General features: G+C 42.9%; 1 protein-coding gene and 2 pseudogenes across 1 annotated transcript; 2 read left to right on the forward strand and 1 right to left on the reverse strand.

The window, feature by feature from the left end:
* Nucleotides 1-45910: 45910 nt before the first annotated feature.
* LOC124788650 (monocarboxylate transporter 14-like) lies at nt 45911-112510 on the forward strand. The gene is made up of 8 exons (XM_047255926.1): nt 45911-45934; nt 50419-50545; nt 66592-66732; nt 86068-86573; nt 96423-96562; nt 101923-102221; nt 109149-109340; nt 112371-112510. The coding sequence occupies exons 2-8, from the start codon at nt 50425-50427 to the stop codon at nt 112508-112510; spliced, it is 1539 nt and encodes a 512-aa protein (XP_047111882.1). The 5' UTR covers nt 45911-45934; nt 50419-50424.
* Nucleotides 86837-86953, forward strand: LOC124790815 (annotated as a pseudogene).
* Nucleotides 111505-111622, reverse strand: LOC124790869 (annotated as a pseudogene).
* Nucleotides 112511-144179: the final 31669 nt, after the last annotated feature.

The following is a 144179-nucleotide window of genomic DNA, read 5'->3' on the forward strand; positions in this document are numbered from 1 at the left end:
CACACGCACACACACACACACACACACACACACACACACACACACACACAATCACACACAGACACGTAAATTGAAAGAAAAACTGTGCATCTATGCGTAACTTAACTAGAGTCGTTCATTTTCAGCTATTTAATTCCGAACAAGAAGATATGCTTGAACAATACATCATGAAGGCAAGTAACATTATGGTCTTTCCCCGAAAGAAGTCAGGCGGTTTGCGTATAGATATGCTACTGTCTGTAACAGCAAAAAACCCTAAACAAGACCGAGACCGAAATGGCGAGAAGCGATTGGTTCACAGGATTCTTGAAGAGGCATCCTCAACTCTTCTTTCGGATTCCTCAAGCAACTAGTTTGGCCCTGTGCACCAGTTTCAACAAGCATAGCGTGGAACTGTTTTTTAATAATCTCGATATCGTCTTAAAAAGATTAAAAGTGACCCCTGCGAACATCTGGAACATTGACGAAATTGGAGCTACTACCGTCCGGCATCCTGATCGTGTAGTCGCTCGAAGAGGTTTTCTTCGCCAAATAGGGCGAGTGACATCTGCTGAGAGAGGGTAACTTGTTACGATCGCTTTTTCAACTACATCTACATCTACATGGTTACTCTGCAATTCACACTTAAGTGCCTGGCAGAGGGTCCATCGAACCATTTTCATACTACTTCTCTACCATTCCACTCTCGAAAGACGCGTGGGAAAAAGGAACACCTAAATCTTTCCGTTCCAGCTCTGATTTCTCTTATTTTATTATGATGATCGTTTCTCACTACGTAGGTGGGTCTCAACAAAATATTTTCGCATTCGGAAGAGAAAGTTGGTGGTTGAAATTTCGTAAATAGATCTCGCCGCAAAGAAAACTGCCTTTGTTTCAGTGACTGCCACCCCAACTCGCGTATCATATCAGTGACACTCTCACCCCTATTACACGATAACACGAAACGATCTGCCCTTCTTTGCAGATTTTCGATTTCCTCTGTCAATCCTACTTGGTAAGGATCCCATACCACGCAGCAATATTCCAGCAGAGGACGGACAAGTGTAATGTAGGCTGTCTCTTTAGTGGGTTTGTCGCAACTTCTAAGTGTTCTGCCAACAAAGCGCAGTCTTTGTTTCGCCTTCCCCGCAATATTATCTATGTTGTCTTTCCAATTTAAGTTGCTCGTTATTGTAATTCCTAGGTATTTAGTCGAATTGACAGCCCTTGGATGTGTGCGATTTGTCGTATACCCAAATTTTATCGTATTTCTTCTGTTACCCACGAGGATGACATCGCACTTTTCTTTGTTTAGTGCTAATTGCCACGTTTCGCACCATACAGGAATTCTCTCTAGATCATTTTGTAATTGGAATTGATCGTCTGATGATTTTACTAGACGGTAAATTACAGTGTCATCTGCAAACAATCTAAGGGGGCTGCTCAGATTATCACCTAGATCATTTATATAAATCAAGAACAGCAAAGGGCCTATGAGACTACCTTGCGGAACGCCAGATATCTCTTCTGTTCCACTCGATGATTTACCGTTTATCACTACGAACTGTGACCTCTTTGAGAGGAAATCACGAATCCACACAACTGAGATGATACTCCATATGCGCGCAATTTGATTAATAGTCGCTCGTGAGGAACGGTATCGAAATCCTTCTGGAAATGTAGGAATATGGAATCGATCTGAGATCCCTTGTCGACAGCACTCATTACTTCATGGGAAGAAAGAGCTAGCTGTGTTGCACAAGAACGATATTTTCTGATTCCGTGTTGGTTATGTATCAATAAGTCATTTTATTCAAGTTGATTCATAATGTTCGAGTACAATATATGCTCCAAAATCCTACTGCAAATTGAGGTCAGTGATATCGGTCTGTAATTCAATGGGTTATCGTATACCCAAAATTTATCGGATTTCTTTTAGTACCCATGTGGATGACCTCGCACTTTTCTTTGTTTTGTGATAATTGCCACTTTTCGCACCATTTTTCGGAGGTGATGGAGTAGCTCACCTTTCGGTATGGATGACGGAGACAAATTTTGCAAAATATGTGAAACATTTTATCCTACACCCTCGCTGCTCAAAAGAACGCCCTTGCTTGGTTTTGATTGATAACCACAGTTCATATCTGAACGCTGAACTTCTTGATTATTGTAAAGATAATGGCATCACCTTTTTAACTTTTCTGGCGTATTGTAGCCATAAGCAACAGCCTGCAGGCACAAGTGTTTATGAACCTTTTAAAACATTCGTGAATTCAGCATGTGACGCGTTGATTACCAATAACAAACGGCCTATGACTATTTACGACATCCCGTCTATAGTGCGAATAGCATTTCGAAATGCTGCAACTCCCAATTCAAGGTCACTGGGATCAATCCTTTTAACAAAAATATTTTTACTGACACTTCGGATAGGCCAGACTCAAATAATGAAAGCGGTCCATCAGCTCGAGCTGTGATAAACGCTACGCCCACCATCCCTCAGCATGTTCTAACTATTCCTTCAACGTCCAAAGAAGGGTTACCATCAGAGGAAATTTCACAGGTACCGGAAAACGTAAGACAATTTCCAACTATAGAAGAGGTCAGACCTTTTGAAAAAGCAGAGTCCACCGAAAGGTACCGCTACAGGAAAAAGGAGAGAGTGTCTGCCATAGTGACAGACACTCCAGTAAAAAAAGCCCTCGAGGAAGAATAAAAAGGTGCAAAAGACAAGAAGGCGAAATCATTCGAAAGATAAATTAAATCACAGGCTAAAAAAGAACTTTTTCAAAAAGAAAGTACGAGCAATGGTAAAATGAAAGTAAATAAACCAACCGCAGTAGGCCTAAAACGCAAGGAGACCCCAAGGCAAGATGACGATTATAATGACGATGACGAAGAGGAAGATGAAGATTCACTAAGGTGTCTCAAGCCTATTTTAAACAGTCAACCTCAAGCACAATGGATACAGTGCGCAAACAGCAAGTGTTGGGCTCATCAAACATGCGTGAAAAATGAAATCCCTGGACTATTTTATGAATGTTATAACTGTGTGGTCCTTTGGATCTGGATAGTGATTAAAGTCGACTGGTTTGTATTAACACACTACAAATCCTAATAAGTTTAAGCTTCCCCATTGTCATAATAAAATGTTAAGCATTTAACTCAATATTCAGCTTGATTTTATGTACATTGAAGTATGTTACTTGATAACTATTAGTTTTATTTTCATTCCCTAAAGTTATACCACACTACTGGCCATTAAAATTGCTACACCGCGAAGATGACTTGCTACAGACGCGAAATTTAACCGACAGGAAGAAGATGCTGTGATTTCAGAGCATTCACACAAGGTTGGCGCCGGTGGCGACACCTACAACGTGCTGACATGAGGAAAGTTTCCAACCAATTTCACATACACAAACAGCAGTTGACCGGCGTTGCCTGGTGAAATGTTATTGTGATGCCTCGTGTAAGGAGGAGAAATGCGTACCATCACGTTTCCGTCTTTGATAAAGGTCGGATTGTAGCCTATCGCGATTGCGGTTTATCGTATCGCGACATTGCTGCTCGCGTTGGTTGAGATCCAATCACTGTTAGCAGAATATTGAATCGGTGGGTTCAGGAGGGTAATACGGAACGCCGTGCTGGATCCCAACTGCCTCGTATCACTAGCAGTCGAGATGACAGGCATCCTATCCGCATGGCTGTAACGGATCGTGCAGCCACGTCTCGATTCCTGAGCCAACAGATGGGGACGTTTACAAGACAACAACCATCTGCACGAACAGTTCGACGACGTTTGCAGCAGCATGGACTATCAGCTCGGAGACCATGGCTGCGGTTACCCTTGACGCTGCATCACAGACAGGAGCGCCTGCGATGGTGTACTCAACGACGAACCTGGGTGCACGAATGGCAAAACGTCATTTTTTTCGGATGAATCAAGGTTCTGTTTACAGAATAATGATGGTGGCATCCGTGTTTGGCGACATCGCGGTGAACGCACAATGGAAGCGTGTATTCGTCATCGTCACACTGGCGTATTACCCGGCGTGATGGTATGGGGTGCCATTGGTTACACGTCTCGGTCACCTCTTGTTCGCATTGATGGCACTTTGAACAGTGGACGTTACATTTCAGATGTGTTACGACCCGTGGCTCTACCCTTCATTCGATCCCTGCGAAACTCTAAATTTCAGCAGGATAACGCACGGCCGCATGTTGTAGGCCCTGTACGGGCCTTTCTGGATACAGAAAATGTTCAACTGCTGCCCTGGCCGGCACATTCTCCAGATCTCTCATGAATTGAAAACGTCTGGACAATGGTGGCCGATCAATTGGCTCGTCACAATACGCCAGTCACTACTCTTGATGAACTGTGGTATCGTGTTGAAGCTGCATGGGGAGCTGTACCTGTACGCGCCTTCCAAGCTCTGTTTGACTCAATGCCCAGGCGTATCAAGGTCGTTATTACGGCCAGAGGTGGTTGTTCTGGGTACTGATTTCTCAGGATCTATGCACCCAAATTGCGTGAAAATGTAATCACATGTCAGTTCCAGTATAATATATTTGCCCAAAGAATACCCGTTTATCATCTGCACTTCTTCTTGGTGTAGCAGTTTTAATGGCCAGTAATGTAGTTTAACTTATCAAACGATTACATGGGTCAACGTGCCCCAGTCCCTGAGCCAACTTACCCCAAGGTAGGGGCAGATTTATCCACTTGACATATGTCCATTAATTAATTATACTTTTAATTTTTAGCTCATATTTTCAAGATTAATAATTGCCATCCAGATTCAATAAGACAGCTCTAAAATTTAACAATAATTTCATAAAATTAAATATATAAAAAAATCAAAATAAAAAATATGGTCAACGTGCATCAGTATCCCCTATCTAGTGATACGACGCATGTCGCCTCCTTTAAGTACCTTTCTTTTTGTTATGCGTTTCGAATAAACAAGAAGGGTAGTATGTGATGTGAAAAGGACAGCTATTGTATCCAGCTCTTTCCTTAATATGGGCTAACGAAACTGTTGATCTGCCTATGTCCTCACGCCGAAAATGCTGAGAACATATGAGAGACGTTTAATAAGTAATGCAGCACTTTTTTTTCTGAAAACAGGTTGGTTTTATTCACCATTTATTCATCCGCCTTTTGGCTACAAAGACCTATTTTTCAACATAATCTCCGTTCAATACAACGGCCTTACGCATCTTACGGGGAGGGTCGGTATGCCCTTATGATACCACTCTACTGGTCGACATCAGAACCAACGTCTTGCTTCTCCATCATCCATGTACTGCTTCACGTGGAGTGCATCCTTCATTTGGCCACTCCGATAGAAGTCTCGGACGGTGCGAAATCCAATGAATTTGATCGAACAAGGAAATGAATGTATTTAAAATATTGTTATCCTCTGCAGGTAGTAAGAGAGTCAGAATTTTCCTCAGTGTGGCGCAGTTGCGATCCGACTAAATCGTGACCTAGTCACGTTTGGAGTTAGCTGGTCTGGTAGAATAACGCTATGTTGGTACATCTAAGATCGCAGTTCGATTATCACTTCACGTAATCGTTTGTAATAGGCGCTAACAAATCCTATTTACTTCCGATTGCGCCATGTGGAGAACGTGGTTTCGAATTTACATTAAAAATGGTGCTCCTTCGCTACCGACTTGAGGCTGGATGGAGCTACGAAAGATGCGGAAGAGGCGGCATCTAAACCGTGTGTTACAAGTAATCTTCCTTAAACTAGTAATTTTCTTTTACTTAGTTAACCAAACGCTATGTAAGCTCGCATGGCGCTTACTTCATATTTTATTTGAGCTTGAAATTTTTAATATATTGGTTACAGAATAGGTTTCGAACTCGGATCTTCCTATTAGTGTGACTCGATCCCTCCGCGATGTTACAGGTCGTTGTTTGTCAAGATTTCAAGCTCATTAAAGGTCTGCATCTTAGTTGCAAGACTGGATTCTAACCCAGATTCGGCGCAAAAGTGTTCATCATGTCTTTTCAAGATCTAGCATGAGCATATCAAAATGCTGGTGGAAAGTAATATTAATTTTTAATGGTTCAAATGGCTCTGAGCAATATGGGACTTAAGATCTAAGGTCATCAATCCCATGGAACCTAGAACTATTTAAACCTAACTAACCTAAGGACATCACACACATCCATGCCCGAGGCAGGATTCGAACCTGCGACCGTAGCGGTCGCATGGTTCCAGACCGCTCGGCCACACTGGCCGGCAATTTTTAATGTCTTTCCATTGTTTGTCAGCAATAACGATACGTAACGCTTTCGACTCCCACTGAGACACAGAACTTCTTTCAAATTATTTCAAGTTCAGACATGCCATTCATAGCTAATGGCGAGAAAACAAATGCGACAGTTAACGTCTCTTCTCTGTACTCCAGGGTATTACGTGATGGATTTAATCTCAGTCAGCACTGAGCTCTTCTTCACTATTTTCTGTTTCAAACAAGCGCGCATCTCGCTACTAGTGAAAGAAACCTATATGCCATTTCATTTTCAAACATCTCGCTAAGATGAGAAAATTCAATAGCGACATTTCGTTCTGTTTAGTTAATAATCCGATTAGGTACTGGGTTCTAAGCCCCTTACAGCACAAAACATTACATGACATCATTTCAAGTTTATTAGCTGTGAATCAAGCTATATTTAATGTATTTCGTAGTTAGTTAACAGGGACTAGTTTCACATGAATAACGTATTTTTTTAATGTCCCTTTGTGTTAGATAACAAGGGCGATAAATGCTTTCGAACTGGACATAGATCCATACTCCATCATGAATACAGTGAAATTACTTGTGAGACGTTGTCGTGAATCATGGTTTTCCTAAGTGGTTAATCCATTAACCAGCGTATGTAAAACTGCTCGCCAAGAGATTGACGGTTAACAGGTGTTTCGAAAACCTATTAGAGAGCAAGAATACCTCGAATTACCATACAATTTTTATTCATACGTTCTTGCAAAATACCTTATTCGCAAATGACTTTAGTTTGAGTAAGGATTATGGAACGATTCATGTGGTAGAGTAACGGGAATTAGTTATCTCATTTGCTAATAAGAGTAGTGGCGTGTTAGAAAGGTCACTTTTCGTAAAAATCTGAGTTTACAAGCGTTAAGGGCTGTCTAATGTTCAACAAGATGTATCCTGATATTTTTAGTATCGCGGTATTTGATTTGTTTACATGTAAATCGGGAGGAACGCAATTGAGGTATTTCGGATACTTGTAAGCATGATGGTATGTTCTATAAATACCTCAGTTTGTAAATTATTTGTGTAATATGCAACACAAAAACTGATTTTGGTAGCAGCTGATCACTTGCTTGTTTAATTTTACGAACAAAATTGCTACTCATTTAAAACAAAATGGGAGAAAAGGGATTAATTGTTGTCATGTTTAAGTAACACAGCTGACTCAAATCATTATAATGATACTCATTTACATTTCTACTATCACGCTGAAAAACAAAGAATATTTACAGGCAGCTGCATGACGTACATTAAGGGCTAAGAGCGTAATTACATCCATGCTATTCACATAAATAAAATATTAATAATATTCTTTACAAGAACAAACAAATAATTAAAGATAGTGAGCTTATAGGCATGCGAATTGTCATATTTTACGAAATACATATTACTTTGTTTGACCACGTACAACACAAGCAAAAGACATGGTAGATAACACAACCTTCTTGAAGATTAACGTTCTTAGCACTCTTACAGACAATGGAAGCTGTCGCCTCTAAGACAAAAGGCAACAGGTGTGAAATTTTTATTATTTTATTCTTAGATATTATGCTCGTATTTGCGGTGACACTGTGTAACATCCTTACTGTGTAGCAACTCCATCTGGCGAAGAAACACTATGTGTAGTTCGGCCTGTCTCTGCCAGATGACACTCGGGACTGCGAAACTAATCAAACCGTGAATAAAGAAAGTACTGTATCCGCAATCTAAGTTGACAATCGGCGCGGTGGCAGCTGGGAGCGACCGTCAAGCCACTTCCCATTGCAATCGCTCCCATCACACAGAGCGCCGAATGTCAACTTTCTTTTCGCGGACAACTCCAACTCGGTGGTGGCCGCCATTTTGTTCCCAATCGACTGTTGCAGCCAGATGGACAGAACTGTTAAACTGTCATTTATAAAGAAATGAAAGAAACAATATGTGCATGTCACATCGTAGTGCGAAAAGAAAACAATGATCCACAGTTTTTAATTTTGAGCTTGCTTCTACTGGAAATATGAAAAGAAAAATTGACAACATTCATTACGTCTGCCATTGAAATCATGGCAGCTTATATTTCTCACAATACGGTCAAAACTTCCTCGCTGTTACTTTTGTGTAAGTAATTATGCTCTAGGCATAATAGCGTTATATATGATGCCCATTCAATTTGTTTGACTTAGATATTTGGGAATAGGAAACTGTATTGAAACACAGTGCATACTTCTGTGTACATGTTAACGCGTTTAATGTTTAAATTTATTTTACAGATTATAACTCTATTTTAATTTAAATAAATTAGCAAAAGAAATAGAAAGCAAGTTATCTGCCTGGTTACTGTCTCTTAAAATAAGCTCACTGCATTTCTCATCCCTATACTTTTGCTGTCACATTATGCAATGGCGTCCATCTCTACCTGGTGGCTATATTTCCTCAAAAGAATGAACAAACTTTTTTCAAAAATTACGTACAATTTTCCTCTTGACAAGACGGAATAATGCGAGGGAGTTCCCTGGCTGCTGTATAAGATTCTCCTTCCAGTATTTGAAGCAGAACTTTGTTTCTCATTGACAAAGAAAATTTTTCTATCACTTGAATAATGTTTAACTCTGCTGCCGATAGACATTCTAAGCTGTCGTCGGTCGTACAAGTTTTGAATTTGGTCAATACACGAACTCGTTCGCATTCACACTCTTCATTTGCTGAAAGTGATAAATATAGCACGTGATTCTACTTAACTTGTCTTACACTTCTCAAGGCTACATAATGCAGAATATCGTTTGAAATCCCATCTACGTCACTTATGTCTAAATTTGCAATTACAGGCATGTCTGTATCGTCGTTATCTTTTCACTCACCACAAGTAAGCCGGAATTATCTTAAAATACAGAAATCTGGAACAGGATTATTTTCTCGGACATTACTAAACTGGTTTTCCAGGGAATCTTGAGAAAGCCTGCACACCCAAATATAGTGGAAGCCTTTTTCATTCAGAAGTTAATTCTGAATGTTAATTGTTGCTGGTGTTACCAGCATTACTCCTATTTACCAGGAACCTTTTTCCCCAGTTCTCGAATTTTCAAAAATCGTAGTAACACTCGAGAGGAACTGAGGAGCGTGTCTCCAACAACTTTAACGCTGCAGTTTTTCTGTTCATCGAGGTCGTTAATTCAAACAAGTGGGAAATTATGTCTGTAATATATTTATTTAGTCATCAGAACATTAAAACTATCTCCCACTGCATACTTCAATGCTGCTGAAGAACTATGATTTAAAACTGTAGAGGCAGGACCAACTTTCATGGTCTGCGCTGATCTTATTATATGTTACCAGGTAATGTTTCATTTTCTTCCTTCCAAAAATCAATGAAAACAGCTGGAACTGGCAAATTATTGTCTTCAGCGACATGTTTTGGAGTAACAATCTTGTAGGAAATGGTTAAATGGTTTCTCACAGTCTTCAGATTATATAACAGGCGCGAAATTTTGTTTCTTAATACCATCCTATCCATTCATCTCAAAACTGATCAGGCGTAAAATGAAGCTAAGAAAAGACTATAGATATTAAAATGGTATTTGATGTGGAACTTAATGGTCTTACAGAACTCTGTTAAGAGTGAAGAAACTAATAATCATTTTGAGCCTGAAGCTCTTCTGTCCTCGTTCGCCTGCAAATAAATTTGTTTTTGGAGAGGGCCCACCTTGGGCAAAACACAATTATCGTTTACGCTTTTATTTCGCAGACATGTTTTGCTGAAATTTCAGCATCAGAATCAAATGGTTCAAATGGCTCAGAGCACTATGAGACTTAACATCTGAGGTCATCAGTCCCCTAGAACCTAGAACTACTTAAACCTATGGAGGACAAGGGGTTACTTTTAGGAAATATGGTGGGAAATTGTGATTTAGTGTGTTTCAGTGCGTGATGTGCCAGCCTCATGGCAGACGGCAGACAAAGGCCGGCCGGCGCATTATGCAGGTGACACAGTTTTGCAACGAGAGTCGGTATGTGTGTAAGTGCGCGGCAGCCATCAGAACGCAGCATTAGCAGAATTACACAGGCACACACTGCGTGTGGCGCGGTTGCGTTAGCCAACTCATCGAGAACCTTCTAATAAGCACGCTGCCACGTAACCGGCGGATTCAGCAGCTGTCTGCACTATTTAAGGGCATCAGAGGTGGGCGTCGGCATTCGGTTCAAGCGATTGGGCGTTCGATCGCAGTCAAGTCATCGTCATCAGTGACGTCCCCGAGGACTGGCAGGCGGGGGCGTTGCCCGCTGCTGCACCAGCGACTCCCGGCGTCGTCACGAGCCGCTGCGTCTGCAGGAGGCACGCTGGGCCGGGCCTCGTGCCGCTAACCTCCTGCCACCAGCGCAGCCACTGACAGCCCAGCATCGCGTTCCCCGGACTGTGTGCATCAGCTCGTCTCCACCACGACATGAGCGGTGGGGCTGAGCTACCGAAAAATGTATTGAGAGAACCAACAATAAAGACGAAGATTGGTAAAAACAGCCACCTTCTTCTAGCCGGCTACGCTCTACAACCCTGACCACATCACCCACTCCGGTCATACTATTACAAACCTAACTAACCTAAGGACATCACACACATCCATGCCCAAGGTTGGATTCGAACCTGCGACCGTAGCGGTCGCATGGTTCCAGACTGAAGCGCCTAGAACCGCTCGGCCACATCGGTCGGCATCATCAGTGGTTTTTTTATTATTATCTGTTCATGAAACAGGAAAAATGCTTTTTTACTACTTGTGTATATATAAATTTGAGTTTTTAAAAAAGTAGATACATTTTCAAAACAGATAAAGTTTTGTATATACAGGGTGAACATAAAACCAACAAACTCCAGAGACGAGTATCTGACTGTAAATGGAGGAAAATAGATCTTATGGATTGTGGAAGGTATGCGTGCAACGACAACACAGCGCATCCACGTCACAGCAGATGCTGAAAGTGGCAAGTGGCGTCCGTGAGACTGTAGGTGGTAGGGGTAGTGGCGTTTGCCATGCATAAAAAACGTAACAGTACTTTGGCTTGCACCATATCAGCGAGCCATTTGCCTGTACCTTGTACTAGGGTTTATCTCAGTAGCCTACAGAACCTGGTCCTCCAAATTTGGTGTAGGCACAGACCTACAGCTCCCCACACATTCATTTGTCTGAAAGGACCCATGATGACACAAACGCCCAAAAAGAGCTTGAAGTGTTGTGTGCTGTGATTTGTCTCTGTGAGGGTACTTGTTTTGGTATAGCTGTGCTGGCCTCGACCGTTTCCATGTGCTTGGCCGAACCCAAACACCATCTCGGCTTGTTTCTGAAATGAATACCGCACCACTCTGCTGCTTACACAACATTGCGTCAATCGCACAGCCTGCAACTCACAACTAATACACGGCACACGGTCAGAGGAACTGTCATGTGTCGGCACCATCTACTGTGGCAACGATGCATTTCTGGACAAATGACCATAGGACCTTTTTTTCCTCCATTTCCAGTTAGGAATCCGTCCCTGCAGTTTGTCAGTTTTATTAGTGTTCATCGTCTATACCTTGTTACCACACGCTGAGGATTTTGCTGTATTTTTACGTCATTTATTGCAGTGGTTTTGTTTCCCCAATTCGTTTTCTGTACCCATACAGAACTTCATGTAGAATACTTATTTACTTCGAAATTTCACGATTGGGAAATAATGAAGAAGCCAAAAAACGAAAATTAAAAGCAAACACACACAAACACACACGCACAAAAAAAATCTTCCTCATAGAATTAGTTAGTGGTAGACATAACTATAACCTTCTCAGTAGTAAAACTTCGAAGTAAATAAGCGTTGTACATGAAATTCATAATGATTGTAGATGACAAACTGTGAAACAAAACAACTGCATTAAAACATAAAAATCCAGGAAATCTTCAGCATGTTGTAACAGGGTTCATACACAAAACTTTGTTTTTCAAATATGTAAGACTGTTTTAAAAACTCAAATTTATGTGTGCACAAGTAATAAAAAGCATTTTCCTCTTTTATAGAATGATAACAAAAAAACACTAACGATGCTGAAATTTCAGAGTAACGTGTCTGAAAATAACATTAAAAATTAACCTTTGCTCAAAGTGGACTTCTCCAAAAACAAATTTAAGAAGGCAGTAATATTAAGCGAAGAGTGCAGAAAGGAAAAAAAAAATCTAGCGTCGAGTGAGGAACGATATTTCCTAGGTTCCATATTTGAATCCCAGGAGTCTGCAAATTACGCTATAACGAAACTGTGCTTCGGCTACTAAATAATGTTATATGTACGTTTCTTAAGTAATCCATAAGGAAAGAAATGTTTATTTAATTCTTATTCTCGTAGTCGAGCAGACTCGAATGGATATGTGGTTTTTTTTTTTCGATTCTATGCAGCCACATTTTGCATTTTTCCACATTCCATTTGCTTTGTGGAATTCGGAAAAATGCTACCATCACGCTCCAACAACGAATAGCAGTTTACTTCACAACACATCAGCATTCTTTAGTATAAAAATTTCAACATGTTTGTTAGGCTCTTAATTTAATATTTGTGTTGGTGCGTAAGTTCGTAGCGTTTTTCCACAAATTTAATAAACACAACAGATACACATAAGAAGCACTGTAGTTATCAGTGCTATAGTCTCCTTCACTGTTTACAAATGTCTTCCAACACCGGAATCGAGCGAGGTGGTGCAGTGGTTATCACGCTGGACTGGCATTCGGGAGGACGATAGTCCAAACATGCGTCCGGCCATTCTGTTTTAGGTTTTCCCTGATTTCCCTAAATCGCTTCAGACATATGCCGGGATGGTTCATTTGAAAGAGCATGGCCGACTTCCTTCCCTATCCATCCAATGGAACCGGTGACCTAGCTGTTTGGTCTCTTCCCCCAGATCAACCACCACCAAGGTAACCTTTGCATTCGGCGACTTGAAATCATGTGAAGAACTCGTCAGGCCATGGCCGAAGAACATTTTCATCCGAAAAAGGAAGTTCCTTGAGGTTTATTCGATAGAGAGTGGGAAAGGTAAAAATCTGAAGGCTCATGATCAAGTGAATAAGACGGGTGTGAAATGACTTACCAGCCAAACTCCTGTATAGCGTCTTTTGTCAGTCTAGCAGAATGCGGGTGGGTGTTATCGTGGAGTAGCACAATTTCATGCAGTCTTCCTGATCGTTGTTCTTGGCTTGCGTCTGTCAGACGTCTCAGTTGTTGACAGTCAACGTCAACACTGATGTTTACACCTCTTGTAAACAATTCGTAGTACACCACAACGTCGCTGTTAACCAGATGCTTAACGTTATCTTTTGTAGATGCGTTCGTGTCCTTTTAAGGGGAGTTGCTATGTTGTTTGGGCTCCATCATTCCTTTCTTTTCCTTATGTTATCGTAAAAATCATTATTCTAGACCATGCCACGTCGTGTTGCGCCACTTCTGCGTGCTCGCGGGTGCCCTACACGATATTAGGCAGGTGTATCAATTTCTTTGGCTCTTTAGTGTATAAAGCCATAAGTAAAAACGGACAAGACCTCGAGGTCTGGGCTGACGACGTAAACTTCTTCATTCTTTCAATAGCAACTTACAGAAACATGGGTACGACGACGACTTTATTTCTGTAAGCGAACATATCGCCCAACAAACGAGGAAAAATGTTGGAGAACCTCTCCCACGAACACAACATCGCCATTATTTGCCTTATAGAAGCAGTGATCAAACCAACGTTTCGCCAATTCGAAAGGTAAATTTAATTTCAAACATGCTCTGCAGGACACATTCTCCGAAGATGGTTCAAATGGTTCTGAGCACTATGGGTCTTAACTACTGAGGTCATCAGTCCCCTAGAACTTAGAACTACTTAAACCTAACTAACCTAATGACATCACACACATCCATGCCCGAGGCAGGATTCGAACCTGCGACCGTAGCGGTCACGCGGTTCCAAACTGAAGCGCTTAGAACCTCACGGCCACACCGGCCGGCATTCTCCTAAGAGCTTTTTGACCCAGTACAGAACCTAAACCCTTGCACTACGAAATATAATAAATATACTGAACTTGTCAAGTCCATCTCAGGTAAATATTTCCCGGGAGGCTGCGACTCTGTCTCTAAAGTAATTGTAGAGGCGGGTGAATATTTTCTACAGACTACATCATCCTCAATAATGAACTAAATGGAGTAACCTAAGCTAAGAAATGGAGCAAAGCAGTAGTATGGTCTGGCAGCTTTTAAAAAGTCTCAATAAATTAATCCACAACGACTACTCGAAATCTTTATCACTCATCAAATAGCTCAACAACTTCTGCTCAATTCTGAAACGGTAGCAAACTTCGGAACAAGAAATCTCAAAGACATATCGAAGAGAAAATTCAGCTCGTTATCTCTTTCCCAACGAAGCAGCTGGATGATAATAACACTCATTGAAGGGCAATAAAGCTGCCGGAGTAGATGGCCTGAGAAAATAAATATGTTTGGCCACTCTAGGATGGAACTATTATGAACGATTTCGTTCTTAAAATCCAAATCGCTAAATCAAGATGAAGACGAAGATTGTTGCAATACCAAAGTCTGGGAAGAACACAACATATCAAAACATTTTCAGGTGCGTATCTCTTTCATGTCAACTTTATAAAGTACTAGCTGTACCCGGCCACATTTTTCTTTCGTTCAATCTGCTTAAATGGAAAAGAAATAAAAAAGAGAGCTCACGTTTCTAATATGGATGTGAATTGGATATACCTCCTTATCTCTTTCTGCCTCTGTCCATCTCCTCGTGTTTCCCCCTCTATCTGCCGGCCGTAGTGGCCGTGCGGTTCTAGGCGCTACAGTCTGGATCCGAGCGCCCGCTACGGTCGCAGGTTCGAATCCTACCTCGGGCATGGATGTGTGTGATGTCCTTAGGTTAGTTAGGTTTAATTAGTTCTAAGTTCTGACCTCAGAAGTTAAGTCGCATAGTGCTCAGAGCCATTTGAACCCCCTCTATCTATCCATCAACTCGTCCTCTTCTCTCTGTTCATCTTCTTCCCCCTCTCCCTCCATCTCCTTTTACCTCGGTCTATCAACTCCTCTCCCCCCCCCCCTTTTTCTCTGTAAATAAGCTCCACTTCTGCCCCCTCTCCCCTCTTTGTCATCTCCTCCTTCCAGTTTTCTATGATCATTTGCGTCTCACCCCTCTGCTAATCTCTTCTCCCTTTCTCTCCCACTTCTTTATTGTTACTGCAAGCTCAGATTCTATAGTACTGGTAGTAGTAGTAGTAGTAGTAGTAGTAGTACTCTAATTATAAAACAGTAAGCCACAAATACAACTTTTCTATGTACTAACAACAACGTTCCAGTATTGCATATTTTATTTATACAGACAACGGCACTGTCAAATATGTCTAAAAGAGATGAGATCTGCATTACATTCACTCTGCGTCTTCACTTTGGTGAGCCTATTACTAAGTTTCATTTAAATAGAGTAGTGGTGTACTCTAGTAATCCAAGCTTCCTGGAGGCCGTTGTGTGGGACAGATCTGGAAACAACTACTGATTCGGCCGTTTCATGAGCTCAGGAACGACCGCGATGCCTTCATCGAGCTCTTTAGATGGCAGTGTGGAATTTTCGGCAAGTGGAGGCTCAGGGTTAAGAGAAGCCGAAAGCAGTAAGCAAAATAACATCGGGAATCTGAAACAGATGACTCCTAAGGAAAAGATTGCAGAATGTAGACTTAGACTTATGATGTTATCTGAAAATTCTGCATATGGATCACTAATATGCGTACCTTCGTTAATATATATATTTCCACTATCATCCTCTATACAATTTATCGCACGGCTTCTGCCTGATGATGAACTTTATAAACGCATAATAACTGTGCAGTCAAGACCTTTCCGTATTTCAAAGATGAGCCAAATCTGAATAGTCAAATGGTTCTGAGCACTATGGGAATTAACTTCTGCGGTCATCAGACCCCTAGAACTTAGAACTACTTAAACCTAACTAACCTAAGGACATCACACACATCCATGCCCGAGGCAGGATTCGAACTTGCGACCGTAGCGGCCGCGCGGTTTCAGACTGTAGCGCCTAGAACCGCTCGGTCACTTCGACCGGCTCTGAATTCTCATCTACCGCCACCATCGATGTATTTCTCTATCAGAAAATGGAACTATGAAAGTGTAGATCAATTGTGGCTTAAATTCAAAGAAATAGTATCGACAGCGATGGAGAGATTTCTACCAAATAAATTAATAAGAGAACTGACCCTCCATGGTACAAGAAACATGTCAGAACACTGTTGCAGAAACAACGATAAAAGCATGCCAAATTTAAAAGAACGCAAAATCCGCAAGATTGGTAAGCTCGAAAATTTGAGTGAACTTCAGCGCGGGATGCTTTTAATGGATTCCACAAAGAGACTATGTCTCGAAATCTGGCACAAAATCCAAAGAGATTCTGGTCGTCCGTGAACTACGCCAGCGGCAAGACACAGTTAATACCAAAACTGCGCGATAGCGATGATACTGTTACAGATGACAGTGGAACTAAAGCGGAGTTACTAAAGATGGTATTCCGAAATTCCTTCGCCAAAGAAAACGAAGAAAATATTCCAGAATTCGAAACAAGACCTGCTGCCAACATGAGTGACTTACACGAAACCCCTTGAGTCTGAGGTCGCAAGTTCAATCTTTAGTAAGGCTCATTTGAAAGTTTAGTGTTAACATTTATAAGAGAAAATTATTAGCTTCTACTGACTGACTAGTACGTGTATCAGTAGGGCGAGAGAAAAGGAGTGTCCAGGAGATGCAGAGATCAACCTTCTACGGGATGTATGCATTATAGTTCACAAAATGGATATCGCCGACATTCAAGAAATGTTCGAAACAAACCTTTAGCTTGCACTATAAACACGATGCCCATGCCTACTACAGTAGTACAAGTTTATATGCCAACTAGCTCTGCAGATGATGAAGAAATTGATGAAATGTATGATGAGATAAAAGAAATTATTCAGGTAGTGAAGGGAGACGAAAATTTAATAGTCATGGGTGACTGGAATTCGAGAGAAGGAAAAGGGAGAGAAGGAAACATAGTGGGTGAATATGGATTGGGGGAGAGAAATGAAAGAGGAAGCCGTCTGGTAGAATTTGCACAGAGCATAACTTAATCATAGCTAACACTTGGTTCAAGAATCATAAAAGAAGGTTGTATACATGGAAGAATCCTGGAGATACTAGAAGGCATCAGATAGATTATATAATGGTAAGACAGAGATTTAGGAACTAGGTTTTAAATTGTAAGACATTTCCAGGGGCAGATGTGGACTCTGACCACAATCTATTGGTTATGAACTGTACATTGAAACTGAAGAAACTGCAAAAAGGTGGAAATTGAAGGAGATGGGACCTGGATAAACTGACTAAGCCAGAGGTTATACAAAGTTTCAGGGAGAGCATAAGGGAACAATTGACAGGAATGGGGGAAAGAAATACAGTAGAAGAAGAATGGGTAGCTTTGAGGGATGAAGTAGTGAAGGCAGCAGAGAATCAAGTAGGTAAAAAGACGAGGGCTAGTAGAAATCCTTGGGTAACAGAAGAAATATTGAATTTAATTGATGAAAGGAGAAAATATAAAATCGCAGTAAATGAAGCAGACAAAAAGGAATACAAACGTCTCAAAAATGAGATCGACAGGAAGTGCAAAATGGCTATGCAGGGATGCCTAGAGGACAAATGTAAGGATGTAGAGGCTTATCTCATTAGGGGTAAGATAGATACTGCCTACAGGAAAATTAAAGGGACCTTTGGAGAAAAGAGAACCACTTGTATGAATATCAAGAGCTCAGATGGAAACCCAGTTCTAAGCAAAGAAGGGAAAGCAGCAAGGTGGAAGGAGTATATAGAGGGTCTATACAAGGTCGATGTACTTGAGGACAATATTATGGAAATGGAAGAGAATGTAGATGAAGATGAAATGGGAGATACGACAATGCGTGAAGAGTTTGACAGAGCACGAGAAAGACCTGAGTCGAAACAAGGCCCCGGGAGTAGACAACATTCCATTAGAACTACTGATGGCCCTGGGAGACCCAGTCCTGACAAAACTCTACCAACTGGTGAGCAAGATGTATGAGACAGGTGAAATACCCTCAGACATAAAGAAGAATATAATAATTCCAATCCCAAAGAAAGCAGGTGTTGACAGATGTGAAAATTACCGAACTATCAGTTTAATAAGTCAGAGCTGCAAAATACTAACGCGAATTCTATACAGACCAATGGAAAAACTAGTAGAAGCCGACCTCGGCGAAGATCAGTTTGGATTCCGCAGAAATGTTGGAACACGTGAGGCAATACTGACCCTTCTACTTATCTTAGAAAATAGATTAAGGAAATTCAAACCTACATTTCTAGCATTTGTAGACTTAGAGAAAGGTGACAGGGGTAAAATACAGGGAGCGAAAGGCTATGTACAATTTGTACAGAAACCAGATGGCAGTTATAAGAGTCGATGGGCATGAAAGGGAAGCAGCGGTTGGGAAGGGAGTGAGACAGGGTTGTAGCCCGTCCCCAATGTTATTCAATCTGTATATTGAGCAAGCAGTGAAGGAAACAAAACAAAAATTCGGAGTAGGTATTAAAGTCCATGGAGAAGAAATAAAAACGTTGAGGTTCGCCGATGACGTAATTCTGTCAGAGACAGCAAAGGAATTGGAAGAGCAGTTGAACGGAATGGACAGTGTCTTGAAAGGAGGATATAGTATGAACATCAACAAAACCAAAACGAGGATAATGGAATGTAGTCGAATTAAGTCGGGTGATGCTGAGGGAATTAGATTAGGAAATGAGACACTTAAAGTAGTAAAGGAATTTTGCTATTCGGGGAGCAAAATAACTGATGAATGTCGAAGTAGAGAGGATATAAAATCTAGACTGCCAATGGCAAGGAAAGCGTTTCTGAAGAAGAGAAATTTGTTAACATCGAGTATAGATTTAAGTGTCAGGAAGTCGTTTCTGAAGGTATTTGTGTGGAGTGTAGAAATGTATGGAAGTGAAACATGGACGATAAATAGTTTGGACAAGAAGAGAATAGAAGCTTTCGAAATGTGGTGCTACAGAAGAATGCTGAAGATTAGGTGGGTAGATCACATAACTAATGAGGAGGTATTGAATAGAATTGGAGAGAAGAGGAGTTTGTGGCACAACTTGACAAGAAGAAAGGACCGGTTGGTAGGACATGTTCTGAGGCATCAAGGGATCATAAATTTAGCGTTGGAGGGCAGCGTGGACGGTAAAAATCGTAGAGGGAGACCAAGAGATGAATACACTAAGCAGATTCAGTAGGATGTAGGTTGCAGTAAGTACTGAGAGATGAAGAAGCTTGCACAGGATATAGTAGCATGGAGAGCTGCATCAAACCAGTCTCAGGAATGAGGACAACAACAACAACATGAACACTGAATGAAAAATGGTGCGCCACAGTGATCACAACTGTTTGCACCATAAGATCGAAGGAGATCTCTTTGGGCGTTACAAACGGTGCAGAACGTTCAGCTAGTATCCACTCTCAAAGAACAGAATCATATTGATGAAACGGGGTGATGTGAACTGATGGACTGTGACAGCATGCAACCAAATGCGAAACAGTCTGTCATGGAGCTTATCGCGTAACATGGTATGCTTTAAGGCGTGGCGGCAGATAGTGCGATAATATGTTTTATAGCCACGGAAAAAGACAAACATCCAGAGGCTGGATTTGTCCAATGGGACCCGGCGGTTTTAAGTGTAATATCACACAGTTTTTAGGAGCGATAGTTTTTTCTAAAGGACTATGAATTTTGTACGGAGACCACGAATGAAGCAAAAGAAATTTATTTTTGCCAGCTATTGACCAAATGAAGCGCTCATATCACAGTTATAGTTCTCTTACGCTTATTGTCCCACTCTTACTTGTTGTGATGTAAATGTTACCCAGTGTCCGCCTACTTAGCTGGTTGGTAACGTGCTCGACTCCCAAGCAAGAGGGCCCTGGTTCGATTCTCGGCCGGATTGGAGATTTTCTCCGCTTGGGGACTGGGTGTTGTGTTGACCTCATCATTTCATCATCACCAGCGCCCAAGTCGCCCAACGCGGCGTCGACTGAAATAAGACTTTCACTTCGCGGCCGAACTTCACCGGATGGGGTCTCCCGGCCAAGTATACCATACGCTCATTTCATGTTTCCTTTCCCTAGTGCCCTTGCAAGATCACGCACAAGATTAGTTGGGGACAGAGCACCTCCAACTTCTCGCAGCACAATAATTAACTTTCCATCCAATTTACCATTCAGATTAATAGTCGGCATAATTATGTACAAATGAATTAAGGTATTGTTGTTAGTTGATCTTGATACAGTTCTCTTGGTACCTCTAATTTCCAGGCTTTCTTTCACATGCATTTTCTCCACAAACTACGATTGTCGATGTTGATAACAAATTCCTAACTGAACAATGGGATATGTTTGTTTAATTTATCCGCAAATTTTCAGATCGATTCCGCAGTTGCTGTGCATCGACATGTTGACGTTTTGTTTGAAATTTCGTAATCTTACGTCTCCCAAGTCTGCAGCACTGTTTGAAATTATACAACCATGCACTGCTTCCGTCAACATCACAGTAATCTTAGTCATACGGAATTTGATGAGCAAGACGTAGTAGGTCACTATGATGCATATCCTGTAAACTGTATCGAACATCCTCGAAACGTCCCTCCGCGCGGGATTAGCCGAGCAGTCTAAGGCGCTGCAGTCATGGACTGTGAGACTGGTCCCGGCGGAGGTTCGATTTCTCCCTCGGGCTTGGGTGTGTGTGTGTTTGTCCCTAGGATAATTTAGGTTAAGTAGTGTGTAAGCTTAGGGACTGATGACCTTAGCAGTTATGTCCCATAAGATTTCACACACATTTGAACATTTTTCGAAACGCGCAAACAAGTGCCCCTTGTCCTCCCTTGAATATCCGTAGTTTTTCGTATGCACTACACGGTCGTATTTCTACCGGCTTATTCGAAATCTGTTCAGATATATTTTTTTTTTTTTTTACTCTGCTGCTGATGATCTTCCATAAACGTAGCTAGTAACCGCTCCTTGGACAACGGTTGCCCTTTACGTTGCTTCAGTATAACTTTCACTTGTTAAGTACGTATTATGATTATTGTATTCCTCATATACATTGTCCGCACAGTCGATCGTATGCAACACACATTCCACTAATTCATCTTGAAGAAACTCTAATATTTCATTTGCCCATTCTTTATCAAGTTGTAAAATTCCATGGGTTCCTTTCTGACGTAACGTCAACTTCGGCAACTGTTGTAGATGTAACGCAGTGTTTTCTTTGTTTATCGTCGTCATTTCTCTGCTTTGTATCAACACCGGTAGCACTGTAGCACTGTTGTGAGTTATCAGTCGACTAAGCAGTTCAACTAAGCCCTGTAGCTTCATGCTGCGCTCACCGTTCGATAACTCAAGTCCCGCCCCCTAGACAATACGTGAGGCGTCGAATGATGTAAACATCATCGGCCTTTTGAGACCTCGCCTTTACTAGAAGTAAATATCCTCTATGTAGCAAATCAGCTTAAAACACTTTATAAAGGCAAGTCGTCGGGTTCAGACTGTACACCAATTACATTCCTTTCAGAGTATCTGATATAAAAGCTCCATACTAAATAATCATACACAACGGCACAGCTGACCGGAGTGGCCGAGCGGTTCTAGGCGCTACAGTCTGGAACCGCGCGACCGCTACGGTCGCAGGTTCGAATCCTCCCAAGGGCATGGATGTGTGTGATGTCCTTAGGTTAGTTAGGTTTAAGTAGTTCTAAGTTCTAGGGGACTGATGACCTCAGCAGTTAAGTCCCATAGTGCTCAGAGCCAGCCACAACGGCACACTTGACGGAAGATCCGTACCTAAAGACTGGAAACTCGCACAGGTCACACCAATACTCAAGAAAGGAACCAGGAGAAATTCGATGAATTACAGACCTATATCAATGTCAGTGATTTGCTGTAGGATTTTGGAACATATTCTGTGTTCGAATATTTCGAATTACCTCGAGGAAAATGACCTGTTAACATACAGCCAGAACGGATTCAGGAAATATCGTTAACCCTAAAAAATGAAATATCTAAGGTCATTCAAATGAGTAAAAGAAGGCATTTGTTAAATTATAAATACACGAGAACTCACGCAATTCTAAAGGCCGTCAATTCAACTAAGTACCTAGGGACTACAATTCTGATCAACTTAAATTGGAACTATAGATATTATTGTGGAGAAAGCAAACCAATGACTGCCTTTCGTTAGCATAACAGTTACAGTATACGGCAGGCCTACTAAGGAGACTGCCTATACTACGCTTGTTCGTCCTCTTCTGGAGTACCGCTGCACGGTGTGGGATACTTACGAAGTAGGTTTGACGGAGAAAATCGAAATGTTCAAAGAAGGGCAGTTGGTGTTGTACTATCACGAAATAGGGGAGAAAATGTCACGGATATGATGCACAAGTTGGACCCGCAAATCTTTCATATAGATGATGAACAGCAGGGCCTATAATACTCCCCAGTGGTACATAAATATCACTTCTGTTTTACTCGATGACTTTCCATCAGTTGCCAAGAACTGTGAAGTTTATGACAGGAAATCACGAATTCAGTCGCACAGCAGAGACGACGATCCATAGGCACGCAATTTGATTAGAAGCCGTTTGTGAAGAACGATATCAAAAGCCTTTTGAAAATCTAGAAGCGCAGAACCAACTTGCGTTATCCTCTACACAGCACTCATTTCTACACGAAAGTAAAATGTCAGTTACCACTTTTCGCACCATACCAAAATTTTTTGTGAAATTTTTGGCAATTGGTTTTGACCTTCTGATGACTGTACTATACGTTATATGACAATATGACAGCATCCGCTACGAACAATCTGACAGGGCCGCCAAAATTGTCTCGTAAATAGTTGATACAGAGAGCAAAGAGCCTCTAACACTTCCTTAGGGACGCCAGAAATCTATTTTGTTTTACTCCATAGCTTTCCGTAAGTTAATACGATCTGCGGGCTTCTTGACAGGAAATCACGAACCCATTCGCACAACTGAGACACGCAGTATGAATAGAAGTCTCCTGCGGTGTGTGGTCTCGGAAGCCTTATGGAAATGTATAATACGCCTCTTCCCACACTTTCTTTTTCTTTCTTTCTTTCTTTGTTACCCTTTCTTTTCTAACATTAATATAGCGTTTCCGAAAATAGTATCGTGACACAATTAACTACATACAGCACGTGGAAAATAATTTCGTATTTCACTAAAATAAAAGGGAGAATATAAGAATCCTTTCCAAACAGATGATTCACTCTGCTCGTTAGTAATAGGAAACTACGTAAGAATTAAATAAATACCATCTCATGAATGTAGCAGACTGCTGTCATTACAAAGAAAATGTCCGAGAGCGTGCTGAAAAGCAAGGCTACGAATTTTTTATGTCGAAGTTCTTAAAGCTTATTTTTCCTTAAAGATCAATCCTTATTAACATTTTACATCTTCGTTCTTCGTATATACGTATTCAGTCCTCAACAGTGTGTGTGTGTGTGTGTGTGTGTGTGTGTGTGTGTGTGTGTGTGTGTGTGTGTGAGTTGGAGCCTACGGGTGTCAACGGCTAGGATATCAGCACTCCTCAGCGTAGTCATATGACGACGAACACATTTCTTCCACCGAGAGACCAGTTTGTTGATATCGTCACTGAAGAATGTTTGACTTTGTTGACGGAGTCACCACCTCACCTCTGCTTGCACCGCTTCAGCACTATCAAAGTGAAGTTCTCGAAGATATTCCTTACGTTTCGGAAACATGTGAAAATCGGATAGGGGCAAGTCGGGACTGTATGGTGGATGATCGATGACGGTGAATCCAAGGCGTCGGACTGTTGCAGGTGTCGCACCGGTCGTGCGTGGTCTGGCATTGTCATAGTTAGGTTATACATCGCCATGACACTCGCTACTAATCAGTGCCCTCTAGCGGCAGAGTTCTGTAAATAAGTAGTCACGAAGAATAAACACTTAGAAAGTTGATAACACCTGGTTAATTTAAAAAGCTTTAAGAGTTTTCACATAAATAATTTTAGGCATTATTTTTCGGCACATCCTAGTCTATATGTGTGTGTGTGTGAAATCTTATGGGACTTAACTGCTAAGGTCATCAGTCCCTAAGCTTACACACTACTTAACCTAAATTATCCTAAGGACAAACACACACACCCATGCCCGAGGGAGGACTCGAACCTCCGCCGGGATCAGCGGCGCAGTCCTAGACTGCAGCGCCCTAGAGCGCTCGGCTAATCCCGCGCGGCGCCCTAGTCTATATGACAACTATGAGTTTTCGTATTTTTCACTACTTTTCAAGAGTGGAAGAATTAGGGTGATTTATTAATAACATACTAACTTCACTAAAGCACCGTTCACTTGTTACTGGAGAACATAAAATACGTCTTGGTACTGCAACCAATCCTTGTAGATCTTTTCGTGTCTGCTCCACTACCGTAAGATGCCACCATCCTCGAAGTGTATTAAAATATAGGGATCTACTCCTTTTACTGCAGATGATATGTTAGTCTTCTAGTCCCTGAACGATCTCTGTTTTTGGGTGGCGATGACACTGCAACTGTAAGCTCTGTAGTAATGAAGAAAGGAGAGAGAAGAAACGTGAAGCTGATCTGAAATTCATTTGGAAAAAAAGGTGTTTTACGTTGTTGAAATATTATATGAAATATTGAAACAACTTCCGGGAATTGAGCTGGCTGCCGTCTTCGACAGCCGCTTTGGCTTTTGTTGAAGGCGTCACCGCCAGCCGGCGTGGCCGAGCGGTTCTAGGCGCTACAGTTTGGAGCCGCGCGACCGCTACGGTCGCAGGTTCGAATCCTGCCTCGGGCATGGATGTGTGTGATGTCCTTAGGTTAGTTAGGTTTAAGTAGTTCTAAGTTATAGGGGACTGATGACCTCAGAAGTTAAGTCCCATAGTGCTCAGAGCCATTTAAACCATTTTTTTGAAGACGTCACCCGGCTGAATTCTCGTAAGTTGTTTCAACATCTTGTACGCCTGAAGAAATTCAACTTTCATATCACACGAAATTTAGGCTAATACTTCCGTTGGGTTGTAACACACAATGCACTAAGAAAACAAAAACGATTACGTTTATGATTACATTTTGTACTGGAATGACTGACACAGACTTATATCACAGAGCTCACGATTTCCTGCTTTTTATTTTCAGTCATACTGAGATCACCAAAATACGGCCACAGGAACGTAGCAGGTTTATGGAAGTAAACTCTCCCTTAGACATCTTTAACCAGTTGCATGTTCTGTTAAAAAGAATACACATCAGTAAACACGAGTTAGAGTAGTTTATTATAAATCTACGTCTTCGTCATATCATCGTGAAACTATACTTGTAACTGCAATAACTAAACTCACATTTCTTTCATGAAGTGTTTGCTAACAAATCTGTAATATGTACTGTAACTGTGACAAATCTGTTAGCAAATACTTCATCAAACAAGGACTAATTCAATAGTAGGTTCTTTTTCGCCTTCTTATTAAACTGTAGCCTCTTTAAATAGTGTCACGAAATGAACAATTCTTCTTGTAAGCTCATTACTATATGTTTCCAATCTGCAGGCGAAGGCCACAAATAGAGTAGCAAATTCCCAATACAGTGTAAGCTGTCCCAGCGTATGTTGACCTCTTCTTCTAGAGATGGATTCAGTGATGAACATGGCACTTTTTTTCATGTACCATACAATGCATTCTTCAGTATTTATTGTTCCTGCCATTTTGGGGCATCATTTAACAACAGTTAAAGTGTGACTAAAAAGTAAGTGTTGCGTTGAAACAGTGAGCAGCAGAGGGGAGCCGTTAGCGACTTTCCATAACTTTTATTAAATTGGCACCCTCGACTGTGAAATACAGAAAACTGTGCAGCATGTCTGGCGAAATGTTCCAGTCATCCATCCTCACTTTTGTTTCTCTCATAATATTCACTTCAGTCTCCTTAACGTCGAGGAATTTCCTTTTAAATGAAATATTATTCATAAAAGACCAATGTGTGTTTATGTAAAATGCCGTAACCGTGAAATTGTCCACCATCGTAGCATGTCATTCTCAATGGAGAGAAGTCTTCCGAAGTAAGAGTGATTTCAGGTGTGCCGCAGGTGAGTGTCATAGGACCGTTGCTATTCATAATATACATAAATGACCTTGTGGATGACATCGGAAGTTCACTGAGGCTTTTTGCAGATGATGCTGCGGTGTATCGAGAGGTTGTAACAATGGAAAATTGTACTGAAATGCAGTAGCCTCTGCAGCGAATTGACGCATGGTGCAGGGAATGGCAATTGAATCTCAATGTAGATAAGTGTAATGTGCTGCGAATACATAGAAAGATAGATCCCTTATCATTTAGCTACAAAATAGCAGGTCAGCAACTGGAAGCAGTTAATTCCATAAATTATCTGGGAGTACGCATTAGGAGTGATTTAAAATGGAATGATCATATAAAGTTGATCGTCGGTAAAGCAGATGCCAGACAGATTCATTGGAAGAATCGTAAGGAAATGCAATCCGAAAACAAAGGAAGTAGGTTACAGTACGCTTGTTCACCCACTGCTTGAATACTGCTCAGCAGTGTGGGATCCGTACCAGATAGGGTTGATAGAAGAGATAGAGAAAATCCAACGGAGAGCAGCGCGCTTCGTTACAGGATCATTTAGTAAGCGCGAAAGCGTTACGGAGATGATAGATAAAATCCAATGGAAGACTCTGCAGGAGAGACGCTCAGTAGCTCGGTACGGGCTTTTGTTAAAGTTTCGAGAACATACCTTCACCGAAGAGTCAAGCAGTATATTGCTCCCTCCTACGTATATCTCGCGAAGAGACCATGAGGATAAAATCAGAGAGATTAGAGCCCACACAGAGGCATACCGACAATCCTTCTTTCCACGAACAATACGAGACTGGAATAGAAGGGAGAATCGATAGAGGTACTCAGGGTACCCTCCGCCACACACCGTCAGGTGGCTTGCGGAGTATGGATGTAGATGTAGTAGACGTAGAGTGGACAGCGCACCGGCTTGTCGTGCTGGGGGAGCTGGGCTCGAATCCCGGCTGGGTAGGAGATTTTCTCCACTCAAGGACTGGGTGTTCGTGTCATCAATTCATAATCAATCATCCTCATCGACGTGCTAGTCGCCGAGGGGTGTCACCTCAAAAGGCTTGCACCAGGCGATCAAGTCTACCCGCCGGAAGGCCCTCGCCACATAGTTCATTTCATTTCAACGTCAAATTGTGCACTTCACTGTGTGAATCCGCCCACACACCAACTTTCTCAGGACGTTCTTCATTAAAAACTTCCATAATAATAGAAAGGATAAATCTTTTTCTAAAGTCATCAGCCTGCTCCCTGACATGTCTACTTGTAGCAGAGGGATGAGAAGCTACTTGTGTAACCTTGACTTCTCCATAATGTGTACCTCGATCTATTAATTCTTATTGTAGTTCTTTGAAATCTCGTTCAGACACAGCATTAAAAGATCTCACAACTTTAGCATACATTGCAACCCATTTTGTTGTAATACTGTTCCTTAATGCGTTCACTGTACCTGAAGGAGCCTATAAGCGTGGGATTTCTTTCACTGTCTTTCTTTAAATGAGTCGTTCCGTCTGGAAACATATCTTGAACAGAATGAGATTTTCACTCTACCTTCCAAACTTTACAGAAGCTCTCCTGCGAACCTTGCAGGACTAGCACTCCTGAAAGAAAGGATAAGCGTAGACATGGCTTAGCCACAGCCTGTGTAATGTTTCCAGAATGAGATTTTCACTCTGCAGCGGAGTGTGCGCTGATATGAAACTTCCTGGCAGATTAAAACTGTGTGCCCGACCGAGACTCGAACTCGGGACCTGTGGTTTGGAAGGTAGGAGACGAGATACTGGCAGAAGTAAAGCTGTGAGTACCGGGCGTGAGTCGTGCTTCGGTAGCTCAGATGGTAGAGCACTTGCCCGCGAAAGGCAAAGTCCCGAGTTCGAGTCACGGTCGGGCACACAGTTTTAATCTGCCAGGAAGTTTCATATCAGCGCACACTCCGCTGCAGAGTGAAAATCTCATTCTGGAAACATCCCCCAGGCTGTGGCTAAGCCATGTCTCCGCTATATCCTTTCTTTCAGGAGTGCTAGTTCTGCAAGGTTCGCAGGAGAGCTTCTGTAAAGTTTGGAAGGTAGGAGACGAGATACTGGCAGAAGTAAAGCTGTGAGTACCGGGCGTGAGTCGTGCTTCGGTAGCTCGGATGGTAGAGCACTTGCCCGCGAAAGGCAAAGGTCCCGAGTTCGAGTCTCGGTCGGGCACACAGTTTTAATCTGCCAGGAAGTTTCATATCTTGAACAGTTTCTGCACGATTTGCGCCCAGTGCACTAGCTGTTTTCGTCTACAACCAACAAAAATTTATTCTAGACGTTGGTTTTTAGCTACACCACGAATAAGACGCCTGTGCTGACCTGTCACTCACGAACAGACACGTCTAACGTCTATGGAATCAAACATTACCCAAGGTTCGATCATGACTTCTGTGTTACCTCGGTTCTTGTTACGGCCAACCTATTCAGTTAGGCTGCCTCGCCTCACCTCCCACTGTGTGCTAAGTTACTCCGACATGCAAGACACTAATGCAGATATTAACAATACGTATCAACTGTTTTTTTTTTTGAAATTCTCTACGAACATTATCTATATAATAATGAATGCATAATTATCCTTCTGCTACTAAAGAAGTATGTTGTATATGTACTGAAAATAGTCAGCAGCGATTCAGAAATTATTGCTCTTGCTCTTTATTCTCAGGAAGTCATGAGTGCTACCGACAGGTGATGTCAAACTGATTCCATAGTTTTAGATTTCCAGAAGACTTTTGACACCGTTCCTCACAACGGAAATTTAATCAAATTGTCTGGCTATGGAGTATCGTCCCAAATGTACTACTAAATTCGTGAATTCTTGCCGAAAAGGTCACAGTTCGTAGTAACTGACGAAAAGTCATCGAGTAAAGCAGAATTGATTTCTGGCATTCCTCAAGGTAGTGTTACAGGCCCTATGCTGTTCCTTACCCAAGTAAACGATTTAGGAGACAATCTCAGCAGCCGTCTTAAGTTGTTTGCAGATGATGCAATCTTTTATAGTCTACTAAAGACATCAGAAGATCAAAAGCGATACAAAATGATTTAGACAAGATATGTGTATGGCACGAAAAGTAGCAATTGCCTCTAAATAATGAAAAGTGTTAAGTCATCCATATGAGTATTAAAATAAATCCGCTAAATTTCGGTTACACGATAACTCATTCAAATCTAAAGGTTGTAAATACAACTAAATTCGTTGGGATTACAATTACGTCGAACGATCACATAGTAATTTCGTGGGGAAAGCGAACCAAAGACTGCGATTTATAGCAAAACACTTACAAACTGCTTACACCACGCTTGTCCGTCTCTCCTGTAGTACTGCTGCGCGGTGTGGATCCGCATATATAGCGGAGGACATTGAAAAAGTTGAAGGGAGGGCAGCTCGTTTAGTATTATCACAAAACAGGGATGAGAGGGCTAGGAACATGATATGTGAGTTCGGGTCGCAATCATTAAAACAAAGGCGTTTTTCGTTGCGGCAGGATCTCTTGAAATTTCAGTCACCAACTTTCTCCTCCAACTGCGAAAATATTCTGTTTGCACCCACCTACACATGGAGGAATAATCGTCATGATGAAATAACAGAAAACAGAGCTCGCGCAGAAAGGTTGAAGAACTCGTTTTTCTCGTGCACCTTTGAGAGTGGAACGGTGGAGAAATATCCTGAAGATGGTTCGACAAACCTTCTGCCAGGCACTTAATTGTGAATTACAGTATAATCAAGTAGAGGTATAAACAATATTCAGCTGACAATAGCAGGTGTTTGAAGAAAAGGAATTATTTACAGTTAAATGCCCTGGTTATTTCACATACTTAAATATTCGAAATTTATCTGAAATTTATGTGTATGTTTATTATGTTATTCTAACAACAGGTCGAACATGGCCGACGCTATCACAAATATGTAATTATTTTACAGTAATGAGCTTTCATAATTGGAATTTAGATTGAATTCTTGGCATATAATCAAAGTTAACCTTGGCCTACAAGATCAGCAGTTCATCTTTCCGCTGGTTATGAGCATGCTACAATTTCGTTACGACAGCTTATAAAAGCCTATAATTGTTCCATAGCGTAATGTTATCCAGAAGAGAATCCTTAGAGAAAAAAAAATCGTCATTCAAAAAATTTTGTATAACGATATCAGTCGTAACAAATATATATGGAGGGAACACTGGTAGCTTCTGATGCCTATAAGCAGGCAATTTCACATGCTAATATCATCAAAAATCAATTAAAATACACCCATTATAACAAATATATAAGCAGATGTGACATACACTGCTACATATTGTGATTTGCAACGTTAGAAATAGAGTTTATAACAGACAAAACTTCTTCAAAAATTTCTGTGGCGATACCGGCTCCGACTGGTTTGTCAAATTCAAAAGACATGGTGAGTCATTGCCCAAGGCTGTGTTACAATGCGTCGCGTGGAGTCACCAAACATACAAGGCTGCTACCAGTACGCTAAGATATGGATAAATAATTACATCATCCGCACGCTGCGTAACAGCTGTGGGGGGGCTAAAATGGGGAGCTAAATCCAAAAATTATATTCTGAAAGCAAAAGAATAAGTTTTCTTGAGCACTCCGCGAACTTGGCACGGCTCTAATTTAGAGCCCTGAAGAAATTGGTTTTCGAAGGTAATCGAACTAACAAGTACTGGTGTACTCCTAATGTCCTTAAAGCTGATGTCTCCTTCTCGTTTTATCATCGCGTCCTAGAAAGTGCATATAACGTTGTCACAAGTGTTTTTTGACTGCTGGGAAGAAGATTGTCTACGTATCATGATAAAGAAGAGGACTGTTTCAGCGGTAATTTAGTGACACAGTCCGCTGAAGAAACGACCAGAATAATAGGAACTTCTTTCGCTATCTCGTGTGAGGTGCCGGCGCCAGAGGCAATTACATAAAGCCAAACGGATCTGGGGAGCAGCGACGTATGAGGAGGCGTTCCGAAGTCCCAGTGACTCTGCAAGCTCACTAGGAAGCACTGTTTGCTGCGCAGACGAAGGACGGCTGCAGCTGACAAAGCTCACTTCTGTCCGAAATCTGTCCCGGGGAGGCACTTAAATCTCAGGTAAGTTTCCAGGGAATGGGGCTATTCAAACGACTGTAAAAGTACCGTAGCACGCAGGAAGTCATCTTCGATTCACAAATCACGATAAAATGGCAGCAGTAGTTTACAACTGTCTAATGGCGATATTTGTGCTCCACTGAGTACTGCTATCAACTGAGGTATGTCTTGACATTGCCCGTCCAAGTGAACAGATTAGTCCGGATGTAAACCGATATGTCTATCACATATCCGTCCTACGAAGAGTGCTCACTACAACCAAGAGGATCTTCCAATGCGAGGCTTAGTTTGGATCAGATAGAGCGTTCTGTCAGTTCTTTTTTTTTTTTTTTTTTTGGATGGTTTCTCTGTATCTCTGTATTCAGACTTCTTCAGTGCTGCACTGTGGTGGGAACCAGATTTTTACAACTGAATGAAAATTCTTTGTTGAACTGTCGGTGAGGTGTTGAGCGGTGGAAGGGTGCGAGATTCGGCACAACACTACAAGGAAATTATGACCCGAGTTTAGCCTCAAAGGATCAGAACAAATTGGCCTACTGAAAGTGAACTATTGTCTACTGTGTTTTGGTCTATATGCGTTTCCTTTAGTCATGAAGTGGATGACACAGTGAAGTAACTAAGTATGGAACGTAACTGTTTTTCTGGTCTGCTTTAGTTTCCCTTGCTATGCACACCCAAGCACTATAATTTAAAACCTGTTTGATTATTTCTTGCTTGTATATCACATTAATCGATGTTAGGTAATTTTTGACATTACAGTACCGGATAAGCTGTACTTAGTCCCAGATTAACAATAGCTCATTCGTTGTAATTAATAACTTTCACAAACCAGCATTTACGAATTTCTCTATAGTTATTTCCATGTTCGTTCGTTTCGATACATCGAACGAGATGGTAGATCATTGACATCAAGATCTATAACCGGTGAAAATCGAGCCCAGCGGAACGCCATTTCCAAATTTTTCCAGGCAAAAGTCGTGCCGTTCCTATGTGCCTGTGTTTGTTAGAAAAACGTACGCTATATGACTTGGTGACCATGTTATTTACTTCAGAACTGCAGGCAGTTATTTCGATTTTTCTCACTAATACGCTCAATCTACCTGACACCTCTTAAATGTTCGATACATTCCCATGGATCCGCTTTCCGAGTCATTTCAAATCCTTGAAATTTCTAAACACATTACAGGGATCTGAATCCAAATACCTCGGAGGTGCAGTTGTAAAACGGCTGACCATATCAGAGAACGTCTGCTTTTCCATTACGGATCAGATCAAAATTTTAGCACAGCAGGTGGGCGCTTCTCCGCTGCTCTCCTATTCCAGGACGTGCAGGGTCAGTGGGGGGGGGGGGGGGGGGGGGGCGGCACAAACTTGCACTGGAGCGAACCCTTGCCGACCTGGTTTGCTCTAACAGACAGGGCACTGCACCAAAGAAATTGGCTGCTATTCAACCAATTATCTACTTATCTAGCGCTCACTGTGACTGGATCATTATGCCAGGGTGGTTCACCAAGATGGTGATACATCGAAATTTTCAAAGGGCACATCCTGACCATAGTTTCACAATCTTTTAGACTATAAAGCCAACATAAAGGTAAATTATTAAAGAGGATATGAAAAGCTTTTTGAGGAAATAGTTAAACTCGACGTATCGTTTCACATTACGTGCGAAGGTAACGGAAAATCTTCTGCGAGAAGAATACAAGCGATATTGCTGCAGTGCAGCGAATTGCGGGGTGTGTTCAGTATGAAATGCAACACATTTTCGTGGAATATTCCTGCTTCAGGTTCTGTACAGTAGTTTGATGAAGTTCCGATAGGTGGCGGCGCTATACAAAGCTTTCAAAATGGCGGCTGCGACGGAGTTCCGTTTCGAGGAGAGAGCTGAGTTTCTTTTGGCGGAAAACCAGAACATCGCAGATTTTCATAGGCACTTGCAGAATGTCTTCGGTGTCCTGGAAGTGAACAAAAGCACGGTAAGTCGTTGGGCGCGGCGTCTGTAATGAAGGCAAAAAGGTCGCGCAAGCCTGTCCAATACCCCGCGTGCCAGCCGGCAGCACACCGCAATGTTGGAACGTACCAACGCTCTCATTCGAGGTGATCGAAGGATCGCAATGAAACACCTCGCTGCTAAGGTGGACATCTCTGTTGGTAGTGCTGGTACACTCATTCACCAGTTGGGGTACTCAAAGGAGCGCAACAATTGGGTACCAAGTTGTCAAACAGAAGACTATAAAGAGCAATGAAGGACACGATCTGCGGTGTTGCTTGCACATTACGAGGCTGATCGTAACAGTTTTCGTCGAACATCCTTACAGGTAATGACACATTTCATCACTTCGAAACAGAAACGAAACGGCAATCCATGGAGTGGCGCGACACCACCTATGCTCCAAAGAAAAAGTTAAAAGCCGCAACCTCAGCAGGTAAAGCCGTGGCGATGTTCTTCTGGGACTCTGAAGATGTTTGTTTGATGTCCTCCCCCTGGTGCAACTAACAACTCGGATGTGTATTTTTCTACCCTCATGGAATTGGAACAACGACTTCAGTGTCTTCGTCGCAACGAATATGCCCACAAACTTCTCCTTCTCGACGAGAACACAAAGCTTCACACAAGTCAGAGAACTTCATTGATCTGGTCCTCATCATCCACCCTGCAGCCCGGATCTCGCTCCTTCAGACTTCCATTTGTTTGGGCTAATGAAGGATGCACTCGATGGGAAGCAGTACTTGGATGATGGGAGGGTATTGACGCAGCCAGACGTAGGCTACGACGTCGACCAGTAGAGTGAAACCATTCGGGCATACACGCTGTCCAAGTAAGGTGGCGTAAGGGCGTCGCATTTAACCGAGATTATGCTGAAACACAGAGTTTTACAGGCGAAATTTTTTCAGTAAATTAACAGAAGTTCTATATAAAGCCTCAAGTACAAATATTAACATAATTTTGTACAGAGAAATGAATATAAACATAAAAATGAAACTAGCAGCATTCTCCTTCAGAGTTTTGGCGCGTCACTGTTGGTCAAGAGTGCAAAGAGTGTTACTGTAAATACCGCGTAAGTAATCGATCATGTGGCCACAGGTACTGAAAGGGTAACAACATGTATTAAGGAGTCCTCCCAAACCCGTAAGACCTAAGTTCCTTGAAAAAGAGTCATAATGAGCCAGAGTTCTTAAATGTCTACCTTAGGCACAGAAAAATTTATAGGAAGGCGCTGATTCCTGAAAAAAGTCATTTACTGACAAAAGAATGCGCAGGGCAAACATAAAAACAAAGCAGTCTGCGGTGTCATAAAAAATAAAACAGAGAGAGACAAACAAAGGCATAAAAACAAACTAATAAGGGATGAGGATAAAGTAACAAACAATTCCCCACCACCCAGCAAACTTTGTTAATGACTATTTATCAAGTGTTGCAGTGAAGTAACAGCACAAACTCCCAAAACAAATATAGCATCTGTAAAATATATTCACTACGTATGATAATGTTGATACCAACCACAGAGCATGAAGTCAATGAAACTGTACAAAAATAAAAAAATCAGTAGGCTTCGATGAAGTATCAATGTGTGCGTCCTGAAACAATGTATAGAGAGTAAACAAGCTCCCTGACGAACATAATAAACGATTCCTTCAGATCAGAGAAGCAAAGCAACCCAGAAGATATAAAAACTTACCGACCCACTTCCCTGCTGTCACCATTCTCAAAAATAGTTGTCTCAATTACGGAAGACAGACCAATGACCTGCTGGCATAAATAAAACTTTTTCAGTGAATCACAGGTAGGCTTCCGAAGTAGTAGAAGTACAGAATCAGCTATAGCAGAATTGAAAAAAAATAATACTTCATACTCTAGACAAAGATGAGTGAGTCGCAGACATATCTTTTGAACCTTCTAATATTTTTGAAATAGTTGACCATAATATCCTAGTTAATAAGCTAGGAGCGTTAGGTATAAGATGCCTAACTAACAGCAGCTTCCGTTCGTACCTTGCAGATAGGTTACAAAGAGTAGAAGTAACACATACCTCAAATAAGTCTAAACGTCAGTAAAACACCTATCATTGCCAAAATACATTAATGTAGTTCCTCAAGGTAGCACTTTAGGATCAGTAATGTTGCTTACATACATCAATAACTTTCCCAGCAATGTTAGTCACGGGGAATAATCCTATTTGCTAATAATAGCAGTGTTACAGTCACTGAGAAAACACGAGAACTCATTGCACAAAAAACAAATGAAACCCTCATGAAAGTTTACAATTGGCGAAAAAGTAATAAGGTGACATTGAACACAATGAAAACAAATGCCATGAATTTCAGTTTGAAGAGGGGAATGACACTGTTGAATTAAATTAAATTGCACCTCTGTGGACTGCATGAAAAAAAGCACAATTTATAGGAATGAATATCTATTTCTGTTGAAGTTGCATGAACACACAAAGATACTTGCAGGCAGAATGTCATCAGCGTGTTATGCCCTTGGAGTACTGTCAGCAGTGTGTAGCACTCTCTTTTAGTTACATACTGTACGTATGTACACTCAAATCTTACCTGTGGCATTCTTTTCTGGGGAACAAATGCATAAAATACGAAGACAATTTTCAAACTGTAGATGAGGGCATGAGAATAATAACCGGAAATAGTAGTCAAGCTCACTGTAAACATCTGTTCAAAACACTGGGGATTTTGCCTCGTCTGTGTGAATAGATTTACCAATCAGTTGTACGCATCAAATGTAGCTTTGATAATTACAGAAAAACAGTTCTGCCGATGACAATGGAACGACACCTAAACTGAAATCACAGTTACAAAAAAAGAAGAAACATAATACTTAAAACAGCATTTTCTACCAAGGATTAAAATCGTACAACAAATTACGACAGTAGTTTGAAGGAACTGTTGAAAGAAACTTATTTTAAAAAGCAGTTAAAAATACCTGTTAAGCCATACATTTTGAACACTGAAGGATTACTTAGATAATGCAGAGTAGGGGTTTGGTAAACAAACCGTAACATAAATAATAATAACGATAATAAACATCTAAAATTTTACATAACACTTTCACATTACACATAAACTTTCATGCAACGTTTTTTTCCTTCTTTTCTGCGTTTTCTAGAGAAACGTACTACCAAAGCTATGGAAAGTATAATGCTAACATCTTATCCTTTTTCTGAGCTCATCATCTCGCTATTTATAGAGGGATGCTAACTCGTATTTTTCATACTAGCAAATGGGAAGTTGCAGTGCTAAAAATGGTCCTGACAGCAGTTGATGTGCGTGTAGTGTTTGCAGTGACTGGAAGGGAAAATGAACGAGCAATGTAGCATTAGTCTTAAATAACTTACTTGTAGAACAGTATTGTACATTGGAGGTAAACTCAGGGAGCAATGCTTTAAACACAGCGGTCTTGTATTCGGGAGCGTGAAGACTCCAGTTCTCATTCAGCAATCCTGATTTAGGTTTTCTGTGGTTCCCCTAAAGTATTTCAGGTAAATGCTAGAATGTTTCCCACTATAAAGCCATGTTTGATCACCTGTTCCACCGTTCTCATACTAAACCTGTAAGTCTGTAAATGTCTATACATGTGAATCATTTTATTTTTGTTGTTCTTAAATTGTAATCCCAAGACATGTCCAGTAGTCTCGCAAAAGAGATCTATGGATGAATAAAAAGGTTTTAAGAAGGCCAGACGAACAAAACGATTTAACTGTTAATTTAATGTCATCAGTATTCATAGAGATAAAATTTACGCTAAGTAACTATATAAAGATGCAGCTTTTATTATTCAAGATTGGTTGTAGCGAAAATCTCACGTGTCGTGAAAGCTCCCTGTCTCGTGGTTGTTCGTTGACCAATTTTAGGCTCTTTCCCTTCTCGACAGACCACGAGCTTCGACTCGATTTCACTTACACCACTGTGGTACACTGTAAACAGTTATTATTTACACCCCGTAGCGAAATGGTTAACTCATCACACCACCCTCCCCCCCCCCCCCCCCCCCCACATATAAACACACATCGTAGTAGAACAAAGCCAATTATTTTTCTGGAAGGGCATTTAGCCCAGGTTCAGTCAGCAGAAGGATAGGTTTTTAATCCCCTACCTCAGAGACGTGTGACCCTTCTCCGTGAGTTAACTTAGAACAGAGATAGCCTGACCTGACCAGGCCTCACAATGTTTACGCCTAATGCCCTATAAATATAACTCTTTGCGACAAGGAATTTTATGAAGACAACAATTGCCTCAACCACTGGAGAGATACTGTATTTACTGTATCGTGCAGACACAATTATTCAACTCTCAACGTAGGTAGCACGTTCTGGATATTAAGAGGAGCGTCAGACGGTCACGACCACTCTCTCCGTAAGAAATTATGGATGGGAGTGCGTTCAGAACAACTAGGCTGCGTCCAACACAAAGTCACTTCCTACCGCTTTATCGTTACCAATTAAGAAATCAGCTTTTCGAACGAATTCACCTTCAGGACGAATAATCAAATTCGATGTAAATCAACGTATAAAAGTCTCATGGTAATCAAAGAAAATCTAGTATGTGGCAGTACAGCTATGCTCAGTATCTCTGCTTGTACTCAGGTACCTCAGTAAGCTACAGAAATCCGCTCCCTTGCCTGCGACGATGAGCAACAGGACTCTAGCAAGAAAACCTGTACAAAATTGAGCGCACTACGCCCATCCCTAAATTTCAAACGTTGACTAACAGCGAAATCACATTCAGGTAACAGCATGACTCTTCCTAGCGTTCTGAAATATTTGATTTGGGCGTTTTCTTCCATCCCGAGTGGCAGGGTTTTCTGTAAACCTCTTCTTCCCCACGTAAACAAAATCACACTCCTGCCAATAATGTTCCCCTGTAAAGGCATTCCACTCGTGACTGTCAGCTAATTTCCTGACGTCTGTTAAAATCTGCAGACTATGTGTTCTGTCGAGCTGTATGTTCTGACGCCTTCTTTGTGAAAATGTCACCCTGACCCACACGGTAGAAAGCGGACGGGTGTGTTTCGCAGATGCAGAAGCTTGAGGAAATCTCTGTTGTGGCGTCATGATTTGGCAAATCACTTTGCTTTGGCGTCCCATCATACAGATACATGATTTTATAAATTACAAAATCAAATGGCTCTGAGCACTATGGGACTTAACATCTACGGTCGTCAGTCCCCTAGAACTTAGAACTACTTAAACCTAACTAACCTAAGGACATAACACAACACCCAGCCATCACGAGGCAGAGAAAATCCCTGACCCCGCCGGGAATCGAAACCGGGAACCCGGGCTTGGGAAGCGAGAACGCTACCGCACGACCACGAGATGCGGGCAATATAAATTACATCGCAGAGTTTTGTACGAAGTAAACCACTCGCCTCTTCACAGTTGGAGAGCCACATTTTAGATACACTACGCACAGCAAGTGCCATAGGAACAAAAGCTAGAAAACAGTAAGGCAGGTGGCCGCCTTGTAGCGACTAGCATCTGTAGAGATAGTCTGACTGCTCATCCAAACAATGACTCTACTAGGTGTGCACTGAGTATCACCTCCCTCATGCAGTGACGCGCTATGAGGAGAAAGCCATCATACAAAGGTGGGTTTTGCACGTTCTGGTCTGTGCAATATTATTGATGACGGGCCTGCAGTAGCTTTTGTTCCCATGTCGTATTTCAACGGTTACCTATGCAAGGCGCCACTGGGTACAGCTAAACGTTAACAATGTCTTTTATTTGAATCGAACAAACCCAGCTGACATGCAGATCGCCCCCTCTGACTCGGATTGAAAATGGGTTGGCCCTGACAAGTGAGTCGTGGGTGTGGTTCATGTAGAAATTAACAGCGATAACAGGGTTGAAGGGGGTCACTTCAAATACTGAACTGGAGCATTGCTAACTTAATTACAAGTACTCCACAGGAGGGACAGTACATGATAAACAAACGTAATAGTTAACTATCTTACACACTGTGGATGAGTAGAAATCGGAATATGAAATCCATATAATTAAACAACTGAGTGAAACTGAGTGGGAAATTCCACGGGTAAGGGAAGAAAAGAGTCTGGTAACTAACTTAGTAACTCATTCGAGTAAATTAAGTATACGATTTCGAATTACACTTGATGATTACGTCGTTCTGTTGGGGTTAGGAAAATACATACTAGAATCCAGATAACTGTGTCATGGTTAAGCCATCAACTGCCAGAGCGTGTTTTAAACCGAGATACACTGTGCTTCAACTGAAAACGCACGTACTCCTGTCTCATTACTAATACTTCTCCTCCATTTGCTGCCAGAATTTACCAAAATTAAGGGGCGAACATTCAGCAACTGCAGAAGGCGGCGAAGCTGCAAGTGCTGCCCACAGCCAGCACAGTACTGGAATCTCTTATTTCAGTCACCGTCCAGCCGAAGAGTACTCCTACGGACCGATCACGATCAAGAGTACCATTCTGCTTCATGTTGTAGACTTTTCTGTTTCACGTCCCAACTGAAAGTGCTCTTAAAGCGACGCTTCTCTAAGCTCTCTGCGAAAAGACTGCCAAAAATTACTGGTCGTCCAATAAGAGAGCCGGCCGCTGTGTCCGAGCGGCTCTAGGCGCTTCAGTCTTGACCCGCGCGACTGCTACGGTCGCAGGTTCGAATCCTGCCTCGGGCATGGATATGTGTGATGTCCTTAGGTTAGTTAGGTTTAAGTAGTTCTAAGTTCTAGGGCACTGATGATCTTAGCTGTTAAGTCCCATAGTGCTCAGAGCCATTTTTTCCAATCAGGCAGAATGTTAGGAACACCGCCAAGGAGAGGCCGTGTAGCATACATTTCCCTTCTCGTTCCTTCACAAGGTTTTATTTGTAATCCCTGCTACTGCCCAAATTTTGCACAAGCATCCCCTGCCCACCAGACCAGTACCATCCACGATGCGGTGAAATTCCTAATTGGGCCTAACGTGAACGTGATTACCCTCCTACAGCCGACGTAAAGTATTATCTGCACTCGACACAACTGCCAGAATCTCTGGACTTGTTCTCTGCATTGACCAACACGGCACCATATGTTGTTGTTGTTGTGGTCTTCAGTCCTGAGACTGGTTTGATGCAGCTCTCCATGCTACTCTATCCTGTGCAAGCTTCTTCATCTCCCAGTACCTACTGCAACCTACATCCTTCTGAATCTGCTTAGTGTATTCATCTCTTGGTCTCCCTCTACGATTTTTACCCTCCATGCTGCCCTCCAATGCTAAATTTGTGAGACCTTGATGCCTCAAAACATGTCCTACCAACCGATCCCTTCTTCTAGTCAAACTGTGCCACAAACTTCTCTTCTCCCCAATCCTATTCAATACCTCCTCATTAGTTACGTGATCTACCCACCTTATCTTCAGCATTCTTCTGTAGCACCACATTTCGAAAGCTTCTATTCTCTTCTTGTCCAAACTAGTTATCGTCCATGTTTCACTTCCATACATGGCTACACTCCATACAAACACTTTCAGAAACGAATTCCTGACACTTAAATCTATATTCGATGTTAACAAATTTTTCTTCTTCAGAAACGATTTCCTTGCCAATGCCAGTCTACATTTTATATCCTCTCTTCTTCGACCATCATCAGTTATTTTACTCCCCAAATAGCAAAACTCCTTTACTACTTTAAGTGTCTCATTTCCTAATCTAATTCCCTCAGCATCACCCGATTTAATTTGACTACATTCCATTATCCTCGTTTTGCTTTTGTTGATGTTCATCTTATATCCTCCTTTCAAGACACTGTCCATTCCGTTCAACTGCTCTTCCAAGTCCTTTGCTGTCTCTGACAGAATTACAATGTCATCGGCGAACCTCAAAGTTTTTATTTCTTCTCCATGGATTTTAATACCTACTCCAAATTTTTCTTTTGTTTCCTTTACTGCTTGCTCAATATACAGATTGAATAACATCGGGGAGAGGCTACAACCCTGTCTCACTCCTTTCCCAACCACTGCTTCCCTTTCATGCCCCTCGACTCTTATAACTGCCATCTGATTTCTGTACAAATTGTAAATAGCCTTTCGCTCCCTGTATTTTATACCTGCCACCTTCAGAATTTGAAAGAGAGTATTCCAGTTAACATTGTCAAAAGCTTTCTCTAAGTCTACAAATGCTAGAAACGTAGGTTTGCCTTTTCTTAATCTTTCTTCTAAGATAAGTCGTAAGGTTAGTATTGCCTCACGTGTTCCAACATTTCTACGGAATCCAAACTGATCTTCCCCGAGGTCCGTTTCTACCAGTTTTTCCATTCGTCTGTAAAGAATTCGCGTTAGTATTTTGCAGCTGTGACTTATTAAACTGATAGTTCGGTAATTTTCACATCTATCAACACCTGCTTTCTTTGGGATTGGAATTATTATATTCTTCTTGAAGTCTGAGGGTATTTCACCTGTCTCATACATCTTGCTCACCAGATGGTAGAGTTTTGTCATGACTGGCTCTCCCAAGGCCGTCAGTAGTTCTAATGGAATGTTGTCTACCCCCGGGGCCTTGTTTCGACTCAGGTCTTTCAGTGCTCTGTCAAACTCTTCACGCAGTATCTTATCTCCCATTTCGTCTTCATCTACATCCTCTTCCATTTCCATAATATTGTCCTCAAGTACATCGCCCTTGTATAAACCCTCTATATACTCCTTCCACCTTTCTGCCTTCCCTTCTTTGCTTAGAAATGGGTTTCCATCTGAGCTCTTGATATTCATACAAGTGGTTCTCTTCTCTCCAAAGGTCTCTTTAATTTTCCTGTAGGCAGTATCTATCTTACCCCTAGTGAGACAAGCCTCTACATCCTTACATTTGTCCTCTAGCCATCCCTGCTTAGCCATTTTGCACTTCCTGTCGATCTCATTTTTGAGACGTTTGTATTCTTTTTTGCCTGCTTCATTTACTGCATTTTTATATTTTCTCCTTTCATCAATTAAATTCAATATTTCTTCTGTTACCCAAGGATTTCTATTAGCCCTCGCCTTTTTACCTACTTGATCCTCTGCTGCCTTCACTACTTCATCCCTCAAAGCTACCCATTCTTCTTCTACTGTATTTCTTTCCCCCATTCCTGTCAATTGTTCCCTTATGCTCTCCCTGAAACTCTGTACAATCTCTGGTTCTTTCAGTTTATCCAGGTCCCATCTCCTTAAATTCCCACCTTTTTGCAGTTTCTTCAGTTTTAATCTACAGGTCATAACCAATAGATTGTGGTCAGAGTCCACATCTGCCCCTGGAAATGTCTTACAATTTAAAACCTGGTTCCTAAATCTCTGTCTTACCATTATATAATCTATCTGATACCTACTAGTATCTCCAGGATTCTTCCAGGTATACAACCTTCTTTTATGATTCTTGAACCAAGTGTTAGCTATGATTAAGTTATGCTCTGTGCAAAATTCTACAAGGCGGCTTCCTCTTTCATTTCTTCCCCCCCAATCCGTATTCACCTACTATGTTTCCTTCTCTCCCTTTTCCTACTGACGAATTCCAGTCACCCATGACTATTAAATTTTCGTCTCCCTTCACTACCTGAATAATTTCTTTTATCTCGTCATACATTTCATCTATTTCTTCATCATCTGCAGAGCTAGTTGGCATATAAACTTGTACTACTGTTGTAGGCATGGGCTTTGTGTCTATCTTGGCCACAATAATGCGTTCACTATGCTGTTTGTAGTAGCTAACCCGCACTCCTATTTTTTTATTCATTATTAAACCTACTCCTGCATTACCCCTATTTGATTTTGTATTTATAACCCTGTAATCACCTGACCAAAAGTCTTGTTCCTCCTGCCACCGAACTTCACTAATTCCCACTATATCTAACTTTAACTATCCATTTCCCTTTTTAAATTTTCTAACCTACCTGCCCGATTAAGGGATCTGACATTCCACGCCCCGATCCGTAGAACGCCAGTTTTCTTTCTCCTGATAACGACGTCCTCTTGAGTAGTCCCCGCCCGGAGATCCGAATGGGGGACTATTTTACCTCCGGAATATTTTACCCAAGAGGACGCCATCATCATTTAATCATACAGTAAAGCTGCATGTCCTCGGGAAAAATTACGGCTGTAGTTTCCCCTTGCTTTCAGCCGTTCGCAGTACCAGCACAGCAAGGCCGTTTTGGTTAATGTTACAAGGCCAGATCAGTCAATCATCCAGACTGTTGCCCCTGCAACTACTGAAAAGGCTGCTGCCCCTCTTCAGGAACCACATGTTTGTCTGGCCTCTCAACAGATACCCCTCCGTTGTGGTTGCACCTACGGTACGGCCATCTGTATCGTTGAGGCACGCAAGCCTCCCCACCAACGGCAAGGTCCATGGTTCATGGGGGGAGGCGGCACCATATACGACACTGAAATAACAAACCGGGCTTATTGCGTGCGTGAGTGCTCTCCCACAACTCCTGCCAGTTCTTATCCGCGGTCCAGATTCTGGGCCTCTATACTCTGCAAACCAGTGCCTTTCCTGATACAGAGACCACGCACGTTCACAATGCGCCTGGCGCAAGCCTCCATGTAAGCCCTGTCCGTGTGACTTTTTGCACAAAGGAAAAACTTGCTACCGAGGGCTACTCCTCGTCTCAGCTAAAACTAGCCAGATACCACAAGCAAATCCGTACGCAATTAATGGAAAACATTTTGTTAGAGGGAAATAGTAACCTCTGAAATTACATTTCTGAAAAGAGCTTGGTTAAATTTGGGATTACCGTACACCATATTATTCCCAACTCTTATGACAATAAGCCCGTATTTTTCAACATACTTCCGTTCAGTTTGACGTTCTTAAGCCATCTTACTGGGATGGCCTGTATGCCCGCGTGGTACCCTTCTACTGGTCGACGTTGGAGTCAGCATCAATAACGCTTCCATCTTCCACGTATTGATTCCCGCAGAGTGTATTCTTCATTCCAACGTAGAGATGGAAGCCGTAAGATGCGAGATCCGGGCTGTTAGGTGGATGAGAAAGAACAGCCGTTTAGTTTTGTTCGTTCATTCCGCGTGCGCAGACTTCTGTGAGGTATTGCGTTTGCGTTGTCATGGAGAAGGACAAGTTCGCTTGCATTTTTGTGACTACGAATACGCTGAAATCGTTTCTTTAGTTTCTGAGGGTAGCACAGTGCACTTCAGAGTTGATCGTTGCACCGTGAGAGAGGACGTCAATCAGATTAATCCCTTCAGAGTGCCAGAAGACTGTCGTCATGACTTTACCGACAGAGGGTGAGGCTTTGAACTTTTCCTTCGGAGGAGAGATGGTGTAGCGCCGCTCCATGGATTGCTGTTTTGTTTCCTGTGCAAAGTCATGAAACTACGTTTCATCGCCTGTAACGATGTCCGAAAAAATTGTCACGATCAACCTCGTAACGTGCAAATAACTCAACTCGTAGGGTCCTTAGTACATCTTTATGGTCTTAGGTAATGAGGAACCGAGGGAGCAGACGTCATTGAGCACCCCAACTAGTGGATGATTGTGTCAGCACTACCAATAGAGACATACAGCTGAGCAGCAAGGTGTTTGTGATCGTTCGATCACTCGAATGAGAGTGTCCGCACGTTTCAACATTGCAGGAGTCACAGCTGTGTGCGGCTGGCCAGCACTCGGGAGTTCAAATAGACTTTGTAGCGATGATAACAGATGATAACGAATTACCATGCTTTTGTTCACTGAGAGATCTCCGTTGACATCCTGCAAGCGCCTACGAATATCTACAATGCTCTAGTTTTCCGCCCAAAGAAAGTCAATGACAAACGCACCTTCGTTACAGACGTCATTTTGAAGGCTATGTATAGCGCCACTGCCTATCGGAACTTCAAGAATCTGAAGGGGCTGCTACGGGAATATTGCACGATGTCCCACAACAAATTCCGCATTTTGTTCAGCTGAAACTGGTAGAGAGAAAAAAATTGTTTCATTACTTATTGAGCCTCCCTCGTGTCATGTAAGATCATTTGCATATCAAAACCCACATTGCACTAGCATAAAAAAGGAGAAAATATCTCTATCTCTCGACTAAGTAACTAATACTCTGACGTTCTTTACCTTAATACATTTTTTCTATTATTTTTTTCAGAGAGTACGACAAGTGCCTACGGAATGGCACTGGTAGCTGATGACGAACAGCAGCAGCGTGAGAATCGCGAGGATCGTCTGACGGAGGCAGAGAAGCTGGAACGACCCGACGGGGAGCCGCAGAGGAATCAGTTGCGTAATGAGGGAGGGAAGGAGGCCCACCATGAGGATGGCAGGGCGCCGGCACGGCAGCCGCAGGGGGCGGCGCCGGACGGGGGCTGGGGGTGGGTCGTCGCCGCCTCCGTCGCCTTCAACAGCGTGAGTATCCACACCTCCAAGTTACCTCAAAAGGCATTACTAACAATAAAGCAGATATCAACCCTAAGACCGGCTGCAACGCGATAGCATTTTATTATGCATGAATCTCCCTCAAATGTTATGAAAGCATTTGTACTTTTACATACGAAGCATGGCTATAAAGCAAGGGGGCTGATGCTGTCACAGAGTAAGTACGCATGCGCCAAAGATGAACAACGAATAGCTGTACCGCGTGATACCTTCTCGGTCGAATGCAGCTTCTCTGGTGTCGGTAGACAAATCAATGTGACCACGGCCTTGGTTTGTGTAAGGGCTGTTATTTTGTTTTGCCAGAAAAATGATAAATGTAATAATAGAGCAACAAACTGAGATGAAGTTTCGCATGAAACTTAGAAAACTGCTACTGAAACATATCTTTTAACAAAAGGAGTGTACGACGAAAGCTTTTTATCAAGTACGGGAACTTTTAAGTGGTTCAGTCGTTTCAAAGATGGAAAGGTGACTCACGCTCGGGCCTCCCTTCGAGCCCCAAAACATCTGAAAAGTCACTTGAGTATTCGATCGATTGCTGAAATTGTGAGAATTAACAAAGAATCCGTCAGACAAATTTTACATAACCAATTTAACATGAGAAAAGTGTGTACGAAACTAAGGCCAAAATTTATCACGATCGAACAAAAAGAAGCTCGCGAAAATATTTGTAGTGACTCTTTGAATACCATTGAAAAGTATCCTAATTCCTTTGAAAGATTTATAATATCTCAAGAATCTTTGCTTTTCACTTATGATACGGAAACTAAACACCAGTCCATGGACTATAAGGGCTCACCTTCCCCGAGAGAGAAAAAAGCTCGAATGAGGAAACCCAAATTAACAGCGAGGGTGATTTTTTTTTCAATGTTCATGGAATTGTAAATCTTCACTGGAATCCTGAAGGTCAAACTATTAATTAACATTTCATTGAGGTTCATGCTCAACACTGTGATCAAATAAGAAAAAAGAAAAACCCAAATTGTGGAAGAACGAGACATGGATTCTGCATCAAGACAACGCACCGAATCGTACCGCATTGTGTGTTAAGAAGTTTCTAGCGATATATAGCGTCCCAGTGTTGCACCATCCACTTTATTCGCCTGACTTTTATCTACACTCCTAAGTCATGTCTGTGTTAAAAGAGAAAAGATTCAGTCCGTTGAAGCAACAAAAGAAAAAGCGTCACGTGTCATCAAGGAGCTCACAGGCAAGACTTCCAGCACTGTTTCCAGCAATTAAAAATCCTAATGCAGCGCTATAGGAATAGAGCAGGGGAGAGCGTAGTGACGGCGACGATAATTTAATATGTATGTTTGTGAAATAAAATGTTTCACAGCAATATTTTATAACCACACCTCTTATATAGACGCCAATATTTTTCGCATACGTCTCGGAGAATTAATTAGCATTCAGGATCTCGAAAGCCGTGAGAAATTAGAAGTTATGTTTGACATAGAATTCTAACCCACATGGATACGTTTTCTGGCTACGGAAAATTTTCCAGCCACAGTTTGACAGTAACTTACCATATGTTAACAACAAATAGATAATTTAAAAAATATGGCAAACCAAACGAATGAGAGTTAGTCAAGACAGAAAGGGTAAGTTCTTCCATGAAAAAGAAAATAAAAGGGCCGTTGATTTTCGAATGTAGGCGGAAACGATCGAATGAAACAACTTCCTCCCCTTTTAAACGTTAGCATAGCCAAGGTATGAAGACCATTGTTTACGATAGTACTGTTTCGGTTTAAATAATAGTAATCAGCATTGTCGGCCTAAGGAATGCTATATAAGAAATCACCCTAATTCCAACAACGCCTTTTTCAAAGAGGACAGAAGGGCAGATGGACATTCAGAGCCCCCTCTTGCCCTTGATGGTGGGCAACTGCACCTAAAAGCGGAAGAATCAGCAATGATTTACGGCATGAAGATACAAAAGACACCGTACTGAAGACCATAGAAAATGTTGCATGTATTAGGAAAAAATTCTGGATTATTCCCCCTGCCTCCCCTCCCCCTCCCCAGCCCCTTCGGATCTTCATAACTGGACTGGCAATGAGGTGGTGACGATGAGAAAGAGACTGAAAAAGAAGCGAAAGAGTAACATATCATGAGAATGTCAGAAATCTGAACGTGGTGACGAAGCTACAAAATCTGAGAAGGGAAGTGAAAACACTGGATCTAATTGTAGTATCAGTCAGTAAGGTGAAACAGGAAGAAGATAGGGATTTCTCGGTTGATAAATACCGGGTAATATCAGCTGCAACAGAAAATAGGGGTACGTGTGCATGATTCGTAATGAATAGCATGTTGGGGCAAAAAGTAAGTTAATCTTAAAAGTTCATAGATGTGTCATTCTTGTCGGAGTCTCTCTGGGGCTGTAGATACTGCTATAATGAATACGAAAATAGACCGTTCCGTTCAAGAAGAATAGACGATACTGTAGAAGGCAGTCATAAACTTTGGACAGAAAAATTTATGTACAAAGAAGATAACTGCGAAGAAACCTTGAATAATAAAAGAAATACCACATTTTACCTATGAAAGGCTAAAACTCTCCAGAACGGAAGTGCTACAGCAATATTGTTCACTTAGGATTGCACTTAGGATTGAAGGCAATAGAAAGAACAGGGAAGTAAAGCGAAAAGGTAGAAAGAAAGTAGAAAAAATAAAATGGCCATTGGAATGACTGATTTAGCATATTGAAAAATCAATAATCAGTTATATGCAGTAAGGGTAACAGTTTCAAAGGCGAAAGGGCGAAAGGAATTCCACGCTTAAAGGTAGAGGAGAGGGCGACTATGTGGAAAGAGTACACCAAGGGATTCTATAATGGAATGCAACTGTCTGTTATTATGAAAGAAGAAGAAATGGACGTTGGTTTGAAAAATATAGTAGACAGAGTATTAGAATCAGAGGCTGAAAGACCTTTAGAATACTTGCTATCAAATAAGGCTGAAGGGGTAGTAACGCTGCTATTGAATTTCTGAAATCAAAATATCAGACAGTTTTTTGTTCTTATAGTTCTCAGATCAAGTGCATGACACATACTCATATCAAATTTTCCAACTGGTGCTTTTCAAATGATTCATTTCTTTAAACGGTAATTTCTTGGAAATTATGCTACGGCGCTGTATTAAGCACTGAGGTAAACGAATTATTACTGGTGCATTACAACTTTTTATATATTTTATTGCCATTACTATTAAATCAGAGGCATCTGTGGCACGTTAAATCAAGGCTTGTTAGCAATTTATATATGTGGCTGGAGAGAGCGAGGGAGAGGGGTGTAGAGAGAGAGACATTAACGGAGCATGGAGAGCGTATAATGTAAGTAGCATACGTAGTAATGTAAGTAGCATACGTAGTAACCAACAACAAAATTGGTGGGATTAGAGAGGATGCAGGCGTCCTCCTACTCTACTGTTCAGTACCGTCTTTGCTCTGTTTATCCTTAAGCATATTCAGTTTTAAGTATGTTTTCCAGGCCTTTCGATAGGTCTTATTTTCCGCATGTTCTCTGTCATTTGCGGTCCGTAGCATTAATATCTGTTTCCCGTGAACTTCCAAACCTCTTTCGAATTTTTTTCACTTCCTGTAATGATTCTCCGACATACATTTTGAACAGCAGTGGTGGGAGTTGAAGTCCTGTCATACAGTATTATTTATATGAATCTGTTTTACCTTACCACCTACTTTTATTATCCTGCTGTTAGAGGACCTTATTCCAAATACAACAAATGAAAGTGATTGTTTATGAGAATAGTGTTTGTAAAATGATAGGAACACTCTTTTGCGAGATTAGTTGTGAAAATTCAATTATACTGGGTATTTTATTAGTAATTGATAAAAAAGTGTCTTGTCACCAACAGCACAAAAGTGGAATACACAAGAAGGTACTGAGTGAAAATGTACAACGTGCTAGCTGAAGACAACGTGAATACGATGGCAACTATTTAATTATCTTTAGTGTCTAAAACGGCCACGACACTAATATTTGAAAAAACATAACATGGACACGAAACAGTAAAAGCCAGAAAGTAAACTTCATGTAAAGTTACTGAATATTTTGCCGTCTGACGACGAGAATTAGTGCTCCAAGTAAAGGAAACAAAACAGTGACAGCATGGTACCTATTCATCACTGACAACACATAGCTATGGAAGCAAAACTACCTACGTATCTTACCTCTCTCAGTGCGGGAGAACTCCGTAACCCATGTAGGGAATGACAGGTCGGCGTCATATAAACAGCAAGTATTTCATGATCAGGTTGATTTGTCGGCGTATCCGTGGAGCACTGACAATACAGAGCGCATTTGTTGTAAGATGTAGGCTGTACTCATGACCGTGCATAAACTGCACAACGATGTGCAGGCCTTAGCAACAGCTGGCAGCGACCTGTTCGTGCGGAGGCCAGGTCAACATGTGATACCAATTATCTTCTTGCAGGTGGTGATGCTGTCGTCAGCGATTTCGTACCCATTCGTCTTCGCAGACTACTTGGCGGAGCTAGGACACGGCACTGAGGCCATGACCACCATCGTCAGTGTCTGCATGTGCATATCCTCATTCTCCGGTAAGCTGCGAACATTTCAAGCCTTCCTGTTGACTCGATAGCAATCCAAGACCAAATATTATTTGAGTTGATCACAAATTACAAGTCGAATTATCGATTTCAATTACTAACCACCCTTCTTCAGATGATAAAAATCTGGGTTACAACAGCGTCATATCAGAAAATACTAAAACGCTAAAATAATAAACTACTGAACTTTTTGGCGTTGTTGCAGCGGCCTTCCTCAGGCCGTGGACTAATTTAGTTCGTTAGCGGCAGCATCAGTAGATTAGGTCAAATTCGAACACTGAGGAAACAGAAAGGTCTGTTAGCACCTGCTTAGCAGAGCATGAGGGTCATGTCTGATTTTGGCAGCACAGCAAATCGGCACTTGTGGAGCGCTATACGGATTGTGGGTAATCTATAACGATCTTTATTATTATTATTATTATTATTATTGGCTTTCGGAACGTGGCTACACAGGCATCTCAACACTGGAGTTTGTTTTTGACAAGTAAAGAGTATATATTAGTTTAATTTGTACTCTGGTACGAACTTACATAGACTTAACAAATGACAGATGCCGACATAAGACGAATTTTCAACAACATAGTGTACTGAAGCGAGAAATCACGCCGAAAATTTTACACTGGATATACAGAAGTAATATGAATTGATAAATCGCGGTTGGGACACACTTGGGATATTTTCAATTCAATACATATTATTTTCCATACTATTTCAGAGTATGCAGATGCAAGAACTCAATTTTTAGTAATTATATACAGCCGCTCGCTCACATAAAGTTCCGCACCTAAAGACTGGAAAGTTGCTCAAGTCACACCAATACCCAAAAAAGGAAATAGGAGTAATCCGCTGAATTACAGGCACATATCACTAACGACGATTTGCAGTAGGGTTTTGGAACATATACTGTATTCGAACATTATGAAGTACCTCGAAGAAAACGATTTACTGACACTAGTCAGCATGTCCTTAGGTTAGTTAGGTTTAACTAGTTCTAAGTTCTAGGGGACTAATGACCTCAGCAGTTGAGTCCCATAGTGCTCAGAGCCATTTGAACTAGTCAGCATGGATTCAGAAAATATCGTTCTTGCGGAACACAACTAGCTCTTTAGCTCATAAAGTAACGAGTGCTATCGACAGGAGACGTCAAACTGACTCCATATTTTTAGATTTTTTAGATTTTCGGAAGGCTTTCGACATCGTTTCTCACAAGCATCTTCCAACCAAACAGTGTGCCTATGGAATATCGCCTCAGTTGTGCGACTGGATCCGTGATTTCCTGTCAGAAAGGTCACAGTTCGTAATAATAGAAGGAAAGTCATCGAGTAAAACAGAAGTAATGTCCGGCGTTCCCCAAGGAAGTGATATAGGCCCTCTATTATTCCTGATCTATATTAATGACATAGGAGACAATCTGAATAGCCCTCTTAGATTATTTGTAGATGATGCTGTCATTTACCGTCTTTTAAAGTCATCAGATGACCAAAACGAACTGAAAATTGATTTAGATAAGATATCTGTGTGGTGCGAAAAGTGGCAATTGACCCTGAATAAAGAAAAGTGGAAAGTTATTCACGTGAGTACTAAAAGAAATCCGCTAAATTTCTATTACGCAGTAACTCACATAAATCTGAAGGCTGTAAATTCAACTAAATACTTACGGATTACAAATCAAATAACCTAAATTCGAACGATCACATAGATAATGTTGTGGGTTGGAGCGAACTAAAGACTGCGATTCATTGGCAGAACACACAGAGGGTGCAACAGATCTACTAAAGAGACTGCTTACACTGTACTGGTCCGCCCGATTCTGAAGTACTGCTATGCGTTGTGGGATCCGTATCAGGTGGGGCTGACGGATGATATTGAAAAAGTTCAAAGAAGGGCGGCTCGTTTTGTATTATCGCGAAATAGGGGAGATAGCACCACAGGTATGATACGTGAATTGGAGTGGCAATCAATAAAACGAAGGCGTTTTTCGTTGCGACGGAATCTTCTCAACAAATTTCGATCACCAGTTTTCTCCTCCGATTGCGAAACCATTCTGTTGGCACCCACCTACATATGGAAAAATGATCATCACGATAAAATAAAAGAAATCAGGGCTCGCATAGAAAAATTTAAATGCTCGTTTTTCCCACAAGCCTTTCGAGAGTGGAACGGTAGAGCGACAGCTTGAAATTGGTTCATTGAACCCTTTGCCAGGCACTTAATTGTGAATAGCAGAGTAATCACGTAGATGTAGATGAATGACTATGTACTATAGTAACAGTAAAATGTTCTTTTGGGTGTCCTGTAAGAACTGTTTCAAAAGCCGCGGATAAAGAACTGAATATCTGTGCAGGTCTAGAAGTAGCATCTAGAGAGAATATGAGAAAATTATACAAGAACCAGATTTGGGTATAACACCCATACGTATAGGTACACTGGAATTCAGACAAATGCATATAGGGGGGAACACAGCGACATACGTTTATAGGTTGAACGTTCCATATCCCATTGAGTAGCACGTGAGAAGGTAGTTAAATTGTGTTTTGGCCTTTCCCTGGCATTCTAATTGCAAAGAGCTTTAGATTAGCAGCCCATGTAGCTACAACTGAATGTTGGCACTGTTGGCAAACTCTTACAGTATTTTGCACGATACTGTATCGCTAGATGCGTACAAGGTTTGGAAGATGCTTGGTAAATGATGACTATTATCACCAAGATTGTTTTCAAGGACGTTTATGTAATTCTTGCTGCAAAGACATTGTAGGAATATATGGCCTCTATCTTCTCCCTTTCACATAGATGTTGAGATTGAGCCGATAGAGGTGTTTGTTGAATTTCAAATGATGAAATTTCAGTCGCGCTATAGCTGTCGTGAAGCTCCGAGGTGTTTTTGTCTTATTATATCATGATACTCTTGGAGTCGTGGGATGAATTAATGCTTAGTGAGTGCCACTGATCTAAAAATCAATGTCCTATGAGAGGGAGGTTATATTTAATATCTGCATATAGAGATGCTCGGTTTGCTACGAGAGTTTATTTCCAGGTGTCTCAAAGTGGCCTTTCATCCATTCCATCACGATGTTGCGATAGATCGTATCCAACCGAAACACATCGTCGAAAACTGGGGCAGCTATTAGGTTGTTACAATTACTATGACGGTTTCTAATCAGTTGCTGGATTGGCATATTATCAGATATTATCTATTACGTCTGCTATGGAGCCATCTGTATACACCACGCATGCATCGTGATAGTGAGAAGGGAATTGCGTTACTAGGATCCTGATTTTGAAACGTTAAATAGGTCCTGACATCAGTTTGCAGAGTCGATGTCTCGTACCGTCTGTTGTAGTGCGGTATGAGAGAACTACCCCACACCTAGTGCCTTAATGCCTATATCTTCATACATTCAGCCGCTACAGGTGGGAATTGTTTAGTTATCTAGTAACTCCCGCGCCCAAAGCAAGACGTTAATTGCCAGTTTTTTTCGTCGAGGGACCCGTTTTGGTCGAAATAGAGCCGAATATTCTTCGCAGTTTTAACGCTGATTAATTCTCTTTTACCAGCAATGCATTGGTTGGGCTTGGCATAAAAGCCCCAGTAACTATACGCAAGTAACTGACGCTGAGCTATACATTCTTATTATGGGCTGGTAAAAAGTCATCGCTATCCGCTTATCAGAGCCTCGCCATACTCCAGTCGTAGCTCTTACGAGAATGCCTGCTTTTTCACGTGTGTTCATTGTGTGTTGGATATTATGAGCCCATCTTATTTTATCACCTATAATCATCCCAGAAAATAGTGTCATTTTCGCAACTGGAAAATTATGTTGTCCGAGTGGCACTGTTTGGGCTACTGGATTCCGGTTTCAAGTAAACATCATTGGAGCAGATTTTCTGTCAGATATTTCGAAGCCACTTTCTACAAGCCACTCAAGCAGACGTATGAGACCGGTGTCCATTTTCAGATGACAAGACTGAAGACCAATGTATACGGCATACATCCGTATGTCATCGGCGTACTGTCACACTAGTACGTCAATGGGAAAAAGATCTTGAATGTCTGCAAAACGGAGATTGAACAACAGGGGAGACAAGGCGGGCCCCTTAGCCGGCCGCTGTGTCCGAGCGGTTCAAGGCGCTTCACTCCGGAACCGCGCTGCTGCTGCGGTCGCAGGTTCGAATTCTGCCTCGGGCATGGATGTGTGTGATGTCCTTAGGTTAGTTAGGCTTAAGTAGTTCTAAGTCTAGGGGACTGATGACTCAGATGTTAAGTCTCATAGTGCTTAGAGCCACCTGTACCATTTGAACGGACCCCTTCAGGAGGCCTCTGGTAGTTGCTTCGATCCCAAAGTAGCTCCGTGTTGCAAAATCATTGTATTCCTGTTGTTCAGGAAGCTTACAAAATTACGAGCTATTGGTTTTGGAATATAAGGTTTCTCCACTTTCCCCAAAAATTGACACTACGACGTTGTCCACGCTTTAAGGAAGTCTATGAACGCAACTGCCATGCAATTATTCAGAGAGAAATTTCGCTGTATGGCAGTAATGGACTGTAAAAGGATTCCAGTGGCCCCTTTTACTTTACGGTGCCCAATTTGTTCCTCCACTAACATTTCATTGTTTACACACCACTTTTCTAAGCATCGCTTAGTAATTTTTCCATTGACTTCACCGAACACGATAGTAAGATGACATGCCGATACATCTCCAGTTTATCACATATTTTTCAAAAATTGTTGATGGGGACGGGACGACACCTTTTCAGGGAGTCGATTTTGATCTTTTGTGTCCATACGCTACTGTAAATTTTGAGCAACAGAAGTTTCCTTTTGTGTGGAATGTGTCGTAGCATTGGGTAGTCAGTATAATCCTGATCAGGTGCAGTACCCTTCGCTTGGAAGAGCGCAGTCTACAGTTCAGGGAAAAGCATTAGTAACATTGTTGTCCTCTTCATATTCCGTCACACAAATCTGAAGGCTGTAAATTCAACTAAATACTTAGGGATTACAATTACAAATAATCTAAATTGGAACGATCACATAGATAATGTTGTGAATAGAGCAAACCAAAGACTGCGATTCATTGGCAGAACACGTAGAAGGTGCAACAGATCTACTAAAGAGACTGCCTACACTGCACTGGTCCGCCCTATTCTGAAGTATTGCTGTGCGGTATGGGATCCGTATCAGGTGGGGCTGACGGATGATATTGAAAAAGTTCAAAGAAGGGCGGCTCGTTTTGTATTATCGCGAAATAGGGGAGATAGCACCACAGATATGATACGTGAATTGGAGTGGCAATCATTAAAACGAAGGCGTTTTTCGTTGCGACGGGATCTTCTCAAGAAATTTCGATCACCAGTTTTCTCCTCCGATTGCGAAACCATTCTGTTGGCATCCACCTACATAGAGATAAATGATCATCACGATAAAATAAGAGAAATCAGGGCTCACACAGAAAAATTTAAGTGCTCGTTTTTCCCGCGTGCCGTTCGAGAGTGGAACGGTAGAGAAACCGCTTGAAGGTGGTTCATTAAACCCTCTGCCAGGCACTTTATTGTAAACTGAAGAGTAATCACACAGATGTAGATACAGGTTAATTGTGTTTCTTTGCAACTCACTCGGATGTAGAATGCTTTTAATTCTCATGTGTATCACTTTTAGATGTGTACTCAAGTTGTCCCTGATGCTATACCACTGAGCACATCACCACTCTTAAACTTTACACTTTACAGCAAACCTGCTACTAACCATAGAGTGTCCCAATAGTAAACAAGTTCACACCCCAGTACAATGTAATATCCCTTATGTGTTTACATTCCTAACTGTAACTCAACTGTAACAATGTAATATTTGGTTAACATCGCTGTTGTACAACCAACTATTAGTGTCCAGTGCAATTGTTCACAACCAATACCAAATAATTGTAATTTTGTAATAATGTGTATTCTAAATAATTCTAATTGTTCTCATACATGACAAACCATAAAATGTGATTTATTATATTAAAGAACAGTTTTACAGAACAAAAAGTCAAAAGTCCCGTTTAAAAATTCCAAAGACAATACCACAACTTAATATCGTATGTAACTGCGTTGAATCTTAGTCCAGAATGTTTGGTTTGTAATAACACAACCTCCTTGTAAACAATAGCCAGTAGTTATCTGATGATGGCCTAATAAGCCGCAAACTAGTTCATACAAATAAAAATCAGTGGAACAAAAAACCGCCTAAGTGTTATTCAACCCTCAACATGAATCGAATCTGTTTGTTGATCTGGAGTGCGTCCATTAGTCATCGCAGCCATAATTATATTTAAAATGTTGTTAACCAAGTATTTCCCAACATCACTCGGTTGGCTGAGCCTGTAATGTGGTGGCTAGAGTTTGGGACCCAACGGAGCAAGGGGAAGGCAAAGTTCTGATTTATACAGTTGTTCTCTGGCGACTCTGCTTTGGTGGAATCTCTGTGTTCTATAGAATTTATGCGTTGCTTTTGGTAGAGTTGGACATGCTGTACTAGAGGAGGGGACGGTAGTATCGGCGGTGAAACCAGTGGAGCCTCCGTTCCTGACATCTGTGACACTGTCGTCATGGCTTGGTTTGGTTGTTACGTATCTGGGTGGCGGTGTTGATAGTTGCCTTGAGTTGTCACTTCATGCTCCCATCAGTGAAGTGATTAGCGAAGGAATCATCGGGTCTCACAACGCCGACGCATCTCATCATGTTCTATTCGTCGATCCAAGTGCAGCAAAAGACTTGCAGCCCTCGGAGAAACGACAAAGAGACCTCACGAAAGAAGGACACGACGACCAACGAGGTAAAATGGAGAATGTGTTGCGTGTCGACGCCACGCAGAGAGCAACCATCACCCATCATGGTTGAGTTGGGAGGGGGAAGAATTCCGTACCCAGTCTCGTAATGTTTGGAGAAGAGGTAGCTGTAGTGGCACAAGGCCTGTTTTCGAACACATTTGCTGATTTTCGGAAGGTAGTATTGACAGATATAATTTTGTTAATTTCTTTGTATTAAAGATATTTGGGCAATTTATAGGTAGGGCATTATGATCTCCGGCACAATTGAATACCGATTCGCTGATTGGCCCTCCAATATGCTTCACTTCTGTATGGGTCTGTGCAGTACGCACATCTGGCGCTTCTTCTGGTGTGTTCGCTAACACAAATCTCAGACAATTATAGCATTGTAAGACAGATGGTGCATACACCTCCGCTGCGAAGAAAATCCCAGGAATATAAACAATCTGTTGAAGCCGCTTTGATCTAAATGTCACTCCACAAACTGATGACGGCTTTGTTGCCTTTTCCCGATTCAAGTTTACAGTTTTACTAAGTCACCTAATGGTAGTAGCTAAGCAGCGAAACGTCAGTTCCGTTAGCATTTCGTCCTGTAAGTGAGGTTTCAACACTATTGATGGTGCCTTATCTAGTAGTAAAGAAGTTTGGAGTATCGGTCTCCAAATTTGAATTTCCTAAGAAAAAGTGGTGAACCAAGGCATCTACAGTTAATCCTGATACTGTCTCGATTTTCAGACGGTTTATCCCTGACGCCGTAATATTGATTGTGTTCTTGAATAACGACTCATAGTTCCGTCTAATAAGTCTGCCTAGCGCCATAGGTTGGAGCCTGCCTACGTTTCTACTTTCAACAAATAAGATGAAAGGCTTTTACCAGTAGTTTCGTTTAATTCAGCAGTGCAAGTACGTACAGTTTGCTGGGGATGGTTGCTTTCTGCTGGGCGTCGACACGTAACACGTTCTCTATTTTATCTCGTTGGTCGTCGTGTCCATCCTTCGTGAGGTCTCGTCGTTTCTCCAAGGGCTGCAAGTCTCTTGCTGCACTTGCATCGACGAATAGAACATGATGAGATGTGTCTGCGTTGTGAGACCCGATGATTCCTTCGCTAATCACTTCACTGATGGGCGCATGAAAAGTGTCAGTATTCATTCCGAGCAGTGGGGCATCAACCACCACCGTTCATGGTTTTGATCGCAGAGTAGCAAGAGTTTGAACGATTTGGCAGAGCCTATGCAAATATGACAGGTGCCAACATCAAATTGCCACTGTTTCCACTTCGCGATCAGTGGTCGAGAAGAAAGTGTTTACACCATCTGAGCGCCTTGAAGTTGCCCTTCAGAGTCTTGGAGCAAACTGAATATACCAGTGGTTAAACCAGAGACCGAGCCAGTAAGGTTTCAGGAAACCCGAGTACTTGCGAGACGGCTGTGGATGGGCGTACGCGAACTGACTGCCGGCAATCCCAGTACGATGGGCAGAGTGTGATCGCAGGACGTCTTCCTCACCGGACACAGCCGCGACCTGCTAAACACACAGCGTACACACAACTGGGCAGCTGACAGCAGGCCAGCGTAATCCTGTGCTCATGTCACCGATTCACAATGGCTTATCGGACACCAGAATGCCGACTAATCCATGAATAGCCAGCAATACACCCCATCCCTTTTTTCTTAACCCCAACCAGTGGTATTTATAGCCAATAAAATGCAAGAAGTTGCACACAGGCGTTCTTATGACACTGTTATAAACCCGATCTATTGAAGCACCTATTCCTCATCTAAACTAGTCTCCACTATGAGGAAACACAGACGAAACGTCAAATATTTTATTATTTTAGCATTTTAAGTATGTTATGGGATGAGGTGGCAGTACGCCCAGAAGGAAATTTATGTATTTTAAGTGAGTTACAACATGCTACATGTTTCATGCTGTGTATGCATGGTATGACTACCACAGTGATGAATATGACACTTGACCAGGATCTGTTCCTGCGCACTGAAATTCACAGCTAAGTGCCTGGCAAAGTCTTCATCGAGCCACCTTCAAGAGATGTAGGTGGGTGACAACAAAATATTTCCCCGTGCGGAGGAGAAAGTTTGTGATCAAAATTTGCTGGAAAGATCTCGAAGCAATAAAAAGGGCTTTGTTTTAATGACTGGCATCCCAACTCGCATATCGTATCCGTGACACTCTGTCCCCCGTTTCGCAATGACACAAAACGAGCTCCCATTCTTTAAAATTTTTCGATGTCCTTAGTCAGTGCTTTCCCATGCCACCGTAAGAGAATGGACAAGCCTATTGTAGAAAATAGCTTTAGCAGACTGTTGCATATTCTAAGTGTTCTGCCAATAAAACGCAGTCTTTTGTTCGCTTCCCCCACAACATTATCTAAGTGACCGTCCCATTTTAAGTAGTTCATAACTGTAATTGCGACGTCGGACACACGCTAAAGGATACTTCAACTCAATAAAGACAATGCAATAATTACCAGTCAAACAAATTCTGGCTTCTAATTTCCAACAGATTTAACAGTTGCATGACAACAGCAAATTGCTATTACCCCAGAATAATATACATAATTGCCCTAGGATTTGAAACATTACTAAACAAACAAAATGCCTACGGGCGTCAAAGCCCACGCCCAACAATAATTTTAAAACCCTCTTTACATAAATCTTAAGAACCATACTAACAATAAATGGTTTACTGACAAAAATTTCCACAGAAGCAGAATACCTTTTATGATCTAACATCACAAAAAACTCACAGTTTCTCTTTCTGAATAAGATATTAAAAAACCTCAGTATAATGAAAGGCATCTTTCAGGTATTACAAAATTTCTGTGACAAGTAGTGGCACATCAGAGGTGCGCGGAAACTACACCTCAGATCGAGCCTGAATGAAAGCTGAAAGGAACGGCAAAGGAGATATGGATGGCTCGGCGTCACCAGGAACAAATAATAAAATACTCAAAATCTCCGGAGAACTGGAGTCTAATGATTAAACACAGCGACAGAATTTCAAACTGGCCGCCACCAATGCGTCGTCCCCAAGTTAAACGACCAGCTATTTTGCGACGACGGGCACCGCTGATTGTACCACTGAAACAACAACATAAAACCACACAGCAACTGGGCAATATCCAGAGTAACACAATCCTTAAGACATTAGAAAAATTTCCAAACAGAAATACGGCCACAAGGGACCCACAAGCCATTTAAATATGCACTACTTTGTCATTAATAATACGCGTATGTGCGGACAGGCTTATTACTGCCAAAGCATGAAGTGATAATATACTCAAATATATAAGAATTTGTTCATAGTGCTAAATCACGTAGTCATAACTTAACTAAAAAAAACAGAGCCGATTAACTGTATTATATATATTCTATAAACATACATTCAATAATTACAGTATTACAGGACTCTAGCATACAATAAATTTTTCATCGTTAAGCCCCCTGCTTGTTTACCTCTGAAAACATTACCTAAATACCGGCAGACAGCCATAAAATTGAACCTGTGGTTATTTCGGAGTGCAAAGACATACACTTAGATATACACTCCTTGCCCGTATCTCAAGTGCGTTCAAAACAGACAAACCTCATTCACACAGGTAACCATTGTTCAATAAGTTGTGCACCAGTGATCAATACGAAACAGATAACATGGGCATCCAAACATTCAAAGAGCCGTTAACTGCAAACAGCACGAAATTCAATATACATATATACAGCAGTACTTAAAAAACCTGAATAATTCCCACCGTCTGATTCTGCAGTGTATCCAGTCGCAGGCTGATACATTCCAAAGCCGCACCGTATGCAGCCCCACTGCCCACGTGACAGAAAGAAGCAGAGCATGCGCAAAGAGCGACCGCCGGCAACCAGACTGCGCACCGGAGCGGCAACCAACCGACCAAAAGTCAGCCTCTCCCCACAGCCTCGTTGGCGGAAGTAGCCGAAAAGCGACCAAAGAGGAACACCGCGGCCACGCGATACAGAGTCGATCGCAGAGATCTTAAATGAATACAGAGAAACGACTGGCGCCAACTGCGTCATGTGTCAGTAATCCCTAGGTACTTCATTGAATTGAAAGCCTTTACATTTGTGTGTACCCGAAATTTAGCGGATTTCTTTGGCACTCATATGGATAGCCACAGTTTTCATTACTTAAAAATCTTGCGCGTGCCGTTCTCCTGACAGTGGGAAGCACGACTGACATATATTATCTGATCAAAAGTATAGGGCCACCTATTAGTAGATACTAGTAGAGGATGTGTCCACCCATCGCCTTTGTAGCCGTTTTAACCCTGCTAGGAACAATTTCAGTGAGGTATCTGAATGTCTGTGGAAGAATGGCGGTCCATTTTTCCTCCAGAGCTGAAAGCAGGGAGGGTAGTGATGTTTGAAACTGAGGGCTGAGGCAAAGTGGACGTTCTGACTCATCCGAAAAGTGTTCCGTTGGCTTCAACTCGGGACCCTGTGCAGGCCAGTCCATTTCAGGAATATTGTTGTCCATAAACCATTGCCTCAAATATTCTGCCTTATGACAGCGTGCATTGTCATGCTGACTGAAGCAGTCGTCGTTTCCGAACTGTTCGTCTACTGTATGCAGTAAAGAATGTTGTAAAATGCGTTCGTATCGTTCCGCATTTAGTGTTTTCTGAAGCGCAAAAAGAGGACCAAACCCGAAAATTTTCAAATGTGTGTGAATTCGTAATGGGCCAAACTGCTGAGGTCATCGGTCCCTAGGCTTACACATAACTTACGCTAAGGACAACACATACACCCATGCCCAGGGAGGTCTCGAATCTCCGACGGGAAGGCCGCGCAGTTCCTAACATTGCGCCTCTAACCTCGCGGCCAATCCGCGCGGCGGAGTTTTTCACGCGATAGCAGGAAATTTTCTTAATGTATTCCTCAATCCCAGATCCTTCCATCGGACTGCCAGGATGCACTGTGATTCATTGCTGCAGATAACACGTTTCCAGTCATCCACTGTCCACTGGCTCACTGTTAACGCCATCTCAAGTGTCGATGAATATTGGCTACGAAATTTGAGGCTTATGATGGGCTGTTCGACCATTGTACCCCATTGTCTTTAACTCATTAGGCCCAGTCCTGATTCTAGTTGCACTGGCGGTACCACTCTGGACCCATAGACTGATTCTTTCCCTTGATTTCATGCAAATTTTTTAAAATCACCCTACACAACGTTCGATGGTCCCTGTCCGTCAGCAAGAAAGTCTGAATCGACTTGGTTTAGCTGCGGTTGTTCATTTGCATTTCCATTTAATATTTACATTTTCACGATGAGATGACTAGCAGTCGTTTTGGGCAGCTTTAGCATGAAATGCCCTGAAGGATTTGTTACTGAGGTGTTACCTAACGACTAATCACTGAGTTCGCCTGAGTGATCCATCTTGTTGTTACTGCTTTCCTACTAACAACACAATATTCCCTGCTTCCATTCATCCTTGCGAGTCCGCCTCTCGCGACTTCTAGTGGTCAATTGTGCAGTAAAATAGGGGTGTCCAGATACTTTTGGTCAGACGGTGTACAAGCCGTAACCCGCTGTGTCTATGTAGTTGTTGCGGCAGGAGTGTTGTAAGGAATTAACAAAATATAAATAAAAGTCACGAACGGCCGTTAAAAGGAAAGTACTTCTTATTAAACAGACTATATTAGTAAAATAAGTGAAGAATCTTCCTATCTCAGGAATAAAAGTATACGAAATGATCAATACAAGGAAGACATCAATAGTACTTGTAAGGTGTCAGGCAAATCCAACACCTTCCATGAAAACCCTGACATGATAAGCAAATCCAGTAGTATGTCACATAGCTCCGAATAAATCGTGACATTAAATTAACCAAAGTAATACGAGTGACGAGTGAGCAAATGGAATACCACTGATTAACACAAGAATGCCTAAATGCATGTCATACCTTCCCACCGTGAGGCAGACGCAGTTCCGAGAGGAGAAACGAGAACAGAAGCCGAGAGGAGAACCGTGTTAAGCTGGAAGGCCCTACGATAAGGGACAGACACCCACGTCGCCAGCTAACCGCTAGGACCACACACCACCCGCAAGTTTTAGTGTGAGACTTTTTCGCGTCTCTGTTACATCAGGACCACCCCCAGCCCATGTTAAAAGATAGAGCCCTCCGGAAGAACAGTATAGATCTTACGATAACACTAAAAGGACCACACCAGCTGCAAGTTTTAGCGTGAGACTTTTTCGCGTCTCTGTTACGTTGCAAACTTTAAAAACATTGCCCCACCACGAAAAGTATAACGTTTCTCATTGGATAGACAGAATTTTTGTAGGCGGAGCTTAACGTTAACATTGAGACCCTGATTGGTCGGATGAAAACACAGCCAGATAGTTTTTTTAAACCAACTTCGGTAAATTGTAGTAAGGAGAAGTTAGGACAGGAGTTGCTTCCGAGACGACGAGGTGAGCGGAGCTGTGCTGCCCGCCGCCCCCTGACAAACACCGACAAGGTAATGAACGCACGCGATGCCGCATAACAGCGCATAAAGCTTCACTCAGAACTGCAGAAGTCCCATCGGTTACACCCCCTTTTTGTGTAATACTAGTGTCGCTCGTCGATTAAAGCTCATGGTGTTCACATTTGCCACTTGAAGTAAAAATCTGAAACGTGATGATTTTTCTGTTATATAGTTATTGAGAAGCCACATCAGCCACTGTAATTTACGACAAGTTAGATAAGTATTTAAAGATAATTGAGGGTCACTGTAGACCATTTTGATAGCTTTCTCTTTTGTGAAACTTAATTTAAACCTAGATTATAGATGTGATATGGCATAGGTCATCCTTCGATCCATTGTAGAACTTGGAAACCCATTCAGGGAATATTCGTTCACATTTTTGTTGAACGCAGTTGGTTTTTACCATCCTGTATTAAAACATTTCCTTTTATCAATAGCGCAATTTATAAACGATGTTTTGTGAGTAGAATAAAATTTCCAATGGTAAACTTAACTGCTTTTCGACGTAATTTTACCACCTAACTAAAAATAGGAAAGCCGTGAACCCCTTCCACTAAATTTAGTTAGTATTAAGATTCTCTTACAGGAAGTGCAGTGGAGCTGACCCTGAAATCATTAAGTATTTGGTTATATCATCGCTAGTCTCACTGAACTCTTCTGAATTCTACATGTCATGTGTGGTCTGGTGTCTCCTTACCAGCAACAGGTCCCAGGTTCAAACTAGTTAATTCCCTAAAAAACACGCTCAGAGCGTCGTTGCGCGAAAGTGGTAGGGAGACACGATACATAACAAACAGACACCACACAGAATGTTAAAAAAAATCCTGGCAGGGTCGCCATACTTCTTCTAAAATGAAAATTTCGCCATTTGACTCTACAGATCGTTTATTCTACTGTACTATCATGATTTCGGCCTTTGGCAATTTTCAAGTACCACAATTTTGGGTGTAACCAGAGTGATATAAAGGAAGTAATAGTCGGAATTTATGATTTCGAGGATCACTTCGTTTTTACAAATCTGATCAGACCAACACTGTTGTTCTTGAAAATGGCCAAAGGCCGAAATCATAATAGTACAGTAGAATAAACGATCCATGCAGTCAAATATTGGAACTTCCATCTGAAAAGTACTACATTAGTATGGTCCCAAACCATGGTAAAATTAACATCAATAGCAGATTGGCGCTCGAGAGTGAAACTGTTTTCAGTAGACAAACTCTACTGGAATTACGTGTTGAATCGCAGTTTTTCAGCTCTAGAGCAAATAAGTTTGTAGGCGTGAAACGTGGACCATCGAAAAGCGGAAGAATAAGGTAACAGTAACGGATAAAATAATGACAGAAGGGAAATTTGTTAAAATTTAAGTGGGCGTAAAACGTATGTAAATGGAAAGATATTATAACGAAAATATGAGGGAAGAAGAGTAAGGAAAACCGGCAACGGAAGAAGAGAAGGGTTAGTCAGCACCTGGGATTAGTTAATTAAGCACTCGATTGTGCAGTATAAGGAAACACTTTTAGAAAGTAGACAAGATTAAATTATTCTTAAAATATACTTTAAAATACATCCCAGGCAGTGGAATATGCAGCTATTGCATCATGCATTTTATTAATATACAAATATAGTAACCGAAAATATTATCTCGAATAAAGGAAAAGATGCCTCAAGTATGCTTAGGGAGCTCTGTCATGGCATATTGGTCCTTGAAAGTAAAATATAGTCAAGGAGAGGAAGTAAAGGTAATGATGCCTGCTAGAGAACTCTTGTCATCATTTCTGCTTGCTCCACGCAGCTACGGGAAACCATCAGGCAGATTACTGGTAATTGCAGTAGGCTACCTAGAGCAGCTCTGCTCGGGCGGTGTAACGTCCAAATAATAACAGCAGATGTAATTCTTCAGGCTTTCCTCAAGAAGACTGCGAGTCACGTAGTTGAAATACCGTTCAAGAAAGACGGGAATAACCGGCAGAAACCCTATTTTTCAACATGACAGTAATAGGAGCCATAAATCTCTGTTAGTGGGACATCTACAGCTGTTATGTAAACTGTCCGTAAGTGAAACCTCCGCTACAGTTGTACAAAATTTTTTATTATTGAAGTTTTACACAAACGTGTTTTGGGGTCTCGCCCCATCTTCAGGTGCAGCTAAAATCAACACAGAGTGGTCATGCTCAAGTTAAATTAAAAGGCAGAACATCTGCCGTGCATGGCTCATCAGAGGAAGTATGGAAAAATGACCACGCTTAAATCCCCTTTCAGATGTGCCTGACGTAAGTGTAACACATGGACGGCTGATTTTATGTTGCTGACAATTACTCATTAATGGAATTTATGGTGAATCTATCAAATTGTACTTTTCTGCACAAATGAAGGTGTTGATGTGTTATTGGTACCTTTCACGCTTTAGGCTATCTGAGTAGAACTAAAAAATCTTATGTAAATAGAAAATAAAACGTTTCATAAAAAGTTCAAAATCTTATTACTATGTAGCTGAGTAAAATAGCAATTGTTATGAAATCCCACGGTAATTCAGTTACATTTAAGGGAGGAAATTGTAGTGCTTACATTTAAGGGAGGAAATGGTAGTGCCACTCAGTCATGTAGATTAAGGTTATGTATTTAATACAGACATAGATGTAAATATACAAATGTCTATTTCTGGTACATCTAAATAAACTCGAATTTCGTATCTCTGTTACTGCCTGTTGCAGGTCTGCTGTGCAATCAGCTATTTCGGCGATTCTCCTACAGACAGATCGCGTTGGCGGGAGCTGTGTTTTTCGTTTTAGGACAAGGACCAGTGGCGTTGGCGACATCGTTTACACACTTTATACTCTCAGCTCTATGTCTCGGTGAGGAAAATAAAGTAATAATTAGCCACTAAAAACAGACGTAAGTGGTTTCAGTTACTAAGTACTAAGTATGTCCAATATATTTAGCAAGCTGTGGGATTGACTGATCGTTATACTGCTTTAAGGGCGTAACACATCTGCTTTCGTCATCAACATGTTATAAATTACGTTAGTTCAATTTTTAGAACATGTTTTACATGTTAGATATTTAAATTGTTTAAAATTAAGTGTATATTACGATGTTTCCATAACAGCAATAAACAGAAACATTTTATGCAAGTTAGTCCATAGCTTTATTCGTAAATATTTCATTGTATTATATCAATAGTCTATATATGGTGATAGAATATGAAACTGAGAGGTATTAAAAATAGTAAAGGTGGTTACGCATCACATTTCGCAGTAAACAAGCGTGGGAGTGCTTTTCATTATATTACTTGAATTTTTCACAAATTATTTTACAGTTACATCTGCGTAGAAGGTACAAAGAATTGCTGTCTGTTGTAGGATAATTATTTGTGTTTTCACTGTAGATATGCCACTATTGTGAAAGAAACACACATCATCACATTTGTAGATTTATAATGAATTTCTTTTCCTGTAAAGTATAAATATATTTATAATGGTTTATCTTATGGTAGACAACAAAATTACTCTACTAATGCAAAGTACAGGAGTAAGTCTAAGTGATAATATCAGGTCTCTTTAAATAAAAATATGATCTATCTCAGGAGATAAAGTCAACACAGTACATAAAGAAAGAATAATTCTTTGCATAACCAAAGGCTGGATCAATGTGATTATGAATAAAAGTAAACAATTACAACAATAGTGAATGGAAGATTATAACAATAACATCGTCCACCAAAGCATATGAAATATTAAGTAAGTGGAAAAAGTATAAAAAGAAAAGGTCAATAGTAAATAATAGTATGGAATAGTGAGTTCGGAAAAGGTATAGCAGATAAGAAGAAACCTTACGTGAAAGATTTAAATAACAACAACAACACTGGAAATGGAATGGAGAACAGAAGGGGATGTGCGATAGTACAAAGATAAACAAGAAAATTGGACAAAGATATATGAGAAACATAACTATATCTCTGTGGTTGAGACTGCTCCACATCTCAACAAAACTAAGCCTTTAAAAACTGTAAAATAAGGAATGGACAAAATTCTTGGCTATGAGGAGAGATTGCAGAAACAAACAGAACTGACAAATAAGACGCTGTCAAAAAGGAAACATTTTTCTCGATTAAATTTTGTTTTGTACTGTTACAGTGATTGACCAAATATTAGGCACATAAGGTCCTCAGCCTGCTTCCCTTTTGATATGATTGTCATTTTTTGTCAAGCACCAACGGAGAATTCAGTGAATGAGAACTAACGTGATGTTAAATAGCCAAAACAACTGTGTTAGTGGAGGAGCTGCACAGAGTTTATGTTTAGTAGGGATGGTATAAAGCATTAATTACAGGTAGTACGTGGCAACATTCCATTTCTGACCGGATGATAGGTTCAAGGAATTTAATAATTACTTAACAGTTTCTACAAAGGTTGTGAAGTAGGCGAAGGTAGCGAAATAGTTTGAATTACCGTGACAGTGCTTTCTAGGTGTTTTGTTTGAATAAGCAATCATTTGATTTGTTTAGTATTCTACATACTGCATTCATAATAATTCTCGAAATAGGAATCCAATCAGCTGTAAATGTTCTTTTAAAACGGTCAGTAAATAACATGTGCGAAGTCGGCGAAATTTCCTTCGCGCTGCTATCACGTGGTTTGTCTTATATTCAGTGAGTTTTCCCAGTAACTAAGGCAGCACATCTGTTACGAACTGTAGATACTTATTACTGTTAACTATCAATAAAACCAGGACGAATGTTATGAATCTTGGAAAGCTTACTTCACACACAGTGTTCTGATTATTCATTTCTTTCAGCCAGCATGGATCCTCAACTGGTTAGCGTTGCAAATGGTGAAGATTGATACGCCAATGGCTTGTAAATGATGTTTCATCCATATGAAAAGTCTTGTACACAGAAGTCTCATCACTTTAAACTTTTCGTAGATACTATCCATCTTGAGCATGCACTAAGTGACGCTACCAACCCCCTTACCTCAGTGCCCGTTGGGTTAAAATTGATTTGTTAATATCACTGGTACATTTATTATAAAGTGCATACATTTCAGCAAACAAATGATAAACTTCTAAACTTGTTCATTTATTATGAGTAACTTCATTGTACACACTTAGAGTTCCGACAGTTATTTTCAGGTGACCAATTAGCGACAGTGATTTATTCATTTCTTTGACAAATTAACTTCAACAACAACTATTAACTACATATTATTAGCACGGGATGGGAAGTATTAAATCCTCATGATGAGTAATACATTCCCGCACCCCAAGATGACACTGACCGTCTTCACAGGGCTGCACAACTACGCTTCTCGTTTGGCGAACACTTAAACAACCTATCGTACATCGACTGGCTCGCTAAATCATAATCTTAAGCCCATAGATAATGTCTGAAACTTTAATAATGTATGAAATGTATCAGTGAACAACCTCGCAGATTGTTAGCCCTGTAGGATTTAATGATCAGTGAGGAGCAATCGTAACTAGAACTATGTAGAATTAGGCATAGCTCCCTGAGTGGCGAAACATTTTTTTAGAGGAAAGCGTGTGATTTGTCAAAATTATAAAACTTCTAACAAACAAAACAATTTTTTTAATACTGTTTTACAGTGTTTTGCTTATTTTTTTACTCACAGCCAATTAAATTGTGGTTACCTTTGTTAACCACAACCAGTAATACTCACTAGTTGTTCATTTGTTGACAAATTTTGAGATGCAAAGTGAAACAGATTTCTTAGGAAATTATTTACGCAACCAGCACAGATGTACACAATTATTGAGAATTAAATTGCCGGAAGTAAGTCAGGCCTTTTCTTAGACTAAGAGACACAATATGTATTAAACACATCTACAAGGTTCTAAGAGGAACATACTGTACATCTTCTAGATGTGGCTTGTTTTCGCTGATGTGCACCATCTGCGCATCTGATTTGTTTGTCCACATGTGATCTATGTTTATTGAGTGTTACTCTCTTCTGGTTTTGATTTACGTCGCGACTGTGCACAATCACTTTGGAAAGCAGTCCTTCATACACTTTCTTTCTGAAGTCTTTATTCGTGAACTGCTCCATCTCAATTTCATTGTGGATGATAAATACTTTCACAACACACAAATCAGCAAAGTGAAAAACAGTAAGTCTATTCCACCATTTTTTACTTCTCAGATCATAATAATAGTCTCGTTTTACGCGATAAAATTGTCATCGAAATTCAAGTTCCTGTTACAGTCATTTGATACATGGGGGCATACCACTACAGTAGTTGTGCCATCTTCTTCCTTCCTTTTTACAGTTGTGGTGTTACTTATGTCATGGATAGTGAAGATCAGGTTCCAAACTCGTTTGTTCATCCACTTGTAAAATGCTACACCATGGTTGCTGACTGCTGTAAAAGCCCAAGCACTTTATCCTTTTATCTTCCTTTACTTTGGGGAGGAGTTTAGGTGTATGGCTCACAGCTGTAAATGCAAACATTTTCTGGGCTTTTAGTAGGACAAAGGGACTATAAGACATGAAGAATTTACATTTGAAAACATGATTTTCAGCTAAAGTTCTTCACATAAATCTGTCACTGCCCATACAGCCCGTCGCATTTCAGACTTCTCTTTAGCTAATTTTGAAGTATCCATCTGGAACTTCAAATTACATGCAGATTCATCACATAGCATCAATATTTTATAGCCTCTTTTCACATTCTTGTGCCTCATGTGCTGCTTCATTGAGATTCTATCTTTAAATTATACCACTGACTCGTCAAACGCTACTGTTTGATAAGACTGGTAACATTCTGCAAACCTTTCATTCAACGTTTCACCATGTGGCCTTCTATTATAAAGCTTGTCGAAATTGGGTTGTCCTCTTTTAGGCATCTAGTTGCCATTTTAATGTGTATGTCTCAGGGAAAATCTGAATCGTTTTACAGTCATCAACTCTTATATACATAACTCGTTTAAATCTGGAGATGAAGACAAATAATCTCAATAACTTGGTAACCTTTTGACACACAGAAATAAATTGATACCTAAGAAAACTCTTATCCCGTCTTTGCTAGGTGGCATGAAAGGCTTTCGTTTTTGTGTAGTATGCAGACTGGTGTGAAATGTCACTCTTTTTACCATTAAATCACTAAAAAATTAAAAAGACTATTGTATGTATTGACGCATTTGACATCTGTGTAAAAACAGCTGTAGAACCACTTTCTTCCACATAATTAGGCAGTGCTACAACTCTGAAATTTTCGTTCCACTTTGGAAGATCATTCTGAACAACAGGTACACTTTCAGGTCTGGCAGAGGTAGCAGTATTATTTGGTTTATCTGACCGAACGTTTGAAGAACTAATTGCCACAAATGTTATTGCTACAACCAATGGTGATCTCTAACATCCATGTCTGGACTGACAAAGTGATTCAGAGGCTAAAGAATTATCAATCGACGGAGTTTTGGTCATTTATTATCGCACGACTATTACTTTCCGATAAATTATCATCTAATTGATTGTTACTTTCTTCAGAACATGATGATATAATATTATCACACTTGGCTTCGTGTGCAGGGTCACTATCAGAGTCTTGAAACAATCTTATTTCATAGTCTCAGTCTGATGTAAGGTCCTCAATAAGAAGTTTTCGAATTTCATCGTCACTAAAAGACTTCGTAGCCATACTGGATGGAAGTTACGTCCCAGTTGCACGGTGGTTAACAGCGGTAACCTAGATCAAAGGAACAAAAATATAGAATAAACGAACTTGTTTTACATAACTACTGCGCTGCAGGTAAATAGCTTGAAATAAATTTACGTATGAAAATACACTACTGGCCATTAAAATTCCTACACCACGAAGATGACGTGCTAGAGACGCGAAATATAACCGACAGGAACTAGATGCTGTGATATACAAATGATTAGCTTTTCAGAGCATTCACACAAGGTTGTCCCGTCTCCGGGCATCCTGATTTAGGTTTTCCGTGATTTCCCTAAATCGATTCGGGCAAATGCCGGGATGGTTCCTTTGAAAGGGCACGGCCGATTTCCTTCCCACTCCTTCCCTACCCCGAGCTTGCGCTCCGTCTCTAATGACCCCGTTGTCGACGGGACGTTAAACACTAACCACTACCACCACCACCACACAAAGTTGGCGCCGGTGGCGACACCTAAAACGTGCTGACATGAGGAAAGTTTCCAACCGATTTCTCATACACAAACAGCAGTTGACCGGCGTTGCCTGGTGAAACGTTGTTGTGATGCCTCGCTTAAGGAGGAGAAATGCGTACCATCACGTTTACGACTTCGATAAAAGTCGGATTGTAGCTTACTGCGATTGCGGTTTATCGTATCGCGACATTGCTGCTCGCGTTGGTCGAGATCTAATGACTGTTAGCAGAATATGGAATTGTTGGGTACAGGAGAGTAATACGGAACGCCGTGCGGGATCCCAACGGCCTAGCAGCCGAGATGACAGGCATCTTATCCGCATGGCTGTAACGGATCGTGCAGCCACGTCTCGATCCCTGAGTCAACAGGTGGGGACGTTTGCAAGACAACAACACGCTGCACGAACAGTTCGATGACGTTCGCAGCAGCATGGACTATCAGCTCGGAGACCAAGGCTGCGAGTACCCTTGACGTTGCATCACAGACAGGAGCGCCTGCGATGGTGTACTCAACGACGAACCTGAGTGCACGAATGGCAAAACGTCATTTTTTCAGATGAATCCAGGTTCTGTTTACAGCATCATGATGGTCGCATCCGTGTTTGGCGACATCGCGGTGAACGCACATTGGAAGCGTGTATTCGTCATCGCCATACTGGCGTATCACCGGGCGTGATGGTATGGAGTGCCATTGGTTACACGTCTCGGTCACCTCTTGTCCGCATTGACGGCACTTTGAACAGTGGACGTTAGATTTCAGATGTGTTACGACCCGTGGCTCTACCCTTCATTCGATCCCTGCCAAACGCTACATTTCAGCAGGATAATGCACGGCCGCATGTTGCAGGTCCTGTACGGGCCTTTCTGGATACAGAAAATGTTCGACTGCTGACCTGGCCAGCACATTCTCCAGATCTCTCACCAATTGAAAACGTCTGGTCAATGGTGGCCGAGCAACTGGCTCGTCACAATACGCCAGTCACTACTCTTTATGAACTGTGGTATCGTGTTGAAGCTGCATGGGGAGCTGTACCTGTACACGCCATCCAAGCTCTGTTTGACTCAATGCCCAGGCGTATCAAGGCCATTATTATGGCCAGAGGTGGTTGTTCTGGGTACTGATTTCTCAGGATCTGTGGACCCAAATTGCGTGAAAATGTAATCACGTGTCAGTTCTAGTATAATATATTTGTCCAATGTATATCCGTTTATTATAAGCATTTCTTCTTGGTGTTGCAATTTTAATGGCCAGTAGTGTACTTACTTGAAAATAAAAGTAATATGTATGTGAAAAATTTGATCATCAAAACGTACACCAACTAAACCGCGCAAAATGCTGCAAGCCAACAAGCAAACTGCAATGTACAGACAACAGGAAAAGCGAAATACATGATAACCAATGTCATGTCATCTAGGAAGAACTCCCTCAACTAAGTGTGTAATTCACAAACGAGAACTGCTGCTCCATTCGGTCACCAGGCGTCGTAAAATAAGTGTTAAACATTGATAATAATCACCACCCTTGAAAGATATAACGGATGTCGTGGGCATTAATTGTAGTCGTTAGCGTTGGTACTTCGTGCTTGGCAGTTAGAGTCGTTAGCACTGTTATTTAATCCCGCGCAGTTAAAGGACGTTGGCGCTGTTATTTCGTGCTGGGCAGGTAGAGTCGTTGACGCTGTTATTTCGTGCTGGGCAGTTAAGAGTCGTTCGCGTTGTTATTGCGTGTTGAGTAGTTAGAGACGTTGACGTTTTAATTTCGTGTTGGGCAATGAAGGGTCGTTGGCGATGTTATTTCATGCTGGGCAGTTAGTGCTGTAACGGTTTATGTAACTAGAACTGTGGAACATTGGGTATAACAGATGTTGTGGGTATTAATTGTAGTCGTTGGTGTCGTTATTTCGTGCTCGACAGGTAGTGCAGTAATGCTCATCATTCAAGATAGATCATGCCATTTCTTTATCTTGCACAGATGGACCTTGGAGCCCAGTGTGCGAAATTTTGCATTGCGGATAAGGGTAGTGGGTAGTGGGTAGAAGAACTGTCGTGTCGAGTTCTTGAAGCAATCGCAGAGGATCAGGGTAGTTATTGTAGGACATTAAGAAGGTACTTTCACTGTGCCGGTTTTTTACTTTTTGCAGCATCGGTAGGTTCCATTTTACTGCGCTGCCCCATACAACAGCAGTGTATTCCAGTATTGGCAACAAGGTAGCTTTTTGCACTGAAGTTCCAAAGAAACTCGTATAGGCGTGGATATTCAAACACAGAGATATGTAAACAGGCAGAATACGGGTCTGCGCTCGGCAAAGCCTATATAAGACAATAAGTGTCTGTCGCAGTTTTTAGATCGATTACTGCTGCTACAACGACAGGCTATTAAGATTTAAGTGAGTCTGAACTTGGTGTTGAAGACGCACTAGCGATGGGACGCAGTATCTCCGAGGACGCGATGAAGTAGAGATTTTCCCATCCGACCATTTGACGAGTGTACCGTGAATATCAGGAATCCGGTAAAGCATCAAATATGCGAGATCGCTGAGACTGGAAAAAGTTCTAGATACGGCTCTGACGCGTGACACGTTCCTAAGCATCCTTTCTGATCACCTGCATCCATTAATGTCCATTGTGCATTGCGACGGAGTTGGGCAATTCCGGCAGGACGTTGCGACACCCCACACGTACAGAATTGCTACAGAGTGGTTCCAGGAACACTCTTCAGAGTTTAAACACTTCCGCTGCCCACCAAACTCCATAGACATGAACGTTATTGAACCTATCTTGGATGCCTTGCAAGTGCTGTTCAGAAGAGATCTCTACCCTCTCGTACTCTTACGGATTTATGGACAGCCCTGCAGGATTCATGGTGTCAGTTCACTCCAGCACTACTTCAGACATCAGACGAATCTATTCCACGTCGTGTTGCGGCACTTCTGAGTGCTCGAGTTGACAGTACATGATATTAGGCAGGTCTTCCAGTTTCTTTGGCTCTTCAGTGTATATCGTGAACCCACCGGAGGTGACAAGGGAGAGAAAACTTGAGATTTAAGATAGCATAAAATTCACTCAGTTATCTGGATAAAGTGTTGGTTCCATGTCAGTCTCCAGTTAGACATGATGCCAAGATCATTTCCTGTAGGACTACTGGACGTGTTCAACCTACACCTCTATTTTTTGTAAGTCTTTAGTCACCACCTTCTGAGTAATTACAATACTCTGGCTTTTCGGGGAGTTCTGTGAGAGCCGTAATTTTCCTGCCCACTAGGCGAGGTTGTCGGCTACCTACTGAAGTCGCCGGCGCACCATGTCGGCCTTCATGCTGTACGTGAACACTGGAGTGTCGTCATCATGCAATGTTGGTTTTACCTCTCAGTCTGAGGTAGGTCCATTGTGCAGAGCATGTACAACAGTCAGCCGAGTTCAGACCTCCCGGGATCAGACGACGATTGGCGACTCTGTCGTCAGCCCTTATACGGAAACATCTACCTTGCAGGTAACTCCGTAGTACGAGGCGTATTCGGAGAGTAAGGTCCAATTAGGCACGAAATGGAAACCACAGTGAAAATCCGATGGAGCTTTGCGCAGCTGTGTTGGACAGTGTCTTTAGTGTGCCTATCGATCGCTTCGCGTCGTTCTTTTTCGTTCAGAGTGCAAACTGATCACGTAGATCAACAGTGTAGAACGGTGTCTCCCGTCAAGTATGTGAGTCTGGCGGGAGATTTCACCTGAAGCTATGCAGCCCACAATACATAAATGTCATTGGTCTCTTTCTTCGAGACAATTTTCAGTCGCATTCTGCAGGGGCAATGAAGACGCTCCTGCAGCGTTTTCGATGGGAAGTCTTTAATCACACACAATACAGCCCTTAATTGGCTTCCTCCGTTGTTCATCTCTGCTCACATGAACCGCTGGTTACGAATACAATATTTTGGCACAAACAACGAAAGACAGACCAGCCTAGAGAAGTAGAGGAAAGCACAGGTGGCTGCTTTCTGTGACCAGGGTACTGAAAAATTTGTACAACGCCACAACAAATGTCTAAGTCGGGGCGGCGACTATTTAGAGAGGTAGTTGGAATGTGCAGCTAACTGTTGCGAATAAGAAAGTTTTGATTTTCACTGTGGTTTTCATTTCGAGACTTTCCGAACAGCCTTCGTAACTTGACGTGTGACGTGAGGATCTATTGTACAAGTAATTTGTGTAAGAAGCCCTAGTGCCACACAGAATCAAAAGCTAATGAAACATCAAGGAAGATGGAATACTCATGACATTCCATGGCTTGAATAGCTTATTCTACTAGCCGAACTGATCTTCAGGGAAGAGCCCATGCACTTCATTGTGCTTCTTGAGACGCATTACTTATAGCTTCTCAAACAATTTTGTCTGCCCAGAAGGAATGCTTTTTGGTTGACAGCTCTTTGGTGGTCGCCCATCCCTGTCAGGCTTCGGAATTGCAGCGACCTCGACCCGTTTTCAGGCTTCATGCAACTGAATACTTCAGAGAAGATTAATCCCAGGTGGTCCATTGCTCCAGACGGTCGATGTTTTATCCAGGCATCCTGCTGTTTAGACATCAAGGAAGTTTACCTATTTCTTGGCTGTCTGTGGTATTATTGGTCCTATAATGTCTTTTGCTCGTTCACCGAGGAATATTGTTAGTAGCTCAGCAAGGAGGTTGATGTATTACGCATCCATTGGGTCAATGGTCAATGTGAACTTACTGTTGAAATCAGCCAGGGTTTCGCTTTCGTATCAGTTTCACAGATATTATAGTCCATCTGAAGCGTTTTATTTTGCGTAACTTTTTGGTGTATAATCATGCTGCTTTTTATCTTCAACAGACAGGTTGTAAAGTTTGTTTGTCCGTGATCTAATTCAGTGCTCCTCCACTTCTAATCTCCCGACTACTTCTGGGCAATAGTAACTAATGAACTGCGTAGATGAATTATCAGAACTGTGTATTACGTGTATACCACATCTATTTCAATGACCTGAATATTGTAACAGTAGGGGAGGTATATTTTAGAAAAAAGGATAATTTCAGTACATCTTGTTGAATCGTTGGATGTGCTATCGGCATTATAAGTTGTAGGATCACACTCTTCGTAGGGACATGGAAAACATAAATTACAATGGCATCTACTACATCAAATGAATAATGAATTCAGTTTTCCCGCATACAGAAGGAGTATTCAGGTTTTTTTTAGTATTGACATTTTGAAAACATTCTCTTTCTTCTGACAATTTGGATTCAAACCATGTGCAACGCAAAATGTAAATTAAACCCAGTTAGCATAGCTCGAGCCAGCGATACACCGATTACGGTATAGAACGCTAACAACGTGACCACCGCCACCTCGTACGCATTCGTCCATCGCACCGGTGCAACATTCACGCGTAAAACTTATCTTGATATTTTCCCGAAATCGCCTAAGTAGTAGGCCTCATTACTTGTATTAGTAACCAAAAGCCTCAGCTAGCTATTAAAATTAAAATTAATATTTATACAGTTGCTGACAAGGCGCGAAATGTTGAAAATACTCGTTACTTGTACATTATCTTCTCCGAATGGACTACTAAATGTGTACACAGTCTTCAGTAAATACATGATACGAACGTCGTGGCCTCCCCTTGTGAGTTTAATACTACTTTGTAATCTTTGAGAGAAGACAACGTGATATTGCAGATTTCATTTCGAGGAAGGCGAACTTCTGGGTGTGAATCACTGTCGTGGATGGCAACCAGTTGTTCGAATAGGTGGCTGATTTTCCTGAACAGTGTACAGTGAACGACGGAGGTTTAGGTTTCCGTGGAGGCTGAATCACTGTTCCTGAACGAAGACGAGACAGCAACTCACGTTACTGCTAAATGGCCACACACTTGTCAGCCACTAAGTCTTTGTCCTTTTTCGAAATATTTATGTAATGAGGAAATTGCTGGTCTAATTTACAGACGAGTCGTACCATACTCGAGGATCCCGAATGAGTGTTTAGAAAGATTTTACACAATCTGCATTGCGATACGCCTCCCGATTTATTTGAACCTGCTGACACTTGCACTCTGTTTCGTAGCTGATATATATTCACCAGCTCTTAATTTCTTCTCAGTCTCCTTTAAGTCTGAGTCGTTCATTTTGCTGCCCCTACCGTTGTGATAAATGAGCTGCAGTAAAACTACCAACGGACTCATATATCTGACAATTCTTTAGTCGCGATGGATTGAAAGCGCAGCATGTTATCAGGCGCTGGCATTGCAGGTTGAACGGTTACCGTGAAGCTTGCCAGGCTAGCGGAAACCGTATTTGGCCTGCCTTAACCACTTTGCTTACAAGAAAAGTCTCCCGGATCGAAAAGGAATTCAGTCTTCCAATAGTATTTAGAAGCTTTACGCACCATTGTGATTAGGATGGTGAAAGCATACTATTGTGTTACCCTTAGTTTTCCCACCATCGAACTTTAAAAGTGTACATGAGGCTCCACAACAAAATGCGTGGAACAATATACAGAATCACAACAGGCTCATTAGGCGCAAGCACTATCTAGAGAGTCCTCAGAATCACATTCCTGAGCTGTAAAATCAAATGCCACTTGAATCACATTCTTGAATTCAGCAACATGTACTGGAGTATTGTACCCAGCCACATGCCAGGAGTGCTGAAGTGTAGGCTAGTACACTGGAATAGACAGCTGGTTATGAATAATATAAAGCACTTTCATTATGAAAATTTTGTATCCTAATTTAGTCTCGAAGTCAGTGCAAAGAGACCTTATAGAGTCTATTTTCTTCTTGCATATATTTTATATTTCCGGAAGAAATACACATCCAAATTCTGTACTTACTTTGTTGTTTTTGGCGGCATGATCATGTATCCAATGTCTTTACCGGCAAATGCACCATTTACTTTTGTTGTTTCCTTGTGTGATCTGCAAGAATCACAAAGTAGTATAAACTTCCAGTTATTTTCGACAGTGTCATTAACAAGTGATGTTTTGGTTAGTTCCCACTTTTTTTCCAGAGAAGAATATACAGTTGTTTGTCAGATGTCCACTAATCGAAAGCCCAACATCTATTGTATAACTGTGGGTTGTATTGTCTGCAGACTGATCCAATGAAATTGTTGATTCCCCCCCCTTTTTTAAAAAAAAAATAGTGCCGCACCAGAAGTTAGTTCATAAAGTAACCCACCTTGATCAGTGTTCGACAAGTAGTGTGGCTATATCTGGAAACCTGCAGCTTTCAGGTTTACTTCTTTGACAAAATGGGCCTCAAACTGGTGAATATCTTGGTCTATCTGTGCACATGTGACTGTCACGAAAGCAGTGACGCGTGTACGGCCTATTCTGCATTCTTTCTTGAGACGTGCTGTGAAAGCTGCAGGACATTTAAGCTTTGTCTGTCCAATTTCTCTTGCTTTTTGCAATTGCTCAAAATCCCAAGTGCCAATGATGGGAACATCTTCCATCATTCCTTGCTGTGTTAAATTGGGATAGAATATGTTATCTCCAGTTCTTTGATTGTCAAGTATCCTCAAAATGGGAGTTCATTATGACTTTCTTCTTGCATAATCTAATATTACTCTGATATTCGATGTGATTTTTATATGTGGATGTCTGTTCAGTAATAGCTGTAGGTCGCGACTCTCCGTGGAGGCGTATGATGATCATCACAAATACATTCTAGATGTTATTCGGAAAATTTTGTCGGGATTCCTTTTCTAGTGAAAGTTAATAGTCACCAGAAGAGTTAGCCTCTCTTTGAGGAATACTGTTTTCGCCACTGTCATTAGCACTACAAACTTGAACACTATTAATCGCGTTATCGTCTATGAAGTCGTTTTCATCATTCACCGTCCTATCCAATGTAACTTCAGTTGGGCAGTGAAATGAATATTCGTGTTTCTGAATAATCAGATCCACCAAAAACACCGCGAAACTGTTATCATCCTATCCTGCACCGTCTCCCGTACGATAATGCCAACTTAACTGGAATACCTCAATACTTAAAACGTTCCAAACATTAATGGTTTCGTTCTTCTTTGCTGTATAGGGCTAACAGTGGTGACACACGTGTACCAGACACGTCAACTACTAGCTGAGGTAACTGACTGAATGGCTTGTTAACCCCGCCCCCTCCTTCTCCTACAAGTTTGCATGCGCTGTTGTGTACAAACCAAGAGAAACAGTCATACGCATTCGCAGGCGTGGTTAGAAATCTGAGATGGGTCTGTATACAGATGTTTAAATACCGATTGCTGCTCGAGCCGACAGACGTCACTTGTTAGTACACATGTACTTTTATGTCTCCGTTGCGAAAGGTTGAGATACTTGAATGGTTGCGACAGAGATATGGGTAGGCAGGTTGGAAGGAGAATTTTTACACCTCTGGCACAGAGCCGTAGCTCCTCCGCAGCGCCAGCAGAGTCAGCAATCCGCTCTAACGTACTGTCTCTTATTGTCAGTGTGTGGTAGGGCGGTGCGTGAGTGGTACCTCGCTTCTGTTAATGTTCGGATACCTAGAGATTGAAGAACAGCGCAGGCCGTTCCCGTTGCCAAGGAGGGTCGTAGGATAGATGCACGTGCCTCTGACCTAGAGTTATGGAACATGTTTTATGCTCACGCATTAAGACGTTTCTGGAGAACGAAGCTCTCCTGTATAAAAATCAACATGGATTCCCAGGTAGACATTTTGCGAAACCCGGGTCGCTCTGTTCCTCCAAGAGATCCACATCGCCGTAGAGGGCTGTGCTCAGATTGATGCCGCATCCCTTGATTTCAAGAAGGCATTGGGCACAATCTAGCCCTGCCATTTAGTGAAGAAACTACGAGATTACCGAGTAACGATCCAGATTTGCACCTGGGTTCAAGACTTCCTGGCAGATAGGAACCAACATTCGCTTTTAACAGAAAAAAATTGACATACATAAACGTAGTTTCTAGGGTAGCCCAAGGACGTGTAATAGGATAACTACTGTTTAACAATACACACTGAGGTGAGAAAAGTCATGGAATGCCTCCTAATATCGTATCGGACCTCATTTTCCCCGGCGCAGTGGAGCAGTTCAAGGTGGCGTGGACTCAACAAGTCGTTGGAAGTCCTCTAAAGAAATGCTGAGCCACGCTGCCTCTGAAGCCGTCCATAATTGCTAAAGTGTTGTCGGGCGATCTGGCTGGCCAAATCATTCGCTCGAATTTTCCAGAATGATCTTCAAACCAATCACGAACAGCTGTAACTCAGTGACATGACGCATTGTCATCCATAAGAATCCCATCGTTGTTTGGGAACATGAAGTCCATAAATAACCGAACACAACCAGGACCCAGTTTATTCCACGTAAGCACAGTCCGCACGTTTACGAAGCCACCACCAGCTTGCACAGTATCTTGTTGGCAATTTGGCTCCAGAGCTTCGCGGGGTGTGCGCCACATTCGAACCCGAACATTAGCTCTTACCAACTGAAATCGGGTCTCACCTGACAAGGCCACTGTTTTCCAGTCGTTTAGGGTCACAAGCCCATGAGAGGCACTGAAGACGATGTCGCGCTGTTAGCAATGGCGCTCCCGTCGGTCGTCTACTGCCATAGCCCATTAACGCCAAATCTCGCCACTCTGGTGTAAGGAATACGTTTGTCGTACGTCCCACACTGCTTTCTGCGGTTATTTCACGCAGTGTTGCTAGTCTGTTAGCACTGACAACTCTACGCAAATGCCACTGCTCTCTGTCGTTAAATGACAGCCGTCGGTCATTGCTTCGTCCGTTGTGAGAGGTTATGCATGGAATTTGGTATTGTCGGCACACTCTTGATCTCGTAATATTGAACTCCCTTACGATTTCCGAAACAGAATGTCAAATACGTCTAGCTCCAACTACCACTCCTCGTTCAAAGTCTGTTTAACTTCCTTCGTTCGGCTACAATCAAGTCGGCAACCTTTTCACGTGAATCATCTGAGTACAAATTTCAGCACCGCCAATGTCATGCCCTTTTATACCGTGTATATACGACACTACCGCCATCTGTATATGTGCATATCGTTATACTATGACTTTTGTCATCTCAGGGTATATGAATCTTCCATGCGACTCGTTCAAAACAAACTTTTCTCTTCTAATAAGATCCACTGAGTGGTAACGCGAGTATTTTCTTTCGAGTGTCTTAATTCTATCATCAAGGACTGCATACGACAAATATCGTGAAAGAACACACGATTGTAATATATAGTAAACACGAAAAGCAGAGAATACTAACAGACCGTACTAATTTAGAATTATGTAAACAAAAAAAAAATGGAAATGAGTGTATGGCGTCATTGAACGGGAGGCCCCTTACGGGGCCGGTCCGGCCGCCTTGGTGCAGGTCTTATTACGTGGGTGAGTCAAATGAAAACCTTAAATATTTTTTAAATATTATTTATTGCGCAGAAGTGGTACAAAGCTGTATCACTTTTCAACATAATCTCCGCCGCGCTCAATGCAGGTCCTCCCGCGCTTACAAAGTGCATAACTTCCTTTAGAAAAAAATTCTTTTGGTAGTTCGCGCAACCACTCACGCACCGCGTGGCGTACCTCTTCATCAGAACGGAACTTCTCTCCTCCCAATGCATCTTTGAGTGGCCCAAACATATGGAAATTACTTGGTGCAAGGTCTGGTGAGTATGGTGGATGAGGAAGACACTCAAAATGCAGGTTGGTGGAAGCGAACCCAGGATTCGTCCCCCGTAACCATTCTTGCAAGGAAGCCATCACCTTCTCGTTCAAAGCGCCGAAGAAGTTCTTCACAAGCATCAACATGTAGTTCTCTCATTTCAGGAGTCAGCTGCCGTGGCACCCATCTTGCAGACACTTTGTGAAACTGGAGCACATCATGCACAATGTGGTGTGCTGACCCATGAGTAATCTGTAAACCTGCTGCAATGGCATTCAGTGTCACTCGGCGGTTTTCTTCCGCTATGGCTTCAATTGGTGCAATGTTCTGTGGAGTCACAATTCGTTGTGCCTGACCTGGACGAGGAGCATCTTCCACTGAAGTCACACCATTTGCGAACTTCATTCGTAGACTTGCTGCTGTGACAAACATGCATCACCGTACTGAACCTTCATTCGTCGATGAATTTCAATAGGTTTCACACCTTCACTACGCAAAAACCGAATAACAGAACGCCGTCCTTCCCTGGTACAAGTCGCAAGTGGGGCGGCCATCTTTATACTAATACTGCGACGGTATGTGTGCATCTGCACTATGCTGCCACCTACAGGCGATTCTGCACGCTGTTTGTAGTACGCTTACCAACTTAAAGGATAACGGCGTTAAATTTAGATTTGTTATTACAAATTTAAGGTTTTCATTTGACTCACCCTCTTACATTCGACGCCACATTGGGCGACCTGTGCGCCGGATGGGGATGAAATGATGATGAAGACAACACAACACCCAGTCCCTGAGCGGAGAAGCTCCCCGACCCAGCCGGGAATCGAACCCGGGCCCCTGAGGACAACAGTCCGTCACGCTGACCATTCAGCTATCGGGGCGGACACTACTTGAACAAATAGGTCTTTAGCGTAACAGCAGCTGAAGGTGTATGGTTTTCACCTGCTATTTGAAAATTTGAAACTGTAGTCAGAATCTTAAGTCATCTAACGGTTTTGTTTCTTGCCATTATCGTATGGAAGGTAAGCAGATGCTTTTTCCCTGTCTCCAACAATGTGAAAGTTGCATGTTAGATAGCCTCTTTCAGTTTTTAACATTTTTCGGTCAGTAACTCGCGAACTTTCCTCTGCTGGTACCTGGCAAAGATGTTTCTGTAACCAGTATCGGTATATAGCCTACAGCATAAATTATTTGAATTTGTCTCTCTGGGCTGTTGTAGAGGAAGCATGATCACCTCTGACGGCTTCCGGGCGCTTTGAGCCGATCACTGCATTGGCGGTTAAAAGTTGACACCTGCGGTTCGCCTTGATACAGTCTGTTGCGGTCGAGAGTATGGTTATAGCAGGATGTTAGATGCAATACTGCGTGTTTGCAGTCAGCGGTGAGACCGTTGCATTTATTTGCGGTTATTCAGGTGTCTCTTCATTGCCAAGATTTTGCTAACAATTCAACAATGTAGCGTTCGTGTTCCATGACTTTATTTTCACTAATTTCGTGTAGGCAACTTGTTATTAATTTCTTAGGCGAGCTTGTATCCAAGTACGCAATGTTAAAAAATTCGCGTCTCTGTGAATTCATTGAGCCTGAAGCTGGTTACAGAATCGCTTTCCTATCATACTACTCGCAACATTTTGCAGTCAACTCAATCACTTTCTTCATCAATTCAGCTCAATTATGCCTTTAAAGATATCACATAAACATATTTAAGTCTTTGCGATTGCTAACACACTCAGTTAATGTGCAGATATTATTTGGAAGCCAAATGGCTTGTGATCGCTACTAACTCGATTTTGGGAACAATTATTCCAGGTGGTTACAGTTAAAGTGCAGCTACTCACAGAGGTCAAACGTGGGCTGTAATTAACATCTGGTAACGCAACTTGGTAGATATTCTAATGTGGTAATCCGGTACCGATTTACGCTGAAAAAAAATAAGTTCAAATTTGATCACCAGGTGCAAATCTGGTACTGTGAATGCAGGAAAGACATATAGAAATGTTTCCATATGTAATGGATTAGGAAAGAGATGTGGGCAGAAAAGGTCAAACAAGTCAGAAAGGCGTAATGTAATTTTATTATTAATCGTCGCTTATACTGTTTGTGTAGTATGAGCATCACAGACGTTGACGAGATGCCGCACAGCGCCAGATTTGCAGCTAGTGGCCAAACTTGGAACTATTTTTTTTCCATCGTAAGTTTGTTCCTCATTAGCTCATTAGCATATCTAGAAAGTTTCGCTGCCATACGACAATTACAGACCAACAATAGACCTGCGTGAATAGCTGCACATAACTACAACCACCCAGTACAATCTAACAGCATATTTTAATTATCATTTCCACTGTCCAAAGACATTTATTGAATTTTTACGTACATTTTGGTGGTGGTGGTGGTTAGTGTTTAACGTCCCGTCGACAACGAGGTCATTAGAGACGGAGCGCAAGCTCGGGTTAGGGAAGGATTGGGAAGGAAATCGGCCGTGCCCTTTCAAAGGAACCATCCCGGCATTTGCCTGAAACGATTTAGGGAAATCACGGAAAACCTAAATCAGGATGGCCGGAGACGGGATTGAACCGTCGTCCTCCCGAATGCGAGTCCAGTGTGCTAACCACTGCGCCACCTCGCTCGAGCATGCTTTGTGTGCCGTCATTTCGTGTTCACATGTGGCAAATTCCTGCCTTTGTCTACTTAAGCCGCACTTAACAAAGCTCATAAAGCATTTCAGTTCTCAGATGGTTTCCCCTTATTTATAGTAAAAAATACACCGTTCTTTGTACGGGATTACATCTGTGAAGGCAGGTCTTAATGACGAGTCGGTGAACGGAGAAAAGGTTTGGCTCAGACTGTAATTGTAAGTTTTCCTATTTTACACAATAAATTAAGTCAGTGTGTTCAGTGTCATTTAACACACCATGCATTTTCAGATCTTTCGAAATGATTCAAATGATTTTGAGGTGTATTATCAGCAGCTGTTCATTATCCAAATTTGATTATTGCAATTATAGGGAGGGATGCCCAACACTATAGCAATGATCGATCATAAAATGATCGGTATTACGCTTACTAATCCTGGTAGTTGTTACGAGTGGTCTTTTAGTTCACTAATGTTCAAATATGAATCCTACGTCCACCATTCCTTAAATGGCGAAATATATGTAAATGTGGGCTACTCTCTTAATTTTCTTTTTAATTGTTATAACACAGCGTTATAAAATTTATTCGTTGGATCATGACCTTCATTATAACAAGGTGTAGTTACACTAAGTCAGGGGTCAATGGTTCTACTTGTACTAGTAGCTCTAATGCATGAAAAGTAGCTGTCTTACAAATGTAGAAAGTACTATGTAGCAGAAGGATGATGAGTCGCTACAGAAGAACTGATGGTTGGATACATTGTTCCAGGTATCGGTATAGGACTGATAATGCCGGCCACGTTCACGTGCTTCAACAGCTACTTCGACCGCAGGAGGACCTTCGTGATGGGCCTGGTGCAGTTCGTCGTGGGGCTGGGGACCGTCGGCATCCCGGTCGTGGCGCAGAGACTCGTAGCGTCGGTCGGCTTCAGAATGACGCAGGGTATACTGTTCGCAATCAGTCTTCTGTTGTTCCCTGGAATGGCAGTTATGAGACCTATAAAATATTCGGAGAGTTATCAAAGCGTAGAAAGCAATGAAGACTCCTCAGTACAAACTGGCAACCCAGAGGAAACACATGAAGAAAATCAAACTGGAACGAAAAAAGGATCTATGATAGACTTAGTGGACGCAAAGTTCGTACACGACTTTATCACGCGAAGCACAGAGAATGTAAATTACAGTCGTCTTAACACGTCGGACGACAACGCTGAAAAGCATGAGAGATCAGATGAACAGAAATGTGACCTTCTGCAGAAGGGGAGAAATGCTAAGGTAAGTGCTAACTATAGAAACTTCGTATTTTCAACGAAAGGAATACATATGTAAATGATAGATAGAATCAACGAAGGGAATAAAGATAATTAGACCTTTTCTGCCGGAACAGGAAATCGCAATTACTAATCGTCTTATAGGAACTTGTGTGTGATCACACTGACAGTAATAAATTTCCATCTTTCCATTACGTCCTCTTGAGCACATGTCTGTTCTTCAACGCCGTGCAAGACATCCAAATTCGGTATTCCTCTGGCGCACTCGGTAACGGCCTTGCCGCAGTGGATACACCGGTTCCCGTGAGATCACCGAAGTTAAGCGCTGTTGGGCTGGGCTAGTACTTGGGTGGGTGACCATCCAGCCGCCATGCGCTGTTGCCATTTTTCGGGGTGCACTCAGCCTCGTGATGCCAATTGAGGAGCTTTTTTTTTTTGGTCATCAGTCTACTGACTGGTTTGATGCGGCCCGCCACGAATTCCATTCCTGTGCTAACCTCTTCATCTCAGAGTAGCACTTGCAGCCTACGTCCTCAATTATTTGCTTGACGTATCCCAGTCTCTGTCTTCCTCTACAGTTTTTGCCCTCTACAGCTCCCTCTAGTACCATGGAAGTCATTCCCTCAAGTCTTAGCAGATGTCCTATCATCCTGTCCCTTCTCCTTATCAGTGTTTTCCACATATTCCTTTCCTCTCCGATTCTGCGTAGAACCTCATCATTCCTTACCTTATCAGTCCACCTAATTTTCAACATTCGTCTATAGCACCACATCTCAAATGCTTCGATTCTCTTCTGTTCCGGTTTTCCCACAGTCCATGTTTCACTACCATACAATGCTGTACTCCAGACGTGCATCCTCAGAAATTTCTTCCTCAAATTAAGGCCGGTATTTGATATTAGTAGACTTCTCTTGGCCAGAAATGCCTTTTTTGCCATAGCGAGTCTGCTTTTGATGTCCTCCTTGCTCCGTCCGTCATTGGTTATTTTACTGCCTAGGTAGCAGAATTCCTTAACTTCATTGACTTCGAGACCATCAATCCTGATGTTAAGTTTCTCGCTGTTCTCATTTCTACTACTTCTCATTACCTTCGTCTTTCTCCGATTTACTCTCAAACCATATTGTGTACTCATTAGACTGTTCATTCCGTTGAGCAGATCATTTAATTCTTCTTCACTTCCACTCAAGATAGCAATGTCATCAGCGAATCGTATCATTGATATCCTTTCACCTTGTATTTTAATTCCACTCCTGAACCTTTCTTTTATTTCCATCATTGCTTCCTCGATGTACAGATTGAAGAGTAGGGGCGAAAGGCTACAGCCTTGTCTTACACCCTTCTTAATACGAGCACTTCGTTCTTGATCGTCCACTCTTATTATTCCCTCTTGGTTGTTGTACATATTGTATATGACCCGTCTCTCCCTATAGCTTACCCCTACTTTTTTCAGAATCTCGAACAGTTTGCACCATTTTATGTTGTCGAACGCTTTTTCCAGGTCGACAGATCCTATGAAAGTGTCTTGATTTTTCTTTAGCCTTGCTTCCATTATTAGCCGTAACGTCAGAATTGCCTCTCTCGTCCCTTTATTTTTCCTAAAGCCAAACTGATCGTCACCTAGCGCATTCTCAATTTTCTTTTCCATTCTTCTGTATATTATTCTTATAAGCAGCTTCGATGCATGAGCTGTTAAGCTGATTGGCGATAATTCTCGCACTTGTCAGCTCTTGACGTCTTCGGAATTGTGTTGATGATGCTTTTCCGAAAGTCAGAAGGTATATCGCCAGACTCATATATTCTACACACCAACGTGAATAGTCGTTTTGTTGCCACTTCCCCCAATGATTTTAGAAATTCTGATGGAATGTTATCTATCCCTTCTGCCTTATTTGACCGTAAGTCCTCCGAGGCTCTTTTAAATTCCGATTCTAATACTGGATCCCCTATCTCTTCTAAATCGACTCCTGTTTCTTCTTCTGTCACATCAGACAAATCTTCACCCTCATAGAGGCTTTCAATGTATTCTTTCCACCTATCTGCTCTCTCCTCTGCATTTAACAGTGGAATTCCCGTTGCACTCTTAATGTTACCACCGTTGCTTTTAATGTCACCAAAGGTTGTTTTGCCTTTCCTGTATGCTGAGTCGGTCCTTCCGACAATCATATCTTTTTCGATGTCTTCACATTTTTCCTGCAGCCATTTCGTCTTACCTTCCCTGCACTTTCTATTTATTTCATTCCTCAGCGACTTGTATTTCTGTATTCCTGATTTTCCCGGAACATGTTTGGACTTCCTCCTTTCATCAATCAACTGAAGTATTTCTTCTGTTACCCATGGTTTCTTCGCAGTTACCTTCTTTGTACCTATGTTTTCCTTCCCAACTTCTGTGATGGCCCTTCTTAGAGATGTCCATTCCTCTTCAACTGTACTGCCTACTGCGCTATTCCTTATTGCTGTATCTATAGCGTTAGAGAACTTCAAACGTATCTCCTCATTCCTTAGTACTTCCGTATCCCACTTCTTTGCGTATTGATTCTTCCTGACTAATGTCTTGAACTTCAGCCTACTCTTCATCACTACTATATTGTGATCTGAGTCTATATCTGCTCCTGGGTACGCCTTACAATCCAGTATCTGATTTCGGAATCTCTGTCTGACCATGATGTAATCTAATTGAAATCTTTCCGTATCTCCCGGCCTTTTCCAAGTGTACTTCCTCCTCTTGTGATTCTTAAACAGGGTATTCGCTATTACTAGCTGAAACTTGTTACAGAACTCAATTAGTCTTTCTCCTCTTTCATTCCTTGTCCCAAGCCCATATTCTCCTGTAGCCTTTTCTTCTACTCCTTCCCCTACAACTGCATTCCAGTCGCCCATGACTATTAGATTTTCGTCCCCCTTTACATACTGCATTAACCTTTCAATATCCTCATACACTTTCTCTACCTGTTCATCTTCAGCTTGCGACGTCGGCATGTATACCTGAACTATCGTTGTCGGTGTTGGTCTGCTGTCGATTCTGATTAGAACAACCCGGTCACTGAACTGTTCACAGTAACACACCCCCTGCCCTACCTTCCTATTCATAACGAATCCTACACCTGTTATACCATTTTCTGCTGCTGTTGATATTACCCGATACTCATCTGACCAGAAATCCTTGTCTTCCTTCCACTTCACTTCACTGATCCCTACTACATCTAGATTGAGCCTTTGCATTTCCCTTTTCAGATTTTCTAGTTTCCCTACCACGTTCAAGCTTCTGACATTCCACGCCCCGACTCGTAGAACGTTATCCTTCCGTTGATTATTCTATCTTTTTCTCATGGTAACCTCCCCCTTGGCAGTCCCCTCCCGGAGATCCGAATGGGGGACTATTCCGGAATCTTTTGCCAATGGAGAGATCATCATGACACTTCTTCAATTACAGGCCACATGTCCTGTGGATACACGTTACGTGTCTTTAATGCAGTGGTTTCCATTGCCTTCTGCATCCTCATGTCGTTGATCATTGCTGATTCTTCCACCTTTAGGGGCAATTTCCCACCCCTAGGACAAGAGAGAGCCCTGAACCTCTAGCCGCTCGTCCGCCCTCTTTGATAAGGCCGTTGGCAGAATGAGGCTGACTTCTTATGCCGGAAGTCTTCGGCCGCCAATGCTAATTATTTATCAAAATTTAGGCAGTGGCGGGGATCGAACCCAGGACCAAAGACGTATTGATTATGAATCAATGACGCTACCCATAGACCACGGGTACAAATTTTTCGGGGGAACTACTCGACTGAATAGTAGCGGCTTCGGTCAAGAATACCATCGTAACGACCGGGAGAGCGGTGTGCTGACCCCACGCCCCTCCTACCCGCATCCTCGTCTGAGGATGACACGGGGGTCGGATGGTCCCGCTAGGCCACTCGTGGCCTGAAGACGGTTTTTTTTCCTGGTTCACTGTATTTTCAGTGTAAAAGACCAAAGCTGGAAAGCTTTCAGTATGCCATACAACGACAAAGTTTTTGATGAAAATCTTTATTATCTGGAGGAATTTGGTCTTTAGTATTATTACGATTTTCTATCTTTTAATAACTACCTTTTCTTGTGGTATCAGAATGCTTACTTTCATTCTGGACTCTCGTTGAAGGGGATTATAATTTCTAAATAACACAAATCCATCTAGTGAAAACGTAGCTAACGATATGATGGGAATTTCTGACTCTTCATTTGCATTAATTAAATCTGATGTTTATACAGTTTTCATACTCTATTTGAAATTGCTTCACTCTGAAGCAGAACGTACATGCTACAAAAAATTTCCAAAACTTTCAAAACTTTGTACTTGACTGGGTCTCAAACCAGGACCATTGTTTATTACGCGGAATACTTTCACCTATCCAGACACAATTTGCCAGTGCCTCCCAATACTTTTCAAATTACAAGAGGCTCAGATGCGTAACGAGCACAACTAATCATGTACACTGAAGAGCCAAACAAACTGGTACACCTGCCTTATATCGTGTAGGGTCCCCGCGAGCACGCAGAAGTGCCGCAACCCGACGTGGCACGGACTCGATTAATGTCTGAGGTAGTGCTGGACGGAACTGACGTAATGAATCCTGCAGAGCAGTCCATATATCCGTAAGAGTACGAGGTGATAAGGATCTCTGCTGAACAGCACGTTGCAAGGCATCCCAGATATGTTCAATAATGCTCATGTCCGGGAAGTCTGCTGGCCAATGGAAGTCTTTAAACTCAGAAGAGTGTTCCTGGAGCCACTCTGTAGCAGTTCTGGACGTGTGGGGGGTCGCATTGTCGTTCTGGAATTGCCCAAGTCCGTCGAAATGCACAATGGACTTGAATGGATGTAGGTGATCAGACAGGACGTTTACGTACGTATTGCCTGTCAGAGTCGCATCTAGACGTATCAGGGGTCCCATATCACTCCAACTGCACACGGCCCACACCATTGCAGCGCCTCCAACGGCTTCAACAGTCCCCTGCTGACATTCAGGGTCCATGGAAATTGGAAAATTGTGGTAAGGTCTTATGAGACCAAACTGCCGATGTCACTAAGCAGCTTACGCACTACTTAATCTAACTTAAAGTAACTTAATCTAAGGACAACGCACACACTCATGCCCGAGGGAGGACTCGAACCTCCGATGTGGGGAGCCGCCCGGTCGGTGAGAAAACGCCCTAGACCGCGCAGCTTCCCCGCTCAGCACGTATGTCTGCCTTCAGGGCTCTAGAAATATGGAAATCGCATGGGAAGAGATCAGGACTGTATGGGGGACGTGTAAGGAGTAACAGCGAAGCTTATGCCAAGTTGTCGAAACAGTCTTGGCAATATGTTGGCGGGAATGATCCTGTAACAAAATGATGCAGTCCTTGAACATTCCTGTGCGTTTGGACTTGAAGGCGTGTTTGAGTTTCGCAAAAGTGTCCACGTACCTCGGTGCTTTAACTCTCGTGCAGCTTTCCGGAAAGTCAATGAGCGGTGAAGCCTTGCAGTCGAAGAAAAAGGTCATCATGACTTTACCGGAGCTGCTGTTTCGACTACGCAGTAGATGTTTGGCTGGGAAGTCCTTACACGTCCTCCATTCAGTCCCTATCTCTCCGCATCCGATTTCCACATTTTTGAAGCCCTGAAGAAAGACATTCGTATCGATTTATTCTGACCAAGAGGTGCACGTCTGGGTACAATCATGCTTCCGTAGGCAAGCGTTAACATTTTTCCATGAAGGGATTGACCGTCTTTTCTGACACTTGAATAAATGTATTAAAAGTTTTGGTGACTATTTTTGAAAATATAAACAGTTTTTCTACTTTATTCCATCTGTCTAGTTTTCATTTGACTCTCACACATATTGAATATTATCTGTCGTTGTAGCTTGTATCTATTTTCCTGAGAATATCTAACATCTGAACGTTTTTATGTTGTCGGACGCCATTACTAGTTCCACGAGTTCTATTAAGGTATCTTCAATTTCCATAAACTTTGCCTCAATTATCACGGTCTGTCTTTAACATCAGTAGCTACTGGATACACCGATGTCCAAAGCTAAAGCAACAAACGGAAATTTTGCAAGGTTGTGTTTATTTTGCCACAAAACAGTGTAAACAGGAAATAGTAAAGTAGAAACAATGTAAAAAATGCAGAACGTAATCAACTGCAACATGCATAACGGTAGACAAAAATGTTCTTCGTTTTCTTACAACTTAACGGATTTGCACACATTTTCTGACAACTGGTTTATATGCTCAGTATGGGGTCTGAGCACCTCTGGCACCAGTAAAGGCCTGACAATGACGGGACACGTTCTGGATGATTTCATCAATCTCATTATCAGTCAATAACGCCCATTCTAACTGCAGTGTTGCTCGCAAGTCGTGGAGAGTGGTTGGTGGATGCTGATATGATGCAACCAGTCTCCCTAATGCATCCCAGACGTGCTCTATGGGATCCAAATTGGGAGAGCGAGCAGGCCACGCCATGCATACAATATCTTTCGTTTCCAAAAAAACATTAACTACCCGTGCTCTATGAGGTCGTGCATTATCGTCCATCAATACGAAGTTCGAGCACACAGCACCTCGCAACAACAGCGCATGAGATCCCAAGATCTCCTCAAGGTACCTCACAGTAGTTAAATCTTGCTGATTCACCCATACAGTTTCATGTAGATGTGTTCGAGTGGTAAACATAATCCGTGCCCACACTATTAGCGACGCTCCTCGACATCGGTCTCTTTCCACAACGTCTGGGTCCCGAAATCCTGTTCTGCCCTCCAGATGCGAATCCATCGAGTATCACTCTCCAGACCAAATGGGACTCATCTGTGGAGAGAACATTGGCCCATCGTTCGACCCTCCAGCTGGCATGTTGACAGCTTCACTCTAGACTTTCCCTTCTGCGAAGACACGCCAGAGTTAAACAGACAGCAGGTCCCCAACAATAAAGGCCACTCTGCTGAAGCCTTCTGTGTACCGTGCCTCGATATAACTCGTCCGGGGGATGCTACGAGGTCAGATCTAAGTTGCAGTTCAGTACTACAATGGTACCGTCGTGCCCTTACAGCCAAATAACGGGCCACTCTTTCTGATGCCACACATGGTAGGCCCTGTCTCGGTCTCTATGAACTGCCGCCTCATCCGAGAAACGACACAACGATTCACATTAAGCCATCAGGCCACATCAGTTTGCGACTCTTCTGCTTCCATTCTTCCTATGGCCCTCCACAGTAGAGAGTCTGTAGGCGTCTTCTCTGTGCCATATTGCACCGTCTGTGACTGTGTACAATGCGATTCTGGGTGTGGAACTACCCAGCGAGCAGTAGCCCGCTTAACAAGTGTCTGATGTCACGGATGGCGTGGTTGTCCGGTGATCGGAACGCCAAATGGTTCAAATGGCTTCAAGCACTATGGAACTTAACGTCTGAGGTCATCAGTCCCGTAGACTCAGAACTACTTAAACGTAACTAACCTAAGGACATCACACACATCCATGTCCGAGGCAGGATTCGAACCTGCGACCGTAGCAGCAGTGCGGTCCAGGACTGAAGCGCCTAGAACCACTCGGCCCCAACGGCCGGCTTAGAATGTCATCTTCCGTGCAGATCACAATCGTAATGGTTCATATCATATCTTCTAAAAAAATTACATTTGGAAGACATATTATTTGAAAAACACCAGTTCAAAAATTTAAGAAGTACATGTGTAATGCAATTTATTTAAGAACTGTAAGACAAAGAAAGTCTTTGAAATATTGATTTCAGAAATTCTGTAGCTTTGTTTTACCGCAAGTCTTGCAAAGCTGTTTCAATCTCTGATTCTAACACTAAAATTAATGCGTCTTTCAAATCGACACCTATTTTTTCTTCTATCGCATCAGCACACAGTTCTCCTTCATCGAAGGGACACTCACTGTACGATTCCCACCTATAGCTCCCTCACCTACGTTTAAGAGTGGAATTTCTCTTGCACTCTTAATGTGGACGTCCTCGCTTTTAATTTAACCGAAAATTATTTCAACTTTTTTACATGCTGAATTTGTCCTTCCGACAACCATTTACTTTTCAGTACTTCAACATTGTCCCTGTAACCATTTTGCTTTAGTTTTCCTGTGTGTCCTATGTAGTACCTTCCAATCTGCAAACAATCCTGGCTGAGCAACATAAGCAACTCAACGTTATACCAGAGGTTGAAAATACCGCTTCAGTTGTAAGGTTCTTTTTATGTATAACACGACCTGTTTCGGACTCTAACGTGCTCATTTCAGGTGTTATAACTTTGTGTTGCAACCCCGAGCTCCCCGGTGGACGAGTACAGGACGCAGTAATGATGGGCACGTAAGAGCCCGAAACCGGTCGTGTTTTCAATAAAAAGAACCTTACAACTGAAGCGGTATTTTCAACCTCTACCTTCATATGTGACTTATATTCCTGTATTCCTTCGTCTTCTTGAACATTTGTGTATATTCCCCTTTTGTAGATCAGTTGAGATATTCCTTCCGCTACACAATATTCCCTCTCAGTTACCTTTCTTACATCTGAATTAATGTGTCCACTTCCGGTGATTTGCGTTTTTAGGGGTGTCCATTTTTCTTATGATTAATTGCCCACTGTGGTATTCGTTATCACACTATTCACGGTCACAGATAACTTGAAACGCTGTTCTGCAGCACTTTTTGTACACATTGATATACGTGAATATTCTCTAACTTCTCAGTATTTCACGATCCCACTTTTTGTACACACTGATCCACATGAATATTCTCTTTAACTTAATTCTACTCTTCATCGTTCTTAAATTGCTCACTTGTCGTAGATACGCCTTATATTGCAATATCTGATTTCGGAATCTCTGTCTCACCATGACGTACTCCAACTGATGTCTTTGCGTGTCTCCAAAGCTTTTCCATAACTCATAAAGATAGACAGTTTTAAGGTGTAAAAAGCACTCCGTCTTCAGGCCACGAGTGGCCCATCGGGACCATTCGACCGCCGTGTCATCCTCAGCTGAGGAATGGTTTCCTTTGACCGGAGCCGCTACTTTTCGGTCGAGTAACTCCTCAGTTGGCATCACGAGGCTGAGTGCACCCCGAAAAATGGCAACAGCACATGGCGGCCCGGATGGTCACCCATTCAAATGCCGGTCACGCCCGACAGCGCTTAACTTCGGTGATCTGACGGGAACCGGTGTAACCACTGCGGCAAAGTGTAAGAGACCGAGAAATGCTGTTTAGTGGTTGCGACGCTGCGTTCGCAAACTTAAGCAGTTGGGCTAAAATTCCCATCCGTCATTCAGTTTTAACTTTACCCTGGTTAACCTATGACGAATGAGGAACCGAGCGAGGTGGCGCAGTGGTTAGCACACTGGACTTTCATTTGGGAGGACGACGGTTCAATCCCGTGTCCGGCCATCCTGATTTGGGTTTTCCGTGATTCCCCTAAATCACTCCAGCCAAATGCCGGGATGGCATTTGCTTTGAAAGGGCACGGCCGATTTCCTTCCCCGTCCTTCCCTAATCCGATGAGACCGATGACCTTGCTGTTTGATCGCTTCCCCCAAACAATTCAATCCAATCCAATAAACGAATGAGGAAATGATACTTCTGAGGGCCAATCTCCTTCCATATACTTCTCTTATTCTAGCTTGTGTTCGGCGGCGCGTTAAATCGTTATCTTCTCTCCCTTCGATCGAGGTAAGTAAATTAAGGAGAAGAAAGAAAGAAGAATTCCAACAAGTTTCGTACATTAGATTTTAAGTCTCCGAGCTGCTGCTTGGAATAAAAGTGACGCATGTGTAAGAGATGTAGAAGAGTGCGTGAGCTTGGGTACAAACTGATAGCTGGTACTTGCAGGAGGAGGATATGTTCAACAGCGACAGCAAGACGACTCAGCGCGGAGGCGGCAGCCTGCGACCACGGGTCTCCGTCACCAGCGTGGTCAGCGCACCGTTTCCGGATTCTGTGGGCAACAAGTCGCAGACCTCGTCCAAAAGGTTACGACGCTTCATTCTTAGCCACGGGCTCTGTTACTGTATATAAAACGACAGTCTGGGGTAAAGGTTAACTATTGTGATCATGGCCCTTTGCGCATCGCTGCTAACTAGCACTAGTGTTGTTTATATAGGTCATGGTATAGTAAGCTCTAAGGAAAAAATACGAGGGTTGCTTGATAAGTCTGGTAAGAAAGCAATAACAAAAATTGTTTCGTAAACAACACACCTCACTTCCTCAAAAATGGTTCAAATGGGTCTGAGCACTATAGGACTTAACATCTGAGGTCATCAGGCCCCTAGAACTTAGAACTACTTAAACCTAACTAACCTAAGGACAGCACACACATCCATGCCCGAGGCAGGATTCGATCTTGCGGCCGCAGCAGCAGCGTGGTTCCGGACTGAAGTGCCTAGAACCACTCGGCCACAACGGCCGGCCACCTCACTTCTCGACGTAAGTGTGCTTTGAGAGATATACACTTGGTCCAGTTATCCTCCAGGTTTTTATCTCATCGGAAAAATAAACTCTAACAAACTTTTCGTCCCAGTAAGCCAAAGTTTGAAGGTAGGCAACAGCAAGAAGTCACATGGGGCTGAGCCTGGTGAATAGTGTGAATGAGGAACCTTCAAAGCCCAATTAATGCACTTTCGCCATCGTTCTGCTGACGTGTGGGATAGTGCATTATCAGGTGACAGAATACTTCTTCGAGTGCCAACCTCGATCTTTTTTCAGCCAACGCAAGTTTCAAACGATCCGATAATGAGGCATAATAGCGTCTAGTTAAGAGTTTGCCTTGTTCCAAGTGATCTACATGGATTATTCCTCGGGAATAAAAGAGCTAGAACTAGCAATATGGCTAACACGTCAGATAAAAATCGCAAGGCCTTAAACCAGGGCTGCGGTCAGGCCATTCACGTGTACTACGTCTGCCAAAACAACTACCTGGAAAATGATCATGCAGCCTCTCGCGGACATCATTCGCGAGATGTGCAGGTGCTCCATCCTGCATGAATGAAGCTGTAAATTGTTCCACTGTGAAATTACTGGCCATACACGATCTTGCAACATTTACAGGTATCTTTTACCTTCACTGTGTTCCGCAGAAATAAAGGACCAACAACTTCGGGTAACGTGATGCCACACTACACTATCACCTTCGGATGCCCCTGTGCTTCTTTTCGGCTACCCAGTAATGGCAGTTACGCCAGTTTACAAATCCTCTAATGTGGAAAACTGCCTCATCAGTCCACATAATGTTCTCAAAAAGTGCGGGCCAGTCATAATTTTTACTCAAGAAAATTTATCCAAACCCAGTTCTTCTGTCACAGTCATCAGGAAACAACTGTTGCATGTATCATGACTCCATGGCGTAAAAATGAGGTCTTTTGAATCATTGTACTGGGTAGCAAGAAAGACCAGACCACTTTCACGAGATCCTTGACGCAGTGATTTCTTAGGGTGCATCATGAACATTTCACGAACTCTGTCAACATTTTCTGGTGTCCTCGAAGTTGAGGGTCTCCCAGATCTTGTTGCACCGGTGACTCTCCCTGTTGTTAGTAATTTGAAATGGCAATTTTTAACTGTTTTTGCATCCAGCGTTGCATGGATCACTCGTTCAGCCCTCAACGACATTTGTACTCTCACCACTGTGCCCCAGACCTCACAAACATCTGCTGTTTTGGCCCGTTCGTCCACAGTCAGAGGCGTCCTTTTGTAATTGAAACAAAAGAAGAAATAATGTTAAACACAACCTCATGGAGTGATGTTTCTAACAAAGTAGGTCTAAGAAAATTTACTCATAAATAAACAACTATTTAAAACTAGGGAGTGCCGTATCAGACAATCTGTAGGATATTTGTTATAAAATTCGGTGACCAGATGTTGCCCTTTCTTCCAAATCTTCATAATGATTATACGGCATACACTGCCATCCCTTGTTCACGTGGCTGCACGCATAGGTTCCTGATTTGACGAACACTCAGGCTCACACCTTCACTCGATCTTGATCAGATACACGGCATCTGCACCTCTTTGGAACAGCAAGTGAAATGTGGCGAACAACAGCATTCCCACTGTAGGGTCCAGCCCATTCGTCTCGTATAGGGTGCCTAATGGATGTTGCGTTCTCGGAATGCTATACAAAAATTCAAGCAAATCACATTAGTAGTTTTTATACAATAAACAGGACAGACAATAACTTTGAATTTACAATGGTGTCGCAAACTATGGGCGACATGCAAACAATCAAAGTCCTTTGTCGTATACATCGTTCATGCAAGTCTGTCACACAGTTTGTGGATCACTAATAATGGCTATCGTAGATATCTCTTCTAGGATCGAGCTAGTACTGTCCTAATACTGTCCGGCCGAGGTTGGCAGGAGCGGTGTTTATATTCTCTTCGGCTAGAGAACGCCCCTGTCGTGATTCGGTCCTTGTCTGCGGGCTATTGGCTGACGTCTTCTCACCGCCTTCTTTGCTCTTATGATCTTCGTCTTCATGCCGGCACTTGCTGATACACCATTTGATAGATCTACTTAAACAAATCACAAATTAATGGCTTCACCTGGTAAGGAGTGGTGTTTCAGGCGTAGCCATGTAACATGGTGTATGTAGAGTGGTCGTAACAGAATCCTATATGACAATTGCCGAAGAAACTTGTGAACACTTTTCGTCACCGAATTGAGTCCATTATCAAAATTGAGGTTGTGTTACACAGTATTAAAATGGTTCCTCCGAGGGGATCACTATCCTTTCCGTCCGGTGTGCTTGTAAGTCAAGGAATTTGATTCGTACTAACAATGCTAATATAGAACTAAGCCTCAAACCATAAGAATTACGGATGGGGTAACACACATATATAAAAGGATAGGACCAAATGATTTACACAAAGACTGTCCAGTTGCATAATTTGGTTTTGAAATGCCTTGATTTTATAAGTACATGTTCTGAAAGTGAAACACTCACACGTATGAGCTCATGAAAAATCAAGTAAATGCTAGTAGCATTAAATTACTAACAGTACTGTTAAGCAGTGAAAGATGTCCTCTGTACCACAATATACCAACGCATATGTCATGGTCCAGCTCAGTGCGAAGCTGGCGGTCAGTATTTATGAGTACTGCTGCCTGCTAAGTAGTGTTATACCCAGGATACTAAAGTCTGAAAGACAAATATTACAGAAACGTTATATCGTTCTGGTTTCCTTTCTAATGTCAACATCTCTTCAGGTTTGTAGCTGTAATACAGTATTTGCAGATTCACGTGTACTATGAATTCTTGCATCCTTTAGTGGGACAAATAAACGTGGTAAGTCAAATACAGTGTGTAACAAAAAGGTATGGCCAACCTTTCAGGAAACATTCCTCACGCATAGAGAAAGAAAAAATGTTGTATGTGGATGGGTCCAGAAATGCTTTATTTCCATGTTAGAGCTCAGTTTCTACAACTCTTCAACACACCAATCGTGGGAAACGCGCAGGAAAATAACGCATCAGCATGGTATGAAACACTTTCCTAACTGCAGTGTTAAAAATGCCCTTCGTCAGCAATGATATACGCATCAAACCGCCGTCGCATTGAATACCTTATGCACTGATGTATCCATGCAGAACTGCTTCCTGTTTCACAGCCTTTCGCAGCACAAGCACTATGACTGTGTACATTGCTGGGATTCCGCACATAAGAGTTTCAAATGCCCTCACAAACAAAAGTCCAGTGGGTTTAGATCCGGAGGCCAAGGAATTGTTCCCCCTCTTGCGATCCATGTGTCACGGAAACTATCACAGTCCATGGTGAACATTAAACAGTTGATGTACTGTGCTTGATGCTAGTAGAGGTTAGTCCATGTCATCACAAGCAATGAAGAGAGTCACATGTCAACATTACCTTCGTTCCCTTGGAACAACAACAAACACTAGCGGCGCATCTAAGTAAATGGGTTGGATAAAAAGCAGTGGTAACACTATTATAATTCATACAAGACTTTACTGACAGATGTTCACCAAATTCTATGCCCTCAATATAATTGACTGCCTCTCGATCACCTTCCTCCAAACAGATGGATAGCGTCGTACGTCATCAGCGGATCCCTCTCTGTCGATGTTTCGCAAGGACCGCTCTACGGCACGGATGATGTCTTTCCTTGTGTTGCAGCGTATACCACGAAGAGGTTCCTTCATTTTGGCAAACAGTTCATAATCGCACGGACTCATATACAGTGAATACGGTGGATGTTCCAGTATCTCCTACCCCCACATATGCAGTAGCTCGTGTATGAGGTCACCATGTGGTACCATGCGCTGTGATGGATGATTGGATGCAGTGCCAGAAGATGCCGTCGCTTTCTTCTGAGTGCAGGATCAAGACGATTTCACAAGAAACTGTAGTAATAGGTTGCAGTGACGGTCTGCCCTGCGGTACAAGGTGATGCTGGATTAGCCTGTGGATATTGTGAGCCACAATAACCATCACTTTGGTACCAGCTGGTTAATGGCACATGTTCTGTGGGAGAGGAGAACCATGAAATTTCCATTCATTGGGCTAACCCTGAATGACATCCCTGCCACCCTGAAACAATTTCGCCCATCTCGCCACCATATGATATGACAATGCTGCATCAGCACACACTTCATCTAGTCCCTGAAAACATTGTTGTGCACTCTACTACGTGCCACTTCAATCTTGATCCACGCACGTTTTTCGTGTTTGCTAAACTTACTCTTAGGGTGCTTGATCTGGCCTGCCGCACTTTCAGACAGTACACACTGCAACTCACTGAAACACAGCCGTCGCCACTCACTGCGCTACCTCAACAGACCTTCTGCTATCAGCTAGAGCCAATTCACATGCCACTGGACGCACATCCTTCATGTTATGGCAGTGCTGTCACTACTTATTGTCCAATCCTAGTATTACGTCTTACTGTATATTCTGACCAAACATAACCAACAGGGTATTTTGAACATTTCATGCAAGAAAACGTTTCCTGTAATACTGGTTCGTTTTTTTTCTGTGTCTTTCCCGTGATTAGCGTTTCCAGACCTATGTCCATACAACACATTTTATTCGTCTGTGTGTAAGTTTTCCTTCAAGTTTGGCTGTACCTCTTTGTTACACCCTGTATTTCTAAGATATGCCTTAAGCAATGGTTTAGCTCAGGGACGGCCAAGGATTCGTCTTCGGAGACGTGCCCTGGCACGAGAGCCACAGCGCTCAGCCTACCTGCACACTTCCCCCACCATCATGGCGCGCTATCCGAGCAGGAGGAGCAGGGCAATCTGCGGGCGCGCCCCGTTTAAACGAGGCGTAGAAAAACTTGCAGGACAAAGTTAAGTAAATTATCTGTCGTATCCGCAGCTGGTGGATGACCGTGGTGGACCTGTTCGACCTGAGACTGCTGCAAGACCTGCGCTGCACCAACATCCTGGTGGGCACGGCGCTCTCCATGTTCGTTGACATGGTGTTCTGCACGCTGCTGCCGCTCTACCTGTTCCACAACGAGTTCTCCCGCGAGGACTCCGCGCTCTGCATATCCGTGATGGGGATCGCCGACCTCGTCGGCCGCTTCAGCGTGGCTGTGCTGGGAGCCTGCTGCGTGCCCGACAACAGGCTGGTCTTCCTACTGAGCTCAGCGGCGACTCTGGTCATCCGAGCACGTAAGTACCCTACCCTGCTGCTTGCAGTAACGACAGTAGGTCGCTCCTCCGCATCTTGCACTGCGTAGTGACCTGCGGGACACTGATGTCACTGTAGAGTAATTAGTAACTGTTTATTACAGAATAGGATGATCAGCCTAAATTATGTAGTTTAAATGACAGTGTAATTAAGTGATAGTAGTCTCGTTACCTTAAACTGAATGAATTTCAGTGTGTCAGTCAAGAGTAATACAGTCGATGTGTGGAGTTCTGAGGTCAAATGAATGAAACTAAATTCACTCAAAACCAATAACATTGCAGGCTGTCCACAAATGCGCTCCGTATCTTCACTCAAACACGCAAAAACCAGGAACAAGACAATTAGATTAAGATCTTTCTCCAGCATTCAATATAATTTTCAGAAAGGTATACTTGCAATGGTATTGCATAATAATTATATATGTACGCAGAAATGCACTCACTCATCCGAAATACGAGGTGTGTGAAAAAATTGGAAATTTGTGGTAAGGTCTTATGGGACCAAACTGCTGAGGTCATCGGTCCCTAAGCCTACACACTTCTTAATCTAACTTAAACTAACTTACAATCCATGGACGACACACATGCCAGAGGGAGGACTCGAACCTCCGAGGGGGGCAGCCTCACGGACCGTGACAAGACGCGGCTACCCCGCGCGGCGAGGTGTGTGAAAAAAGTAATGAGACTGAGAGCGATCTGGTAATGCCGTGTTGTTCTACTTGGGTAGACAGATGTGTTCATCCCTTCCATATGCTCAGTCCCAGTTTCAGTTTTCTTTAGCATTACGTGGTGTTTGAGAGCGCCATAAGTGAAGCCGCGTTTTTGTTGCGTGTTAAGAAAATGGAACAGCTGAATTTAGAGCAACGTAATGCTATCAAGTTTTGTGTCACACTTGGGGAATCCGCGAGTGTGACATCTGAATAGTTGAATATGGGAAGTATTCCTTATCAGGAGCACAAGTTTTTTGCTGGCAAAAATTACTTTTGGAAGGCCGAGAACACGTTGAAGATGAGCCTCGCTCAGGGAGATCTTCAACTTCAAAAACCGAAGGATACGTCGAACTTGTGCGTGCTCTTGTGAAATCAGACCGACATTTAACAATAAGGATGATGGATGACCTGTTCAACACTTTCACCGTATGTCAAATTTTGACCAAAGTTCTGCGTATGCGAAAGGTATTTGCCAAAATAGTGCCGAAAAACCTCACAACCGAGAAGAATTACCATCGAAAAAACGTGTGCGTTGATCTTCTTGAGATTATTGCCAAGGACCACAAATAATTCACTCGCGGGACCACAGGCAATGGATTATGGATTTTTAAATACGACCCTCAGCAAAGTGGTAAAGTGAAGAGTGGCATACTGAGACGTCTCTTCTAACGAAAAAAGCTCAAATGAGCAAATCAAAACTTTTTTAACACTCGGGGTATCGTGCACAAAGAATTTGTTCCTCGAACATACTGTCAACCAAGTGTTTTACAAAGATGTCTTTAAAGGCCCAGGGCAAGGGTGGATAGCGTAAGACCGGACGCTGCAGTCAAGTGGATGCTGCGTCATGGCAACGCCCCATGTCATACGGCCATCTCCATTACGTCAGCCCCGATAGCTGAGTGGTCGCCGGCACGGTAGCTCGGTGTGTTCTGTCAGACGGTTAGCTGCCCTCTGTAATGAAACAACTGATTAACTGATCAACGACGAACTTAAACGGATGTCTCATGACGTCCTCCCCGCGCAGATGCAACGAACGAAAGCGAAAAAAAGAGATTAAAAAAATAAAAAATTGGTCAGTGCGATGGACTGCCCTGCCAAGGGGCCCGGGTTCGATTCCCGGCTGGTTCGGAGATTTTCTCCACTCAGGGACAGAGTGTTATATTGTCATAATCATCTTCATCTCATCCTCATCGACACGCAAGTCGCGAAGTGGCGTCAACTCAAAAGACTTGCACCAGGCTACCAGCGTCCCCAACGGGAAGCCCTAGCCACACGAAATTTCATTTCATTTCCGTCATGGAATTTTTTACCCCAAACGACATTCTGGTTCTTCCACCCCCCCCCCCCCTATTCACCTGATCTGAGTCCTTGTGACTTTTTTTTCCCTTTCTCTTCACGAAATCGAAAAACATCTTACAAGAACATCGTTTTGGTTCGCTGGAGAACATTCAGAATAATGTGAGTGATATTTTAAAGCTCCTGCCACTTGTAACTTTTCAGCGCTGCTACCAAGACTGGAAACGACTCTGCCGGTGTATACAGGGTGCGGCTCTTAAATCCGGACAGATGAAACTTTTCTTTAAAAGCAAATTTATTTAAAAAACACAAATGAAACTGGAAATCCTTTTACATATAAGTAGTGGTATCTTTCAAGAATAACATTACTCGATGTAACCCCCTTCAGCCGCAATGATCGCCTTAAATCTTGCTCTGAAGTGATCGCACGCTCTCTCTAAAACAGCACTGTTCGAATTCATGAATGCTGTTTCGACAGCGGTGTGTAGAGATGCGACATTAGGGTGAATCGTTTTATTGGTAACTCTTTCGACTACGCTCCAAACATAGTAGTTGAGGGGGTTCAAATGTCAACGTTATGCGAGAGCCAATTTTGTACTAAACGACTCGTATGAGCCGTGCTCCGTTGAAAGACATAGTGTATCCCCGAGGCCACAGTTACCATCCGCGGTTTCACGACATTCGTCAAAACTTGCAGATGAAATTCTTTGGGACAGCTTGTCCCTTTTTAAAGAAAATTTGGCGGTATGATATCACCCCAGACTTCTTCGAAGCGCTATACTTGGCCACAATATCGTAAACAGTTTGTCTCGGATACCTTAGGAATCGGACAACTGCAGTGGCGAACGCCCAGCGCGAAGACTTTCGATAATCGCAGCTCTTTGGTTGTACTCCGCACTTGTCCGTATCGTCTAGGCCATTTTGAGGTTCTGACTGTCTACTAGGTGCCTATAGCTTTCAAGAATGCCAATCACGACCTCCGTATGCTGAATGTTTCAGTTGTTGGTCGGTCCATAATTGGAACTGCATTAGACTTATTATAATGCTTGCTACGCCAAAAAGGACCACGGTTTCTGTTTCTCTAGTGCCTTAAAGATTCTTCCTTTCTGTTCTCTTAAATTAGGCAAAGCAGCTTTTTATTTTCGTCTGTTTTACTAAATATCATTGATTTCATTAACAAGAATCGTTGTACCTAAGACACAAAGAGTTAAACCTGTGATTACACTCAGTATATTAAACTCCCCGATTGAGATGTCGCAGCTGGTTGGGAACAGTCACATTAATGTCATTGATTTAATGGGTACGTAGCGTTTTTAATGTCAGTCATGACCTGTTTTGCTAAGGTACACGCTTTCTTTCACGGTAAGTTTAAGGTGCAAAATCGTCATATCTCTGGGGCACTTGGACCACTTTGTGTACAAGTAAAAAAAAATGTAATTTGTTTACTTTTGTGACGTCACAAATCACGGTGCCTTATCCATGTAGTCACCATGGCTTTAGAAATACCGGTACGTTTTGAATGACGTCACATTGCTGCGAAATTTTAAAATTTCAAGATGACATTGGCGGGACGTTTTAAGTTCGCAAGATGGCAGTGGGCGGGAAGTACAAGAATACAAGATGGCGCTGGTAAGAAAAATTTTCAGCCAGTGACAGCTTTTAAAAATACAAGATGACAGTAATGGGAATTTTTTTAGCTTTCATTAACATCAGTCAGCTAATGGCAGCACAGTATATTTCTGCAAAGCCCGCCATACTTGAAAGCATGTATTTATAATACTGTATTTTTAAAAGCTTCTCCTCCTTTACTTGAACTCGGCAGCAAGCTCAAAAGTGTTGGATTATTTATCTCAAAATATCGTAAGCACATACACACTCGAATTTTTCGCTATGTTCAATAGGTTCTCTCTAACAGTTTTTCCAACGTCAAAAAAGAAGTAAATACCTAAAATTTTGTCTCATCAGTAAATGTCATCTCTCGCTATAGTATTCTCTCTAACAGTTTTTCCAACGTCAAAAAAGAAGTAAATACCTAAAATTTTGTCTCATCAGTAAATGTCATCTCTCGTTTCGTAATATATTGCAGAAGGGTGAACTGGAGGAAAAATCAAGGAGAAATATTATATATATAAGTATTATTGTAAAACATTCCAAAGAAAAGTTAAATGTACGCTCTGGCTACCACAAGAGATACTCAAAGTTTAAATTATACAATGTTTTTTACGTTCAGTGTTATCACACTTAATGTTTTCACATATTTTTACCATGTGTGACAAACAGTTTGTAGTGTTGGCACTACAAATCCGCCTATACGTTCAGTTCTCTTCTGAAGCCGAACACGATCCGTCACCACCAGTTCCCAAGATCCAATTTCATGCAGTGACCACACGAACTATTTCCAAAAATTTCTAATTCGCGAAATGCAGCTTCTGTGGATGTCTTTCAACTGACAGATGCTTTCAAATGCAACATTCCGTTCTGGAATTGAGTCTTTGACCTTACTTTTGCATCCATTGTAAATTTCAAGCAATAATCATTAGCATATTAATTACTGCCTATCGCCATTGAAGCTAACTACTCATTCCAATAATTTCTTTGGGTCATTCCAGTGTGTATAGTCGATATCTGCTGGCGATCTGTTCTAGACGGTGTTCCAATCGTAAACATCATCTTCATCATAATAATTCTCTTCTTATTCTCCTTCTTCGTCTTTATCGTCATCACCATCATCATCATTAATATCATAATCATTCTCTTCTTCATCATCAACTACCTCATAATGATTATCGTTTTTTCTTATACATATCTCCAACTTCTGCTTTTCTGCTTTCATAAATACACTGTTTTCTTTGGCCATAACGTCTTTCTCTTCTTCGTCTTGGACTTCTTTTGCAACTGCTGACCCAACCCTTGTAGCGGTTGAGAAACGTGTCTGATGTGAAGTTGAATTGACTGCTTCGTGAACTGCATCTTCTCCTCTGACAAAACCTGGCGAGATTTCTGTTATACAATATAGGCACAGCTGGATGAGAGTCCGAAATTACATTCTGACCCATGCCGATACGTATCTCATTATATCTTAATAATGATCCACTGATCCTAATGCAGTATCGGCAATATTGGTATATTTGTATCTTGTGTTTGAATCTGCTTATTCGTACGAGAGATACCTCGAAAATCTGAGTATTTTACTACAACTCTGTAGATCTCGCATTGTGTAACTGCTTTTAGGAGGTTTAATTTTAAACAGTGGAGTATGTAATTATGTCGTCTCTATATATCTTACATTGTAAATTATTAAATCAACACAACTGTCTATCGCTAAGTAATCGATGGAGTTTAGTAGCAACTACCGGTTCTCGACAGCATTGAAGCATCTTCAGGTTTTTAATGGTTACATTTCCACAATGTAGATGGACAGATACGTAGCCACAACTTTCCACGTTAGAAGTGAAACCACTATGGTAGGTTGTCATAATAACCCACCACTGTAGTTTGGGACCGGCACTTTGAAAGTCTGCACCATATTCAAGTGTGTATGAATTCCTAAGGGACCAATCTGCTGAGGTCATCGATCCCTAGATTTGCACACTACTTAAACTAACTTATGCTAAGAACAACACACACACCCATGCGCTAGGAGGGACTCGAACCTCCGGCGGGAGGAGCGGCGCAATCGGTGACATTGCACCCAAAAACCGCGCGGCCACTGCGCGCGGCTGCATCATCACGAAATCATCCTGTATATACATACTGTGCATTTACAGGCGCCGGTGGCTAAAACTTTTACGCTATGTAGCGTCTTTGTATGATGTTTCTGGACACGGGTTCCTACGTAAAACTTGATCTACTAAGTCCCGTCTACAATCTCTAGAAGTGTGTTATATGAATTGTGAAACACCCTGTAAACACAGTTTCTAACTATATACTTCTCTTAGTGTGTTAAACCTTTAATATAAGATTATACCTCTTACTGAGTAGATTATGACACCATTTTAAATGTTTAGATCCGATCGGTGATTATGTGAAATGTTGAAAATCAAAATTTTGTTGCTTCTGTAAGTAGTTAGATAGGTAACCTGCAACTGTGGCCATGAACCACGAATCCGGTTAGTCATTTAGTAATACAGATGAGCCGTAACAGAAGTATGGATCTCGGATTGTACCACTGGCTTTTTTCTTTGGGGGTGGGGGGGGGGGGAGTAGCAAAAGACTCTGTCTACGTGCCTCCCTTTCTAAGAACTTTGGATGAACCGCAGTCCCTCATGGGAAGAAAAGATAAACGTAATTACTTCAGGCACGCAGAAATATGGCACGAATTCTACTATCGTCTGGATGTTTGTCCAGCTTCCGGTGGAGTGCACGCTGAACACTTGTGGACTGTAAGTCGAAGCTTTGATACCAAACATAATCTAAAGAAATATCCTAACGTTCGATGTACATACATGTAAATGAAATACCCTTGTAAAATCGTATGGTTTTTTGACAGTAAAATTTTTTTGTCCTATGCGGAAGTTGAAATTTAGTCCATATTTCTCTCTTCATTCACGTACTAAATATGGAAATGGAAATGAGGTCCCATGCTTTTTGACACAGCATAGGTCCTAATGGAGGTGGTTTGCCGTTGCCTTCCTCCGACCGTAATGGGAATGAATGATGATGATGATGAAGACGACACAACAACACCCAGTCGTCTCGGGGCAGGTGAATACCCATCACATCGCCGGGAATCGAACCCGGGACCCCGTGCGCGGGAAGCGAGAACGCCACTGCGAGACCGCGTGCTGCGGACATGCAGTAAATATAGTTTCGTGAAATCTGACGAATCTCCTCGAATCACGCTGCCTTTTCTACATGCAGCGTGACATCAGCGTGACTGCTCTGTCCGTGTTGTGTGTTCCAGTGTATATCTTCTTCACCGACTTCGTGGCCATCGCGGTGCTGTGTGCGCTACTGGGCTTCTGCAAGTGCTTCATGTTCGTGCTGGCGCCGCTCGTGGTGGCCGACTCTTGCAGCCAGGAGCGCTTCCCCGCCGCCCTCGGGATCCAGACTGTTATGGGCGGCGTAATGACCGTGGCGTTTGGACCTGCCATCGGTAAGTATACCTGCCAGAAAGGAAATAATAAATAGGTATTCCATAATCGAAGACATAACGTCTAAATTTACCGTGACAACTTCAGATTCCGTCTGAGCCACTTTTTATGCTTGTGAAGTCTGACATTATCAGGAAATAAGACAGAGGACTTACCATAATGTACTAAAAAATTTTAAAAATGTACGAAAAACTTTTACCGTTTCGACAGCAATTCACATAGGACAATTAAAACATGATGAAAGTTTCGATTGTGTGTGGCAACAACCTTCAGATTGTTCAGATCGTAAATGGAGGCAATATGCGTTGAACAGCATCGACAGTTAACATCATGCAGAAACATGCAATCGTATTAAAATAACAACTAGACTAAGGCAATACTCGTGTTAAAAGCAACATCAAGATGAACCGGGTCGTAACACATAATCTTGCGAGACGCAGGTAAAAAAAAAGGGGGGGGGTGAGGGGAGTTGCACCAGTAAAACTGCGTTAGTCTTCAATGGTTTAATGGGTCTAAGAACTATGGGACTTAACATCTGAGGTCATCAGCCCCCTAGACTTAGAACTACTTAAACCTAACTAACCTAAGGACAGCACACTCATCCGTGCCCGAGGCAGGATTCGAACCTGCGATCGTAGCAGCAGCGCGGTTCCGCACTGAAGCGCCTAGAACCGCTCGGCCACAGCGGCCGGCGCGTCAGTCTTCCATTATCTGCATTTGTAAAACAGGCAATATACTCAAAAAGCCTTATGCAACGACAAACAAGAATTAAAAACTGTTCTACATCGCGGTAATGATGGACTGCTCTCATAACAACCAGGATGTGGAACAGTTTTTAATTGTTGCTGCCGTTGTATGAAGTTTTCTCACTGCATTACCCTTTCTACAAATGGACATAATGCATGACTTAAGAAACTTTACTTATGCAACTGCCCCCTCCCCCTTCCCCCTCTTTTTTATCTGCAAGACCATGTGCTACCACCTGACTTATCCTTGACGCTGCTTTTAACATCAGTATTGTCTTAGTCTGTTAGTTTTCTAATGCAAATGCATGTTTTTGCTCTATCTTCACTACTGATATTGTTCAACCCATATTCACATACACTTACGATTTGAACATCTCAAGATGGTTATTATTCACAACCGAAACGAGTCATTATATTTTAATTTTCTAACCTAACCTGCGGTCTAGACAGCAATATTTTTGTTAAAAATTTCTTAATTTTAGTAAACTATGTGTGTTTGTTTCAATTACCGGTACCCACCTTTGCTGCAGATCGTTATCACATTCTGGATCCAAACAGCAAGGTACAGCTCATAAAAAATCACATGAACGGTGTCTACCTTTTCTCGTTGTATTAAAAACAGCTATGGAGTGTGTTTGATCTTCATGTAAGGAATCCTAGGGACGTGCCACTATAATTCATTAATATACTGCTATTAGGCAATCCAATTTTAGTGATGGTATTTAATTCACATTATTAGTTTCCAAATTATAATAATCCCTGACAAAAAAAAGTAAACCACCCAAATGGAGAGGGATAACCGAAAGCCATCCCCTGATTCGGGTCCTCGTTATCCTGGACGCCGACACTGGGACGGCATTAACGTCCGAACTGGTTCCATACGTGTTATATCGAGGGCAGATCTGGTTAAAAGCTGCGTACAAACTCTTTGTGAAACCATAGTGTCGTAATATCTCCAAAGCTTGTTTTGATTACAAAAACAAACAGCGTAAGTGATCCTTTCCCTGTCTGTGATATTCTGTGTAATGAAGGAGGCACAATACTTGCAAGCAGACTATCTCCAACATTATCATATAAACACTTTCAAAGATTCATTTCGTCCGATTTTCCCAGTACAACCTCAAAAACACAACTACAACACAAGAGAGGCAGAAAATCAAACATGTAAATGTCACAAAAATATGTATGTAAACAAAAAACTAACTAAACTCCTCCCAAACAGGCCATGAAGGCCCAACGGTACCGACGGGCCGCCGTGTCATCCTCACTCAGCCCACGGGCGTCACTGGATGCGGATATGGAGGGGCATGTGGTCAGCACACCGCTCTCCCGGCCGTATGTCAGTTTCCGAGACCGGAGCCGCTACTTCTCAATAAAGCAGCTCCTCAGTTTGCCTCACAAGGGCTGAGTGCACCCCGCTTGCCAACAGCGCCCGGCAGACAGGATGGTCACCCATCCAAGTGCTAGCCCAGCCCAACAGCTCTTAGCTTCGGTGATCTGACGGGAACCGGTGTTACCACTGTGGCAAGGCCGTTGGCTTATGTAAACAAACTCAGTTGAAACTTCCTGGCAGATTAAAACTGTGTAAGCCGCTGCAGAGTGAAAATATCAATCTGGAAACTCAGTTGAAAAAGAGAATAAATTCTCGAAATGCGTCGCACTAAGCATGAAAAAATAAGCAACTGGTGCAGTTTTCATTATTTAAATCATGAAAATCATGAATGACACACGTGCAGGCTTTCAAAAAACATTGATTGCATTGAACAAAATTAAGTAGTATATATACTAAGAACCCTATGCACTTGGACATTTATTAAATAAAACACTGATTTAAGAACTTTATTTTCTTGTGAAGTATATGAGGGTTAAGGAACTAACATAAAAACAAAAATTACAGTAAAGTGAGAAATATTATCATCCTTTCGCTTTTCGTGTTCTCCAACGACCATATTTGCGAAAATATTCATAAGAATGGAAACTGTCGGATTCTACACAACCCGTTACTAAAAAGACATGCACAGTATTTGTCATTCCGTTTCCAAGCGAGAAAAGTGTACATGAGGTAAACATCAGGGAAAGCTCGTAAGTACTTACGAATGTTTTCTCTCAAGACACACAGATACTAATATTGCTTGTTTCCTAAAATGCCAAATAGTAAAGCAGCCAAGGCCTTTTTTTTTTACAGTAGAAGGTTTCTGCTACCATAATTTTAAAAAATATTATAACTAGGATTTCCTGATTATAGTATTGTTTGTTTCTAATCTAAGTTTTGTGTCTTTTTTTCAGGTAAAGTCAGAGATGTGACTGGCAGCTTCACCGCGAGTTTTATTGCAATCACCGTCCTCGGTCTGTTCTGTGTGGTACCGTGGACTCTGGAAATGGTTGTAACCGCAGTCAGGAGACGGCGAAAGGTGATCAACAAGTGAACGACGCTGCGTCATGTCAAGTATTTTCTGCAGTATAGGGTATAAGAGTCATCAATAATTTCCGTAAGAAGACTAAAATGATTCACATCAGCTGTTACGAATCTGTGAGATAAAAAGGCTCCTACTTGACAAAGGTGTGAGAATCTTACTTTTTCTGAGCACGTGTATGATCAATTGATTTTTGTGTACAGGAAGATCACATTCTGAATAATGTTTCACACAAGTATAGAGAGACCCAAATGAAACGGTGCGCCTCAAAAGGTGTGCTGTATCTGATTTTGTAACTAGTGTGAAGCTCATTCTGGAACAAAATAATGCTTTATCATAGAGTAATATCGTCTCCAATAATACAAAAAGATAACGCACACTATTTGACACGTGGTTTTACTCATTTTTCTGGTTAGCCTCATTGAACTCTGAGGCACTAGACGCTGCCCACACGGCTTTCGGTCTCCTGGGGACTCAACCAGCCCATCACAGCGACTGTAACTTTCCAACAGAGAGTGCAACATCATCGCGAGAAGAGCGTATCAGCTATTATTGCGATACCTTTACAATATAGAGATTGACCGAATCTAAGCCAGTGGAATTCGTCTTGAACTTAAATGGGTCTGTAATCTGATTTGCTGTTATACTGAATGGTCTTGAAGATTACTGCAAATGTAAACATTATTTGTTAGTAATTTATATCCTCTTGGACAATTGAAATATAATACATAGAGAAATTATGTAAATATGCATGTAAATGAGAAAACTGAACTTTGTTAACTGAAATATACTTTAATTTATTTGGTATTCTATGCTCGTCCATTAGTTACAATCATTGTATTTAGTACACTTTGAATTTATAGTTATTATACATGTTTAAGACATCAAAATACCTCTTTTGAAAGACTCACGAGTATATTTTACCTGTTGGAAACTGTTCTTACGTCTGCTTTTTTTCTTCATTCTCTACTCCAGCGGGGCTACATTACATCCATGCCTGAGCCTCAGCAATTTTTTTCAGGCAAATATCACACGAGTTGGTAGTGCATCGTGACGAAATCTGGAATTTATAGATGGATAATGTATATTTTCGTCAGGTGACCACGGTGTCAAAGAAATGTCAGAAATCCGACACCAGTGATAGGTTCATGGCCCAGCTGATCAACATTTGAGCTAAAATCGTTCTTTGTGGCTAATCTGAGTTTCCACAGTTAGTCGTCCCGCATTACATTTAAGAACGAAGCTCTGAAAACAACACCGCCTTATATATGTCACATCAGCTGACTATGGACCGTATACTAGTTGTAAAAATTACTTGTGCTCAACATAAAGAATAACGATTAGACTTAGATACAGGTTTCGCATCTATTTTTAATGCTGATTACATCTTCATTATTTGAGAGTAGAAATTAATACCTAATAGTAGCATACATTCAGATATAAAAATGACGTATACTATCCTGTTTTAATTGATAACGTATTTATTATAAATTTGAGGGTATATAATTCCTCCTTCTTCTTGGATAAATTATTAAATGTTGTTTGTCCCATGTGATTAGCGAAAAAGCAGAGAAGAAGAAATCATGTTAACGACGGGGACGAATTATTCGCCGACAGCACAATCTACTGTTGGCCCGCTACTAATAAAGCGACGCATGCCCATGGAGACTAATGTAGGTATTCCAACGCTGCTATTAGTGTAGAGGAGCAACACTTCTTTGTGTGGATCGGATTTCTAAAACCAAATGCTTGTAAGACACTGATTCTTTATGAATCGTGCAGTTTCCATTTAAGGCAGCAGCAATGGCTGCCGGTCAATGGCTTCACTGTATTAATAACAGCGACGTCGTCCTGTGCCTCTGGTTACAGCCGTGAAAATGCATTCAAAATAAGGTTAGGACAGAGAATAGTAACAATCAGATTCAAATCAAATGTAATCAGTCTAGACAGCACAACAGCATCACTTTTTGCTATCCGTGCAGACAGACAAGATGCTAAGAGACAAGTGGAGGGGAAGAAATCAAGATGGAGGTATCAAATGTTTGCAGACAGAAATATACAGAAAAATTACACAAGATATGTCTTAATGGCCGTAGTATCTAATACTTTGCAGGCTGTGGATTTCCTTTCTTCCATTTTAAATGTACTGTTATATAGCCCCTTGGATGGAGTAGGAATAGTTTGTGATAGCTGACTTCACGACGCCGTTCAGCTAATAGCCTCTGAGCACATGCATCACAATTCATTTGTAATTATAACCAGTGTCGTTCAATACACATTACATTTTACACATACACACATACTGACGTAATTAAAACATTTTTTTTCTTTTCATCGTCCATAAATTTCTTGACTTGTTCCTTTTACTCCGAGTGTAGCGTCAATGCATCAGATACAAGTAAACACCCTTTAGATAAGTCATTTATAGATGACTGAGAACTGTTGTCACTACGCTGTTACAGTGAATGTAAGATAGTTCAGTTGATACAGTTTCAGTACTCGTCGATATGAACGTAGGAACAGGTGACAGATGACAGATGATGTCAGCAGATATCACATACCACCAGTCAGAAGGAGTGAGCCCAGGCGATGAGTTATAGGCTTGGACTGGAATGTGGCATCATGGACCAACTGCGGTATCACTCATCTAGGCCTCAGTTGTCTAGCATGGGCGACGTTCCATGGAAGAGTCGTACAGTGATATCAGAAATGTCTTTGAACGACTCACAACGGTGTTGCAGAATTAAAAGATAAAACACAGCACAATTGCATCCTTACAGGTCATTAAGAGATCCGCATATTACTTCTACAGTGACATCATTTTAGAGTTTATTTCCTATAACAGTCTATTCGTTTTATCTCGTAGTGGAATTCACTGGTTCCTTATTTATTATGCACCGCAATGTACGGTGAATCACTAAAGTTCATAACAGGCACAATTTGCGCCCACATTAGGCATACTTTCATATCAAGCCCATTTCTGTTAGCTGGACACGTTTTAATGGTGCCGCCTGTGCGAAACTGGGCTTGACGCTGCGTGCATGCGCAGCTAAAGCTCACAGAGTCAGCTGGCGAAGAAGTGTGGTTGATGCCAAGTTCGCTATATTTCTTGTTTAGAATTCCTCGTCCTACAATGCAAGAACATGCTTGTTCTGTACACCGAACCACAGGCAACGAGCAACTCAAGGATTTGAGATCAGGTAAGTGAAATTTTCACCTCTTTACACCATCTGTGTCAACGAAATTGTCCGGTTGCACTATGCAACACCGCCAGACATAGGATTTCATTCACACATTAGCCAGTAAGTTAACACCCTTGTTTCTGTCACGAGCGTTTAATTGTCCTTTTTCCAAGTGTACGAACAGGTTACATAATAATTCCGACACTGGTTTTCACATCATCATATTGTCATTTATGTTATACGAATATACTTCAAATGATTAACTGCAGATAGCGTTATTCTTATTCGTGAAATCTTCTCGGGTGATCAGCCGAGTAAAGGCGTCGTCTTCTCGCAACGTTTCGAGGGGTTTCGTACCCATCATCTTCAAGCGAAGTGTCGAGATGCTGTGCCTGCCTGCCTGCACTCATCTTTTGCTTTCCCCTCTTTGGGGAAGTGTGAGGGGGAGTCTGTAGCCTTTCGGCTTTTACTCCCCTGTGAACGTGTGTGTGTGATTTTTTTTTTTTCTATAGTTTTTTGGTGTCTGTGACTTGTGATGTTTGTTGTGAATGGGTCTAGTACTTGCCTGAGGTAGGCGAGAAGATTGGTGTTATGTGGGAAGGAACTGGATTAGGGATTGGGTTTTGGGATTTTCTCTTCGACTTAGTCGTCGAAGATCGTCATAGGGCGCTTATGCTTATCGCGGGACATGTCGTACCGACCTAGGGAGTGGATGAGCGCGTTTTCGGATCTGGAAGAACCCTCATAGAAGGCCCTTGCCAGATCCTGGAAACGCTCTCTCAGGAGTGGGATTTCGGCTGCGGCGTGCAAGTCGTCTGTGGGGAATCCAAGAGGTAGGTGCAGTGCCCTTCTGAGGGCGCGGTTCTGCAGCCTCTGGAGTTTGTCCAGGTGCTGCTTCGCCGCGTATCCCCAGACAGGGCACGCATACTCCATTACTGGCCGGATCAGGGCCTGATAAACATTTACTGCTACTGGGAAGGGAAGGGAGCTGTTTGTGTTCAGGATAGGGTATAGAATGGACATTCTGGCGCAGACCTTCCTGTGGACCTCGTCTATGTGGGGTTTCCACGTAAGACGAGAGTCCAAGGTTACGCCAAGGTACTTGGCGGTTCTGCGCCAGGGGAGTTGGATTCCATTTAGGTGAAGGTGGAGGGGGGGACGTTGAGGAGGTTCGCGCCTTCCGAGCCTGCGGGTAATCAGCATTGCCTGCGTCTTCTCGGAGTTGATCGTGATGCGCCAGCGACGGGCCCAAGTTTCTGTGTCATCTAAAACCTTTTGTAGCCTACGGATGACCAGGTCCTTGTTCGCATTTCTCGTGTAGAAGGCTGTGTCGTCAGCGTACTGCGCAGTGTGCACCAGGGGGGCCGTCGGAGTATCCGCAGTGTACAAACTGTACAATACGGGCCCCAGGACCGATCCCTGTGGCACCCCGGCACGAATACGCCTTCTGGTGGAGGTGGCAGTTTCTACTTTGACGGAGAAAGTCCTATTCGTGAGATAGCTCTTAATGAGCTGAACTATGCTCCCGGGAAACCCTTGTGTGTACAACTTGTAGAGTAGCCCTCTATGCCATACTGAATCAAAGGCTTTGGCTACGTCTAGTAGCACTATCCCGCAGTAGCCTCTGTGGTTGAAGCCCTCTGTGGCTGCTTCAACCATTCTCATGACCTGCTGTGGGGCAGAGTGGTTCTGCCGGAACCCAAATTGGAAATCCGGCAGAATTTGCTCTCTGGTAATGTGTTCTTGTATGGGTCTTAGCAGGAGGCGCTCATAGATCTTGCTGAGTGTTGGCAAGAGGCTAATCGGCCTGTAGTGCTGCGGGAATAGAGGGTCTTTCCCTGGTTTGTGTATCGCGACCACTTCCGCATGTTTCCAGCAAGCTGGGAAAACACGGGAACGAGTAATCTCGTTGAGGACGTTCGCGAGGTGTGTGATCGCTGTGGGTGGGAGTTTTTTGACTAACTGGTTTGTGACACTGTCGTGCCCTGGCGCCTTTTTTGTAGGGAGGGACCTAATTACTCTTGCCACGTCCTCGGGGGCAAAAAGTATGGGTTCGTCCTCTGGGTCCTCCTCAGCATTGAGGAAGACGGCCAGTTGACGACTGACTACCTCTTCATGTTCTTCATCCTGGGGTTCTGCCGCTTGGAACTGCTTCTCAAAGGAGTCGGCGAGGGCGTTGGCCTTTCCAGCATGGCTGTAGACCAGTCCCCGCTCGCCATGCAGTGGCGGCATCCTAGCGCGTCGTTTTGTAAACTGTTTGGTCGCTTGCCATAGTGTATGATCGTCTACTTTGAGAGATGTGAGGCGGTTTTGCCATTGCTGGTTTCTGTGCTCATTGAGCGCTACCTTCAGCTCTCTCTGTAGACGATTGAGCAGCCTCCTGGTGGCCTGATTTCTGGTGATCTTCCACTCTTTTGCCACTCTGTTCTTGTGTCGAATTTGAGCTAGCAAGTGTTCCGGGAGCTGTATTTGCGGCGGTGGGCCATCCCTTTGTGGAGGGGTGGCTTCTTCCGCTGCCTGCAAGATAGTGCCTGTTAGGTCTTGTAGCGCTTGTTCTACTGTTTCCGCAGTGGGTGGCGGAGCGCGAGCGATATCAGAGGCGACAGTTTCTTGGTATCGGTCCCAGTCTGTTCGTTTGTACGACGTCTGGTACCGTGGGAGTGCTACCCATTCTCCCACATCGACCTCCAGAATCACTGGGTTGTGGTCGGAGGACATTCTGTTGATTGTCCTTGCGGCCACGAACCCTGCGATCCTCCTGGTGAGAGCTATGTCTAACACATCGGGCCTGCTTCCGTTTTTCGGAAAATGTGTGGGCGGTCCTATAAAGGCTCCTGGACCAGTGACTGATTCCGGGCGCCGACCAATCAGGTACCTGCGGAATCGGCCGCCGCGCCAGTGGTGGGGGGTTCGCGGCGCGGACCGGGCGTCGAGTCCCTGCCGGTTCCTAATACGTCTGTGGCCGCTACCGTCTTCGTGCCGGAGCGTTCTCTTCTAATTTTAGTTATTGCGGGATTCCAAGCTGTACTGAGTTGGAAACCAGTGTCTCGATTGATCAGGTTGCTGTTCACCCGAATTTCTACAGCCTCTTTGAAAACTGAATCCCAAAATCCTTTAGCGTCACACAGCTTCTTCGTACCCTCAAAGAGGAAGGTGTGTCCTTCGTTAAGGCTATGTTCCGCTACCGCCGATTTTTCTGTCTGACCAAGGCGTACATTTCTAATGTGTTCCGAGCGCCTCTGCGTGATGCAGCGCTGCGTTTGTCCGATGTATTTCGTACCACATTCACATTCAATACTGTATACGCCCGGAGTCTGCAGTCCTAGGTGGTCTTTGACTGAGCCAAGTATGTCCTTAATTTTACTTGGGGCATGAAAAATTGTCTTGATGTTGTGTTTCTCCAGAATGCGGGCAATCTTGGCTGTTGGCGGTCCCGCGTATGGTAGAAATGCCAGGCATCTGGTCTCATCTTCTTCTTCTGGTGTGTCTACCTTCCTGCTCTTGTGTAGGGCGCGCGAGATTTGCGTCTCATTATAACCGTTGCTGCGGAAGGTCTTCCTTAGGTGTTGTAACTCTGCAGGTAGGCTGTCATCATCACAGATAGACTTGGCCCTGTGCACAAGTGTGTTAAGCACTGAGTTGCGTTGTGCTGGGTGGTGGCAACTCTGTGCATGAAGGTATAAATCCGTATGTGTCTTCTTCCTATACACAGCGTGACCCAAGGTGCCATCAGGGTGCCTCTTGATTAGAATGTCAAGGAAGGGCAAGCTTCCGTTTTCTTCCACCTCCATGGTGAATTGTATGTTGCTGTGTATGCTGTTGAGATGTCGCAGGAAGTCTTGCAGGTTCTCTCTGCCATGTGGCCACACGACAAAAGTGTCATCAACATATCTGTAAAAGGCTTTAGGTTTCAATGGGGCGGTGTCCAGGGCTATGTCTTCAAAGTGCTCCATGTAAAGATTAGCGATGCCTGGAGCTAAGGGGGACCCCATGGCTACACCATCCACTTGTTCATAAAATTTGCCTCCACACTTGAAGTAGGTGTTTGTTAACACATAACGGAACAGCTTTATTGTGTCCTCACTAAAGCGTGTTTCGAGCAGCGCTAGGGAGTCTTCCAGCGGTACTCGTGTGAAGAGTGAGGTGACGTCAAAGTTGACAAGAAGATCTTCTTTATCCAGGCGAAAGCCTTGTAGTACCTTCACAAACTCCGCCGAGTTCTTGACATGGTGCTCACAGTGACCCACGATCGGTTTGAGCAGTTGTGCTAGGTACTTGGCTAAACCATATGTCGGTGAGTTGATGGTGCTCACTATGGGTCGCAATGGAACTCCGTCTTTGTGGATCTTAGGGAGCCCATATAGCCGTTGTGGTGCCGGTGCTCTGGGGTACAGCTTCCTGATGACGTCCTTTTCCAGTCCAGAGTCATTGAGCAAGGCGATGGTCTTGCGAGTCACGGAAGCTGTCGTGTCCTTGTCCAGTTGCTTGTAGGCAGTATCTTGTAGCAGTGAGTTTATCTTCTGCCAATAATCTTCTTTCCTCAGTATCACCGTGGCATTGCCTTTGTCAGCAGCTAGAACGACAGTGTCCTCATCCTCACGTAGGGCCTTAAGAGCCTTCCATTCAGCAGACGTTATGTTGTTCTTGGGCATTTTTGCCTTCTCCAGGACCCTGCACGTCTCTCTACTAACTTCCTCAGCTGCCTCCGTAGGGAGGCCGCGCACGGCTTGCTCGATGCTGCTGATAATGTCTCGCTTAGGTAGTGTCCTGGGTACTGGAGCAAAGTTAAGTCCACTCGACAGCACTGATATTGTGGTCTCGTCCAGTTCTTTGCCTGCCAGATTGATGACAGTCTTGGCATTGGTTGTGTGGTCGGCATGTTGCCGGGCTCCAGACAGTCTGGTGAACTTGCCACATTGTTTTTCCGTGGCTTTTCTCTTGTGGATCTCACTGCTTGCATATGTGTTTCCATCGATCCACTCCCATGTGTGTGGTGGGAGATAGGATGCCAATCGAAGGTGTTGAGTAAGCAGCATCCTTGCGTTCTTATCTAACTCCTGCCTGGTGACCCGCACCAGGGCCGCACCGGCTCGTTGTAGTATGCGTCTGGATCTTGTCGTGCTAACAGGGTGTCGCAAGTTGGCAAATTTCGGCAACACTTCTTTATCTCGACACCGTTGTAAGAAGGCCAGTCTGCTAAGCAGCTTGCCCGTCTTGAGTCGTAGTTTCTGTAGCATCTGGTAGCTGCGATGGATATCCTCCCCGTAGAGGTATGTTAAATGTGATTTCAGACTTTCTCGGCGTATTCCATTCGTGAAATCTTCTCGGGTGATCAGCCGAGTAAAGGCATCGTCTTCTCGCAACGTTTCGAGGGGTTTCGTACCCATCATCTTCAAGCGAAGTGTCGAGATGCTCTCTCTCTCTCTCTTCGCACTTGAATTCCTCTTCTTGAGGATGTTAAGGGGGAGTTTGTTGTCGTTAGACATTTACTCCACTGAGATGGGTTGAGGTATGCTGGGACTTTGGGAATAACTGGGACGGTTGTGCGTATTTGGGTTCATGTGAATTGCCTGTCGGAGACAGGCGATAGGTCACGTGAGTTGACAAGTATGCATCGGCTAGGGACCATTACTTAACTGGCCCTGTCGACGCCTGGGACTGTCAGTCGGCGACTGACAGAGTGGATATTTAATGATGATGAAGATGATGGTGATGGGTGCCGGACACAGTGAGGAGGAGAGTCTTCTAGGTCCTTCTGGCGTCTGGGTATCTCTTCTTGTCCTTCTTCTTCTTCTTGTTGTGGTGAGTGTCTGCTTGTGACACTTTAGGATGTGTCACATCCTCCCAGTTGGCAGCATCGGCGTCTTCAGCGGTCCTCGCCCCTTGTTCCTGGCTTGCGTAGTCTTCTTGTTGCTCTTGTTGTTCTATTGAAACGAAGAGAGCTTCCCACTGGACAGGCGTGAGAGGAGGGCGGGCGTTGTAGGACCTGAGAGTGTCCAAGTGAATGGACACTACCTTCTGCAACTGCGTCTTAGAGAGGGGGCAAGGAGCCTCCTCCTTGATGGTTTGGGTTGCCATGGTCTCAGCCACGACAATTGTCTGTGCGGCTGCGTCTTGTGTTTCCACCCTCGTGGCTTCCTGTATTACTACAGGTTCCACGGGGGCGGTAGTCTGCGTGTCGGCGCCCTTCTTCTGTGCTGGGAGGGGCTGGCTGGCCAGTCCATCGCGGAGACTGTGCACCAGCAGCCGAGCCTCGGCCAGCTCGGCTTGGAGTGTTGCCCTCTCTTCCGCCATTGCGGCTTTGAGGGCAGCAATTTCTTCGTCGGCGGCGGCGCGGACCCTGGCGCACGCCTCGCTGACTGCGTCCGGTGGTACAGCCACGTCATCAGCCACCACAGATCCGCCAGAGGCGGGGGGTGGCGAGGACGCAACGGCCTCGGCTGTATCCGCCTTCTTGGTGATCTTGTGTCTCCGCCCAACTTTGTCGTCGCGACTCCAGCTCTTGATATAGCTGCAGCCGCGGTGATTCGCCGCATGAGGGCCGCCACAATTGGCGCAGCAGCGTGTGGCGTCTTTCTTGGTGCAGTGGCGCGAATCGTGTGCTTGGGCACAACGAAAACACGCCACTGCATTGCGGCAGTACTTGGCAACATGGCCAAGTTTTTGGCAGCAATAACACTGCTCCTTCCGCTCGAGATGCTGTGTTGCGCGGTCCTATAAAGGCTCCTGGACCAGTGACTGATTCCGGGCGCCGACCAATCAGGTACCTGCGGAATCGGCCGCCGCGCCAGTGGTGGGGGGTTCGCGGCGCGGACCGGGCGTCGAGTCCCTGCCGGTTCCTAATACGTCTGTGGCCGCTACCGTCTTCGTGCCGGAGCGTTCTCTTCTAATTTTAGTTATTGCGGGATTCCAAGCTGTACTGAGTTGGAAACCAGTGTCTCGATTGATCAGGTTGCTGTTCACCCGAATTTCTACAGCCTCTTTGAAAACTGAATCCCAAAATCCTTTAGCGTCACACAGCTTCTTCGTACCCTCAAAGAGGAAGGTGTGTCCTTCGTTAAGGCTATGTTCCGCTACCGCCGATTTTTCTGTCTGACCAAGGCGTACATTTCTAATGTGTTCCGAGCGCCTCTGCGTGATGCAGCGCTGCGTTTGTCCGATGTATTTCGTACCACATTCACATTCAATACTGTATACGCCCGGAGTCTGCAGTCCTAGGTGGTCTTTGACTGAGCCAAGTATGTCCTTAATTTTACTTGGGGCATGAAAAATTGTCTTGATGTTGTGTTTCTCCAGAATGCGGGCAATCTTGGCTGTTGGCGGTCCCGCGTATGGTAGAAATGCCAGGCATCTGGTCTCATCTTCTTCTTCTGGTGTGTCTACCTTCCTGCTCTTGTGTAGGGCGCGCGAGATTTGCATCTCATTATAACCGTTGCTGCGGAAGGTCTTCCTTAGGTGTTGTAACTCTGCAGGTAGGCTGTCATCATCACAGATAGACTTGGCCCTGTGCACAAGTGTGTTAAGCACTGAGTTGCGTTGTGCTGGGTGGTGGCAACTCTGTGCATGAAGGTATAAATCCGTATGTGTCTTCTTCCTATACACAGCGTGACCCAAGGTGCCATCAGGGTGGCAAAAGAGTGGCAAAAGAGTGGAAGATCACCAGAAATCGGGCCACCAGGAGGCTGCTCAATCGTCTACAGAGAGAACTGAAGGTAGCGCTCAATGAGCACAGAAACCAGCAATGGCAAAACCGCCTCACAGCTCTCAAAGTAGACGATCATACACTTTGGCAAGCAACCAAACAATTCACAAAAAGACGCGCTAGGATGCCGCCACTGCACGGCGAGCGGGGACTGGTCTACAGCAATGCTGAGAAGGCCAACGCCCTCGCCGACTCCTTCGAGAAGCAGTTTCAAACGGCAGAACCCGAGGATGAAGAGCATGAAGAGGTAGTCAGTCGTCAACTGGCCGTCTTCCTCAATGCTGAGGAGGACCCAGAGGACGAACCCAAACTTTTTGCCCCCGAGGACGTGGCAAGAGTAATCAGGTCCCTCCCTACAAAAAAGGCGCCAGGGCACGACAGTGTCACAAACCAGTTAGTCAAAAAACTCCCACCCACAGCGATCACACACCTCGCGAACGTCCTCAACGAGATTACTCGTTCCCGCGAGTTCCCAGCTTGCTGGAAACATGCGGAAGTGGTCGCGATACACAAACCAGGGAAAGACCCTCTATTCCCGCAGCACTACAGGCCGATTAGCCTCTTGCCAACACTCAGCAAGATCTATGAGCGCCTCCTGCTAAAACCCATACAAGAACATATTACCAGAGAGCAAATTCTGCCGGATTTCCAATTTGGATTCCGGCAGAACCACTCTGCCCCACAACAGGTCATGAGAATGGTTGAAGCAGCCACAGAGGGCTTCAACCACAGAGGCTACTGCGGGATAGTGCTACTAGACGTAGCCAAAGCCTTTGATTCAGTATGGCATAGAGGGCTACTCTACAAGTTGTACTCACAAGGGTTTCCAGGGAGCATAGTTCAGCTAATCAAGAGCTACCTCACGAATAGGACTTTCTCCGTCAAAGTAGAAACTGCCACCTCCACCAGAAGGCGTATTCGTGCCGGGGTGCCACAGGGATCGGTCCTGGGGCCCGTATTGTACAGCTTGTACACTGCGGACACTCCGACGGCCCCCCTGGTGCACACCGCGCAGTACGCAGACGACACAGCCTTCTACACGAGAAATGCGAACAAGGACCTGGTCATTCGTAGGCTACAAAGGGTTTTAGACGACACAGAAACCTGGGCCCGTCGCTGGCGCATCACCATCAATTCGGAGAAGACGCAGGCAATGCTGATTACCCGCAGGCTCGGAAGGCGCGAACCTCCTCAACGTCCCCCCCTCCACCTCCACCTAAATGGAACCCAACTCCCCTGGCGCAGAACCGCCAAGTACCTTGGCGTAACCTTGGACTCTCGTCTTACGTGGAAACCCCACATAGACGAGGTCCACAGGAAGGCCTGCGCCAGAATGTCCATCCTATATCCTATCCTGAACACAACCAGCTCCCTTCCCTGCCCAGTAGCAGTAAATGTTTATCAGGCCCTGATCCGGCCAGTAATGGAGTATGCGTGCCCAGTCTGGGGATACGCGGCAAAGCAGCACCTGGACAAACTCCAGAGGCTGCAGAACCGCGCTCTCAGAAGGGCACTACACTTACCTCTTGGGTTCCCTACAGACGACTTGCACGCCGCAGCCGAAATCCCACTCCTGAGGGAGCGTTTCCAGGATCTGGCAAGGGCCTTCTACGAGGGTTCTTCCAGATCCGGAAACGCACTCATCCACTCCCTAGGTCGGTATGACATGTCCCGCGATAAGCACAAGCGCCCTATGACGATCTTCGACGACTAAGTCGAAGAGAAAATCCCAACACCCAATCCATCATCCTGTTCCTTCCAATATAACACCATACTTCTCGCCTACCTCAGGCAAGTACCAGACACACTCACAACAATCATCACAAATCACAGACACCAAAAACTATAGAAAAATCACACACACACGTTCACAGGGGAGTAAAAGCCGAAAGGCTACAGACTCCCCCTCACACTTCCCCAAAGAGGGGGAAGCAAAAGATGAGTGCAGGCAGGCAGCATCTCGACACTCGCTGAGTAGCAGTCGAGGGTTGAGCATCGCTCCTCTCACTCGCGTACTGTCAGCCATAGGCCCCCGCTAGTACGGGAGTACAAACAGAAGTGTTCTCCGGCTCTGTTTTTATTAAAACATTGACGGGCACTTGCGCCTAGGTCTTAGCACGGACGGCACTTGGAGAAAATTTTGCATGGCGTCGCCTGGCAGAATTGTCGTGTCTTCTCGCCGTTGTGGAATGTCGATCTTGGGTGGTGCCTTGGGGTCGCGGCGGTCTCTTTCCGCCGACGACACGAGGCGCGCTTTCTTGTTGCCGCGGGCCGCGCGGCCGGCCATCTCTAGCACCTCGGCTGCCGCAGAGTCAGTCTCTGCCCCCCCCAAGAATAGGGAAAATGTAGGCCAGGACCTGGAAGCGGGCCGCGGAACCACAGAAATGTTTTCCGCCGCCCCCGTTCAGAATTCCGCGTCTGCCATTGTGATAGTAGGGTCAGCAATGCCACCGGAAAACCTAACGGTGACAACAAAAGTGGCAACTGACAATAACCTGGCAGCAAGCCCCCTTCCCGCTACGGACATGGCAAACCTACACAAAACACAGACAGACAAATACATCGTCAGGACTTGCGATCCCGCCCCTCCCTCCCCTCTCCTCAGCCCTCTCCTGCTTGCCAACGGCTGTGGCCTCCTTGCTGAACACATCCGCAGTCTAAATGGCAAGCAGAAGCCCAGTCAACCGACTAAAATCCTCCCCAAACCCGGGACTGCCACCCAACCCCCTACCCGATCCCAATTCCTCAAATCCCCCCCACTCATGTCCACCACATCCAAACAAAGGCGTGTAAGGAAGAACAAGCAGGAGAAGCATTCCAAGGGGAAAAAGCAATCTACCACCCCCATCCCAACCACTTCCACGCCCTCTGAGGAGCCCGCGCCCCCGACAGCACCTGTCGTCGTCCTAGGAGGGGACCAGGAAACACCGGAACTGGAAGGGAACCGCATAAACGGGCAGGATTCGGATGGTTTCGCGCTGGCGAGGAAAACCTTTCGCCAGCCGAGGCTCCCGCCAGCCCGGGGAGTGGAACCCACCCCGAACAGGTTCCAGGCGGTGGCCGATGAGCCAGAGGCACCACAAGACACAACAACACAAACACAAAATCATGTCACCCACCACCTCCCTCCGATCGTCGCAGAGTTCACTCAGAACTACGAGGAACTCTACGAAATGTTAAAAACAGCAATCGGGGGAGGCAATTTCAAGGCGAAACCTGCTGGTGGTGACAAAATAAAAATAACATTACTTACACTCGAGCACTACACCACAATAAAAACACTCCTCAACAGCAAAAACATACCCCACTACACTTTCCCCACAACAAAAACACGTAATAAAAACATAGTCATCAGGGACCTACCAAGATGAGTGGCCCCCCAGGCGATCAAAACAGACCTGACTGCCCAGGGGTACATCGTCAAGGCGGTCCATCAAATGGGAAACATAGGGAGCAAATGGCCCCTGTACCAGGTCACACTGCCGGACGTCCCACAGAACAAAAGGGACATTAAGACGATCCTGGCGGTCCCTGTGACCACTGAACCACTGCGCCGCAAAAACAAGACGGTGCAGTGCTTCAGATGTCAGGGCCTCAACCACATTGCGGCACACTGCTCCATGGCAGTGAGGTGCAGAAAATGCGCCGAGGCCCATGACACAAGAACTTGCAACGTAAAACACACGGACCCGCAAATAAGGTGCGCGCTGTGTGGCAAAAACCACACAGCGGGCTACCAAGGTTGCGAGGTCCATAAAAAACACACACAGCAGGCAAAGGGCGCAAAGGCCGCCCCCCACACACGAAAAGGAAACACCACGAACCCATCCAGACACACAAGACACCAAAACATGACAACACACACAGACAAGGCCTGGGTAAAACCAAGGCCGGACACACCGAGGGCGACTTACGTGGAAGTGGTTTCTCCTCCGAAAAACCATGAAAACGTGGCCCAATCATCGCAAAACCAGACACTATCACGACAACAACACCGGGAAACACACAGCAACAACGACCAGGTCCTCCATGACGGAGGAAGCTCTAGGGAACCCCACACACACTCCCCCCCCCCCCCCCCATGGATCAGTTGTTAGGCGTGATGGTGCAGACCATGAACCTCGTCATGGAAATGATGAAGGAATTCAGGGAAGCCCAAAAGCAAAACACACAGATCCTCGTCGCCCTTCAGGCAACAGTCCAGCAGTCGCTCCCCTCTGCGACATCCTCAGTAGTATCAACACCCCATCATGAATAGACGACCGAATATTCAAGGCCTGACAATGTGCGTCTTTAACGCAGACAGCATTGTTAATCAAGAGGTCGAGTTCAGAGAACTCATGAAGGAGTTCTCCATCGACATACGCATGATGGGGGAAACCCACCTGAAACCGGGAGTAAAAGCGACAGTTCCCAACTACATTAGCTACCGTAAAGACAGGCTAACCCAAGGTGGAGGAGTGGCCATATATGTAAAAAGAGGGATCCCTCACCACCAGGTATTCTTACCAGCTACCAATAAAATCGAAGCAGTGGCGGTGGAAGTAACCACTGCCACCGGACCCCTAACAATTGTTGCAGTCTACCGACCCCCACATGACCAGATAGATGAGGGAGACATAGCAGCTCTAGGGCAAATTGAAGGCAAACTCGTAATAGGAGGAGACTTCAATGCCAAACACCCTGACTGGAATTCTAGAGTAACCTCCAGAGCAGGCGCCAAATTGCAACAACTAGCGCGTACCCACCACTTCGAAACATGGGGTCCAGTCGAGCCCACACATTTTCCGAAAAACGGAAGCAGGCCCGATGTGTTAGACATAGCTCTCACTAGGAGGATCGCAGGATTTGTGACCGCGAGGACAATCAACAGAATGTCCTCCGACCACAACCCAGTGATTCTAGAAGTCGATGTGGGAGAATGGGTAGCACTCCCACGGTACCAGACGTCTCACAAACGCACAGACTGGGAGCGATATCAAGAAACTGTCGCCTCTGATATCGCTCGCGCTCCGCCACCTACTGCCGAAACAGTTGAACAAGCGCTACTAGACTTGACAGGTACCATCTTGCAGGCAGCGGAAGAGGCCACCCCACCACAAAGGGATGGCCCTCCACCGCAAATACAGCTCCCGGAACACTTGCTAGCTCAAATCCGTCACAAGAACAGAGTGGCAAAAGAGTGGAAGATCACCAGAAATCAGGCCACCAGGAGGCTGCTCAATCGTCTACAGAGAGAACTGAAGGTGGCGCTCAATGAGCACAGAAACCAGCAATGGCAAAACCGCCTCACAGCTCTCAAAGTAGATGATCATACACTTTGGCAAGGAACCAAACAATTCACGAAAAGACGCGCTAGGATGCCGCCACTGCACGGCGAGCGGGGACTGGTCTACAGCCATGCTGAGAAGGCCAACGCCCTCGCCGACTCCTTCGAGAAGCAGTTTCAAACGGCAGAACCCCAGGATGAAGAGCATGAAGAGGTAGTCAGTCGTCAACTGGCCGTCTTCCTCAATGCTGAGGAGGACCCAGAGGACGAACCCATACTTTTTGCCCCCGAGGACGTGGCAAGAGTAATCAGGTCCCTCCCTACAAAAAAGGCGCCAGGGCACGACAGTGTCACAAACCAGCTAGTCAAAAAACTCCCGCCCACCGCGATCACACACCTCGCGAACGTCCTCAACGAGATTACTCGTTCCCGCGAGTTCCCAGCTTGCTGGAAACATGCGGAAGTGGTCGCGATACACAAACCAGGGAAAGACCCTCTATTCCCGCAGCACTACAGGCCGATTAGCCTCTTGCCAACACTCAGCAAGATCTATGAGCGCCTCCTGCTAAAACCCATACAAGAACATATTACCAGAGAGCAAATTCTGCCGGATTTCCAATTTGGATTCCGGCAGAACCACTCTGCCCCACAACAGGTCATGAGAATGGTTGAAGCAGCCACAGAGGGCTTCAACCACAGAGGCTACTGCGGGATAGTGCTACTAGACGTAGCCAAAGCCTTTGATTCAGTATGGCATAGAGGGCTACTCTACAAGTTGTACTCACAAGGGTTTCCAGGGAGCATAGTTCAGCTAATCAAGAGCTACCTCACGAATAGGACTTTCTCCGTCAAAGTAGAAACTGCCACCTCCACCAGAAGGCGTATTCGTGCCGGGGTGCCACAGGGATCGGTCCTGGGGCCCGTATTGTACAGCTTGTACACTGCGGACACTCCAACGGCCCCCCTGGTGCACACCACGCAGTACGCAGACGACACAGCCTTCTACACGAGAAATGCGAACAAGGACCTGGTCATTCGTAGGCTACAAAGGGTTTTAGACGACACAGAAACCTGGGCCCGTCGCTGGCGCATCACCATCAATTCGGAGAAGACGCAGGCAATGCTGATTACCCGCAGGCTCGGAAGGAGCGAACCTCCTCAACGTCCCCCCCTCCACCTCCACCTAAATGGAACCCAACTCCCCTGGCGCAGAACCGCCAAGTACCTTGGTGTAACCTTGGACTCCCGTCTAACGTGGAAACCCCACATAGACGAGGTCCACAGGAAGGTCTGCGCCAGAATGTCCATCCTATACCCTATCCTGAACACAACCAGCTCCCTTCCTTGCCCAGTAGCAGTAAATGTATACCAGGCCCTGATCCGGCCGGTAATGGAGTATGCGTGCCCAGTCTGGGGATACGCGGCAAAGCAGCACCTGGACAAACTCCAGAGGCTGCAGAACCGCGCCCTCAGAAGGGCACTGCATCTACCACTCGGATTCCCCATAGACGACCTGCACGCCGCAGCCGAAATCCCACTCCTGAGAGAGCGTTTCCAGGATCTGGCAAGGGCCTTCTATGAAGGTACTTCCAGATCCGGAAATGAACTCATCCACTCCCTAGGTCGGTATGACATGTCCCGCGATAAACACAAGCGCCCTATGACGATCTTCGACGATTAAGTCGAAGAGAAAATCCCAATACCCAATCCCAAATCCAGTTCCTTCCCATATATCACAAAACATCTCGCCTACCTCAGGCAAGTCCCAGACACACTCACAACAATTCATCACAAATCACAGACACCAAAAAATATATAGAAAAATCACACACACATGTACACAGGGGAGTAAAAGCCAAACGGCTACAAACTCCCCCCCCCCCCCCCCCACACTTCCCCAAAGAGGGGAAAGTATTAGATGAAAGCAGCAGCAGCAGCATCTCGACACTTCGCTTGAAGATGATGGGTACGAAACCCCTCGAAACGTTGCGAGAAGACGACGCCTTTACTCGGCTGATCACCCGAGAAGATTTCACGAATGGAATACGCCTAGAAAGTCTCAAATCACAGTTATTCTTATTGTAAGTAAAAGTAGTTTCATTATATTTACATGAAGGAAATTAAAAATGGTTCAAATAGTTCTAAGCACTATGCGACTTAACACCTGAGGCGATCAGTCCCCTTAACTTATAACTACTTAACCTAACTAACCTAAGGACATTACACACATCCATGCCCGAGGCAGGATTCGAATCTGCGACTGTAGCAGCAGCGCGATTCCGGACTGAAGGGCCGAGAACCACTCGGCCACAGCGGTCAGCTGAAGGAAATTAGCTCCACATCTATCTTTACACTTTATTGTCATTATTTACAAAAGTACTTACGTTCTATAAAGTACCCCTCCTTTTCTGCGAGCTACTCATAGATTTATCTAATTCCTTTTCAAAGAATTACCGCAATAGGAACTCACCACGACTTAAAGTCGTCATTCCAGAACGTGACTCATCTGTTTAGAGCAGAATAATTACTACGTGCATGTGCAACAATACACACAAACCCAATTAAAATTCCAAAGTTGTGCTCAATCAAATTAGCATCATATCTTGTTATACGCACAACGTCCACGCTAAGGTATTCGTCCTTCGCTTAGTTACGTCTTATCTATTTACAATTAATGAACTAAAAATTGGCATAATTCAGGGTCATGAATTTTCATTTTACAAATACAGACAATCAGAGAATAGTACAGCTATACTAAACCATTAATTATATCATAAATATTTACATTTTGTACTCTGTTTATGAGTTCATATTATCCTCAACTGCTTTACTGTTCTAGTCAAACAACCACTGTTTACTCAGAAAAAATCATCACGACTAATGTATACACATACAAGTAAGAACTTTTGACATTAGAAAAGTCATGACCACTTTAAAAAGTCTATTTAGTTTACAGCAATTTAAGTAAGAGGCCCTTTTCAGAGTTACACTAGCTTTCCATTACCGTGCTTCTTTGCTTTTATATGCATCAGTGTCACATATGAAATTACAAACTACATATGCAGTTTTCTTTTTTCTGGTTTATCCAGTTACATATAAAAAAAATTATCTACAAATTTCAGGCAAAATAGCTCAGAGTTTTATGTAGCATTCGTTGTACGTAAATTGGTGCATCATAGTAAAACTATTCATATACGAAATTGCTTAGAACAGATTTTTTACGTAAGTTGCTGGTTATAGATTTACACCTTTCATATTTTCCAACTCTAAAGAACCAATCATCACTACTACTCATGCAGATACTCTTTCAAATCTTGTTGGTGGTAAAATCCTTTAATTTTAAATGTTTTCGGAAAATTCAAAAGATAGCCCTCTGGATTTCGAATTATAGCCTCTTCAGTGAGTGGAATCGGTGTATTCCTTTTCTCCAGTGTTAATTCTTCTTTCAGCAGTCATAGCACTGCGTTAATCCACTCTTTGGCTTCTTTGCTGTTCATTAAGAGATTGGATGGTTTATACGGGGTTCTGTAAATGGGTGGGTTGTTTACTGTGTGTTAAAATGGTTCAATGATTTCCACCGAAAGTGTGTGTTGTGAACTTTCATACGTTAGTATGTTTTCAGTCGAGTTACTTTTCAAATGAAATCTTAGTATCAAAATGTGTTTGATGTTAATGTCCTCTAGGAAAGTGTTTTGCATGTAAACCTCGAAGCATTATTTGTTAGGAATGCGACAGGCTTACAGACTGTCTGTATGATATCCGTAAGAATACTTGTGTTGATGCCAAGCGCTGTTGTGTCCTTTATTGGATACAATCTAACGTATTTCGAGAGAAGATCATAAAGAGCTACTAAGTATTTAACTCCACTTCGTACCTTTTCACATAAATCATCTGAGTACAAATGCAAGTTCCGCCAATGATCTGCCCTTTTGCACCTTGTGTACGCGATACTACCGCCGCCTATATATGTGCTTATCGCTATACCATGACTTAACGTCACCTCAGTGTAAATCTTTGGTTATGATACAAAATCAAATGTAGGTGCAAAGACAAATAACAGTTATTATTGTATGCAGAATAAATAGGATTTAATTAACAACTGAGGAAGAACGACTGAAAATGTTAGTAAGTGTTGTTGTTCTGGTGTTAAGTTTAAAGACTGGTTCGATCCATCTCTCCGCACTAGTCTATCCTGTGCAAGCAATTTTCTCTCTGCATAACAGTTGCAGCCTACATCCTTTCGAACCTGCTTACCCGATTCTTCCAATGGTCTCTCTCTACAATTTTTAAACCCTCCTATACTTCTCCTTGATACCAAACTGACGAGTCCTCTCAGCTGATATATTGTTTTAGTCAAGTTTCGCGATAAATTTACTTTCTCCGCAGTTTGATTCATTACCTCCTTATTAGTTACACGATCTACCTATCTAATCTTCAGTACTCCTCTGTATCACAATATTTCAAAAGCTTCTGTTCTTCTTGTCTGAACTGCTTTTTGTCCATATTTTGGTTTTGTACAAGCCTTCGCTCCAGACAAACGCCTTCAAAAAAGACTTCCTAATACTTCTATTTCCATTAGATGTTAACAAATTCTGCTTTCTCACGAATGCTTTCCTTACTATAACCAGTTTGTATTTCATCAAATTCTGCTTTCTCATAAATGCTTTCCTTGCTATAACCAGTCTGAATTTTATATCTCCTCTACTTCTGCCATTATGTTGTTTTGCTGCCCAAATAGCAAAACTTATTTACTACTTTTAGAGTCTCATTTCCTAATCTAATTCTGAGTTAATTGGACTCCATTCTATTAGACGTGTTTTACTTTTGTTGATGTCCAGCTTATAACTTTCTATCAAACCACTATCCAATTCCCTCAGCTGCTCATTCAAGTTCTTTCCTGTACCTGGAAGAATTATAATGTCATTAGCAAAGTCCAAAATTTTTGTTTCTTCTGCATGAACTTTAATTCCTTCTTCAAATTTTCTTTGCTTTCCTTTACCGCTTGCTTAGTTTACATGTCGAATAACATCATGGCAGACCGCAAGCCCTTCTTACTTCCTTCTCAGTCACTGCTTCCCTTTCATTCTCTTTGACTTAGAACTGTAGTCTTGTTTTTGTACTAGTTGCAAATAACCATTCACTCCCTGTATTTTATCCCTGCTACCTTCAGAACTTCAAAGAGTCAGTTCATTCAACATCGTCAAATGCATTCTCTAAGTCTACAAACACTGTACATGTAGGTTTGCCTTTCTTAACCATTATTGGAATGCTCTGTAGTAATTTACCAACTTCTGTGTATTAAGCTCTTACGTGTCTATCACTCGCGAGGAATCTTTGATGTCATATTTGAGTCCACTAATCGATTTTCGTTTTAGTCATTAAGATTTGTGAAGCGAGAACGTCCTCACCTAGTGAGAATTGAGGGCGCTGACACTCCTCCATGGCTTTGGACTTTGGAAGCGAATAAAGCGTTCTTCTTTCTATTTGTTTTGAACTATTCTGAAGCACAGGAGTGCCTTTTTGTGTGATATGATGTAATTTTCAGTGTGGCTGCACTGAATTACACAGAAATAGAGAAAGATGGACAGCAACATATGAAAGCAGCATGCTGTCTGTGTTTATAATGTGTTACTGAGAAGTGTACACAATATTTCTCTATACGTCTACTCTGGAATACAAAGTAATGTGTTTTCTTATTTTCGACTTGTTGATCCTTAATGGAAGAGTATTCTTTCGTTATTAAAGCAGGAAGGATAGCGGCGTGGTATTCTCGTTTATGACTAACGTGGGGCAGCTTCCGATCTGTTTACCCTTTGTGTTTGTTCATAATGAAGTTAAGCATTTAATTCACCTAAAGGTTTTTCCACATTGTGTATTTCACGGCTTTGTGTGACTGTTTTGTGGGTACCACGTTTCTATGTAATGTTAATCTTATCGTTATTTGTAAAAAGATTTTCATTCATTTATTTATTCATTCATTGATATTGCTTTCCTTTCATCAGTTTAATTGCATAAAGTATATTTTTCATTATGATAGTATGAGTGCCCAAGAGAGCTTGCAGTAATGCCTTGCATATGCAAAGTGAGGGAAATGATCTTGTGCCTTCAGATCTATCATTGGATCGATAATAACCACGTCTCATGTAGTACGAACTGTACGGCCAACGAGGATTACTATTACTTTAATAATTTGGTTTCAGATTCCAGAAGGTAAGATTGCCAGTTGTTAACTGTACTGATACACTGTCTTTTTGTTAAAGATGTATTATAAAATTACGAACAGTCACGTCTTATAAGCCACAAAGGAATCCACTAAATGATATATGTTTCTCCCACTAGGCACAATCTATATCCTGCTTATGGGATCCAAAGTTAGATTAGATGAGGACAAATTCGCTCCATTAACAAATCATTGCAGATGCCAGGGAATGCTAAGTGTATGTATGTCGAATTGTAGCAGGAGGAGCCGTCAGATCATGTGATTATATTGTTCTTCTGGACCTTGGACTCCTAGTAAGGAGGTCTCTTTAATCAGGGCAATTTTATTACAATTTAACGAGCAGTAGTACAGTAAAGACAGTTTATAAGCACCATATAAAGTCAAAGAGCCAATATTGCCCCGCGTGTTTCTACATTTCTCCAGATTACAGACTGATCTTCCCAAAGGTCAGCTTCTACCAGTATTTCCGTATTTCTGTAAATAAATCGTGTCAGTTTTTTGTAAGCATGAGATAGCTGATAGTTCCTTAATATTCTATAATAATTGTTCCTATTTTCTCAGGAACTGGAATTATTACATTCTTCTTGAAATCTGTGGGCATTTCCCCTGGTTTATACGTCTCGCACACCAGGTGGAACAGTTTCGTCATGGCGGTCTCTCCCAAGGATTTCAGTAATGCTGAAAGATGTCATCAACTTCAGGGGCCCTGTTTCGATTTAGATCTTTCAATGTTCTGTCAAATTCTATTCACAGTAGCATATTTTCCACCCCATCTTCATCTGCTTAAACGTCCTTTCTATAATATGGTCTTCCAGTTCATTTTCTTTGTATCTACCTCCTACATATTTATTCCAGCTTTCAGCACTCTCTTATTTGTTTAGTACTGGTTTGTCATCCGAGCTCTTGATATTCATATAGCTGCTTCTCCTTTCCGCAAACGTCTATTGGACTCTTCTATAGGAAGCATCTATCTTTCCCTTCGTGATAAAACTTTCTGCAGCCCTGCATTTGTCTTATAATCATATTAATACCTTGAGGTGACAAAACTCAAGAGATAACAATAAGCACTTATACAGATGGGGTAGTATCGCTTACACATGGTATAAAATGGCAGCGCATTGACGGAGCTGTCATTTGCACTCAGATTATTCATGTGAAATGGTTTCTGACGTGACTATGGCTGCACGACTGGGATTAACACATTTTCAACGCGGAATGATAGCTGGAGCCAGAGTTATAGGCCGTTCCATTAGAAAAATCGTTAGGGAATTCAATATTCCGAAATACACAGTGACAAGAGTCTAGCGAGTATATCGAATTCCAGATATTGCCTCTCACCACGGACAACGCAGTTTTCGACAGCCTTCACTTAACGACCGAGAGCAGCGGCGTTTGCATAGAGTTGTCAGTGCTAACAGAAAAGCAAATCTGGAGAAATAACCGCAGAAGTCAATGTGGAGCACGACGGACGTATCCGTTAGGACAGTGCGAGGAATTGTAGCGTTAATGCGCTATGGCAGTAGACGGCCGACGCGAGTACTTTTGCTAACAACACGAAATCGCCTACAGCGCCTCTCCTGGGCTCTTGATCGTAGCAGTCGAACCCTAGACAACTGGGAAGCCGTGCCCTGGATAGATAAGTCCCGATTTCAATTGGTAAGAGCTGGCGGTAGGGTTCGAGTGTGGTGTAGACCACACGAAGCCATGGACCAAAGTTGTTAACAAGGCACTGTGCGATTTGGTAGTGGCTCCGTAATGGTGTGAACTGTGTTTACATGGGATGAACTGTGTTCACTACCCCAGTAGAACGGATCACTGATAGGAAATGGTTCTGTTCGCCTACTTCGAGACCATTCTCAGCAATTCATGGACTTCATTTTCCCAAACAACCGTGTCTTGTCACTGGACCACAGGTGTTCGTAAGTAGTTTGAAGAACATTCTGGACAATTCGAGCGAATGATTTGGCCACCCAGATCGTCCGACATGAATCCCATCGAAAATTTATGGGACATAATTGAGAGGTCAGTTCGTGTACAAAATCCTACACCGGCAACACTTCCGCACATACTGTCGGCTATAGAGGCAGTATGACTCAATATTTCCGTAGGGAAGTTCTAACAACTTGTTGAGTCCATGTCGCGTCGAGTTGTTGCTCTACGCCGGACTAAAAGATGTCCGACGCGGTACTGGGAGTTACCACATGACTTTTGTCACTTCAGTGCATAAGTTTTTCTAATATGGTGACACACAGTAAAGCTAAAGATCAGATGGACAGTTCGCGTAACCAATGAAGAGGTAATGCACCGAATTGGGGAGAAAATAAATTAACGCGTAAATTGACTTAAAGTATCATCTGATACATGCCGTCTGAGGCATCAAGGGCTCTTCAATTTAGTATTAGAAGGAAGTATAAGAGGGGTTACAATTGCAGAAACAGAGAGAGAGAGAGAGAGAGAGACGGGTCGAACCAGTCTTCGGACTGATCACCAGAACAGCTATAGTTATTAACATCTTCAGTCATTCTTCCTCAGTCCAGTTTGTTCTTTATACACAATAAGTGTTTATTGTCTTTTACAGTTGCATTTAATTTTTTATCATAACCAAACATATAAGTTCCTACTGGCACGGATATGTAGAAGGTATTAAGTTTTACAGCTGAAACACAGGAGCAAGCAGACCGTGTACATTAAGAGATAAATAATATACACCACAAGATAAAACAGATATGATAACACACAAGTAATCAACCCGTTCATTTTCTCGGGAACAAGCAGCCACAAGGCACATGGTGTACAGACTCTGCAGAACACCTCCAAACAAAGTTAACCATCGAGAAGAGCAGCACATGACAATTAAAATAACAGAATTGATGTAACAGAAAGAACTTCACGCACGTACCGCAGTTATACTGTTGATTTTGCTGATATTTCAAAGCCAACATTTTAACTGCCAACGACTTTCCATAAATTCATGGAGTGTTGCTTGCATCGAGGATGCTTGTTCCGGTGAAGGGTGACGTAAAATTCCAGGTGGAGCGTCATTCAATTGACCGCAACAACAGCTCTGAAATTCTCTTCTTCTTAGCATTTTTAAACTCTAATTTTATTCTAGGCCCCAAAAGTGCTATAACGTTGTATTTTTCTCATTCATAACTGCATATCTGAGGCACAAGCGTTCCGTGAAAGAAAAAATCTAAGGTGTCACTGATCAATAAAGATGCTAATCGCTTTCGTCATTGTTTCACAAGTCCCCAGTTGAGTTGAATAGAGATTGCAGATTTGTTTTAAAGTTCCATGCTTTTGGCAAGTTTCTCATTGATCTTCCTCAGGGTACTGAGATGCAGATGAAATGCCTGGGCTAGTAGGACAAGGCGGATTAGGTTGTGGAAAGGGGCCAAAATAAATTGCTGTCAGTTGTACTCAACATACAAACTTTATGTATCAACACAGAATATTAAAACACGGATGCAAAACACTCAAAACTTTAATCGACCTCCTTGATTAACTTTAGATCGGCTGAAAGTCACGCTCAAAATCCAAGACACAAGGCCTAAGCAAGAAATTGAAATACGAGGTTCTTCTGGAGCTTTCACCCAAAAATATTTTCAATCTAAACAGGCTGAAGGCCTTATCAATTTAATTTTCATGAAACTTGGCTGGAGGCCGCATATTAAGCAATAAGAAGAGTTTCAATCAAAAGGCAGAAGGCCTTATATTATTTCATGCAAAATTCGGCTGAAGGCCCCATAGAAAAGCATAACAATCTTATGCCTTAAGGGCAAGACAAGAACATTAATTTAAGAGATATTAAAACTCGGCTGAAGGCCGCACATCAGCAAATAATTGAACGGCTTAAGCCCTAGAAAGAAGAGTTTAAATTTTAAAAGGCAGAAGGCCGTATCTTAAAACATTTCATATAAAATTCGGGTGAAGGCCCCTACAAAGAATAACAATCTCATGCATTAAGGGCAAGTCAAGAACTTTAATTTAAGAGATATTGACACTCAGATGAAGTCCACACATCAACCAAAAAACTAAAACCCAAACAAGGAAATTACTATGTAACACACAAGGAACGGCGCTTTAGACGTTTCCAAGAGTCGGCCTGAGATTGTAACACTAACGCCCGTGTAGGTGAGATACGCAGGCTGTCCAACGACATCTTAATCTGAAGGCAACCCAACCGACAGACAGCCGACCGACCAATCTACAAAATCAATTCCGCTCCACGCAACCAGCAAAACGACCATCAGGTTTTCAATACAATGACACACAGAATATTGGGGCCCAAAACGATCAACAACATCTCAGTTGTCGAACTACAAGCTGTGCTGGACAGCAGCAACACGACGAGGAAAATACACTGCGGAAAATTAAGTCAACGACCAGGGCAGGTAACCGGAACGTCAACACCCACAAGGCAGAAGATACCGCCGGTAAACATCAATAACAGGGAATAAATTAAGTTAAACTCCACAGGAAGACTGCTGGAATCTTAGCCAACTTGAATACACACACACGTTGTTGCTCGCAGGAAAGTCCCAAAAGCGACAACCAGGATCAAACGAAGAAATGTAAACAGTTGAGGCTCGATAGTAGGTTAAGAGAGGATTCAACTTTCATGTCCATGATCGGTGGGCGACGAACTTCATAGCACCCGAAAGCAGAACCTCACGCTCCAACCGCGCGTGCACACTACCAGCGGCCCCAGCCAGAGCACGGGCGACGGAGACTTCCTTGTTGCTCCACGCCAACTGACCGACTGCCCTGGCCCAGAAACGGCGAATGGACCAAATATACGTCGGCCGATGAGACGTCCAACCGAACGTCCAACCAACGATCGTCCCACTCCAATCTCCCTCCATCGGACAGTTCATGTGCGTCGCCAGCGGTCGGCGAGCACTGGCTGTCCGCACCTCACCAGCGCTCCGTCCCAGACTTCACTGCTGCTGCATCCCGACTGCACTCCTGGTCCGTCTCCAACTGACTGTCAAACACATGACAACCCGGAAAAATTAATTTATGCGACACAGATGTTCGTTATGTGCCTCAGAAATGTCATACTCCTTGCAAAATGAGTATCACTCATTAATTCACATTCACTGCACAAGGATGTGCTTTGAACACACTAACTTCACACCTTCCTTTTTCTAGAATTGTACGTATAGCAAAAAATATTTTAAAAACACCATAAAAAACGCATATCAGAATCACCTACATTCACGTAGCACAATCTTCGCGTCGACTGTTGCTTTGAATGCTATAAGTAAATGTTACAATGCACTACATTCCAGAAGCATCTCAGTGCACCACTAGAAGTCTGTCTGTGGTTTCATGCGAAAGGAACTGACACTTTATAAAATTAATACAATGGCGTTTTCGGGAAGAAAGTTTGCTTTGCTTATATACATAACAGCACAATCCGCAATCTTTGGAGACTTTCATTATCATCCAACTGTTAGTTGGCAACCCTGTTAGCAGGCTTTACTTTACTACTTTACTTCATACTAAAGCGTCTCTCACAGTTCATAATGAAGTATACAGCTTACTGACAACCTTTACTCAATATAGTGTCCACCACAGGCAATAAGTAAACGTATCTAAAGCACATATGTGCGGGATTTGGCGCTTTGAAATTTATACACTTACGCGCGTAGTTCTTCATGCGGCGACACCTATGTTTGCAGCACCCGTTGCTGCTGTCTATTGGCGTGGTACATCTCCCCTGCATGTGCTTCGATTTAACACTACCTGCGGGTTTATCAGGAGGTAGGTGGTGTCCATGGATTAACCATATGATTACAACTTTTAAATCGGTTGAGATAAGTAAATATTCACTGGACTTCTTCATATGTTTATAAATGTTTGTCCATGTGCGTCAATCGTAGGGGCGTCCTGTTGTAACGCAGCAAGTTATTACGAGATAACATTCGTTGCAGTAAGGCACGCAGCTGTCTAGTACGGTGGCTGCAGGAGGACTATGTTTCATTTCGCTCTGCTCATAGCACAGCTGACGCTGCCTGCCGTGAGGACTGCATAGCGTAATATTTAGTCGATACGAAGATTCATACCCTCTGCGAATCTAAATAATCCACATTAGTTATTATCCGACTTTGTTCAAATTTGGTTCACAGTCTTTTCTTAGTAATGGAATTATGTCAAAATTTCAGATATTTATTTATTATAGTTCCGGAGATAAAGGGAATTACCTAAAATTCCTAAAACCTACGCTTGTTTTGTAAAACCAAGTTAGGAACAATAAGAGTTTGACTTTCATTATCGTTGGAAGCAATTACAAAGTTGTCAGTGCATAAAAATCAATTATTTAGAATTTTCTTTTTAAAATTTTAGTCACTTTGCATTACGTAATACAAAAATCGGTCAAGATTATTATTTCATTATATTTTGCTGTGTGAGTGCATGAGAATGATTGAGAGAGTGTATGTGGGGCATACGTTAAAATTTAATATTTCATTTTACATAAAACCTTGCACAAACGAACCATGGGAAAGTTATGTTGCAACCACGATTCAGGTGACGTATATGTGAGCACGCTTTTGTCTAAAAGCAGCCACAATGCAAGTTAGAGGCGGAATAAGTTTATTTATTAAATTTGAAGAATATTTCGCACTTTCCTTACTTTGATTAAACATTATACAAGAAGTTGACATTTTGCTGATGTTAATTACTGTCAAATTAGTGACGGATTTGCCGTGAGAATGATCAGGAAGGAACATTCTGATTGGTCGTTTAGATCAACAGCCAATCAGAATTAAGCTGTTCCCACATGAGTAGAGGAGTGCCCAGAGAGGAGAATACCCCGAGACAGTCGCTTGCTAGCCGGCCTATGGACAACACGATGTTAGATCGCTCCTTAAAAATACTCTGTAAGATGAGGAAATAGTGAACTAATTTCGGTTAGAACATATCGTGACTGAAGCGACTGGAGATACGAACATTTTAATGAAAATTTGGTATTTCCAAGTTAAATAGTTTAAGAGATATGAGGGTGTAAACTTTCTGGTCGTAGTAACAACTCCGCGTGGCATGATTCCTGCTCTGCACGGAATATTTTGGCGAGCATTTCTTACGAAGAAGACCACTGAAACAAACGAATGTTAAACTTGCGAATAGTTGTGGTTCTGTGACTGACAGAACGTGAAAATTAGTCGGGTCGGACTTGGTAAAATTCTGGTTGCTTTTCGAGTGAATATTTGTAATACAGACAGTGAACTTTCAATGATAACGTTTCACCATATTAAATACGGGCTTGATAGCCATTTGACGTGTTTCAACATAAATAAAAAACAGAGTTAATCTAATTTTGAACGCTTTTCAGCAAATAGACTGAATATCCCGAATGCCCGATTTGTTAATCATGAACTTTCAGGAACTGACTTTCAACCAGAGTTGCGCGACCTCTGTGTGGTAAGTATTAGGTAGTTGTTTCATCAACGCTGCTTTTCACTACATAGCACGTATCTGCTGCCACACAGTGAATGACATCGGCAAGAATCTTATCAAGGTAGGTGGACTGAACGATAGCGTTAACAGCAACACGACCGACCCCGCCCTGCCGCACTGTGTTCTCCACTTTAGTAAACATGAACTGTACTTAGAAGTACCAAATTCACACATTTGCCCATCTGCAATTACTTTTACACAGGAACGTATAAAGTCTCTATTTTAGACCCCGGGTCGTAAAATTTTCTTCTGTGATAGCAAGGATCAAATAGCCTAACTGTAGTTACAGAGTTCCGATCATACACAAAATCTTTCTTTTTTAGTAATATTTGGCAGTAATTCCTTGTATTAAACTCAATGGCCTGACACAAATAAAAGTAAAAGAAAATAAAATTGTATATTTCAGTACGGAGGATGCCAGCGTTTTATACCTGCACGTTAGGATATCTAACATCTCTCAGAACGAATCGGCAATAAAAGTGGAAACAACCCAGCATGACACAGTGGTCAGAATACTGGTCTCACATTCGAGAGGACGACGGTTCGAACTCGAGTCCAACCATCCTCATTTGGGTTTTCCGTGATTTCCTAAAATCACTTCAGGCAAATGCCGGAATGGCTCCTTCGGAAAGGACACGGCCGACTTACTTCCCCATCCTTCCCTACTCCGATGGGACCGATGACCTACCTGTCTGGTCCCCTTTCACAAATCATCCAGCCAGCCTACCATGTATGCGAAAGAGAACCTGCATCCAAATACATGTAGCAAAAGATTTCTGACTTCAGGCACAATCACACATGCAGTGAACAAGTCATGGCCCACATTACAAACGGCTCTGAGCACTATGGGACTTAACTGCTGAGGTCATCAGTCCCCTAGAACTTAGAACTACTTAAACCTAACTAACCTAAGGACATCACACACATCCACGCCCAAGGCAAGATTCGAATCTGCGACCGTAGCGGTCGCGCGGTTCCAGACTGAAGCGCTTAGAACCGCTCGACCACAACGGCCGATCCCACATTACAACTAATACCATGAGGTTCGGTTATTTATTATGTAAAGAGATTAAGAATTCGCTTAAATGGCACTAACAAAAATTAATCATTCATCTTACTTTAATTAAAAAGTACAAGAAACACCTCATGATTACTGGTATTTTTAAAAAAATATTGCTCTGGTTTTTCTTAAAACTAAGATGATTTGTGTTGTACTGTTTGTAAGTTACATACTGTATGAACAATTATGATTCTTTTATCAGATGTTCTATCTTCTAATTAGAGGATATATTATACTTAATCTATGCGACACAGAAGTTCGTAATTTGCCTCAGAAATGTCATACTCCATGCAAAATGAGTATCACTCATTAATTCACATTCACTATACAAGGATGTGCTTTGATCACACCTTCCTTTTCCCGGAATTGTACGTATGGCAGAAATATTAAAAAAAAACACAAAATGAAAAATAAATAGCTGTTTTCAGCTAGTAGTTACATAGATATCCACAAGAAATTAATGGTCGAAAGTCAACCAATTATCTCGGTCTTGTAAAAATGTCTCATGTTGCATGTGTAAGGCTTGTTCACATATGTACAAAACTGGAAGTCCACAGTTTCACCCACCTTTCACTTACTGAGTATGCAATAACATCTTAGTAAACTACAATACTGACGTATATACAACATAGAGAAATGGACTCGTAATGCTTGAATTTCGTCGATGAGCATATGAATTCAATTATCTGAAACCTAAAACAAAATACAGAATGACTGTAATACTGCAGGTACGTAACAAAAAATTTGGTATACTATATGGAAAAGCGCAACAAGTTCTTATCAC

Source organism: Schistocerca piceifrons, chromosome 3 (assembly GCF_021461385.2).
Source record: "Schistocerca piceifrons isolate TAMUIC-IGC-003096 chromosome 3, iqSchPice1.1, whole genome shotgun sequence".
Lineage (NCBI taxonomy): Eukaryota > Metazoa > Arthropoda > Insecta > Orthoptera > Acrididae > Schistocerca > Schistocerca piceifrons.

Coding starts and splice junctions, on each gene's coding strand:
- LOC124788650 (XM_047255926.1), top strand. CDS start 50,425: ATGCTGTCGTCAGCGATTTCGTACCCATTCGTCTTCGCAGACTACTTG. Junction 66,733..86,067: donor ACTCTCAGCTCTATGTCTCG/GTGAGGAAAATA, acceptor ACATTGTTCCAG/GTATCGGTATAGGACTGATA. Junction 109,341..112,370: donor GGCGTTTGGACCTGCCATCG/GTAAGTATACCT, acceptor TCTTTTTTTCAG/GTAAAGTCAGAGATGTGACT.